Here is a 144,179-nt window from a genome sequence, read left to right as displayed (position 1 = left end):
TCTCATCAGGGGCTCTTGTTGCGACTAGCTTAGAATTGCTTGACTAGATGAGGCTCTTCAATTTAGCAGACCATTGGAGCTCCGAGCAAATACACTGACACAAAAAGGGAAAAGAGGAAGTATATGGTAATGGAGGAAGGAATAAAGAAATGAGACCTTATTTGAACATACGCCGATTAATTCAACACACAGTAGGCATGGCTCCAGTTAGCTGTGCAATACATTAGAATAACCCTTGTAAGCAGGAACGGCGCTACCGCAGTGAAAGAAGAGTATTAAAGGGAAGGCAACAGTTACTTCCAAGAATGCGTTATATATAAACACTCGATTCTCTTTTCAAAAAGACAAAACGGACAAAACACACACACACACAAACACAGATATACGCTCAGAGAGTTTTGTCTGTACGCTATCCTTTGTTAGGCCCTGGTGACGACCTTGTCTACATCTGTTTGATGAAACGGACGGAAACGGACGGCTTGACGCATTCATGCAGTGATGGTCGTCTGCGTCACCAGCATTTTCGTAAAAGCACAAGAGCTACTTAGCGCAGTGCCAACTTAAGAAAATCCAACTCGGAGTAAAAGCATAGAAATGCACGCAGAGATGCAGAAGCAAGTAGAAAACTTAACATTGCATTAAAATCGGAGAGGCACCACGTAACATTTACACTAACGCTCTCCATCCTACTTACGTTTTTCTTCGCTTTATCTGATTTTATTTCGAGCTCGGGACAAATTTACGGGCCACATTCGAAAATAACTGTGATTAGCAGCTCTTGGTGGCCCGCGGTCTTAGTTGCCAGTAAAGTACAGGTTAGGAACTAGTCCGAGCACAATGTAATCAGAAAAAAACGAGAAAAAAAAAAACAGGAACAGCGCAACACAGGAAGAACGACCAGCCCTTTGAACACACTGCTAATCAAACATGTTTGAAAAACTGTTTTTCTTTATAGAGCACTGAAATTAATCGCTGCATAAACAGTAATGTCAGTCCGCGAAGATAAGCGAAAGCGAACAAAACATGTTTCCTCTGCACTGAACTTCTCAACTCACCTATTGATTTCGATTTTCTTGCTGAATACTAAGTAGCGCTTATCGCACCTACTTGCGGATATGGTGGTGTTACATTTTGCGCCAGGTGTGCCGAAAGGATCAGACAAGTTCCGGGTGAACGACGCTTATTAACCCATGCTTGTGGGTTAAGGCTGGGGCAAGGAAAGGGCACCGATAGCGAGCGGCACTCTGCTTTTAACACTTAGTGGCGCATGCGCACTTCGCATAGTGCTCTTATCAACATGAGCGCCAGCCGACACAACAGATGGGATCAAATAATCGTTCGCTGTGGCCCCGCTATGCTTCAATGGATAACGCAGAGGCGCCAAGGAGTGGTGAAATTATCCAGATTGCTGTGGTAATGTGTAGTTGCCATCTCTGGACACCACACTTCGTGTCAAAAACCGACACAATGAAGTATGAGAGTAGCAACCCTGCTGAGATGAAATATCGGCAAGTTGGCTAGAGGACCTTGGGCCGCTGGTGTACTAATGTACACTGGAGCAAAGGATTTGGCTTCAAAGAAGAAACTAGACGAAGATTCAGGAATTGATGATGAACTAATATTAAGGAGCTATACACTTGCTATTTGATCCTGTACGTTGGCACTGTTTTCGGTGAGGTCGCAGGAACTCAATGTGTGCATGAGATAAACCGTGTATAACGGCATCAATACAATATGAGAGTACTCAATATTACACTGCCACGACGGAAGTGTGGGATCACCTTTCTGTGAAGCTCCAGCAGTTTCACTTCATAAACGTATTTCAACCTTCGCGAAGCCTGTGGACCGCGATTCCAAAGGCATGCACGCAAGCGCTTGCTATTGGTCATCCAGTATGCCTAGTATGTCTCTGCCAATCACAGGACTGTGCAGAGCTCCATTGTAACCGTATAGCATAGCCTCATGCTGGCGTATTCCTTGCACACGCTCACTGCAAAGTCGTTCTTTCAAGCGTCACCAAACGGCACGCAGCAGTCGCTCGAGCACTGTAGCGACTTGGGTAAAGTATTCCAATATTATAGGTGGTTGCGCGAAGCCACATTATCCGGCACATCGTCAGCATAGCGTGTTTTGAGGGTCCTTTATGTGAGTGCACGTAATGAAACGCTACAAACATGCCGCTGAGTTGGAACACTGAGTGCTATAGAAAAAAAAAAGAAATGAGTAGAAGGTAACTGCAGAAACTCGCGTATGGTATGTTATTACGTAGAGCAAGTATTCCTGCAGACGTCACTCATGGTCTTAATGACACGACTATATAACATGAGCGACCAATATAGCCAGATGTTTGCTTGAACGTCGGTAGCTACTATGGCCCCCTTGTATATGTTCAGAATACATGAAGAATGGACCTGTAAGACCGTCGTAAGACGCCCTAAAATGCAAACGAGAATAAATAAGCCTAAATAAACGGCTGAGCACGGCAGCACATGTTCTGTGCGAGGAATTCCTTATATGACCCCCTATTTGTTTACTTCTTTCTGCAGTTATTTCCTCTTTCTGTACTTAGTTCCAATTGTAGCTATAGATTTTTCAAACATCCGCTCCCCTTGTTCAGTTCTTAGCTTTTGCATTTTTGCTCTTCGGATAATGCCAACTCTCAAGCCGCTGCAACACCACCACAGGTGGGTTATTGCATCCTTCTCTAAACGTCATTTGGCCTCCTCCTTTTAAACATTCCGATCACGACCCGCCATTTCGTTTCGCCGCTTATCTTTTTTGTGCGAAGAACGTCACCTGTAATTTTTCTTCCGAACCCACCTGACGCGCCCGATATGTGCACCGCCTCCAAGAGCTACGAGGGGATGCAAAGCGCCCAATGTTGTTCGACGAGCACGTCTCCAGTTTCAAACTGCGCGGAACCGAGGAAGCCGTCATTCCTGCTGCCGCCTCCTCCTCTCGCCCTTTACTCCGGCTGTGAAAGTGGCCGTTATGCACCACGTGGAGCGCTTGAGAGGATTTCGAGAGGATTTCAATTGCCGGGGCACATATTGGCTTCCACCCTTATGCGCTTCCCCGCCTTTGACAGTTCGTGGGGCCGCAAGCGAAACGCGTGGTGAGAATGCATGTGCGCAAGAGGAGACATTAATGGCGCGGTTCCCCGCCGTAGCATAAGCGCCGAAGCATACACATGCAGGGCTCGATCGGCCGTAGGGAAGAAGAGAGCGTACGTGCGTACATCCACAGCCGCCTTGGCAGGCATGGTCGTACATGGAAGCGCGTTTCGTATTAGAATGGAAAACTTGCCGGTTCAGGCGTATACGGCGAACTGAATGAGGGGTGAGGAGGAGAGATGAAGGAGGGGCAATGCTGGGTTGCTAAGGAAATACTGAAATTTCGTTGAGTCTTTGGCCAGGCCGATTTTCTCAGGATTGAATCGTAGGCAATTATACGTCAGGAGTGAGCCCTGCTGCCACCAGAACGTTGCCTCCTTTCAAGGATTCAAGAGGCAGCTGTGGGAGCAGACATAACGGTGTGGTCTGAGTCTCTCCAGTGAGAAACAAGTAATATTATGCACTTTTCTTCTGTCGGTTCCCAACTACCTATAGTTGCGATGTGGCCTTGTGGCCTAAGACGGTTTGAATGCGATTCCAGACCGTGGTTAAGTGGTGCGACAAACCAGCGACGAGTTTCTCATACCACAGTCTTGGTCAAATTCCACACACTGCTACCTAAAGCCGAGTCTATGAAGACGCCTTCTAGGCCTCTAAATTAGTCATTTCTGTCGCTTCAACTCGACGCTTCTCTAACGAAAAATAAATCAGGGTTTTTTTCTTGCCACAAACACGATATAATTATGAAGCACACTGTACGGGAGGACTATGGATTAATTTAGGCCATCTGGGTTCTTTCATGTCCAGCCAATGCATGGTAAAAAAAAAGAGGTTTTGCATTCTGGCTTCATTAAACGCAGCCGTGGCGTCTGAGATAGGGCCCACATGTGCTCAGCGGTGCAACGCTTTGGCCACTGCGCTGCTGCAGCGGGTGCGACAGTTCGCTCAAGTTCCCATGAGGAAAAAGTGTTGATAACAACCTTCTACGTTGTAGCCTGCACCGGAGAGGAAAGTGTGCCTCTCAGCTTCTCTTCATTCGCGATGACTCCTTTAAACACATATAAATATAAACAAAGAAATGCAGACCTGACACGCGGGGTGGAATCTAGGTGAAGAGATGCTTTAGTGAAATGGTTAAATGAATTTTGTACGACTGACGGTGACGCGCCCAACAGCACTTACGCTCATTCCCACGAAGCGGGTAATCTCATACAAAGTTTACGTTTATTCCCAACAAAATGTCGCAACTTTAATCTCGCGCATTTTTAATGTTTACGCACTACACCGCTCACTAGCTTTGTCGAAATGCAATCACCATATCAGGTGGATGCACAATGTGAGACGCCTATCTAGTGACGTCACGAGGACGAAGGTCATGTATGATGCTCATCGAGGGAAGAATGGTGATGATAAGCGCATGCACGCAGAAGGTATATCTAGCTACATTTTATGATTACGAATTTCCTCTGTCACAGTGGCGCATACTAATTCTGGCAGAGTGGAGAATACACACCCAACCAGTGCCACATACCGAACGACGAGGTCAAAGAAAATCAAGTAAATCTAAGAAACCGTAGAGTGGCATCTGATATTCAAGTAAGATGTTAACGTGTGCGCGGTCAAGAAGCTGACATTAAATATTAATGTTCTGTGCAGTAATTTCTTTTGTTTTTTACATTGAATTTGTTATTGCGGCTAGAAACACAAGAAAACGCTACATGCGTGTTTGCCCAGTAGCCTGAGAAAAATAAACTGCAGGATTCGGCAAACTTATATTTGGGGAAAATTTTAGAAATGCTAGGTGTGATTTGCAGGTAAATATTGAAGTGCCTGAGATAAGCAGGGGCTGAACAAAAATTGCGACACCCTATCTTTCTGCCACTTTAGAAGCGTTATGTGAAGCGCTTACAAATTTTTTCCGTTGGCCTGGGATAACGAACAATGACAGAGACTTTGTATTTCAAGAGAATAACGGGCACGCTATGGAGATTTCCATATAAAATTTCAAGTGCGTAGCTTAACCCTTTGCAGCAAAATTGAACAAGCGTTCCAGAACCTAACTAGTGTATAATACGAACCGCCTGGAAAGTTTGCCCAAGCTCATGAGATAACTCCACGTGCCACAAAGTTAAAAAAGAAAGATAAATTTAATAAGCAATGAGTCGGCACGGTTTCGAAAGCGTCAGTTATGCACGAGCTTCGCGAGGAACTTCTTAAGCTCTTGTAAGCGCTATCCACTATGTTTGCCATGTATGCCCAAATAACGCTACGAGCTTGAATTGAATTCTGTAGTTTTACGTCCCAAAACCCCAATTTGATTTTGAAGCACGCCGCCGTGGGAGACTCCGGTTTAGTTTTGATCGCCACGGGACCTTTAACGTGCCCCCAATTCAAAGGACACGATCGGTTCCTTTTTTTTTTTTGCATTTCGCTCCTATTGAAATGCAGCTGCCGCAGTCGCGATTTGATACTGCGGCCTCGTGCTATGCAGCGCAACGCCATAGCCGTTAACTCCCCGCGGCGGATCACATCAAGTTTACATTTGGTGACAATATAACGCATCTTACGCTTTCAACATGACCAAACTGTGACGTTTATGGCCTAATTATTAGCCTTTTTTTTAATAAGCGAAGCCTTGCTTTCTATATATTTTCGTGCGTTCGCTGAATAACGTGTTAGCTTCCCCCGACGTCCTCGGGGAACTTAACGAGGGACCTTGTTTATATATGGGGAATGTAAGGCGTGCGTGTCAATTACGTATTCAAGCGCTTCTAAGCATTATCAATGCGTTTAGTGCATTTGACGAATTTACTCTGTTTAGCCCGCTTTCCTGAGAGAACCATGTTTGTCATCAATATCAAATTTGATGAGAATATTCTGCACACTATGTCCAATATGCAAGCTGTGTTATATATATGGCGACAATTTACAGGCTTTTTAAATTATTCATTTCTCTAGTAAGCGTTCGAAAGCGTTATATGGCTGTAGTCCGCTATGTCTCACAGTGTCCTGAGAGAATTCTATGTCACAGTGAGTTTCCATTAGATGAAAATGGGATAGAAGTTGGGCATAATATGTGGCGAAACTTTAACATTTTTCCCTTATTATGGGATAGCGTAGGTGATTCGGCTAATGATGAAAGAGTGGACAAGCCTAAGTAGGTTCGCCTCCTTCATCCTTGCGTTTTGTTTGCTATCCTCCTGAGAAGCTTGCAAGTTTAGTTGGTCGTGGCTTCTAGTCTGTTTATCGTTTCGGTGTTTCTCCCACTTTCTTGTATCCACATACCAAGTATCCTGATCTTGTCCACCCTTGGGAACGGGGTGTTGTTGACCAGGAGCTGGACTTAAAGACAACTAAAGCAGAGAGAAACAAGGTAGACATCCTCATCAGGAAAGGTGTCAAAACCGCCCTAGCTTTACCACCGTGCACATCAACCGAGACGATCATCAACCTAGGAGTGTCAAATACCCTAGAGGAAATGTACGAGGCGAAACTCATGGCACAATAAGTCAGACTAACTGGCAGCAAAACGGGCAGATACATCCTTAGGCAACTGGGCTACCAGAGGCCAGAATCGCGAGAGGGAATAACCGCCATCCCCAAAGAAATTGCCAACAGGTTAAGAATACCCCCCATCCCAAGAAACATGCACCCCATATACAACGAAGAACGCAGGAGAAGCAGAGTACAAAGACTCCAAAGCGCCCTCCTCCAAGAACAAGGGGTAGTGTACACCGATGCGGAAGAGTACCTATAAGGACATTATGCTGCAGCAGTAGTGAGCGACAAAGGCGAGCTAATGTCGAGCTGTAGCGTGAGACACTCTTCACCAGAGGAGGCAGAGATGGCGGCGATCGCCCTGGCAATCACAAACCCATCAACCAGAATAATTATCACCGATTCTAAAACTGCAATCAAAGCCTATGACACCGGTAAGGTGTCCAAGGAGGCGGGCAAAATTCTGCAGGCAGGCTAAGAGAACGTACCGAACCACCTAATTAGAATAATATGGGCGCCCGCCCATAGTGGACTCACAGGGAACGAGATCGCCAACAAGGTCGCCCGAGGACTCACACACCAGGCCACAGCCCAGGCAGACTACTCCCTGTCTAAAAAGTGAGACATCCACATACAGAGAATTTCTAGAACACTATAGAATGGGCAGGAGAACCCCCCCCATAGATCTCTCACAAAAAAGAAAGAATTAATCTGGCGAAAACTGCAGATGGGTACCTTTCCAAACCCGTATACCCTACACAAATGGCATTCTGAGGTTCAGTCTTCCAAATGCAAAAACTGTGAAGGCATAGCCACCCTAAAGCACATGCTCTGGGCTTGCCCAGCGCTAGATGGTCTACATGGGAACAAAGAGTCATGGGAATCCTCCCTCCATAGCCAGGAAGAACAAGCCCAAAAAGAAGTCATCGGTCAAGCCCAGGCCGCCGCCGGAAGCCAACTGATTCCGGCCGATGTCTAGGGGGGAGGTAGACGGTGAAAGTCTCACCATGATCACCCATACTCTCTGACGGGTGCAAATAAAGTGCTTTCTCTCTCTTCCTTATTATGAGCTTGAAATTAAATACTAGATCCCCGTTTTGTGCTCAATTTTGTGTCGACTGCGAGGCATGGGGTAGGTTTCCCCACTGTCCTATGTTACCTAAGCACCTTTCTATATTTGGGGAAAACAAGGCGCAGATTGTGGCTGATGCGTAGACAAAGTTATAAATGGGTTTACTCACAAGTTTTTTTTTCAGTAAACCACTCTTGCTATGGCTTGAGAGTGTTATAAATGTCGTGAAAGGACTGCGCAGAATGAACATAGCTCTACCAGAATAACTAACAGCCACCGGGATCAAATTTGGTAAAAAAATAAAGGCGATAGGGGTATCATGGTTGACTTGCATGTGAATTTAAAAATTGTGTGGCTGAAGTATAGCCTTTGCCAAAAAAATACCTAAACAAGTGCTCGAAAGCTCAACATGCAAGCAACATTCCAAGTGATTCAGTCATATGCGGGTAAGGTTTCATTACTGCGTGGTACAAAGGTGTGATAGCTCGCTCTAGTATGTCACTCAGCACGCGGAGGTTTATAATGCTGTTAGCTGGTACTGCTTATTAGCATTGGGTGCACGTATAACCACCGCATATATATCCACAATGTATCCTCACAATATATCTACAATGGACACAACGGCAGACACCAGCCACGACAAATCTGGAAGTATAGGCGAACAAATCTTCGCTTTTGATGTGAAATGATGTAGATGGTGAAGGTCGGGAGGGGGGGGGGGGGGATAATGGACAAAACATCGCCGTAATGCAAAGGCTTCAACTTTGCCTCAAGGCAAAGGCCCTGCAGTGACAACAGTATTAGTCAACAACTTCGCAAGTCTAAGTGAAGAACAAGAACAAAATGCCGCAGAAAGCGCGCAGCAACCAGAAGCCGTGGTGCACCGTATACATCTACTGCCCGGCGTCTTCTTCCTGCAGTTACCAATTTGTTTCCGCTGAAGTAGTTCGCTGGTTGCTGCCAAGTAGTCCGCGGCGCTGCGGAAGCTGGCTGCTGAGGAAACTCTAGCGCACAGATACACATGGTGCAAGTACAGTGGGCGACGTTTTTACGCGTCGCCAGCTTCGGTAATCAATATAAGCTGCCCTGGTCGGGCCTCTCTTCCGTGAAGTCAGTGCCAGGGCAAGTACTAACAATAACCGTGATGCAGCCAAGCACGACGCGGCTTTCATAATTGCGGCTGATTAATCAGCCAGCCTCCATAGGCTCACGCGCGGCGTGCGTAGTCCTGCGTGTGTTTATCTCAACGGTCGGAGTATGCAGCAACATAAGAGGAGACGCCGAAGACGCTTCGGTAGTTTGTTTTACGCAAGCCGTGAGTAGACGATGGGAAAGACGAAATCCCTCTTCTATCATCAACGATAAGAGGATCTTGGAGGCATTCAAGACGTACGAAAAACAAAGGTTGCGTTTCAACCAACGCATGCTACTAAAAGTTGCGTAATTATTTTTAGTGTTGAACTCCAGAGGAACACCTTGGGGGGCATGTCACAGCTTTGGCTTCTGACATTTTCGCACAACATACGGCATCAAAAGTTCACCAGCTTCTGCATATTGTTTTGGGCAGCACTTCTGACGCTTAAGATTTTTTCCAGCGTTCTGTGGTAATTTGTTTATATTGATCATAGAAACACTTCTCTGCTCCAAGTTGCTTCCCATGTTTACACACATTTGCGGAAAGCAGCTACCAAATAACACACGTGTCACTGCACACAGTAAACTGTGCCTTGAGCTGAACAGTGCTTGTCTTTGTTGGACGAACATAAGTTGTCTCATGACGTACCAGGTCGCTCGGGGACCCGCACAACTTTCCCTTATCGCATTACAAACATTCTTTTTTCTCTTTCGGTCGTACTTCGCGAGCACGCCTTATCTTCTGACGAGCCGTCTGATGACTCTTCGTCACTTCAGTGCGGTTATTCTCTGTTTTACGAGTTCCCGCACAATATTGTGTGCATGTACTGATGGCCTCGAGACACGTTGTTTCTATACACGCCAACTGGTGCTGTTTCAGATCGCGCGAAAAGTCACGCGTTGTAGTGCGCGTGAAGTTACGAGAGTGTCCCTTGGCGTGTCTCGCCGCTATGTCATGTGCCGGCGTCTATTTCTTCTCTGCGTATGGGACCCTCGGCGATCTGACAGCCAGTTTAGGTGCTCACGCAAAGACTAGGCAAACCCTTGTTTGACTCAGAAGTTCAGTGGGGCATTCTTTACACATCACCCAAGGTACGGAATTACAGAACAGGTGAGGCTAGTCGTTTTTATCTTGTGGCTTTGCTGAATATTTTGATCACCGCTCACGCTTGCTCTGTTAAGGTCATTTCACGGGACGGGGAAACTTCTGCAATTACTTTCTTAGGGATTGATTAGAATTATGCAGGAACTCCGCTGATGTTTCATAATTTCAGAATTTATTTATTGGTGTTGTCTAAGGTCTTGTCTAAGTTTGCGTGAGCATTGTGCCACTTGCTCATCTCCACGATGCCCGGTGTCAATATCAATCTTATCAAACTTGATCCGACCAGTATATGCCCTCATCAACACTCATAAGTCGTTATCAACCTTATCGGACTCGATGGGACCCTTACCACCACTTATCGGTCGCTACACACTTTATCGCAATCGATACGATTCTTATCAGCCCTTATCTGTCCTTATCAACCTTATCGGATGTGATTCGACCCATATCAATTATTATCGGTTTTTATCAACCTTATTTTTATCAACCTTATCAACCCTTATCGGTCCTTAGCAATCTGACCAGAATTCATCAAACCCTTTTATAAGGCATTGCCGCTCTTTAGCACCTTATCCATCCGCGTCGAACGATTATCAACCGTGATGAGACCCATATAATCCCTCATTACTCCTTATCATCCTTATAAACTGATTAATTGCTTCCCGCTACCACATCCCGCTACAACCGAAACCTATCGGTGATATGGTGTGTTTCGTATCAAATTTTAGCAAAACCGGAATTTTTCCGATGTCTACAAGGCTCTAAGTTGGCTCTACATGTGGTAGTAGAGATTGCTTTTACTGCACCATCACGAAATCTTCCAACAGAACCTTTATAAAAACCGTGCTCCTCCGACATTTGTTTTTTACCGACGGTACAGCACATTCATATATTGTTCAGATGCATTAACTTTCTCCAAGTGTTCGCCGCTAACATTTTTCTTTTCGAACTTTTCCTTTAGCTTTTATTCTATTTTTCTTTAGGTAGCACTTCGTGTTTGCGTTACGGACGGACATGCCGACGGACAGCTAACTTTCATGGATGATTCGCCTAAGAATGCTGACGCATTATAATGGCTTTGCTGGAAATGAACAGCGCCACTATGGCCGCTTCTGATGCGGTTCGTTCTTTCGCTCATATTTTTTTCTTTTCAGCGGCCCCACTCTGATTTTGAGTATTTCGCGTGTACTGCGGGCTGATGCCAAAATACGGGGAAAAAGAAGACTCATGGCCTTATTCTACATTGGAGCCGCTGAAGGTGCTCAAAGAGTATCGGGACTTTCAATCTATCACGCTTCTCTTGACGGCCGTCGCCACAGTGACGCACGTTGCAGTCCACTGAGCTGACCAGCGTCGCCACTGAAAAGGTGTGCTAGGAGTCCGGCTTGTAGAACGTAAATGAACGCGTTGTTGCTTTGTGTCGCTTTTTATCCTTGGACGCTTGAACCACCTTCACCAGAAGGAGATTCGTATATATGACTGATAGAGCTCTGGAGAAGAAAAAAAGGTGAAAAAGCTTTCAAGATCGCTATCAGCGCCTCGATTTCGGCTGAAGCCTTATTTGATTTCGCACCGGTTTACCTTGAATGACCTTCTTTGACGTTCATCCTCGGTTCGTGATGCAGCAAAAATATTTTACTGCGCGGAGTGGGCAAATATTGAGCACAGAAAGCATTGAGGTGGTAGTATGCTAACAGCGCAGTTGTAACGGCGTAAAGTTATAATGGTGTAACACTGAAGGGCTGATACTGTGCTATATCTCACAGATAATACGCCTGAAATAAATTATACGGGGTTGACGCTTCATACGACTGCCTACTGAAGACGCAGACAGCCTAATGGTGAAGTTGAGAGGGGCGAAATGACGAGAGCGAATGGGTGGAGTTCTACGACTACTTACCGTGATGGCTTTGCCGCTACCTGACACCAGCGTTCGAATGCGCCTTGGGCGAACATATTCCTTTTAAAGCGAGATCATTATTTTTCCCATTAGGCGAAAATTCGTTGTAGTAGGCGTCACCGAAAGATTGTGTCCAAAATCACCCACGTAGAAAAGGATGAAAACACATAAAAAATGCTTAGATTGACATCAAGTTTGTCAGGGAGGTTCCTGTAAACAAAATAAATTAATTGCTCTGAAAAATCCTACGTTTCCGTCTGGGCGGTAATCGAACACGGGCCTCCGGAATGAGAGACGTGCACGCTTGCCCGACTTGACGGCGACTCCAAGGTTTTGGCTGACTAAACGTGTGACCTAGAGCATTCTTCATTGGTCACGTGACGACGTAACCACTGTGGAGGAGATTGCGCCATGACATGAGTGTATAAAATGAGCGCGTTCATGGCACTCCGAGGTCTACAAACATCATAATGATTTAGAATTCCCGCACGCACACGTGAGCATCCCTAAGTGTCTTTGTTTGCCGCTAATGAATTTGATCGGTGACTACGAATACGTGCGCTACGTATACGGTCGCTTGTGGATTCGCCAAAACGCGGCCAACGCAACTTTGCTACAAATATGACGAAATTTGCTGAATGAGGGTGTGTGTGCTGCTTGTAAGTGCGAAGAGTCGACGTAATGCTGAAAGGGCAGGGTTGACTTATGTACGGCGAAACGGTCAGGATTGAAGAGAAAATGTTGCATCATTATCGACCAATATCGTAACCGCCATGCAGACGTGTTGGCCTTGGATGTAGCTATAAGGTTTTAGGCTAGCGTGGAGAAACAAAATTTGCAAAAATTCACCCAAGGCATATAGTGCAACAAAGATTCCAGGTGGATTACTGGAAGTGGACATCAATACTTGTAATACAGGAGTTCAACGTTCTGAAACCAAATCGACATCTAACATTATTAATTTACTTAAGAAGTTGAAGCTGGACAACAGTGACATCGTATCTGCTTGACATCTTCGAAATGCAATCAGTTTTCACTTTTCACAAGTATATCCGTCTCCGAAAGGTTCTGCGAAATGTGTTGTCATTTCAGCTAGCAGTATCGTTAGAGCTTCTTTCACCACTGTGTGATCAAACCAGCCTTAATGATTAGGCAGTTTTTTTCAAATGTTGAGGGAGGGGGGGGGGGGTTACTATAACACTGCCACTATTCTCAGGATTTCTCTGAAGCAAATATTGTATGGGTATTACCACGCTTCATTTCCGCAGTCGAAATACGTGCCGTTATATCTTAATCTTAAAGGAGTAACTCGGAACACTTTCTTAAATATCTATCTGGATGTTCTGAGTTCTTATTAAAATACCATCTGCCTCTTCCAGTAGTCTTTAAGAAAACGCTCAAGTGAGGTGTCTGTTGCCCTTAATTTGAATACATATATTAAATAGAACTATAGTGAGGAATAAGGTAGTATTAAATCAGATTCCCCCCCCCCCCCCTCCTCAGGATTCGGTTCGCTCGTTATGGTCACGTGACTCTCCAAGGTAACGGTCACAATAATATCGCGGAAGCAGCTTTGTGCGAGCCAGTGACAAACTGCGAGAACATCAAAAAAGAAAAAGAATTATTGCAAAATACGCCCTGATGTTGTATAGATGAAAACGGTCCTTCAAAACAAACTGGTTTTAATTTTGTTAGGGTGAGTTACAACATGCTTAAGGAAAAATGTCCTTTCGGATTTACAGGTTCTCATTGCTAACATTTTTCTTAGGCGGCGTATTACTAGCGTGACATAAAAATTGTAACCGTGCCAACGCATGCATCCACAAAGTAACAAGAACGAGACACAAGCGCTGACTGTCAACTAATTTTTATTGACGGAATTCCGCCAATAAAATTTTGTTGACAGTCAGCGCTTGTGTCTCGTCCTTGTTACTCTGTGGATGCATGTGCTGGCGCGGTTACGATTTTTATGTCAAGTATGCACCAACTCGCCCAGAAAGAAGTTTTAATGTATTACTAGCGCTTCTTTAAAACAGGTGTCTTACCACCATGATATTTTATGTCCACAGTTCGGGGGAACTGTGGTCATGAAACCGCGGATATGCGTCGCAAGTTGAGAAAAATATACGTAGCTTTCCTTTTTCCATTTATCAGTACTGCTCATATAGCTGTTATTTCTTTCTAACTCAGCTTTTTTTTACACCATGAAGACTGCGACAAACAAGAACGATGGTCGACAACATTGGAAGGTTGGCTACTGCATCGCTTTGCAATATCGAGCACAGTTTAGGCGATAGAGGCAACGGATGTAACTCGGTGCTGCCAAACGTCTTATAAACAGCAACGTAAAAAAAAGCTAAGCCAATCGCACTAAGCTGTGCAGCCATATGTTGCCGGTCCCCTTCTGAGGTATTGATAGGAATGCTGAAAGCAAAGCAAGGGACAGCGAGAAGGAAGCTTTTCTTCTTTTTTATCGAGCACAGTTAAGCGTTATTTTATTTTTTTCTTAACATGACGCATTGCTTACTTTGGAAGCAAAATAAAGCACGAACAAAGAGAAACTCAATTTACACATGAATGGGACACTAAGCGGCGAGTGGCGCCTCGTGGCTCTTGCTCGTGGTCTTTGTTAAGTTACATGCTCTTTCTGCTTTGACGTATATGAGGGCACGGTGGAATGGTCGGCTCCCAGATATGAGCCAAGAAAGGAATTTTGAGAATGAGTTTTGCGCGATTCAAATAAAACACTCGCTGAAAAATAAAATAGAAGTACAGTGGTTGGTCTGTGATTATAAAAGTATGAGATATTACTTGTACAAGTCTAAGCCGAATTGTAAAGGAAAGGAGAGAAAGCGCACGATACGGCCGATGATTTCATCTCACCAATGTAGCAGCTGGGAGGACCATTTCCAAAGCGCTGCCCTAGCTGTTGTCCTTCTTTCTACATAGGGGGAGCGTGGCTGGAACACTGGACAGTCATCGCGCCGCCGATGTGGAGTCGCTGGCGGGGCGATCATTCTTGTCTTCCCGTCGAGGTTTCCCTGTTGGCCAGCGATGCAGTGTTTGCACTGAGGGCTTTTCCGGGGCAACCTGACAACTGAAACAGCCGGTGCGGCCACTTGCAGTCGCCTGCAGAAAGAGCTGCTACGCTAACAACCTGATTATGCAAATGAAGTGAACAGCCGTGCTAAATGTGATGGGGCGGTAAAGGAAAAAATAAAATGAGAGGACAGGCGTACTGCGGATGACCTCTCTTTTATATTAGTGTTTCTTTTTAATTGCTGGACGACTAATAAACGACAAGGGCGACAGAATTGGGAAAGATGGGGAGGTAAACCACACACACGTCCACTCCGCAATCCTACGCAGAAGAAAGGGGGTTGAGGAATAAATAGAAAGAAAGAAAGAAAGAAAGAAAGAAAGAAAGAAAGACAGACAGACAGACAGAAAGAAAGAAAGAAAGAAAGAAAGAAAGAAAGAAGATGGAGAACACTGAGAGTACCGCTTAATCCAGTAGTACAGTTAGAGACTACAGTCATCTGTAGTAAGACTTCGGACTACAGTCTGAAGTCTGCAGGTCACTAAAATCTCTAGACTTCAGGCGCTGTAGAATTGTGCGTGTCGCTTTCTGAGCTTGCGACGCGTTTTGCCGCTGTCCAAGGACCTCTGGCACCGAGATTAATCTTCAGTCCAGCTGATCTAACATAGTTAGAAGTCGAAGGTGCTGATTGTCATAACGAGGTCTCGCAAATAAATGTTCCGTAGAATCCCGATAGGCTAGTTCGCTGGAACTGTGGGATGGATGTCAAAATATTGTTACGGAAGCATGAAAAAAGAGAGAGGAAGAAGATCACGAGACGCTGGCTGCTGCGTGTCGTTGGTGGTCAGCCATCTTAACTACTCTGACTTATCTTGTATATGCATTGTAAATACAGTCTATGTATGCTCCCAACGTCCCCGTAACCTGTTGGTGGAGGTGCAGGGTACCATGGCTGGAAACGGAGCTGCGCAGTGGACGTCGAATCACCGTCCGCACCATGAATGACGGTGAGCACGTGGGATCAACGTCGTTGCCGCCTTCAATGTCACTGTCGCCAGCTGCGTCGCTGTCATCTTCGGTGGTGGTTGTGCAACCCAAGGATCGTGGAACTTTCTGCGGGACTGATGACGCCGATGTGAAGAGTGGGTGGCCAAGTACGAACGCGTGAGTGGAATCAACAGACGGGACCCAGTCTGGACAAACAGTTTGACTGCTGTCCGCATATGCTGAATGTTGCAAAAGAGAGCGACTTCAAGATTGTCTCAAGACATTCAGGATTTTTCGAGACCATGTGTGAAAAAGTACCACGAAGAAAGATGAACATATCAATAATTAACAAATTTCATGTTTTTATTTAAACCGAGTACTTGAAAAGCTTACGAAGAATTAACTAGTTTTAGGTGATTTGAGGAATTCTCAGAATGATATGAAAGGCACTAGCCGTATGCAAGCGGACCTGTAAGATGATTAGTCTCTTTATTTCATCTTGGCAAAATGACCATTTATGAAGTGCAGTCAACCATTAGTAACTTTAAATGTAGCACTGAATATGTGTGAGAAGCATGTTTCCATTACGTCTACAAAATCACGCGAGCCATGCGACAGGCACTTGAGACACATAAAGACTGTTTCAACTTTGAGAAACCTTACGCAACTATGGCACCCATGCAACCGTCTTAGCCAACATACGACGTAGTGTCATTGGCAGGCATACTTCCCACAGATTAAACAAGTGCGAATCATTTAAAGTGGACCTGTTTCTGTTCGGCTATTAACTGGATATAACGTTATCGCGATATGCGCTGCGAAAATCTCGAAGCTGTGCTTTAGGATGTTTTCAACATTGTGATCGCTTTTTTACACACTACAGTCTTCCATTTCGGCCTCACTGTTGTTTCGTCAGGTGAAACGAGCCCTCATCGTCCACATTACAGCAACCAAATTACTTCCCAAGTTGCCTAAAACTGTTTTGTCCTGTACTTGACGTGCTCTTGTCCTGTGCTTGTTCTGTGCTTGTCCAGATCCTGATGGCGATCTTGCGTCAATGGCGTAACCACTTTCTCGTCCTTGGGCCATCTTTGAAAGATGCTTCCTAATTACAAAATGCTACTAACTCAATATTGCTCGCGTCTTTTCGTTTGGGATGCATCTCTGTTCTCCGACGTTCGTGTCCCACTTTCTGAACATATTTAGCTTCTACGGCTTATTCTGGCATTAATAAAACCATGCGTTACTCGGCGGATCCCTGCAATTACCCACAGTTCAATTTATAACTACACCAATACTATGTGAATTAACTGCTATGACTTTTCACTGCATCAGTGGTGGCAAACAAGAATTGGCCACATTCGGCAGAACTTTCTTCAGAGTACCGAGAACGAGGAGAGGCTGCGAGAAATTGCGGGCCGTACAAAGTCTAAAGTAGAGTGGCTTTGAAATGAAATTTATAATATTCCTAGTGCAGCTGTCACCAAACTGGTTTGCTGTCACCGCGCCAACCATGATGCTCCTCTGGAGCATCCACGTCTGAAACAAGAGAAGGAAGTGTATGCGCGTTAACCGTTTGTATCCCAGGTGATGCGTTTGTGCCAGTTTCCTTGAAAATGTTCATGCCTCGGAAATTCAATCGCATAACCCCTATGTGCTAGCTGCCACAAACGCGGAAGTCGATGCTTCCATTTATAATTTTTAGGTGTCGCTAACAGTGCCACAGAAGGGTGTTTCGTGTCTTGCAAATATGGATTCTACGTGCGACCGGCTAAGACGGTGAGTGTGCGGCTTTGTCTTTCTCCTCTGTGCTTATTTCTTGTAACATAAAGTTGAAGACACCTACATTTCCATCGAAGTCTACCGAACGCACCTAGGCAGTTTTATTACTGTACCACTTGTAGTTGCTTACTTTTCATATAGTTTAGGCTTGCATACACATTTGTAGCACTCAGGACCATGAGGTCCCGTTTCGCGGATAAACGATGACAAGTGTAAAGCTGTTTCTAGTGCTGCCTAATGTGTTTTTCATTCGTCTGCCGTAAAGTAATTATAGAACTTGTTGTTAGCTGTGATTTTAGTTTACAATGACATGGGAAAGAATTATTTTGATTATGGTGTCAGTGCGCTACAGAGGAACACATCCAAGCAATTGTTTTAGGGCCTGGATATCCGAATGGGAGCGACGACGAAAACTCCGAAGGAACTGATTGTGACGCAGAGCACACTCTGGCACAGAGACAGTCGCACAATGACGGCGAAAGCTCTACAGACCGTAAGCAAGAAATGCTTACGGTAATATAGAAATGGTAAAATAGACTCAGAAGAACAAGCAGAAAAAATATAGCACAGAGCAAAAAAAGAGCCTGAACATCAACTGCGGTGAAGAACAGAGCATTCTAAAGTCAGCAGATGGCTTGAAGAAACTGAGAAGCCCTTCTGAGATGTTTCTGGAACTTGTTGATTATGGTATGTTCGAATTCCTCACTGTTGAGTCAAACAGTCGCACTTGGCTTGATGTGCTCGCAAGACGGCATGCCCGAATCGAACAATGAATGTGCTGATCTGACACCCGTCATGGTTCCTTAAGTGGCATCTTCACGAGAAGCGCCAGTCTCAGGTAACGCCGCAGTATCAAAGAGAGCTTAGCACATAGAGCTGTCTGTGAGGCATGACAATGTTGGCTACTGTGAAAGTTGCCCGAAAACACTCCCGTGTGCAAGTATGGCTCAAGCACCAGGTGCACCGGCTTTTATGCAAAAAATTGTCAGTCTGTTGTTGGGTACATATTGAAAAGATCAACTGCTTCGAAGATTTCCATACTTCCCGAGAGCCGCCAGAAATCAAGACCTGTTTTCATATTTCCACCTTCTCATTCCTGACTGCCACATGTGTGGCAGTAATAAAACTTCTATAAAATATATATGTATTTTGGTGTGTTTCCTTCTGGTTGATACTTTGAACGAAAACAGCCTAAAATTATCAATTGCCCGTGAGAAGCAAAGGGTTAAGCATGTTATGCAACTAATTAAATCAATTACTTTAATGACGAAAAGAACTCATGTGCGCCCGTATTCACGTTTGAGCAATTGCGACCTTCCGTTTACTGAGCACTTCTCTTGCATATTCTGTTGTAACGTTCTTAGGAACTGGGCAGTTATCCTTCGGTGAATGGTCCTACTTATACTAAACACGCGAGCGAAAAATGCGCATAACACGAAGATATATGGGCGCCATTCAAAAAACAACATTCAAGCATTACCTGTCCACATTTATCAAACTTAGCTCAATATCCTCAGTTATGATGCATATGCGTTCGTAAGAGTAGCAAATAGGGGCGCAGTGAGTGATACGACAAGTCTGACAACTTCACTTAGAAACGTTATGGATTGCGCTCCACCATTTTCGTTGTAATCATGTCCAACCTCCTGCTTTAGCGCTGTATTCATAACTTCGCAAATAACCGCTACTATTTCTTCCTCTCGAACGCTGCCTTTCCCATTTAACTGCTGCCTGTGTACGGGAATTTTCTTTCTAAAGAAAGAAGAATTTGTGCTATATAAATAACTCGAAGCAGTGAGAATACGATGAACAATTTCGAGAAAGCGTGACAGACAGCCCTGAGGTGTGCTACGGTTCTTCGGTGTTTCGAGCATAGCATGCATCGCAACGAGCGGTGTTAGACAACATAGGAGCGACGCCCGTGCAACCCGTTGCTTACCCAGCTGAGGACCAGGGCCAATGCGCAACTAAAAGCAAACCACGGCGGCGACTCATGAGTCATCAGAACTCATCAGCCGTGGTGGGTTACCCGCTGGGTTGCCCGCTTAATCTCCCGCATTCCGCACCGCACCACTTTCTCCCTAGTCGCGCGGTTTCAATGGGCTCTTCTTATTTCCATCTTTCTTTTTCTTTTACTTGTCTCTTAATATTTCAATAAGTTTTTATTGTTTTGTCTTCCACCGCTGGGGTTAGCACACAGCGCTCTCTTATTGCATATCCTCAGAACAGGGCGAGAGCTAGCGGCTAAGCTGAAAATAATGAGGAAGGAGTAGTGCTAGGAGCTTGCGGCCTGGCGGTGTCGATTGCGGCATTAGTGCTTTCCAGTCGTGTTCCAACCACCCTTTGTTTAATGTGCAGCCCCTTGCTTTATTTATTTGTGAGACCTTAAGAATGCTAAGGGATATTCAAAATAAATTAAAAATAATTCATTATCATGGCCGAAGGAAACTTCTTTCAGAGGATTTTAGGTATCGCTCAGTAATTAAATTTTATAAGCAGTCGTTGTTCATGTGTTGAAAGCCAAAACATTGCTAATGAAACAGAGCACAGCGTGCACAGCTTGGTATTCGTAAAGCCTGCCAAAGTCGATCTACCCTCTACTCGTTTTTAAACATTTGTGTGCCGTGACGCTTGTATTGCACTCGTAGACTATCATAGTCTTCGCTTCATTTAAATGTAATAGTAATGCATTAGCAATAGGAGTGCCAAAGCCGAAGTACGTGTACGCGAAGTGTGGGAAGCCGGTCACAAGATATATATATATATATATATATATATATATATATATATATATATATATATATATATATACATATATCTTTCTATATATATACATATGTGTATATAGTAAAGGGGAAATCAGACATCCACACGTTCGTAGAAGTTGCTACAAAAGAAACCCATACAGGTTCCTCGAAAGGAAAGCCTCAGAGTTGAAGAAAAATTCGTCCTGGTCCGGGACTCGAACCCGGGACCACCGCCTTTCCGGGGCAGCCGCTCTACCATCTGACCATACATATATATATATATATATATATATATATATATATATATATATATATATATATATATATATATATATATATAGACCCCTTTCCGCCTGCGGTTCAACAATCACCACGCGCATGTGAAAAGTCTCCCGAATTGACCCTTCTCCACGCACGTTCGACTGCCAGATAACTCTTTTGAACGCGTGAGCGTTGTGGTCTTGCAGTCTGGTTTCCAACACACCCGGGCACGCGAGGAGAGATAATCTTTTTTCATCCATAAATTTGTAACGTATGCTAACGGAATTAATGAGAGCCCGGGCGGCTGACGTGCCTCCGGGATATGCCGTGAGAATGCATGGGGAGCGCGGATACATATTCTGTACTCTAAAATTGAGACGCTGGCCACTGCTTGCTCGTCCCTCCGCAGGTGCCTCAAGGGGGCGAGCGGAAGATCAATAAGTCCAGTTTCCTGCACTCTGCCGCTCAAGTGGTCATTCTGAGCGACCTATTGCCCCTTCTTGGAATCCGCACGAGCTGGCTTGATGTCAGTTGTCGGTTAAACGTTAAAAAACTGGACCACAAGGAGGCTCTTTAATTCGGCTCCCTAAACCCAAGCCCAGGGGCGCACTTGCTTTGCGAATCCCACGCATATATTCTTTTTGGAATTATATATTTTTTTCGCATCGTAGCTGGACCACAGAGTTGCCGGAACGGGCCGTGCCTTGTATGTGTGTACTGTGACATTGTGTTTCTTTCCACAAGTTGCAGCTCTTCTGTCTTCCTTCTGGGCCCCTTCTCTATTGTGCCCCCCGCCACCCGATTCAACTTGCCTTCTCTCCCGCTACAATGGCAGCACGCGCGCTGGTGCTGCGCAGCGACCGTTTTCTCCCTCCATGCCTCGTGTCAACGGGAACCTAGCTGCCGCTACTTCCCGCCCCCTTCACTCTCCGACTTATGTCTCCCTCCTCCTGTGTGGTTTCTTCTTTTTCTTTTCTTCTCTTTTTTTTCTCACTGACCTCCTTGCTCTGCATACATGGGACTCCGCCTTCCTCTTCCCCTGCATAGTTGCCAAAGGCAGCTCTAAATCTTCCAAAGCTCCGAAATTCAATCACTGTCACAACTGTCCCTCTCGGTTTGATGTATCTGAGAACGACCGGGCACCCGGTCTGGTGTCTTCACAACCAAGGCCGAACTGTCATTTTTTTTTTTTGTAAACCCTGATGGAGGTCGTTCCACCGATCGAAACTGTTGAAATGAAATACTTCTTCTGTTTACCTTGTTTACCAAATTCTTTACGTTTGAAAGGTAGCCTGAAGAATTCTTCGTTACCTACCGTATATATATATCATCAGCCTGGTTATGCCCACTGCAGGGCAAAGGCCTCTCCCATACTCCTCCAACTACCCCGGTCATGTACTAATTATGGCCATGTTGTCCCTGCTAACTTCTTAATCTCATCCGCCCACCTGACTTTCTGCGCCCCCTGCTACGCTTCCCTTCCCTTGGAATCCAGTCCATAACCCTTAATGACCATCGGTTACCTTCCCTCCTCATTACATGTCCTGCCCAAGCCCATTTCTTTTTCTTGATTTCAACTAAGATGTCATTAACTCGCGTTTGTTCCATCCCCCAATCTGCTCTTTTCTTATCCCTTAACGTTACACGCGTCATTCTTCTTTCCATGGCTCGTTGCGTCGTCCTCAATTTAAGTAGAACCCTTTTCGTAAGCGTCCAAGTTTCTGCCCCGTACATAAGTACTGGTAAGACACAGCTGTTATACACTTTTCTCTTGAGCTATAATGGCAACCTACTGTTCATTATCTGAGAATGCCTGCCAAACGCACCCCAGCCCATTCTTATTCTTCTGATTATGATCATGATCCGTCATGTCTCATGATCCGGATCCGCGGATCTCAGCAGTGATGGAGGCATTACGGAATCAGGGTGTAGACGAGCCGTATGTAAAAATACTGAAAGATATGTATAGCGGCTCCACAGCAACCGTAACCCTCCATAAAGAAAGCAACAAAATCCCAATAAAGAAAGGCGTCAGGAAGGGAGATACAATCTCTCCAGTGCTATTCACAGCATGTTTACAGGAGGTATTCAGAGACCTCGATAGGGAAGAATTGGGGTTAAGAGTTAATGGAGAATACCTTAGTAACTTGCGATTTGCTGATGATATTGCCTTGCTTAGTAACTCAGGGGATCAATTGCAATGCATGTTCACTGACCTGGACAGGCAAAGCAGAAGGGTTAGTCTAAAAATTAATCTGCAGAAAACTAAAGTAATCTTCAACAGTCTCGGAAGAGAACGGCAGTTTACGATAGGTAGCGAGGCACTGGAAGTAGTAAGGGAATATATCTACTTAGGATAATAGGCAGTGACCGCGGATCTGAATTTATATATATATATATATATATATGCTTTATCTTACCTGTTCTGGAGACACCCTATTTGCCAGGCCACTGCTCTGCTGTGCGCGTAATCTACTGTGTTCCCGAAACTGCGGAATGTTCTAGCAATACTTCATTTGCCTTAACGAGTAACCAATATTTTCACGGTGCAATCACACGCAGAAGCGACGTTTCACCGCAAAAAGACGCAGTCTTATTCCCGCTGCCGCGATATTGTTCTTTAGTTTATAAATTAATAACGGCAATCTGAATAGATGCCTTCGACGTTTCTGTTTTTAGATTTGGGATCGGAGTGATCCATACCGATATTTGCGATCGGCTGACTACTGCACATTACTAAGCGAAGCACACACGTACACGAGAAGCGAGCTTCTCGTTAAATAGCTTGCTATTGTGAAGAAGACACACGTCAGGGTGTTCTTTCAGTGCATGAGAACAGCTTCACGACCGAGCTCTGGTTCGTATATATTATCCAGCCTACTACATTTCTTTCCATAATTTACAACTAATTTCTGCAATAGTTCCTTTCTATAATAAATTCCAAGCGGGATTCATTGCAAGGACGTATTTTGTAATGTGAACTCTTTCCACCAACGTCTCTCACAAAACGGGGATGGCGTGGTGCGAGAACTCAAGAAGTGATCGTACCCCTCTCTTCAACTGCATTTCTTCTTAGTACAGTCTTTGCCTTACCGTGAAGATAATCAATACCTTCACCACGGCCGTAACTAGGTAACGGTTCATTTAACACTCTGCTTTCAAGCTTGACAACTTTCTCTATTTCTTGCCGTCACCTGCTCCATTATATGTTCCTTCTGCGGACAAACATCGATTTCAGATATATATATATATATATATATATATATATATATATATATATATATATATATATATATATATATATATATATATATATATCAAGTTAGCCTTGAACTTTTCTCATTGCCATCATTGATCCGCTTGTTTTCTTTTGGCAAACTATTTATTTGGTTCAGATGTTCTTTATTATTCCATTTCCCTGTGTTTTCGCCACGAAAAGTACGTTTCTATAAAAGGTGAGCCCGTTCTACTTTCTTGGTGACTGCATTGGCATCATATGATCTGTCACCAGGCGTCTTTTATTCAAGATCCCCTACTAACAGTGTTCCTGTTCATATCCCGCATTTTGTCAAAACTCCAATAATTTTCCTTCATATAAAAGCATTGCATAAGCCTAGACACATTCTGAAATTCATGGCCGTTTGCGGACATGCTGAATCACAACATTTAGAGAATATCGCTAGTCACAGAGTTATCCAAGGTGCCTTTCTTTTAGTGCACAAGTCCTCCTCAGCGGTAAAGCAAATGTACCCCAATATATTGACTGAAGCCATACCTATAAGGCAAACCGCTGTAAACTGGGAAACTTCGCGTAAACACAACTCACTTTCTTTAAAGTGCACTGTATCTTGTCCTCCACGCTAAGAACTCTCATTGGCGGTTCTGGTTCCTTCGCCAGCGCTCCATCCTACCTGTGGTTTTTCTTTCTTTTTTTTTTTTTGCAATGGCCGAAGAACGCAGTGGCGCCTTACACCTTTGTAAAAAATGTAGTCTTGATGTTTATGTACTTTCAGGTTTCACTTTTATAGTTTTCAAGAATAGCAGGTTAGAGCAAATGTGTTCTGGCCAACCTGTCTGACTTTTTACAATTAACATTCCTCATCCGCCGGTTAGGCTTAATAAGGGTAATGGAAGAGGCAAGCTTTCTCTTTTGTTTCGGAAGCACATTTGAAATCGTGGTAGACTTGCTATTGGCTTTTTTTTTTCTTCCCGTGCTTTCCGATAGCATTAACCACGATTGTGTTTTCAGTGTTCGTGCTGAGTTGGTTTCATTTTGGTCTATGCTCTCGGCATGAGTTTTTCTGTTGCAGATTTTCTCCAGTTTTCAGCTCGTGTACCACTCCCGACGTGGCTACCAAAAGCTAACTCGCAGTATCTAATAATCGAAGAAACAAATCTGAAGTACTTGCAATAAGTACTTGCGAAGTACTTGCGACACTTGCGAAGTACTTGCGACACTTGCGAAGTACTTGCGATACATGCGATAACGCATGTTAGTCATTTTTCACTTGTTCACCTTTCTATATATGCTGATAGTGCGGGCAAACTGCCCTTATAGCCAGCGAGCGAAAACTACTCTGACTTTGCGGCTTAAACGTGCCTATAAATAAAGAAATAACTATGCGGTATTCGTGCAACTCAGGTGCCGTGTTTCGTTAGCGCACTCTGTTCACTTGTAAGAATGGTGCGCAGTTGGGGTGAATACTAATGCTCGCCCATAGAGGCCGCATACTGACTCCGCTTTGCGCTGGCCGCTTCCTCCCGGCTAAGGCTGAAATAAAAAATTCAGGTGGTCCTGTTTCGGCCAGATTCAGCATAATTACGGTGGCCACTTGCGGCTGATGGTGCAGGTCTTAAGTTTTATTATTCTTAATGAGCTGCGCTGTTTAGCGTAAATTTAGGTCAGAAGATACTGCTTTGCCAAAATAAGGAGACATCAGTAACTACAAAGTGCTTTCATATAAAAGGAAGGTAATACACATCTTCGGAGCGTTTTTACATTCATGTGGGATTTTATTAGTTTTAATCTCAAATTGTAACGTCTTCACTAGTAGAAAAAGTTAAATAATATGGATGAAAGCGATGTCCAGCCTTTATCGCCAAGTTTGTCACGACAAGAAGGAAAGCGTTACTAAATACAGATTCCCTCCATGTGGATTGCCGATCATGTGACGTCGACATGCTTTATCCAACATGTCGGCTTGTATAAGGTAGAATATGCCCTTTATATTCAACTAACCATGACCTAAAGGTAATCTTATGTCCTTAAGGAAACAATTTAAATTATTTTTAAGCACAGAGTTTTACACTACAGCGTTATGGAAGCACCTTTTAGCCTCAATACCGAAGATCTTCAAAGTTATAAAGCCAAAAATTGTATCCATGGAGGTTTGGAAGTCAAACGACTGCCGCTGCGTTGGAGCTGCGCGTTCTGCAAAGGCAGTTACCCCAATTTGGCGACGCAAGCCTAATGTTTCAGGCGACTATAGCCATTGAATAAGGGACTAAATACAAAATAATTTGGCAGTACCTGCATCATACAGGGTTCCATTCGTTTACTTTTAGTCTATTGTCTTTTCTTTTTGCTAGATCAAATCCGGTGAAAAAAATGTGCCACTGCAACTTCCTGCGCTATGCATCTCTGAATGTTCCTCCGTTAGCTATACATCTTACTCTGCTAGCTTTACGGCATAGACACTCACGTCGTAAAACATTGTGTTTGAATTATGCGTGCAATACCCTCCCATTTATGCAAACCACACTAAGGCTGACTGTGACCATATATTTGTATGTGTTTCATTTGAGAACTATGAAACCCACTTCCGTGCACGATTGAATTGCTTGACATCAGAAAATTTGTCGCCCACAAGCAATTCTGCCGGGAAATTTTCTGCGACTGTTGTTTTTAGGACCATTAAATCCGGCGTAGAGTTTTCGCGATTGCATTGAAGTATTTAGAGCGATGACAATGATGGAGTGCAAACGTTGGCCGCTTGTGTGACCATAGATTTGAGCGTAGGAGAAGCTACACTGTTCGCGCGCAAGCCAACGACCACATGCCCGCCGGTAATCTTGCTTGCGTTGACTTTTGATTCCAAGCGGTGGTTTCGAGAGGCAAGTATCCTGTCGTGCCACGCCGTTTCGAGCCGTACTTCGGGGACCGGTAGCCGCATCAGTAATTGCCCAGTCACCGAGAGGGACTTCACGGCCTGCTGCCTCACGCCACTGTCATCGTGACTCGCGGGCGTTCGTTGCTGTGACTTATCCTCGCCCTCCGCAGAAAGAGCAAGCAGCGCAGTTCACCTTCGCTGAGCCGCTGCCGCTGCAGATCTCCTGCCATTTGCGCGTGCGGCGTGCTCTGCGGAGCGTGCAGTGATTTCCATTTGTGTGGCGCGAGCGTAGAGCGTGCTCAGGTCCCGGTGCCTACGGGAGAAGATGGCACTGCTGCGCACACCACCCCTCCGAATCCCTGCCCGTACTGAAACGATACCGCCATCAGGCGACACGTCACACAACTCCTGTGGGACTGTGAGGTCCTTCGCCCGCTCAGGGAGGAACACGCCAGGCTGGCGCAGCCTTACGAGTAGTAGACGACACGTCCTGACCCCGAGCGCTTCAAGGAAACGCTGCTCTCCCTATGGGAGCTTGCTTGCGAATACGGCATCATAAAACGAATCTGAACGGAGCCCTAATATCCCGCTAACCCCCTGCCTCCGCCATACTAAGTAACCCCGCTCCACACTTAGATCGCAGGGCTCCAGTGCTATGGTTTCATAAGAAACACTTTTCACTGATTTGCGCGCGTATTGCATTTTGCGGTATGTCTTAGTGAGGCAGACGACGCAGATTCGAAAGCGGGAAACTCACTACCTCGTTCACCCTTGACAAACAACAGCTAATGTATCCGATACCTTTGAAACGAGAGCCCCGTAGACATAAGCATGTTTCCCTTTGGACTGTTTTGTGCCCGCGTGAGTGCCTGCTCGAAAGGAAACTCTGCCGCTGCGATCGTTGACCTGCCATGCGAATGACGTGTAGGGAATGGTCTTGTCTAATATTTGTACATTCCGCTGCTGTGACGACCCACTTATGGGGGCAAAGGTTCGTGTTCTCAATGGTTCGGTTGGTTCTCTTAGGCGGAGCCTCCGAGAACCCAATTGAGGACAAAGCCGTTGGTTTGAACACACACACAAAGACTTTTAATCAAACTAAAAAGGCATAAAGCAAATAGAAAGAAATAGAAAGCATGCATAAAATAAACATTCAAGAAGACATTGCGGTAAGGAACACACTTAGGGCTTTAACGAGGACGCGAGTCCGGGCTTGCCACGAGGGCGGGGACGCGTCGCAGTCTCGACGCGGCAACGCGGTGAGAAGCTGGCAGAAGGAGTGGCGCCGGTCTCACCAAAGGTCGCGGCGTAAGCTGACCGACCGGGCGCCGGGAGTGCGCCAGCTCTGGCGAGGCGAGGTAACGCTGGCGGCTGGGTGGCAGGAGTGGACGGCGGCGGCGTTCTGGCCGGGCAGAGAGCTCGGGCCCGTAGCCCGACTGCTCCCCTCTCGCCCACGGCGCGGAAGCTCGAACGCCGGCCTCGGGCAGCAGGCGGCACGGCAGACGGGGGTGGCGTTCTGGCCGGGCAGCTGGCGTAGAACTCGGGCCCGAAGCCCGACTGTTCTCGTCCTGCCCACTGGCGCAGAAGCTCACCGGCGTTGAGGAGCTGACGGCACGCTCGGGTAGACGGGCGACGCACAGGAACAGGTTGGCAGGAGGCCCCGGGCGGGTGAAGTCCTGGTGGGCTCGGGTCCGGAACCCGACGGCCCGTCTTCAACGCCCGCTCCGGTGGTTGACCTCCTCCTGCCGTCGTTTCCTGGGACTCTCCTGGCGTCTCCCCGGCGTCTCCCTGCGCGTCCTCTTGCGTGTCGCCCTTGTTCTGCCAGCGCACCACGCTTTTTCTTGTGGTCTTGCCGATTTGGCATTTTCGGATTGGCTGCCCGACGCTCCGTGGTCTTTCTTGATTGGTTGCTTTTTTCTTTTTGTTGTCTTTCCTGCGCCGCGCGTTCTCGTGCCGGACGCTCTTCGTCGTCGTTGTTTTCCTTCTTCCACCTCGGCGCGCGTGCACTCAGCGTCGTCTGCTCTCGACCGTCCCGATCACCGTACCACGTCGCGCACCACACATCACAGCTGCGTACGTTCTTTGCGCCTTCATTTATAACGCTTTACTTGCCTTTATTTATCTCAGAGCAGACCTATCTTTGTAACTCAATGACGCCAATAAGACTCTACACACACGTATGAACGTTTCAAACTGTGAATTTCTTTGATTATGATACATGTGTAATGTCGCAATGTCACCAAAAGCCAGACAGACGGGGTCAATGCAAGTACATTTTCGTACCTATAACTTACAAGTAGCTGACACCGCACAACGTGGACCACCCGTATGTACAGTGACATACTTTCTGACAGTAATTTTTTGTACAAAATTCAGAGGTTGGGGATGTGAGCGAGGCTAAGGGTTGAAACTCGCTGCTCCACAGATGCCTTGCTGCAGGCTATAGGGTACAGGGGTACAGAAGACCGTGGCAGAACGAACACCCTATGAGCAGGCACTGCTTTTCTTATTTCATTGTAAATTGAGTGGCTACTCTTTTAAGTGTGTGCTTGTGCACACGAACGCTGCTCTTTTTGGCGGCTGTTGGGTCAAAATAACAGCAGACATATATATACAAACAGTCGAGCTGGAGGTAACAGCCAGAGCTCCTACTATACGCGGATTAAGGCTGCGGACACTATGGCTGCGCATATTACCACTTTCCCTTGTTTAGACCGGTGATCGCGCACATATTTATCACAGACGTAAATTTATATTTACGAGAGGAAGCAAAGGTTTCAAGAGCTCAATAGCTTTTGAAGAGTTATTCAAAAGGCTTCAAAAGTTCTTCTTAATTGTGTAGCTGTGTGCTGCCACTACGTGTGTGTAGGTGGACAATTCACAAGTTCGTACCGAGTCGACGCCGCCGTAGCATGTCTTATGGGTTTGTGACCACAGTTCTCCCAATAGGTGTCGTGCTACTGCTGCGAAATATTGAAGCATGCTCGTAACGAAGAGTGAATTTCCGTGAGATATTGATTCCTCTTTAAATATAAAGAAGACCACAGAAATACTCGCAATGCTTGAAACGACGTTTAGGAAGGAGACATTGAGCCGGAGACGAGTTTTTTTAGTGATTTTAGTAGTTCCAAGTGGGGACGTGAGCGTTGAATACTATCCTCATTTTGGCCGACCTTTAACCAGTCGTGGCTGCGCGATTAGTCGAAAGGTTCCACAAAAATCAACGAGAGTTATCGCTACACTATTGACAAGATGTAAGAAACTCCTGATATGCGTTGGAGTTCTCGGGAGTAGATTTTTAGTGTGCGTTTTTACGTGAGACGTTCTGGCGCAAAATGGCGTCGCAAAAATTTATATTTAAGAGCCATCACAAATGCCAGGCTGACGAAACGTCAGCGAGGTAAACGCTTCGGCGCTGTCTTACTCAAATATGGAAACAAAGAATAGCACTGTTTACGGAATTCCCGGAAACTTATTACACTGACCAAAACACAAGCTCACCATAATACCCCCCCAAAAAAGAAATGAAAGTGAATCTGACGAAGCAAGATTGTCTGAATCAATTATATTCAATATGTAAAATTATGAACCACCTTCAACAAAATAATGTGTCTACATAAGTTTCCGGTGGAACTGCTGCGAACAATATTTTTCATAAAGCTATACATTTCATTAAAGAAATGTAGCTTTCTTTGCGAATGCTAAAATCTGTCCCTGTACGTATCGAACCCAAGAACATGCACCCCAAGGTTGCATAGACAGCAAAAAAGATGAAGCCACAACAAATTTAATTAATCCCCGCTTTTCTTTCTGCAACACAATCACTTTATAGTTATACTATAAACCTTCCTTTTTATTGATTTTCAGAAATTCTTTTTAAATAGATTACATTTCCATACTACTGATCCCCTCCGAAAAGACAGACACCGTATATAGCCGCTGTCTTCTGGAACAGTTGCCCACGGTTGGTTAACTATTTTTTTCATTTTTATTTGTTGTTTGAAGACATACAGCTGTCTCAGGTGCTGCAGCAAAAGGCAGTATTCTTGCCTGACAAAGGCTGCAGCACACAAAGCATGTTGACACTGCAGCAAACAACAGCACAACAAGTGTTACAATTTTCCAAATATGATAACATATCAAAACATACAAAGTTATGCACGGTGTGTTTGGGATGTTAACAATATCATTAATATAGAGAAGAAACAAAGTTGGGCCTAGGATTGAGCCCTGAGTAGCACCGCAGTTCAATTCAGGAAGTTGGGACTTAGAATCTTTTAGGCAAACAAACTGCTTACGGCAGCTGAGATAGTTCCTAAATAAAGAATATGCTGCACCTCTTATGCCATACCAGGATAATTTTCGGAGCGAAATATCGTGATTAATAGAGTTAAAAGCCTTTCGGAAATGCAAAAACACTCCAATAGTGTAAGCCTGCTTTTCAAAGTTCTTAATTAAGTGGTCTTTCGCATGCAAAAGCGCTTGCTCAGTAGACTTTTGTTTCTGAAACCCGAATAGTGCTAGTACTATTGCTTTGTTTTTTGTCAAGTGCCCAACTATTATTTTATTTGAAATACGTTCAGGGATGTCAGAAAAGATAGGAAGAACTGAGATGGGTCTGAAATTATTGAGCTTATCTAATGCACCCCCCTTATGCAGTGCCACTACTCTCGCAATTTTCATGAGCACGAGAAATTCACCAGTCGATAAGACGAGGTTGCAGATATGCGAAAGCGGGTGGCTATTATTACTTGCGCTACACTCTTTATAGGCTTTGTACTTATTTCATCCGCTCCACATGCACAGTTATTCTTTAGTGTAGATATGAGGTCTGTTATCTCGGCTGGGCTTGTTGGGTACAGGAATATAGTGGGCATATGAGAACATATATTGTATGCTTCACATCGGCCTACAGGAGCATCGCTACACTGCGCAGCAGAAACCTGGAAATGCGAGTTAAATTTGTTGGCTAGGCATTCCCCTGACAATATTATCCCGTCGATAACTATTGATTGAGGACAGTTCACTTTGGTGCCCGTCATTAATTCTCGAAATGTTCTCCAAAGCAGTGAAGGATTGTTTGCAGCCGCAGTCAACTTATTGTGATAGCGCTCGCGTTTAGCCTTCTTCATGTTAGAGTTTGTTTTATTTCGAAGCTGCTTGTAGACTTGCAGAATGAGTGGATCGTTTGATTTAATGAATGTTTCACGCTACCTTGTAACATCACGGCTGCTTGTAAAATCAGCATTCATTGCAACACTATGGCTGCTTGTAATATCACTGCTTCTTGTGAGATCCCACTCGGGGCCTCGCTAATGAAAAATAAAGGTTGCGGTGAATTTGCCCGCTTGCAGGAGCTCAAGGTCGCAACAATGCACAATGGCGTTCAACGGACGACCAATTACGAGCATTGGCTATGTAAACGCTTGCTCAGTTTCATGACTGGTGTTACTATGTATAATGAAGGGTACATTGGCAATGCAGCTGCTCAGCGCTTTCATTGCCTCAGGCTGCTAAGCCAGTGTCTTTTTTTAATGCTAGTGGTAGCCTCTTCCTCCTATAACAACAAACCAGCAATGTCAGCTTAGAACGGCATGTTCTTCATAGCTTCGTGGTGTCTTATATTCCAAACTGCAGTTAATGTACGCGCTGTAGCCCTTACGCTAGTTTCCTTTCTTCTCGCACTTATCTCTTGATTGAAATATTTCGCTCAGCGCTCTTTCTTTTGGTTTTTTCTATTCGGTAAACGAAGTTACCTTCTACACAACCCCGCATTCATTTTTTGCGCGCAAGCAATACTAGCACCAGATTAATTGTGCTGACAAGGGTAGTACAATTTTCTCTCTTTCTTTCTGGGACTCTCTTCCAACCCTGTTTGTATTGTCAGCTTGCAGGTTTCTGAAGAGCTGGCGACCCTGTCATTACAGCAGCCGCTTTCTACAGAGACGTCTACGCCTCATCCTCCCCTGTTAAGTCTTAAATTAACCAGAGGCGTTTTCCGGCACAGAACCCTAGAGTCCGCTCGCTGTATGCTAAAATGCCGGCCAAGTCGTGCCGTAGTGCGTTGGCTGGTGAAATGTGCCAAACATATATACTGTATTTCACTTCCAGACGTAACTGTAAGTATTAACTGAGAAAATATAAAAATAATTCCCCTGTATACAGAAAAAAGCTATGGATTTGTATATTATGCTTTATTGTCTTATAATTGTACATAAAGAAAAACAATAGGAAAAAGAAATATAGAGCGCGTAATATGCCACATATTCCACTTGTTACCGACATAATCTACAGAGCACATAATCTACCTGGCGTCCAGCAGAGCACAGCCCACATCAGCACACAGCTAGAAACCACAGCAGCTTTTATCTCGTCTGTGAGAGGGATAATCTGGGCCAGTGTAATTTGAAGTAGCCCAGAACGAGAAACAAAAATAAAGGTGAAGAACAAAAAAAAAGTAGGGGTGCTCATTTGCACACCCTGAATCGGCCTTCTTTTCTCTCGTGGGTGCCATCTATTAACGCTCTCGCATGACAATTCCGTAATGCCATGTGATTGTAAAATCAATGCGCGCGTAATTTTCCTCAATCGCGCTTCTGCAGGACAGCGTTTGGTAACGGACTACAAATAATGCAGGAAGAAAGAGATGGGCGTTTTCTTTTCTTTAGGGGGGGAGGGGGAGGGGGGGTTGGAGAGGGATTGGGGTGTGATTGGAAAGCCCCGTGATTAGGAGAGACAGGGGCGGTTGGTCAGAGCTGAGGGTGGCATGGTTTTTTTCTATATAAAGAGAGAAGCCACATGCAGGAAAGACCAGATTGCGGGACAATAATCAATTTTGTAGCCGTCATTCTTTGTCGTAGGCGGCGTATCCTGCTTGCAGGACTGATGTGGCCAGAGCCTCCCCGCAAACCATTAGTATAGAGTGGAGTAGTGGTTACCGTAACACAAGCGACTGCTGTCGTGTTGCTGCCACAGAGGAAGATGCACGCAAGCGAATTGCTATAGCAGAACCACGAAGAAAAAACAGTACGGTCGTCTTTTCGTTCTGGAAACTGATATGGTCATGCACTGAAAGGCGAAGGGGGGGGGGGGGGGGGGCATTTGTTATGTCCTAAGCTGGTTTCATGTTCCGCGTACGAACGGCCCAACAGTTCCATTCCATCTTTCGCAGTGATATTGTCCTAGCTCATGTTGTCATTAATGCGAAAGCATTATATGCCCCATTGCTCGAAAATCCGTCGTTGTGGTCGGCGGCGTGACGGAATGATGTGACAGAATATGGCTGACGACAAAGAACACGTCTAGAAATACTTCGATTGAAGTGAAATTTCTCATGGAGGTTCCTGTAGACAAGGTAAATTAATGCCTTTGAAAATAATAATACGCAAATTTCGGTCTGGGTGGGGATCGAGCCTGGGCTTTCGGGGTGTGAGATGCGAACGTTTCCCCGACGCCACGGTGGCTCCAGGGCTCTGGTTGGCTAAATGCGTGCCCAGTGCTTGCGTCATTGCGCACGTCACATCGTAGCCATCTGGGTGACTAAACGTGTTGCCTATAATGCGTGCGTTGCTTAGACATGTGACGGCGCAGCCAATGGGTAGGAGGTGGCGCCACGTCATGAGTGTATAAAATGAGTGGACCAAATAAAAAAGTATCAATGTCCAATTGAACGGCGCTAAGCGGTCCTTGGAGTTGTGAACTCTCGCGGGCAAGCGGGCGCGTTTCATTTGCCCTTACCGATGCGCAGTTAAAACTCGGGCGAGAGTTTGCGCGGACAAGGAGCGCACAGAAAAAAAAAACATTTCACCAAAGGTTAGTATACTGCTTTCGCATTCCCACACGTAAGCCATCTGAAGTGTTTCTGCCGTTTTTTTTTTTTTGTGACGCATAGCATTAGTTATTATTTATTTTTGTGACATGGATGGGGTGAAGATAGAATGACGATGCTAATATAGTCGATCCCACGCTATATATAATTTACAGGTGGCACGAACGCCTCCCAGAAGTGTCACTTACCGCTCCTGCTATTCGGCCTGGTCCTCCAAGAACGAATAAAGACAAGGAATGTACTGTAGTAATGTTTTTGTTATCTAACTCGCAGTGCAACCGCGAGTAAACGCATGGTAGAATTTAACTGCGCGTTCTGTGACGCACCATAGTTGTTTTTAGACACGCAAAGTGCAGTTGAGATTTTATCATAAAATGATGTTGTCTTAACGTGGGAGGTGATTATGACGCCGCGACTACACTTACAGTACTTGGACTGGGCTATTATACCACGCTAGACAGACTGGACTACACCACTAATATCATGACTGACATCATACCATTCCATGCAGTTCTACAAGACACACTGTGCGCTTCAGCTCATTCCTGTTCGAAAAGTGGTTTTCAAAGCAAAGCGAGAAACCTTCTGGTATAGTTCAAGATTCGCCGGTCACCTAAATTCTCAATGCGGCTTGTTCTTCAATGGCTTGGACAGGGTGGTAGCGAGAAAATCTTCCCCCCTTCTAGTGGGCAGCGCTCTAATTTAGGCTAAAAAAAAAAGACAAAACTTCCTTCGCCTTGCCATTTGCATGCCGTTTGATACGTGTTTTCTTGTACGTCACATTTCGGTGCGCAGAATTTTGTTTATTAGCATCGAATATTCCCCTCAGCTGACAACATAATAACTCTTGCTTTCCTTTATTCTTTTGAGAAAGAACAGCTCCGCCTTTCCATGGTCTTGCATTTTCATTCCTGTACTTTTCCTGTAGGGCTCTGCAGCTCCTCATAGGAAACACAGCTATTGCATTTCTTGGGAATACAAGATACTATAGTACGTGTATATTCTCACGATGTAAGGCCTTTTATGTTGCCAGGTGAACGGCGAGCAACAACGAAGCAAACAAATCTAGCATACGGTATCGCGCCACCCAAACACGGAACCATATCCCCCTCTCGCTTCAGACACTTCATAAGCCACTCTCGCCACGGCATCGGCGCATTCTAAATGGCCCTGCGCTATACTGCAAAAAACAGTGCACGCGATTTTATGCCTCGCACAGCTTGCTTTTTGCATCTCACAGCGTCGCCCATTCCCCCTTTTTCTTTGTGCGGAGTAGTGCAATAGAGTGTGGCGTGCATGAAGAAAGAAAAGCGGTGGCCTTCGCCATATCCAGGGCAAGTCATTCTTTTCATCGCAGGGAACAGGTCCTATATCCTGAGATTTTGTCTGGCTATTTTCATACGCGGCACCGCCTTTGCCACCCTCTTGCGTGCCGCGCATCTGCAGAGCATTTCCTGTCATGTCCACTTTGTCTGCTTCCTTTCTTCAAACGATAAGAAATGCCAAAAGGGCGCAGTCTCTTGTTTTCCAACATGACGCGCCTTTACGTTTCCATAGGCGGTGATTTCTTTTTGCCAAGTGCCCCATGCCGCTCACGTGCCTTCGCTTTGTCACCAAACAGCTCTTCTTGAGTCCCAATTTAAGGGCGTGATTTCAGTAGCTAGTCTTGAATATAAGATGCTTTACTTCCTGGAGCGAGGCGTTTTTTACTTGTGTTACCTTAAGGGCATGAAGGAGTTCGTTTCGGCCTTAAAACTGCGAGAATGCATTGAATACAGTGTACTCAGCTGTTTTTCTAATGTAACTCTTCGCAAAATTCATTACAACGTTTCGAATCCCCACTGAGAGAAAAACGGAAAAGTTTATTTTTCTATTGAAAGCAGCTGACATTCATTGCACTCTCTATTAAGAACAAATATCACTAACGAGGCTACCACGCCGACTTATCGAACATGTCCTTTAGTCTAAGATAACCGCAAAAGATAATGTCCTTTCCAGGAGTGTGTCTTAAAATTGTGTGCTGTAGCACCTGCTGTCTACTAGGCCACCGTGTTACGGACTTCATTATTTATTTATTTGCATTAATGACCTTTCTAAGGGAAATACAGTCTCCACAAAGTTGTTGGGTGACAATTGTGTTATTTGCCTTGTTAGATGCTTACATTTGAAAAATATAAGCGGCTATAAGGCAGAAAAAATATTTGCTTCGTGTGTCAATAAACCCACGCATGCTACCTGAAGGCATCAATGTTGCCGGATTCGAGATCCTCGTTATGTAATAAACGAGAAGTTGACCAATTGCCTTCACCCAAAAAGATCACGCACTCGTGACGCCTGCAGCAGAAAGGATGTTCCACATCCGCCGTCCAGGTTTGTGAGTGGTGGCGCTGGCTAACACTCCCAGGGTTCTAGTAGTAAAAACATAAATACCTAAGAAGGTGGATGGGAAAAAGGCGCCGCGGTAGCTCAATTTGTAGAGCATCGCACGCGTAATGCGAAGACAGGGGATCGTTCCCCACCTGCGGCAAGTTGTTTTCTCATCCAGTTTCATTTCCATTTATTTATGATTTATTTAATTCATCTAGTAAGTACAAGTAATTTACCCTATGTTGTCCTTGGTGTCAATGTTTGTTGGCTTCTTACACATGCTTTCCACGTTGTTTAGTTTCTGTATGCAGTTGATGTCTTGTTACAATTTAACCCAGTTTTTTTTTTTGTAACAGCCTTGCAGGCTCTGAGGGCAGCGTAGTAAATAAATAAATAAATAAATAAATAAATAAATAAACTTGCAGGTATTTTATCTAGTTGAAATTGCCTGTACAACGCCAGTACACTCGATGTAGTCCAGCCTTTGGTTCTATTCTTCGCTGTCTCTACTTTTTCACTACTGTGTTAAGTGTTAGAAGCAAAAGATCTTTCTAAGTTTGCTTCACAGCAGTTGAACTTAAACACCCCACACATACTTCAAACCGCCAAACTTCTCCCCATTGTCGTCCTTTGCGGAATGAAAAAGTAATTTGCTTCGAGATTGTGTCACTTATTTACTCCTCGGCCAGCAGTGACTCCAACTCATCTTGGTCGCATTCCTGCCGATGAGTTTGTGCGAGACCCCTTGTTTATTCGGTAAACGCTACATTAAAGCATATCGCGGGGCCACGACTTTTCCTTGCCAAAACAATTTCAGGAAGTTAAATGACAAATGTAAAACAAACAACGAGCGACGGACCAGGAGATGCTGATGACAAGGAAAAACAATACGAACGAGAGATTCGCTCCATGAGGCGGTACGGCAAGGCGGGGGAAAAAGACACCGAAGGCCGGCCAGTAATCACATTATTAGAAATTCGCGGAGCAGTCACGTGTGCAAACAAAAACAGGCACGGCCCATTGTTTGCACACACGAACGAAGGCACTATCTGCCTGCCTCGTACTCTTGCCCCTCGTTCCCTATATTATTTGCGTCCTGTTCTTCCGACTGCGCTCTCTTGAGCTTCCTTGCCCGGCTCTCTTCCAGACCACTCGCCATATCCTCAACTTCCCTTTTATTCCAGCCTCCCTATCTCATTTCGCACTGGCTCACAGCTATTTAGCGGATGAGTCAAGAGTATAGATAAAAAAGAGACACAACGCTGGAAGCACGAAGAAAACTTCGGGCAGACGTATGCAAATAAGCCGACTGAAAATGAGTCTTGCTTCCCGATGCCGTCGTTGCTGCTGTCGCTGACCCTGCCATCCGCTGTCTTCACGCGTCAGAGGCTGCGTCTTCCGCGAGATACGCCTCCCGACCTTCCTTCCGGCGCCAACTGCATCTGCCCTTTCCTGCACCTACACTACGGACTATGTCATTGTAAGCGCGATTTCCATGTTCCCAGTATAAAAAATATATGCGCAACATTTAAAAACAAAATTTTTTTTTTTTTTCTTCACCGACTTTCCTTCCTCTTGGCAATTGATCTTGGCCCGTTTGTCCTTGCTTCTTTTCTGCTGGCGGTCTTGCTTTGATATTTAGGCTGTTGAGTGCTCCACATGCTGGTCCTGTAAGCTAGCCAAGTAAACTTTGCAAGTCAAAGTCGCATAAACACCTCGGTGACGGAGGGTATACGTTTTAAAGTTTACAGAAGCGTTTATCATGCTTCGTTAAAAGACCAATACTCGTATGAAAAGACCATTAAGATGAAAATAAAGTTGTCTTTTATCAAAGCTGGAGATGTTTGAAAGTACGGCAGCCTGGCATGCTAATCGAGGTGTTGGGTCGAAGTGTTGTTGTGCACAGCTATCAAACACACCGACGGCGCATACATCCACAAACATGCGCACACACACTCAATCTGCTCCTAGTCTTTCTAGCGAGAATTCGGTGCCTCAATTCACTTGTCTTAACCGCAGGAGATTGGAAATGGGAACCTTTAGTGTAGGCCAAGCGCCGATGCACTTAATGCCTAAACACAAAGCTATATACGTTGCATATTGTCACGTGGTAGGGACGGTTGAGGACACAGCAACAAAACAGTGAAGGACAAAACTAAATTTATTGGGCGAACCTGTGCCCAGAAAAAACAGGTTACACTCAAAGCTCAACGAAAACGGCGAGCACAGTCGGCGATCGTCGAAAATCTCATCAGCGAGTCAAACGCGTCGGCTTTTATACATCAGTCGTCGAATGTTCCAGAGTAATCCCTGAGACACTCGTGTCTTCCATAAAGTTCCACACTATTCGCGTCGCACATACATGCAATTAGATTACAAGAGGTGCGGTGAAAGACATCGGACGAAATCATCGATAACATTCCAGAAACCTCAGATACATGCAGGTGCGTCCTGCGCTCTGCGATAACATTTGTTAGGCGGTGAAACTTGGTCGCCCGATAAAGATAGGCAAGTACAAGTGTCAATACACCCCTCTTCAAAAGCATAGACCCGATGCTGCAAACAAACGAAAGTAATAAAAAACACCCGTAGCAAAGAAACAACAAAATAAGGAAGTACGTCAGCGTGCATAAAAGGATTTAAGAAGCACCACGTGGACTACTTCAGATCGTGCACGGCCCCGCTGTGAATACGAAATGCCGTCTGGCACGACCTCATAGTCCAGTGCTCCAATACGTCGGATGAACTTGTAGGGCCTGAAATAGCGTCGCAATAGTTTCTCACTGAGTCCTCGTCGGCGTATCGGGGTCCAAACCCAAACACAGTCGCCATGCTGGTACTCGACGAAGCGTCGTCGGAGATTGTAGTGTCGGCTGTCGGTACGCTGGTGGTTCTTGATCGCTAGGCGGGCGAGCTGTCGAGCTTCTTCGGCACGCTGGAGATAGGTGGCGGCGTCAAGATTCTCTTCGTCAGTGACGTGCGGCAACATGGCGTCGAACGTCGTCGTCGGGTTCCTGCCGTAAACCAGCTCAAATGGGGTGATCTGTGTTGCTTCTTGCACCGCCGTGTTGTAAGCGAAGGTTACGTACGGCAGGACGGCATCCCAGGTCTTGTGTTCTACGTCGACGTACATTGCTAGCATGTCGGCGAGGGTCTTGTTCAGGCGCTCCGTAAGACCTTCCGTATGTGGGTGGTAGGCAGTTGGGCTCCTGTGTCTTGTCTGACTGTACTGCAGAATGGCTTGGGTGAGCTCCACTGTAAAGGCCGTTCCTCTGTCGGTGATGAGGACTTCTGGGGCGCCATGTCGCAGCAGGTTGTTGTGAACAAAGAATTTCGCCACTTCGGCTGCGCTATCTATCGGCAGAGCTTTCCTTTCAGCGAAGCGGGTGAGGTAGTCTGTCGCCACGACGATCCACTTATTTCCGGTTGTTGACGTCGGAAAGGGTCCCAACAAGTCCATCCCAATCTGCTGAAATGGTCGGCAAGGAGGCTCGATTGACTGTAGTAATCCCGCTGGCCTTGTCGGTGGTGTCTTGCGTCTCTGACAGTATCGTCATGTCCTGACATAACGGGCGACGTCGGCGGTCAGGCGCGGCCAATAATACCATTCCTGTATCCTCGACAGTGCCCTGGAGAATCCGAGGTGTCCAGCGGTCGGATCGTCATGTAGGGCGTGCAATACTTCTGGACGCAGCCCTGACGGAACAACACACACACACACACACACACACACACACACACACACACACACACACACACACACACACACACACACACACACACACACGCACACGCACACGCACACACACACACACACACACACAGACACACACACACACACACACACACACACACACACACACACGCGCGCACACGCACGCGCGCACACACGCACGCACACTCTCTCTCTCTCTTTCTTTCTCTTTGTGGCGAGGATGGCTACGAGATGGCGCCAGAGAGGCGCGCGTCATCTGGGAGGTCTACCTGCGACGGCTAATGTCCCGCCACACTTTCTCCGTTTTCGACGTGCCTCACGAGACAGATTGTCCACGCCAGCCAATATATCGCGAAATGAGAACATGTACAGAGCTGCACTCAACTTTCGCATTAGGAAGTATCGTAATCATCAGCGAAATAAAAAAAATTGGCAAGCAAGAAATCAAAGAGACAGAAGAACCACTGTTAAGCTGGCGTTTTCCCTGCACGTTGGATTTCTACCTCACACTATATTTTTATCCAGCTCACGACGCGTTTCTCGTTTAACCATTTAACCCGTTTTCCAGCCTAAAATGCGCGATAGTACTTCTTTTCAGCCCTCAAAGCACTCTATACGAAAGCACCGTTGAATGGTGATGCAGGCGAATGAAACATTAAATCTAACTTCTTAGGCCCAATCTCTTTATCTAGACCTGTTACATGCAGGCCCCGTATACTAACACTGGTAGCAGCACTGTAAATAAGTACGGAAGCAGTGTTTTTATTGTATTTTGCCTTGTCTTCATGGTCATGATTTGGCATGTTTAGGGAGAACAACATCAAAACAAGGAGAGCGCAAAAGCATTCGATTTCCCCCACCTGCTCAACCACCTGCTATTAATCTTTAGGCTTTTCAGCTGTTCCTAACTTGCGTGTAGTGGTTGGACACGTTAGATACCGTCGAACCTTCGATGGCGAGTGGCTAATGCCCGCATTCTCATCAGGAGAACGAGCCATGCCTAATAGCTGGGCTCACCAGTGATTGGAGCAAGTGCCCTCGTAATTAGATATCTCTGGTTGCATTCTCTCAAGCTTAGCTGGTTTCTTATATAGTTTTTTTCTTTTGCTGTTTGAACACTTCCTTGCTAACAAGGAAGCCTATTAACCTATTAACAAAAGCTTTCGTTAGCAAGAGCTCTTGCCTTTTACATGAACGCTACTGCTATTGTTACATGAGGATCGGCTGGCATTGTCTTTTGCGAACAGCGTGAGCAAAAATCTTTTCGAAAAGGTTTGGGACGTTTCCTTCTGGCAAAGGTTTCTTTTTTCGTGGTTCCAGGAGTGAAACGAACACAACAACGAAAATTTTGTTTGTGTAATCAAACGCAGTGCACGCAATGAGCCTTTACTGCGTCGAGCAATGTTTTCAAGCGATTCTGCACATGCGTGCATTACCCCATGTTGAGCCCCTATCCCACTTCTAGATACAACGGGTGTGACATTCAGCAACGCGTGTTAGCGCCGTCTAGCCGAGCTTGCTGGTTCGGGAGAGCTTTCTTTTAGAAAATCTTTGGTAAAAGGAATCATTCTGCATAGCCAGACGTACCATTGGTGGACACCAGCCAAGCCCCAATGCGTGCCTACACAAAATCGTCTCAAACCAGGGGCCTAATCTACAAAAAAAAAAAAAATTCGTTTGTGAGTGATATTTTCAATTCTCCGGCCACTTTTTCTAATAGTATTCCCCGCATAACGATTACCTGGCGTCTACTTGTGCGAACAGCTTAGAACAGCTTTGTGAATAGAAAACGGGCCCAGTTGCCTTTGAACGCTCGTCTCAGTACACTGCTCCCACGCTTTAGACAAGTGTGCTCTACACTGTACAAGACGGCCTAGACCATTACGACGACATACTCAGGCTACAAACGCCGACTGAATTCCCGCACCCGTTCTAGTCAAGAAGCGGCCTTAGAAGGACATCTATTTCCCCATGGAGGTTTCTTCTAAAGAGGTCACTGCTTACATAAACTCCGGAGACAAATGCGGTTGCGCGGGTCCGTCCTCTTTTGATATTAACATGGTACACGGACAGCACCACAGGCAGTACAGCACACACGACACTGAAGGCACTTCATAGTTATTCAGTTCGCTTACAAATTGATTCTGTCCTGCAAGTTACTGCTTGCACCGAACCTATCCAGGCACAGCGTTGCGCTTCTCGGCTTAGGACATCAATTACCCTTTCCGTGCTCCCTTGAGAGTATCAAAATAAAAGTAAATTTGTTGTCCATTAAAGGCAGAACATTTCTAACGGGCGTCCTCAGTTGCCACCTCCTCCTTCGCTGCAGACCAGAGGAGACCTTTCAGCCTCCACTGGCCTGCAGCGAAGGAAAGCCTTCCGATTTGTCAACGTGGTAGGGCGTTCCGAGCTGTCTGGAACGTTGGTGACCCGCAAAAAAAAAAAGTAAGGAGAGAGAGAGTAGAGGGGCACACGTAAAGCTTCTCCTGTTGTGAGTGCTGGCAAAAGATAATACATATACGCTACTGCATTCAGCACAGCCATATATTTTGGACCATGGTGGATTCAGCTGTGACCTGCATTCGACAAAACCAGCCGACAGCGCAAAGTCAACGCTTCTCGACTGGCGAAGCAAATCACTGCTCAACCTCAATACAGATAAAGGTACCAACAGCAATAACTAGAGTGGCGTTTCCGTCTCTCACTCAGGGAAAAGCAGGAAAAGGTGAATGCGGGGAAGAATTATGAGTGAGAAAGACGTAGTTACGAACAGGAAAGGCAGGAATAAAATGTACTCGAGGCAGTTTTTTTGAAATACAACCTATTTCCTGCATAAATAAAAACAATATATGAAAAGTTGCACATGCGATATCATCTAATTAGCTAACCAAGCCCACTACCAATAAACGATCAGTGGACGTCAGCTGTTCCTCCGTCTGTAAATTCATTTGCTGCGACAGCAGCAGTTTCTCACATTTTACACCCGCCATGTTCTCAGTAGCTACTTCTTATTTTTTTTTATAATGAAATGAAAATAAAATAAAGAAATTTATTCACCTTCAATGGTGACGGCTATTCGTTTTCAGACAATAGAGATAATAATTACAAAAACAAATACACGCAGAAACTCTTCTGGGAGTTATCTCAGTATGCGTAAGCACTGAGCCTCTTGCTCATCTCCGCGCAACCCGATGCCATTATCAACATTATGAAGCTTGATTTGACCAGCATAAGCCCTTATCAACCTTCACCAGTCGTTGTCAACGTTATCGAACATGATCTGACCCTTATAAACTCTTAGCAGTCTTTATCAACTTGTATTTCCAGTGAAGCTGTTGCAAAACCCCAACGACAATTGCTGAGGGGGTATGCAATGCTTTATTCATGTTTCGAATGCTTGTTTTGGGCTTGCTCTTTATTGAAACGTATGCTGTTCTGTGTGTTGTATCGATAATTTCAATAAATGTATGCACAGTTCGCTTCACTTTACTGAGCGCTTGTAGCCTCTGCCCTACGTGGGTGTGAGCCATTGTTTAGGCGGGTATGAACCCCTCCATTCGTCGTTCGTGATGGGCGGACATATTTCTCGTTAAATAGGCATAGAAATACTTAATAATTTATAAAGTGTAGTATGGTGAAAAGAAACAACAGGTTCGGAAAATCTGGTGCGAAATGAGCTAAACAGAGTAAATGGTGTTCCCATATGTTCCTAGTCACATTGGGACATACACAGCCAAAAGGCGAGTACAGGTTACATCACACAACGCACTGAGTCCCAGCATATGAGGGAACACTGAACGCCTTCCACTAGGCCGCGATGCGGTCCAACATGAGCACATTTCATGCACCACCAGTCCCATCTAGAGTAGCATGCCGAGCGTGTGGCCGGGCACTGACTAAATAATGTATCTCTCTCTTTCTCACAGGTGGAAGCGCTGCACAGGGTGACGTGTCATGCGGAACAGAAGTAGAGAAAACGACTTGCCTCAAGGTGACTATTTAAGAGTTCACTCTGCTTTAGCCAACAGTTTTTCCCACTTGCTTCATTGTCGACTTCACTTTGGTGGCTCGTAAGTGAAAGGGTGTGCTGTTATCTTTGTCTTCCTGGCTTTTGGCAAGCGCAGCTTTTCTTCTGCTATGCGACCAGCCCTTATGAGAGGGAAAAAATATACGCCATGTGAGAGGTGAGAAGCTTTTTTTTTTTTACTTCTGAGACAGCTGACAGCTGAGTTTTGCGCCTTCTTTTATTGCGGCTTCGGAAGGTGAGCTCGAAGACACGACTATGAAAGGTCGATAAGCATTCATCCCTCTTCGTTAAAGACGAATTCAATAATGAAAGGGGACAGAGTAAAGAAAAACAAATGTGTGACGTTGAAGCTTGTCAGCAACCTTCTCACGAGTTTTGGATCTTGATGGATGTGAAGCGTACAGCAGCCCACAAGAATAAGGAAATGCTTGACGTATGACGAAAGGCTGCCTTGAGCTTACAGTAAATTTTGCAAAACCTCGACGTGGCAGCACGCACTAAAGGAAGGAAAAATTGAGCGACCGGCATAAGCAGAAGCAATACCAGCTTCACATTCCATGAAATGTGAAGGCATTAAAAATAATTACCGATAATTCGAGGAGCGTTCATTCTGAAAATGCTCCCTATCCTTGGTGTCCTTTTGAAAAGGCAAGAAGCTTTTGAAAAAGCAATTCTGACAGGACAAAGGGCCTTATGCTGCCCATAATGACAGTAAATGATGGTTAATGAGGGTTTGCTGACGTTAATGGAGGTAACAAAAGAATGACGGGCAAATTGACTTATCGTCTCACTGCCACCTTAGTTAAGGTCACCTGCAACGAAATTTAATTTGACCTTAAGTTACAAAAAAAGCAAATTGTACATGCTGTGAAACTTTAACAAAGTGGTGACTTGGGCGAGTTGGAACAGTGCGGTCATAATGGCAGGCAATGGTGTGCCCTCGTTACATTTCTTTTTTCTCTTGTTTTGCGCGACCGCCATTTCTACGAAAGTTTTTGTGTCAGAGCCGTAAAGCAAACCGCCCGACATTTGTTCATTTAGACACTTCAGATAAATTGGAGTAGACGAACTAAATAATTTTGGGAGTGAAGCAAGCTCACAAACCAACAAGCGAACAAATAAAAACACATTGATCACACAAAGGTGTAAAAGAGATTAGTTATTACAGCTCACCTCAGAGCACGCCAGGATGATTTTCAAAACCGAGGTCATGCGCGAATACCAATTTTTAAGACAGAGCGTGTCATAGAACACCTGCTGTTTTGAGTGCTTATTTTAATTATCTTCCTATTCTTCGCGTGCCTACACGTCAGGGCATGAGCTGTACGCGCGCGAATGATGCTCCCAGCATTCGCCAGGCTTTCCATTCTCTCCACGGCGTCTCAGGCACGTTGCTTCACAGCGTGAGGACAGCGGCGCCACTCCGAGCTATTCTTTCCCGCCACTTGTCGAGCAAAGTGCGGAGTTGCGCGAAATGACGTAATTCGTTGCGGAATCCGGGGCAACAGCCCCGTCTCAGCACACGCGCGCCTTTGTCTGTCGAAGTTGGCAACACATGTCCATGGTGGTCCGCTTGACGAGCGCCTAATTGAAAACAGCTGCATCCGCGCTCTGAGAGCTTGCGTAACAGCGCTGCGAAAATTAGGGGCGGAGTGGACCCGCCGACGGAGCAGCGTTTGGGGAGAAAAAGCGAGACGATGCGAACGTAGGTGCCTGTTGGGGACGCCAAGCTGGCACATGCGGAATCTCTCTCCTTTATTAGCCGGGGCAGCTACCTACCCCTCCGATGAGAGAAATCGCAAGCAAGGACGCAGTGATAGATGATAAAAGAATTTGTCTGGTGTACTCAAACGTGTCCTAACCACGGCACGTTAGGCTTACTTGCTCTGCGCGCTGCGATATGCTGATTTAAGATGAAGATTGTCTTGCTGACGAAATACAGAGAGAGAGAGAGAGAGAGAAAGGCCAAACTCAGCAAAGTGCCCCTCAAATGTCCTCCACCGCAAAGGTACGTCACTTTTCTGCAGGTCGCTGTTTCGTGAGCCAAGCAGGCGGTGATTAGAGAGCGCGAACTTGTTTTTGCCCTGGTCTTTGGTGCATTCTTCCATCAGTTAGCTGGAAAGACCAAAGGCCGAATTCGTAAAGCTTCTCGGGCCAAATTCACAAAGATTTTCGTTCGTAAGTGATCTTCGCTATTGGCCGTTCGCCTTCGCTAATAATACGTTCAGCATCAGGACTGGATGGTATTTACTCTTACGAACAGTTCTAGCGTAAGAGCGTTGTCATAAATGCGAGTCCTCGTTCGTAAGTGCTCATTTGCCATTTCCCGGCCGCTTTCGCTAATGACATGCCCAGCGTAAGGATAGGCTCTAATTTTCTACTAGGAACAACTCTGGCGTAATTGCTTTTTGTGAATACGGGTCCACGGGCCAAATTCACACCTTTTTCATCGTATTTGTTATTTCTTACTTGCTCGCCAATTTCGTTAACGTGACCGACATCACAATTGGCTAGCACCTGCTTTAAGGAATATTTTTTGCGTAAGAACTTTTTTCGCGAATGTGAACTGTGGGTAACAAAAATATAAGCATTCTTACCTTTCCTTTATATTTTCTGCTGATAATTTATGTTGTCCTTCAGAAAACCATGTTTATGTTCCGTAATTCAACCACTTTCTTTATTCACGTTTTCACATGCCAGCATGCCGTTCCATATCCTAGTAATAAAATTCTTCAGTTACCCTTTTGCCTATAACAAGTACTGTGTCTCGAATAGCTAGCCCTATCGTTGTGACAACCTTCCAACAATGCTTACTTCTCCAGGTGGAAGAATGAAGACGTCGACCAAGCTTGACATCGTCACTCACCTTCTCGTTCTTCCCCCCCACCCACTCCTGATACTCTATATACTGCAGGCACATGTTACCAGCCGATAGCCAAAAGTCTGGCCGAATAGACAAATATTTTGGTTCATAAATGTTCTTCGCGAATAGATGGCCGCCTTCTCTAATAATAAACGAGTATCTAGCATCAATAACGGTCGGAATCTGCTCTTACAAACAGTTCTAGCGTAACAAGGTTTCGTAATGCGGGTCCTCCATTCCTTTCCATAAATGATAACCCTTGAGGTGGGTGCTCTGCAATTCAACGCACGTATGTGCTCCTCTTTAGGTAATTGCTTTGTTCGGATGGTGAAATACACACGAGTAGCATGGCATCTTAGAATAAGACTTCGCATTTACGATAGACACATGTCATTCGTGGGTTCGTGCATATTCAGTGGGCCTGCTCCAGGGGTGTGGGCACGGTTTACCAGTCAACAATGCATGTGGTACGCTCCATGCGCAATCGACACTCATTAACACCTTCAAGACTGGTCCTCTATCTAGAGATATGTACATGTACTGGCACGAGTGCAATGCGGTATTTCTCAGTGTCAAATGTTTTCGGACGTTAGTGTTGCGTCATACACCGCTTTGATTCCACATGAATTTCTTTGCTGCGTGCATTGAAAAATGACGCACGCATTATTTGCGTGGAAACCCTCGGGCACTGACATGAGAGGTGAACAATTCTTGGCAACGAAGAAATATTTGAAAAGTTGCAAAAGAAAAACTCCATTCTTTATTATCTTGCGCCATCACATAAATAAAACATTTAGTAAGATCAATCAATTAATCTTGCACAATAACAAGAATATCTTCGAGCGATGCGTGCTCCCAAATTATCTTCGCCACTCTACCAACTTATTTTTTTATAGCTCCGTGCCAGTGATTCCTTCATAGTGACCATCCTCTCAAAGCAGCATAGGAAGAAATGAGTAAGCGACAAAAATCCTGTACGCTGCTTGTGGTCTCTTGGGAGCGATTCCTCAAAGGCATTTGCTCGAAAAAATACTGCAAGCTGCAACTTGGATGCCCATTCCAGTGCGCGACGTTGTGGATAAATAATTTTGGTTATTACTGTCAACCATGCATTGGAGGCTGGACCCAGACAGCCAGGAAATCACTGTAATTAATGAACTTGTCAGTTTTGCACGGCGCCTCTGGGGACCCAAACCAGCAGAAAGGAAAATCGGCTTCCCGATGATAAAAAGCCACCCGAATGACGCGGGACACTTTCTTTACGAGCATGCGACGATCAAATCACTCGCTAGAAGAAAGGGGAAAAAAAATGACAGAGTTGCGTTCTCTCCATCATTTGCCTGTATACTGCACTTTATTTCACTCCAGGATTGATATTGTCGCATTTCTTTTTTTTTCTGCCCCCAGGAGAAATGTACGTACAGGACTTCGCGCGAAACTTGTAATTAGCGGCTTCATTCTGACCGCGTGCGAGATAGTCCGTAATTACCTGGTTAGGGGTGGAGCGGAACACAAAAAAGTACTCAGGGAATGTGGACGGAAGCATTCTTTCTTTTCATATTGTTCTTCTTTTGCAGTGCCTGCGATAATGACTCAGTGTGGAATTACCGCCGAGAGATAAGCGGGAAATGACCCCGCGTACTTCCTCCGTTCTTCTCTTTCGAACTCATTTATTGATTTTTAATTGCTTCCTAAGCAAATGCGTCAGCATAACCCATCAGGCCGCATGATAATGACTGCGCAAGAATAAAGTATTAACTCTCTGCAGTATCACTGCAGATGTAAGTCTGGCAGTTTATGCCGCAGCACGAAGTGTTCACAGATGTATGTCAGAGACTATAAACTACATGGTAATCAACGGCCTTGACGCGATGCGTTTCCTCGGCTTTGAGACGCAAGTGCCCACTGCGCTTACAAACACGAGCTTGCGAATTCGGCTCCCAGTTGAGGAAAACTGGGTTCAGCAATTGCCATTACAGCACATCATTCACGTGTAGAAAACATTGGAAAACGAATCCTGCAACTGTTACAGCGTGAAATCAATTGCATCAATGAAGTATTTCGTTGTTCCCTTGTTGTAGTTGAAGTCGTTTTTTCTAGTATAGTGTAATAGTTCCTTGTTGCAGGGGTTGTATTGATTTCTTGCAGGTTGCCCTGCAGTGGTTTTTCCTGTACGCGTAGTAGATAACGCAGCGATCAACTGAGGATGTGATTAAGCGGCTTAAATGAAGACAATTGAACACTTTTGCCTATAATAACTGCGATTAACAGCTTGGTGAAGACGAACTAAATGCAAAAGTACGCGCATGTATGCGCAATTTTCTTTGTAGAGTGTCGTCGTCGCGCTATACTGTGTCAGGCCGATGAATACGCTTCAATCTATGCACGGTAATTGCAGCAATATGTCAGTGTTCATCCTTCTGACGGCTCTACATCTATGAAACGAGACAACTGGTCTGAGTCACAAAAAGAAAAACAAGTGTACTCATCTGTGGATGGTACAGTCGGCCACCAAATTTTGCGGACCACGGCAACTTTCGGTCTCCAGAGCCATGTAACGAGATCATAGTGTACAGGAAGGAAGCTCTTATTCTCGCTCGCGTGCTCTGACATTCGCGCAACAACTCGAGAAAACACGCTCGTGCACTCGTACACCTTGCAGAAAACAATATACGCACGAGTACCTTAGCACTCGAGCCCAAAAAGCGCGCACACGTGACGAAGAGGCAGGTACGCACACAAATTGGCACGAGCTCACAGGGATACGGAAGTTCCCGCAAAGCTAAAGGAATACGCGTAGAGGCGCACGCAGAGAATGCACGCAGAGGCGCACACACCCAGACGCAATCACTAGCGTGTGCACACAAACGCAAATACAAAGATTCGCGCGCATGCAGGCGCAAGAACGCACTCCGGGTTTTCCACTTCGTGTTCATTGCACGCACCTCCGCATATGCGGAAGTGCGTGTTTACGCTATAAAGAGCGCACTCAAGTATTTTCAATCGCCGTGCCATGTTGTCTTCTCTTACCCCCTGGAACTCTGACCTGTCCCACGAGCGCTTACGGAGGAACACGATGAAGAAAGTGGATTCGCAAATGTACGGCGAGTGGAACGTCGACATGCAAGGCTCGTTCAAATCTCTGAGGGGCGTGCGCGTGCCTAGATTTTGGCTACCGTCACGGCAGCAGCGAAGGACCGTGTTGACGCTTTTCTCCTGGAAGAAACCAAATAGAGCCGATGAATTCGGCACTACACTCCGAACATCAATAATTACAGGCCGAACCTGTACACCGCGGGATGAATTCCCGAAGCTTTTCATTGTCTTTCATTCGTAAGTAGTGCTTACCGTTGGCCGGGTGCCTCCTTTGATAACATATGCATATATCCTATAAGGCACAATGTGTGGTGCGCTTTGGATGCTAATTTGTTCATGCCCTCCTCCCCCCCGCCTTCTGTAATGCCTGTTTGAATGATTTGTAAATAAATAAATAAATAAATAAATAAATAAATAAATAAATAAATAAATAAGTAAATCCAACTTAACGAGTGGCTATAGAAGTGGCTACATTGGTAACGAGTGGCTATAGTGTGCTCTTACGAACAGTTCCTGAGTAAGAACATTTTACTCCTACGGCCCAGATCTAGACATGCGTGCAGGTCATCTTCGAAGCGAAATTTGTGTAATCTTGGCTACTTTGCGCAGGAAGCTCATATGCTTACATTATTCGTAAGAGCAGGTTTGAGTCAATACCGAGCCTGGCCATATTTTTAGCGAAGGCAGCCAGTCAATGACAAAGAGTGCTTACGAACGAAACACCTTGGGAATACGGTCCCTGATTTTCTTTTTCTTACGAAGACAAACATGAGTGTGTTTCTGGCGCAGAAAGTATAGTGTTGTGAAAATTTCGACAGAACTTCCGGGTGAGGTTAGTTCTCTAACAGTTGGTTAACCTTAAACAAATTGTAGCATTTGATCTCAGAGGGCAGTTCACTTTAGTTAATTTGTCTTACTTTTATAGCGTACAAAGCCTGATTGTTGTGGTGTTGAACATTGCGAGCGAATGGTTTATGCATAGTGAACCAATCATAAAAAAGAAATAAAGCAGGATAGAAGGAGACCGGCAGCTTAGTCGACACGCGCAATATTTTTTTTTCGCAAAATTCCAAGAGCATTTACCCAAGTCAACCTTTTTCGCGGGCATATTATACTTAATTGCTTTCTTTACATGTTACGCCAGAGAGATTACTGATGAGCATGGCTTCCTCAGCTTTCCTGTGCGAAAATCAGAGTGATTTCCTATAGGAAAATAATTTGAAAAGGTTTGTTCATATATGATGGGAACAGCTACACCTTTTTCCCGTAATAGTGAATGTTATAGGCAAATATTGTAAGACAAAGAGTATCATCAAAGGTACAGAAAGTCTAGAGCGGAGTTCAATAAGGGAGAGAGAGAGAGTGAGAGTGAGAGAGAGAGAATACAGGAAAGGCAGAGATGTTAACCAGACGCACGTCCGGTTTGCTACCCTACACTGGGGAAGGGGTACGGGGATGAAAAGAGAGAGAGAGAGGTTCAATAAGAGAGTGAATGAAGTCTACATACAGCCTTAGACCCACTAGAAAATACAGAGACAAAAGACTGGGGCAGGTATTGCGCCACGGACTATATGAAATCCTGAGACACACGAGTATGATTTCCAAACACGTTAAAAAGGCCGCCATGCTGTCCAGGATGAACAGGCGTACAATGAGGGAAATTCACAGATGACATAATAGAGAGACACAACAGGCAAAACCGGGCTTCATTCCACAAGGCTCGCTAAGATGAGCATGATACACATACCCCAAGTCACGTAAGTACAGATGAAGTACGCATAGACACAAGCGATGTACGGGAGCTGTGTTTACGCAACTTTGGTACCAGGGCTGTGTGCCAGGGCTGCGTTTACGCAACTCTGATACACTTCATTACCTGCTACGCCAGAACGTCGCGGTACTCACTGCAATATTTCTTCTTATGTATTGATTAAAAATATATTAAAATATTCATGAAAGCCAACCAAACGGCTTACGTTAATATTTTCAAGGCCGGTTAAAGCCCACAACGAGTGTGTACAGATTACACACATTTTCGCTGTCTCATACATGTATACAAAATCGGTGGTTTGGAGAAGTGCCACTAAATCTGCTGTTATCGAGAACGACGTAACTCTTAGCCGAGAAGCGTGCTCGTGGTACTCAATATTCTCTCTTGGTTCTTCCGCCTACGAGAGGGTATCGTAACTCCAGTTTATTACAAATAGGGCATGCCTAGCAAGAACGAAAAACCGTGAATATATTCAGCATTATATTTTAGGATATTGTTTCGTAGCCGCCAAAAACAAGTACGCTGCAGTATAAAAGTCCGCACATAAACCCCTAATTACACGAGTGTTTTTGGCCAAATTGTGAAAGTGTAGTCCACCTGCTTTTACAACCTTTTCCTTATACAATAAACGTTTTTCAATTCAATTCGTATGGCGAAGAATTTTGCTCGTTTCTTGTAATATTGTGATATAATAAGAAAAACAGGATGTTTGCAACAAAAAGTAGCAATCTTCATAAACGTAAGTATAATGTTAATATTAAAATATTATCAATAACTGATATTTCTTTATTTCGTTCAGGATTCTTTTTTTCTTGTTGTCTGGGTAAAAATTTACAGCAATAAAATCTTTTCGATACACTTCTTGCACAATTGTGCCCGTTGTCAAGAACTAAAGCAGCAAGTGTAGCTAAACAGCCGTTCAGCAGCGTATTCCGCGCTTTCCTAACTAAGTGCCGATTTCGCGTTATTGCTCAGAATGCCACATATGTTAAAGCGCCTAGTAGTGGACGTATTTCAAGCGATTGCATAATTGATTCAATCGCGTCAGTTTGGTATACACAACATACGGAATTCTAGGCCGACATCTTCTCTGTGGCGACAAGAAAGCCGCTGAAGAGGCGACTTACTATCAATAATCATTGAACCTGGCGTCTCAGGCTGGCGCTACGGAAAACACAGAGCTTGACTCGCACGGCGGCAGGCGGAATTTAAGGATGCAGAACTACGGACGAATACAGCTGTGAAGCAAGCAATATAGGAATCTTGTAGTTAGAGCTGCAGAATATTCGAGGAGGGGTGTAAAGAAATATCAGTCGTTGAAGTAATATGTCATGTTGATAGGGCGCAGCTTCTCATCTGCGCAAAAAAAGAACATAAAGAATAAAATAAATATGAACTATACCCAAGCAGCACTGACCATTGCTTCGTTATTTTTTTATTGTACAAGCAATGGTCCATGAGTAAGTTGGGGAAACCTCATAATAATTTCAGCATGCCATGTGTGCTAAAAACGATGACTGAAAGTGGCTGTTAATGCTGTGAGGGTAATCGAGGGTTACCTCGGTCTGAAAAAAAATCTGAATGTTGCCTCACGAAATTTCCCGTGCACCAGACTATAAACGTCATTCCAATACGTTAAATAAGGATATCTCACCGATGGAGCGAGATCGCCATCAACGCTCGTTCGTGATAGAGGCGTCGCTCGCATTTGACGCAAAAAGCGGCATTTTTTTTTTTTTTTTTTGCTGAATGCGTACAAATTTTGTCTCTTATATTTAGTGATATCCTGTTCTAGTCAGCAGAGCTAGAAAAATTTGCCACAACTCGGCCATCTTATATTTCCACACTCAAGCAATATCTTCTCCATTGGGCATGAAAATAATAATAAAAACTATGTATTTCAAGGAGTTTAAAAAGTACTGGTTTGCTCAACTTAGAGTAAAGAAAAGGTAATAAGGTTTCAAGTGCACTTGAGTGGTTTATCGCACGCAGGAATGGAATTTGACCGCTCACTCCCTAAGTGTTCCTAATGCTGAACGTAATCATAGGCATGGAGAGTACTTCTGCACGAGCCGAAGCGACGCGTCTTCTGCTTTCATTTCCCGGTGAGACAGCCTCCCAAGCCATTTTTCTTTTCTTCTTTTCTTTTTTGCTTTTATTTCTCTCTTTGAACAGCGCGGAGGGCGTACGCCGGTGAACTAAAACAGCTCGTAAGGCCGGGCTTTCCATTTTAATTAAGTTTCAACAGCAGATCCTAGACCCGTCCCAAGTATGAAGGGAAAATTATTGGATCCAATTTCGCCCCGGTGAGACTCATTTCTAAACGATGCACACCATGTGTGAAGCCAAAATGTATAGCACAAGTGTGCGGCTAAACTGGGAATAAAAGAGTCATGATTTAAGCTTTGTTTAGGTTAAACTGAGTGTAATTCGAGGGACAGATTGTAGTCAACCGTCCTTTTCTTTTTCTCGGAAAGCTTTTTAAATTTTGCTGATATTCTTTTCGTGGTTAATATGTCGCGCATAAAAGACAGGAAGGTTTTTGTTTCCCGCTGCGTTTATACCTGCTTTATTTGTTCATAGGCACTCACTTTAGTAAACATTACAATTCATTTCTCGTCATTGTTCGTGATACAAGAACACGATCGACACGATGCGAGCCTTCTGTAAGGCAAGATGCATAGACCTACTTACTCCTGAAGACGAGTGACACCTGCCAGTTATGGAGAATACTCTAAGCTGAAGCAATTATATTTTTTTCCGGGAATGTGTTTAAACTTTATAGTGCCGTTTTTGTACTTGTAATAAAAACAAAACACGTAATAAGAATTGTGAACTTGCTTGGGAGAGGATGTGTGTAAGATCGCTGAATTGCGCGCTGTGTACTTCGGTGGTATAGAGAACGGGAAGTGAAATATGGAAAAACGCGGTATTGTCCAGTAAGATCGAGGTCTACATACTTAGTGCTCTCTATATAGCCACTGTATCTCACCATCTATAAGTACGGTGGCAAGGCGTAGTAAAAAATCTGAGCCAGAGAGCAGCAGCAGCCTGCTGTGCCAACGTCGCGTGCCGCCGACGTCCGGCGCGGCGAAAGACCGAGGAAGCAGCAGCGGCGACCAAGGCCCGCAGGTGCCCGCAGCAGCTAAGCCAGCACCAGCTAGAGAACTAGGAGGCGTTGTCTAGGCCCAGTGGAGGCGAGAGAGAGACAGAGAGAGATAGATAGATAGGTAGATAGATAGATAGATAGATAGATAGATAGATAGATAGATAGATAGATAGATAGATAGATAGATAGATAGATAGATAGATAGATAGATAGATAGATAGATAGATAGATAGATAGATAGATAGATACGGACCTCGTGCCGGCTTCCGTGAGCGGCAGCGAGGGTGACGTGCGTCGCGGCGATGTCCTCTTCCCCTCACGAAACACCTAGGGCCTGCTAACGCGGCAGGTGTTCCCTTTGACCCGCTCTGCTCCGTCGAGGCGCGCTCGTGACGTGGGGTCGCAGCCAATGGGAATTTAGGCGCCGTTTCTCTGCTACAGACTACAGACGCCGGTATTTTTTTTCTCGCTAAATGGGCCACTTGGCGCTTGCGCACCAATAGTAATGGGAATTGTACCAAAAATTAAATGGCAAATTTTCAATATTCAGAGCTATAGTTTTGTTTCAGCCTAATTCAGCTACTGCATCGGCCCGTTTCAATACAGGGACTCGCTTTTCTTAGTCATTGGATACCAAGCACAGTGAACGGCAGTTAACTGATTGGAGACAGACAGACAGACAGACAGACAGACAGACAGACAGACAGACAGACAGACAGACAGACAGACAGACAGACAGACAGACAGACAGACAGACAGACAGACAGACACACAGACAGACAGACAGATAGACGGACAGATAGATAGATAGATAGATAGATAGATAGATAGATAGATAGATAGATAGATAGATAGATAGATAGATAGATAGATAGATAGATAGATAGACAGACAGACAGACAGACAGACAGACAGACAGACAGACAGACAGACAGAGACAGACAGACAGACAGACAGACAGACAGACAGACAGACAGATAGATAGATAGATAGATAGATAGATAGATAGATAGATAGATAGATAGATAGATAGATAGATAGATAGATAGATAGATAGATAGATAGATAGATAGATAGATAGATAGATAGATAGATAGATAGATAGATAGATAGATAGATAGATAATTTTTAGACTTTTAGACTTTGCACGCCAACTGTTTAGATAAACTTGGTTTGGTGCAGACGGTGGCCCACCAGCCATGTCAAGCGCAGAACTGTAGTCATGCCGAAGGATAAAACGAGATACAGAAAATGAGTGTACAAAAAGAAAAGGAACATGCAGAAGAAAGGGACAATTGAATTAGGTATTTCAGCTTGCTATACAGGTGAATGGAAGTGCCTCAGCTCTAAAGTAGAAAAGACGTCCATGGGACACCACTTTCGAAGCTGCTGCAATCTGAACTTATTAACAGGGACTGCTCACACTATACAAAGGTTACAAAGGCGCCCTAAGTACATCGAGAACTTTTCTGGAGCTTTGCCTTTTTGGAAGATATGTATGCGTACTAGAAGAGAAACTTGGGCGAATTGGTGGTGATTCGTGTTTCGGAAATTAACAGCGCAAAACAGGCGAGGACGAAGGGAAAGAGGAACACGAACGTGGCGCTGACTCACAACTGAAGTTTATTTTGAGGAAAGTCACATTTATCCTTCGTCCTTGTCTGCTTTGCGCTGTTAATTTCCGATACATGTATATGAGAAAAAAAGTAAAATAGAAAAATGCTTATATCATAAAATTTGTAAAATTCTTCCATAAGAAAAACAACGAAAGAAGCCTGTTGTACTAATTCGCGAGTGCTTAACATCTTCTTTGTGAACATCTTGGTTTTGGGAACATTTATGCTGTGTGAACTCATGTGTTGCGCGTGAACATTTTGGTTTTGTGAGTATTTATGCTCTGCGAACTCTCTTGTTGCATGAGCATTTATTTATATTGCAGTACTATAACTTAGTACGTCCAATGATCGTTTATGTGTTTATTAGTCCAGCTTTGTGATTGTTGACAACTTTCGGACGATAACACTCTCATTTTAGAGGAAAGAAGTAGCCGGTGCCACACATAGGCACCAACCTCTCCATAAATACATTTAATAAAAAAAGTCTGTTGGCTTGCTTGTATTGTAATCCTTGCCTACACAACAAACCAAAAACAAAAGGTTATCCCAGCTATAATCGTGAACGTTTGCACAGGAACAAGTATTCAGAATAAGAAATATAGCATGCTATGAGTTTTGTGTGCGTTTTATGCGAATGATTCCTTTCGTGTTTTTGTTGTTTTCTCTTTTTTCTTCCTTTTCCAACACTTGCAACGGTTGTTTTATCTGCTGTGCACATTAAACTACCCAAAAAGGATAAGCATCAAGAACAATGAAAGAAATAACTCAAACGCGTCAAATGTCACACTTATTCTTGACTTCCACTATAAAGAACTCCATTCATCACTCCCCTGTTTTCTACAGTGCTGTTCCTTGGAATGCATTATTATGTCTCGCATAAATGTTGTCCGTCCTACCTTGACAAGGTTAAAATAAAACTTTCTGAACTACCATTTCGTTTCTCAAAGTGCAGCGACAGGAAGAACATGTCGGCTTGCTGCAGTTCTACGGCGAGGGAGAAAATAATCGCACAGTTGCAGAGTTGTGATGATGTTAATTCCCTGAATGCATGTATCTCGCAAGAAAGCAAGAGATGCTTTCAATAAATTCTTCACCTAAGGTATATGTGAACGTTTGACCTATCGGCACAGAAGCGAATAAAAAAAATTACTTGTCCCCGATAATATAAATCTTTGCAGTGTAGGGATAACTCTGCAGCTAATTTACAAGAGTGTGCGTCGCGTAATTCAGCCACCTAGCTCATGCATACAACCAGTTGGCGGCGTGGGTCGATGACGCTGGACGCTGTCCAGTCCTATAGCAGAGCACTGCACAGCAGCATTTCATATGGGCTTTACCGCACGACAGCGCCGGCGGTCCTGCCTTTAAGGCCAATCGATTACGTCCGCCAGGGCTGCACTGACGGGCACCCAAATATGTACAACTCGAGTGCGAAGGAAATAAAGACGAACAGAAACATGTCCGAAAAAACGGGGAAGCAAGGCTGAAATTTATGCGGAACCATGAGGATGTCTTCGTACGTACTTGTTGGCGTATAATGGTCGTCGTAGCCGAATGCTTTACATAGATCACATTATGTAAATCCGCGGTCTGAGCAGCCCCGGCGCAGCTTGCACCGCAAATGGCGTTGCCGGTGAGACTGCCGGCCAAAGCCTGCATCCGACTCTGCCGCTCGAGATATGTTTTCATGCGTCTCTTTCTTTTTTTTTGTGAACGCCGGGAATTCCTCTGCGGATATCTTTTTGAGACGCGTTGGTGAATGATCTCTCGTTGCCCTAACCAGCAACCTAACCTAATTTAGCGTAGCGTATGCAATATAATCGAGACTATGGGACTGCGCTGGGGTTGCCACCTTTGCCAACCGAGCAAAAAACAAGCACCAAAAAGTTAGAGGTGAACGCGACGGGGTCCCGTTTTCTGTAAAAAGTGATGTATGCAAAACTGCAAGCAGAATGAAAACAAAGTCCCGCGGCGCTGCGTCGAGTACAAGCTTTGGATGTTCAAAATTTATTTAAAGGCATTATAATAAAAATTGTAGCACTTTTAATGTCTTCGTGCATTTCTTGCAAATTATTTATTCGTAGCCACACTCGCAGGCAACAAATAAACAATTAAGGAATACATAATACCATAACGATAACACTATACAGTACTTTAAGTAATGAAGGAAGCTTAACGAATTGCCAGTATTACGATGCAGCTTTTAATGTGCCAATTTAGGCGGAACCATAAAACCGACAAATGACATGCCGGTGTTGTGATGGAACCAAAAGCCTCACCGTGAGCAGGAAGCCGGCTGTGCCGGTGAAAAACCAGCCAGGTAGCAGCCCTACACTTGTTTGCAAGGCTGTACGCACCGGGAGCGCCTGACCGTACGTGTCTGACCTGTCCCAGTGGGCTACATACACAGTGGTAAAGCTTCCTCCATAGATATAATTACGTCATCGCTGTTCCGATTCCTGTAAGCCAGCGACTCCCTAATACTTTCTCGTGCAAGGTAGACTGCGGCATATTGCAGTGCGGCAGTCGTATTTCTTGGTGGATTAAACAGAAATGCATATAACGCTGTAATTGTCAACACGCCTGGAAGGCTTCGGGGTGAATGCGCATAACTTTTGTGGTAATGCTGAATGAATGACGTACTTTGGTAATTTTGGTCGTAACTTGACATGCTTACTACACTATCTCCCATCGCTTGCGCTGTCACAAAACTTTCTGAATTGAATGGCTTCTTTTGGTCACTGAGAATATGAGAAACAAAGCGATTGAGCATCAGACGTGCAATGTGTGCATATGAATGAAGTGATGACTACAAAACTGCCTACACGTACGAACTTGTCGGAGATAATGACATTCAAAAATAAAATTTCCATTGTGTCGATAGAGCGCCTGGTAACGAGGATATGTTACTTGAAAACAGCAAGAGGGACAGAAAGATATGCCCAACATCGGGGAATGCAGTTCGACATCTCGGGAATGTTTCAGGTACAAGAAAAACTAAAACTTGTCACAAACGGGATCATTCAGGTTGGGGCTCGCCTATTGTAACGCTGGGATTACGGATTGACGGCCCGCGGGGTCCTGATTTGCAGACAGTCTAGACAAAAAAAAAAAAAAAAAAGATGCAAGAAAGAAAAGAAACAGGTAGCGCATTCGGGAGAAGCACGAGCTTCAAGGCGCCGAGGCGAGGCATTGGTGCGAGTTGGTGCGTTCAGATCCACCATAAGCGTAAATAATAGAACGAAGGCGATCGGCGAGTGGAAAGCGAGGGCAAACGGTCTGGTGCGGGGTCGAGGAATGGCTGAGCGCGATATCGGTGAAAGGAGCCTACCGAGAGCAGTTCTGTGAGCGAGCGCCCTTCGCGTTCTTTTCGCTTTTCGTATCATTCTCGAGCAGATATCTCTCGGCTCGGTGGATGAGGCGGAGAACTAACAACAAGGGATCATCGGCGCCCCATTCGACTCTTGAGACAAAATCCGTTGGATCATTTCTTGTTCGCCATTCCTGCCTTGTTTGTGCGTTAGATACTTGACTGCCGCCCTTCCAATAGCGTCTGGCGTTTAGCCATACTTCTGTTTTCTTCCTTTGGATTGTCCGTTGCTGCATCTCTTCCGTAACACGAACCGTTTTGACGCTTCATGGTCTTATCTCGCTGTATTACGACTTATTCACCCTCTGGCTGGGTCGTCTACAGAAGGTCATTTTTTGTTGGCCTACAGAGAGCATTTTGTAGTTTTCGTACCGAAATAGTAGTGGAAAACAGAGAAATAAATAAGCACGGATGCTCGCATGAGTCCACGTCTGTCAGTGTTCGGGTTAGAAATTATTTATCTGGCAACAAAGTAAAACAACGAAAGACGCATCTGGTAAATTGGGTGTGTCAAAATGCAAAAATGAAACAAAGACAAACACAAGCTGATCAAAGGAGATTTTACGTCCGTCCCGTAGCAGTGAGAATAGCAATAAAATTTTGAATTCTGATGCAGCGAAGAAGAAAAGAAGTAAATATAAGTCAGACAGATGCAATGAAAAAGGAAGTGGAATACCACGCTTCGAGATGGACGCGTTCAGAACCAAACCTTTCTATCGGATACCATTTACTCTTAAAATAGAAGGTGTTGGGAGTAGGAGAACGCCTCGTCCTTTCTTTAGAGGTTGCCGGAAGAATCTATAGAAATGTGTAGCGGTCATGGGGTTATGTATATCTCTCTCTTTCTTTTCATCGAAATAAAAAAATAAAACAAGGAGATTAAGTCCCTTTGTAATTGGAGTGAGTACTCGTTTCCAGATAGTTGTAATAAATAAATACCATAATATAGTAACAAACGCCACAAGATAACAAAACCAATTATATATAAAGCAAAGAAAAGTGAATGATATCCCGATGTAGTGCTTAACTCCTTTTGCAAGAATGCTGAATTCGTTCGGCGTCGCCAATCCCTTCTCCATAGCTTAAAGAACCTTGTTCTCAATACCTTCTTTGATGCGAGTTCTTCGTCCAGGAGGCAATGCGGCTGCAACCTTTCAAGCCATTGTCCCTCCACTACAAGTCCTAATTACTTGCTTCGCTATTTCGCAAATTGTGTTTCCACGTCGAACTTTCGCTTAGACTTTCTTCCAACAAATTCTTTAGTATTCAACGGGATTTAAACGTCTTTCCATACGTTTTTTTCTTCATGTCCGTATTAGCTTAATTTCTTTTTCTGCAGATGAAATAAGCTCTAGCGCAAACAGTTGTACAAACGCGCGAAAGAACAAACGCGCCTTCATGTGCGCCAAGGTTTGCATCATTCATCCAATCACTCATTCCGCCTATCTTCCAAACACGGCATTTCACGCGAATGAATTTAGAGAATCCATTATAGGCATCCAAATCTCGCATTGTTGGATTCAGTGCAGATGGCATGGAAGAACATGACCAATTTAATTCCCCGATCTGTAAAGACAGCTTCACCATGTGAACTACGAGCCTCGGTTTCGACGACAGTTTGCAGTTTTTGCAAGCCGTTCTCAATGCCGCATCGCTTTCTAGAAAAATGTAATTGAAGAGCCCTTTCCTCTTTCTTTCTTTCTTTGTTTGATTTATTTTTATTTATTTTTTTTTTTTTGTCATGTCAGCGACCGCAAAACTCGTCGTGTTTCTAGCAGCGTTTATTGTAACAAAGCCACTCGACCGCTTTCAAGACTTCAACGCTGCGCCTGAACGCAGTGCCCGGGCAATTTTGTCCGATTGAAAAAGAAACCTTTTCATTCAACTTGCAAAGAAATGAGACAATCTTTTCCATCTCAGCGATTCGAAAAAATTCTCCATTCAATGATGCAGGATTCTGCAACGTCTTTTCTTTTTTCTTATAAGTTTAGAAGGTAATTGCTCCAGTAGAGAGTGCTACATTGCGAGGTTGCTAAGTTGAGGCTTGTTACACATATGCGAGTAAAGTGGCTTAAAAAAATGTCTGTGACAAAAGCGCCTTTTTAGACGCTTGCTTTTTAGGCGCAAAAATTGGAATGAATACAGACTTGTGGTGAACCGTTCTGCACCATGAAAGGATGAGAGAACAATGTCGGTTTCATTAGTTTTATATGACTACTCTAGTTTCTTTTCTCCCGAAAAATTCACAACTGCCTAGATGACAATATGAGCTAGTACTTTTACATCGTCGTTTCGAGTAGACCTGCTTGAATAGTTGTTAATTGCTAAAGAAACTCATGGCCGGTAAAGTACTAATACTAGTTGCTGAGCTTTCTTCAAGCGAAGCTTTGTAAGCACCCCTGCCGCACCTTGGTATTCATTTCTCATCATCATCATCATCATCATCATCATCATCATCATCACACCACCATCATCACCATCATCATCGTTATCAGCCTATTTTATGTTCACTGCAAGATGAAGGCTTACCCCTGCGATCTCCGATTACCCCTGTCCTGCTCCAAACGAATCCAACTGGCCCCTGCAAATTGCCTAATTTCATCACCCCACCTAATTTTCTGCCGTCCTCCACTGCGCTTCCCTTCTCTTGGCACCCACTCTGTAATTCTAATGGTCCACCGGTTATCTAGCCTACCCATTACATGGCCTGCCCAGTTCCATTTTTTTTCTCTTAATGTCAGTTAGAATATCGGCTATCGCCATTTGCTCTCTGATCTACACCGCCTTCTTCCTGTATCTTAATATTCTGCCTAACATTCTTCGTTCCATGGCTCTTTGCGCGGTCCTTAAGTTGTTCTCGAGCTTCTTTGTCAGTCTCCAAGTTTCTGCCCCATATGTTAGCACCGCTAGAATGCATTGATTGTACACCTTTCTTTTCAATGATAGTCATAAACTTCCAGTCAGGATCTGGCAATGTCTGCCGTGTGCACTCCAACCCATTTTTAGTCTTCTGTAAATTACATTCTTTTAACCTCCATCAACTACGCAGGCGCACGCTGACCTCAAAATGTCTCGTATCGGCTTATACTGAGTCTAATGCACACCACACATGCTACACCCGTTTCGCACCCTTAACTCTCATAATATCCACCACCCCCGGTCGGCTGTGGCGTTCACTAAATGTCTTGCGCTACACGTACTATTTCTTTGGCATCGTTGACTGTTGACTTTATATGATTATGATGAACAAAAATTGAGTCTTTCGGTTCCCCTTCATGTTCATTCATAGTGAGGGTCTCGAATCTGGCAGCATACGAGGATTTATTAGCTACGTGCCTGCTATCCTAAGTTGATGTGCTACGTGACGCCATCGGGCAAAAAAAAGGCTGTGCCACATCCACCAACCTTAGCTTTGAGTGACGCTGGCTAACACTCCCATAGCTATGTCTAGTAAACATGACATGCCAAGTTAGTCGAGCGGTGAAAAGCCGCTGCCGTTAGCCACACTGCTAGTACAACGCACGCGTAATGCGGAGGTTGCGGGTTCGGCTCCCACCGGCGACAAGTCATCTTTTCTCCCACTTTCGTTACCATTTTCCTTATTATTTTCTACAGCTTAATTTCAACCGCAGATAATTTCCCCTGTGTTTTTCGTGGCTTCATTGACAGTTAGCTTTATATTTTTAGTTCACTCACATGATTTATTACGCATACGTGTTGTAAGAAGGGATGCAAACGCGCGGAAACCGTCAGCAGAAGGTGTTTCGGTGGTATCAAGAGCGGTTGCGTGTCACAAACAACTAGAAAAATGCAGTAAGCAATCACAAAGAGGCAACTGACGTCATCAAACAAACTTAAGAGAAACTGCAGAAGACCCCTTCTCTCATTTATGAACGGCGCCCCCGGGAAAATGCGAACAGTTTCGGAACACGAACAAAGGAACGACCCGAAACAATGGACACGGACACAGCGTAATTTCCAAATAAAGAACTTGCAACATTGTACATACGAAGTTCTGTACTTCAATGTACCGCTTTCCTAAACTAAAAAAGCTTCACATGCATGGACAGACATCAAGGATGCGGTCTGCCTTATTCTTTTCTTTAAGAACATAAGCTTCTTAATTAACATTACCGGCACATATTCTAAACCTTGAAAGAAGCAACGTGTCTCTGTGCTTTCTTGATTAAGAATATTGTACATCCTGTTGTCTTATGTAGTGGCATTTAACTATTGGTAAGGTTACCCTCTCTACCTATCATATTTCATTTATCTCTCTCTTGAGAAGGTCATGTAGCTTGTATTGACTTTCACCTGCTGTACGTTACCTTTAGATATTACGAGATCAATGTGTTGAATTACTAGCGCCACGGTAAGGCTTGACGTGTCCTTGTTGGCATTGTTAATTAAAGGAATCAATTCAGAACGAAACTGAACTTGTTGACTCCCGTATATCTCTTGTCTAATAAGATTGTTTATGCCTCTTTTCGTCTAGAGACGTACTATTTACTGAGTACATAATTCAGGGTTTCATAGAGCACTTTAAAAACGGGCTCCTCACATCACACTTTCTAATTCACGTGAAATAAAACACACATGCGCTTATAATCAGCTTCGTGTAGTCTTAACATTCACCACGCGTATTGCTTGCAGACTGCATATTAGCATATTGGAGCCATTTGTAATCAATACTCCCATTGTAGTTTGGTTGTACTTAACACTGTTGTACTTAACACTAAGGGACAGGATTTGAGCGGGAGAACAACACACGGCACTTGATCACAAACTATCAACTGGTTTATTTTTCCGCAAACGAAGGGCACATATAGCCTACACGCATGTGCAGGAGTGTTCTTCCCAGTCTACGTTCGCCCTATATTGTCAGTGGTTATACTAATCTCTTTATTGCTGAGTGAAACAGACGGCGCGCTGACACATGAGCCCTGTGGGTGCATGTTGATGTTGTATGCTTCCACCCTTTCAGCAGAATCACCGCCTTGTGGAAGATAGCCTTGCACTTGCATGAAGCGCAATGAGTGGCTAGGTGTCCTGGTGCTTGTATGAAGCTGCATTTGTAACGATGTTCGCGCAGTCTGCCATTTATGCACCGGCCTGTTTGGCACACGTAATCCGCCCCACATGACAAAGGTATCCTGTAGACTGCTCCCGTCGCGCAGTAAATAAAGCTTTTGTCTTGGTTTGTAGTGCATGCATTCTGGGTGTTCCTTTCTCTGGTCATTCCATTTACTTTTAAGCAGAATCCCTTTTGCTTTTGTGCTGCTGTGAGGATCACTCGTACGCCATACCTTGCAGCTACTTCTTTCAGTTGGTGTGATGCTGTGTGCATGTAGGGCATGTTTATGAAAGGTTTGCCCCTCGGGTCTGATTACGTGAGCCAACCAGGCAGGTGCGTAAATGACAGACTGCGCGAACATCGTTACAACTTCAGCCTGATACAAGCACCAGGGCACTTAGCCACTCACGGCGCTTCATGCATGTGCAAGGCTATGTTCCACAAGAAGGTGATTCTGCTGAGAATTAGGAACCAAAGAAATAGAGAAGTTGTGGAAGCATACAAAATCAAGATCGGTCCGCAAGGCTCATGTGTCAGTGCGCTCAGGTGTCGTGTGTGGTTTTCTCGCTCAAATCCTGTCCCTTCGTCGCTTTGCGCAACAGTGTTAAGCATGTCGAATCAACTATCCCACAGCGGACTTTTCCCAGTATGGTTGGGACGCCACTCACGACGACGCCGCTATCTGCCCTCGCCCTATCCAGATAACCATACTTTTACCATCACAGCCAAGCTGAAGCCATATGAAGGTCACACTGATAATGCACTACATCATGCCCAGCATGCCCAGCAACGTCATTATCTTTAGATAGCGTAACCTTCAAGACAAGCTCTTACTAAGCCTTTTGAATGTTTCTGTAATGTCTGGCCCGTATGAAGTTCGTATCTTGTCAAGGTTTTGTAGAAAATGTGCCATTCGGCTCTTCTAGTACAGAGCTCGCGTTACGATCCTCGCTGCTAGATTTGATTTTCAAATAGCCCCTTAGTCCTGTGGCGTGTCCTCTATTTAAAAAGGACTTTCCAACCAATGTGCACAACAGAAATCAAGAACCTGTGAGAGGCAGGAACACGGGCTCAGCTACTGAATCCTATGCGCGCTAATCAAAATTCAAGCTTTTTCTCAATCCAGAAAAGACCATCATCATGATACATACCAAGGGCATTGAATTTCACGCTTGTTTCAGATGGTTGGTTAGCATAAATGAAACCCCATCCTTTAGATCTTGGAAATTCAAGTTCCATAATGTATGCGTATACATTCTTTTGCATATATCACTTGAAGTAACCGTTCAGTGCTCGCAATCCTTGCATGTTTCGCGAACATTCATAAAACTTGTAAACAAACACGAACCGCACAATGAGATGCGAGTTCCCGTTTGATAGATTCTATCCAATTTTTTGCAGCCTTTCCTTGAGTCTATTCCTTGTGTGCCTCCATTAGGCAGAAAATCCGAAGGGTTTAAACATACTGCCTGCTGCATATGCAGGAGGCGGCCTTTGCAGCTCATGTGCACGTTTCGTATCAGCTTGTTACCTGCCTAGCCTATGCAATTGCAACGAGATAAAAAAAACGGAGAAAGACAGAAGATTCACAAAGGCCGCGGGCCATTCTTAAGGAAAGCAACAAGAAAGGCGATTGTGAAACCGTGGGCGCAATCTTTAATCCGCCCCTTTTTCACTGCTGTAAAAGGAAAGGCGATTTCCGTTAGTCGATTCCCAGGAGAAGAAAAAAAAAAGACTAAAAGGAGCCAGTTTAATTGCATCCAACGTTAGTGAGGCCCGGAGAGCTCTACTGCGCAAAGGTTGCCCTTAAACGAAGGGGTGCAATTTACGTCCTCCGTCAGGGATTTTAACAAAGGTGCGTCCTTCATTCGGTGGAAGCTGCCATCTTATACTGTGCACGTCCTGATCCCCAGCCAACCCCCCGCGCCTATTGCGAAAATGAAGTGGCTTGGCAGCGCTGAGAAAATGGGAAAGGAATCGTTTTGATCCTGAGGACCCGACTGAGTTAAACAAAAGGTAAAACTTCTCCTTCTTGGAAACCTTTTTCTCTAATCCTGGCCCTTATTCGGGGCCCCATAGCAAGCGTGGCCATCATCGAGCTCGTCTCCAGGAAAGAATCCAGTTTAATTGTGCCGAACGTTAACGATGCCCTGAGACGACGAGAAGGCACCGTTTCTTCCTAAATGACGTAAGATAGGTTTATATATATTATTTTTCACCATCTACAAGCTACCCGCCATCTCCTGCTCAGGTACCGACGCCCCGATTGATTCGGCTTTTTGAAAGATACCCTTAGCACCGATTGTTCTCCCGAGGGTTACAATCACCCACTTTCGAGATAAAAGCAGTTCAAGAAAGCGAAGCAAAAGTCTGTGCAGAAACACAGGTTCATATAAGTAGCCAGAAAAGAGGACAGAATTAGAGAGAAGCAAAGAGACGTATGTCAATAAGTACGCAAGAAGCAAAAACCTCCTCATTAGTAGCGCGCCGAAGTTCATTTGCGAATGGTCACACCACTGGCAACCCGCTTTTTGTTTAGCCCGAGTGAACGATGAATAAGGAGCCTAAGAGCGTTGAGAAATTTCTCAAGAGAGAGTCGCGTGTTTGTGAAGAGTCGTGCAAGTATCTTGTTGAGCCAAAATGCGTTGTTTGTTGATTAGTAAGTGTTACGATGGCATTGTGTCACCACGTTTTTTTTTTCTTTCTTTCTTGGCGTCTTCATTTTTTTTTTTTTCAGGATGGCTATATACTTGCGAGAACTTCAGATTTATTGAATGACAGCTGGTTTCCTAAACGAAAGGAAGAAAAGCGAACGGTGGTTTCGTCAACAGCGTACCATAATACTGCACCTATAGCGTATGAAGATCCTCAATCATATGCACTCTCACCTTCGTCACATTTGTGCACCAACACTCAATGAATGCAAAAATAAATTGGGACATTCACTGGCAAGAGCGCATGCAATTTTCTTTCGTTCGGGAACGCCAACGGAAGTTTTCGAGATCGTGACGTGAGCATACCAAGAAGTAATTGCTGGTTAATTATAACCCGTTTGCTTTCCCTTGTCTTTATCGAGAGTGCACTGTGTCTTGTTTTCTTTCGTACGCCATTTTGACATTTTCCACTATGGGTCTGTTACTACGTGCATTAATCTTATGGGCGGATGAACGGATAGATCAGTGCAACGGCAGATGGATGCAATGATGAAATTTCATAGCATCAGCACTAAAAACAATTCCGTGGCCGCTGCTGCCCAGCCCGTATTAGAAGTTTTCGGCTGCATTTCCTCTCGGCCATAAAAATCTGTGCTTCGCAGTAAAGTTTATCTTATTCTTTCTTTATTGCCATAATATGTGGGGAAAGGACAGGTTGGCACCATTATAGGCGCCGGTTACTTCGCTTCCCAGGGTAAGCAAAACTAAAAACACGAAGTAATACGTGCATAGGTGACAGTCAAATAGCGCAAACATTTGTAAAGTTATATCCACACAATAAACCGAACGGACGCTAGGAGACACATACAATCCCGTGAACAACTGAAAGTGTGCAAGAGAGTCTGAAACACGCACATAAGTTCAGTTTGTATCTGCACGACAAGACACATAAAAAGATTGAAAACGCCAGACATAAGTTACGCACACGTAACATACTGTGCAACCTCTGGTATTCAAAGAAAATATAATAATGGGGTAACCACGATACGTTTAGTAAGGAGCAAATATATATATTTATTGTGTTTCTTTTTCCAAAAACGATTGTAAAAGCCACAAGTTCTCTTTTCGGTAGCGCTATCGTTTGCCATGAGCCAAATATTTTGTTTCTTTTTCAGGGTGGAAGGTCTGCGGTCTAGCAACATTAAATCGGCCTTTAGCCTTTACCTCGAGGTACCATGCCGTGGGTACTCAAGAAGGCGCTGATGTATATCTTCTAATGCCCTAAAGAGTAATGACAATTTTATGCTGTGCTTTCTCTCCCTCAAAGCTAGCAGTCCTGCAACCGTCCTTTGCCATTTCCCGAAGGTACATTCAACTTTTCGTAACAGCCTTTCAAACTTAGAGACTACGGTACCGTAACTACATTCTCATTTACCTATATATTCCTGCAAGAAGATAAAGTGGAATAAGTTGCACGCGTTTGTTAGCTAAATTGGTGGAGCATAAAACGCGTAGTGCAGAAGACGCGGTACGACTCCCAACAAGCGCAATTAGTATCTTTTTTGTCCACTTCAATTCCTGATTTTCTCGTTACGTTTCAATTAAAGGAACAGTGAATTTCTCCTACGCTTTCTTGTCTTCAGTGTTTACTTGCATTATCCGGTTGTAATTAACAAAAATAAAAATAAAACGAAGCACTTCGATTCTCCTCAATCTCGACGCTCAAAGAAAGACCGATATACTACTCATCTGTGTAATTCCATTTATTAACTGCCTGTCGTTCCTGGAGAAATTATTTGCCATAATGCTGTCGTTATTTTCTTTCTGTTGTTCCAGAATGCGAGTTCTAAGACGCCTCTCGATTTCTTCTGATGCTTTTTTGTGAGTTTGCATCTCTTTCTCGGGCTTCGGTTTTCCTGCAGGACATCTTTACGATCCTGAAGCAGCGTACTTCGCGTACAGACCCTTCGGTTATAGCGCCGCTGGTGACTAGGAAAGAGGAGGAGCAGGCTGCCATGAGCAGCGGCCCTACGTTAGCTGACTGCACCTGAGCTGGCAGAATCGCTAAAGCGGAGCGACATTGACTTACACTCCCCGGCCACATGAGTTTCGCCCTGGTGGGTTTTCGATCTTGCCTTCAACGACAGCAGCGACACAGGAGCTAGCCTTCAGTGTGGTTGCCCCATAACGCTTGGCCGGAGATGTTCCGTTAACTTCCGGCATTACGGAGGGGAACACTGCCCACTTTACCGCTTGCTAGCTGGCTGGCTCTAGCGACTTGCTGTGACCGGAATCATGGTGGCTCTTCCACGCGACATGTTTTCTAAACCGCGAAGGCACATAATAAGCCTATCTACATTCCCTTCCGTATTTTTCTATGACCTTAGTTGCTCTCCCTACAATAGAAGGATCCGTTGGTCAGCTGAACAGCATTGTATATCTCTTGACAAATATACCTCAGTGTTCTTGTTGCTAGCTTTGTCCTGTTGTCATTTTCAAAAGCATGCAATCATCTGTGTTCACCGGGCAACTTTCGTGTTCCCTGTGGCTACTGTGTCCCCGTCAGCACGAGTTTTGCAGCACTCCTGAACCAAGGTATGAGTGCGCATTGAAGAACCCGACATTGTAGAAATTGATCCGGTAGATTTCTTCGTGGTGCATGTTATAGTCTCTGTACTGCTTTTGGACCTTGAAAGGCTATAAGGCGATTCAATTGCGAGTTGACGTCGATCAAAGATAATGTCTTCCAGAGTGAGTTGGGGTGAGAATGGGGTGGAGTCACTGCGGGAGGCGGGAGGCCGTGTCACCCACCGCATTAGGGGAGTGAGATCAGCGTTAGACTGTTTAATTTGACTGCGTTATCTTCGGGATTGGTTCCCATCTTTAGAGGGCACACACCTATGAGAACGGCCCACATTTTAAGACTCCACAACCTTCGTGATTGGCGCACGTTTTTAGACTGGGCTAGCCATCTTCAGTATCAGCCCATGAAAATGGCTGTACAAACACATTTACTCGATACAGGAACGTGTGGGTAAATCGCTAGAAGAAAGCCATTGTCTTTGTAAATCGTCAATAAATAGGCAGATCTTGTTCCACGCACCTCATATTTACGGGCTGTGTCACACGAGCGGTTCGCTTTGCTATAGCAATCGCGCTAATTTTGAGAAAGGGCAGGGGAATAGAGAAACCGCTCAGCATGATCATCGACACTAATTGGTTGGAATATCTTTTGCTTGAATACTGACTTCCAGACATAATGAACACTATTTCGATATCACTCCTGTAATAGCCAGTGATCCATGTCTCGAAAACTATCTGCGACATTACAGCAGACCATTCACTTTAAAAATATCGAAGTTATAAAGCAACTGTATGCGGAATATTTGCCGTCGTATGCTTTTTTTATTTGAGTGTGATCGGCTTAAAGTGTGCGGTTTCTCAACAAGAAAGGAAGCGTGGCTCCTATTCTAAAATTACGAGAAGTGGCTGCCCATAACTTAGGGCTAGTTTTTCGATGACCTACCTAACGCCGCAGCAAGATGTACTTGGTGCGTCGCTACGAAACACAGCAGAAAAACCATAAACAAGGCTGCACTGCATGTTAAATTATGGGATGTTACGTGTGGAAACCACTTTCTGATTATGAGGCGCGCCGTAGCGGGGGACTCGGGAAACTGGAACCACCTGGTGTTCTTTAACGTGCACCTAAATCTAAGTACATAGGTGTTTTCGCATTTCGCCCCCGTCTAAATGCGGCCGCCGTGGCCGGGACTCAAAACTGCGACCTCGTGTTTAGCAGCCGAACACCATAGCCACTAATCAGCTGCGCTGCATGTTACACGCTTAAGTTATTGCATTAATTTATGTATGAAATACTTTTTTTGTGTTAGGCAACGTCGAAAATACGCCCGGTCATATTACAGATGTGAGACGTTGTCTTAAATGTCCGTGTTATTTCTAATTAGCTGTCATTGCTCGCGAAATTTCATGGTAGCATACTTCAACAGTATTAGGCAGTTAGATTTCTGTGGTTTTGTCGGTTGTTTCTTGAGTTTTCATGTGGCATCATTTCTGCTCTGAGAATATCTGTTGTAACACAATACGAAGCTTTCATTGTTGACTAAAAGCCTCTGGAGGCTCTTTGGCTACCAACTGCGTGTTTCAACATATACTCCCACCAGCGATAGACTGCGCTGCCAGTTGGCAGCGCAGTCTTCGTAAAATGTAAGTGTTCATAAAATGCTATAGGCTAAATAAACAGTACCTGCGCAAATATTTCTTTTTAATGAACAATGAATCCTACGCTTTTTATGCCTCCACAGAACGAGTGTTCAATCCAAAGTTAAAAAAAGCAATTATTCAGCGTCAGACGAGGGTCTCTTAGCTTTCATATTATTTTTTATATGAGTGCTGATCATCGGTGCTATTGTCATAAATTTGTCATTGTAAATGTGTAACTGTCATTTTGTAAGTATTCTTGTGGAAAACATGATTTAACCCAAAAGAAACCTTTACTGAAGAAAAAACAAATCGGGCTCAGGGTCGCTTCATCGGTTCACACTGGTGATGTGACCAAAAGCTTTCGGACAGGTCTCTCCAAAACTATAACCTAACATCCTAGAGAACCTTCGGTTTTGGTCATTTCAGTAAGGAATGCAGTTCGGCTGCCCCTTATACGGCTTCGACAATACGAGGACAAACAAGACCAACTGGCGCACGACAGTTATCCTTTCATGGTGGTCTAAAGTGAAGCTTCGATAGCGCTTCGAAGCTTTGTCGCTCTCCTATTGCCCCCTCCTTGACGTCTGCTAACGTGACCGTTCGTTTGACCGGCGTTATCTTTATCGCCAAACAGTTTCTTTGTCGCGAAACAGGCTGATTCAGACGGGATTGTTCCCAACGTACTGACACGAAGTAAACACACAGAGCGGTGCTTTCTTTCAGTGGTTTCTCGCGACAGCTTCTTCTAACAATGCAACGTCGGATCGACAAAGGTCTTCGTCCATCCGGAAACACCAATGTTGTAGCAATCAGCGTCGCTCGCCGCCAAAGGGTAAGAATGAAAAAAGCAGCGAAGCGGGCACAGACACAATCGCCGGCTGTTTGTAGAAGGGTAAACCAAACTCCCACAGGGCCATGTATAAGAAAAGATATGTTGAGGGCACGACCTGAAATTAACGACAAAACCCACAGAGGTAAGAAGAATGTTCAATTGACGGGAAAACTGAAAAATAAGAATGCAGAGCAACTATAAACGCGGCGTAAGCTGCGACTGGTTGAATAATGTGATGCCATCAATGTGAATAAATTATTATTTGGTGCTTAAGCATCTCTTCGTACCGTTTCCAGTTTCTTTGCATTTCTAAAAGAGTATAAACAGCTTCTTTTTCTTACGGCATGTTTTTTTTCGTGTTTGCCATATACTCACACCACAATCCTCCCATGAATGTCGCTTATGTGGGCTGCGCCAATAAAGGTTTTGCTTTACAATCTCCAATTAGTGCACATTTCAATCTCTTTTCATTATCGGCGTTCGTAGGAAAGAAAAAAAAAGACAGCATTATTTTGGCAATGTACCGCGCACCAAGGGATACACCAAAGAGAAAAAACAAAATGCTGGGAAACGGGATGGACGAATGAATTAATCAAAAAGGACAATTCACATAGTAGAAATAAACTGTGGAAGCTCTGTGATACGCCATCGTATAGATATACAGTAAGGGAACACGGAGAAACAAAAGAAAGATGCATCAGCACTTAATTGATTGCCCTCGTCTTTTCAGCCCAGATCTGTTGGTGTATGTTCTAATTTCATGTCTCAAGCAAGATTCATGAGCACGATGGAAAGCACAGCGATCCGGAGCGAAGGGCAGTGACAGCAGAAGAAGCAACGCGCCCGCAGTGACTCCTACCCCCGTCGTCTTCTCCCTGCTTCCCTGTAGCTTCCCAACCAAGTGAATCCGCAGGCGAACCATGGCAGCAGCGCTCAAGATCAAGCCACCGTGGAAGCCGGGAGGCGAGGAGTCCCGCGATAGCGGCAAGCGGGGAGGGAGGGGGGGTGGCCTGCACTAAGCACACAAGAGGCGTTTTCACGCATCGCCGGGTTCGGTAATCGATATAGGCCGCCTTGTGCGCGTCTCTGTCTTACGCTCCTTGAAGCAGCGGAGCATGACACGGCTTTCATAATGAGAGCTGATTAATCGGCTCGCCTGACCGCTGACGTCCGCGCTGTCGCGTGCCTACGAGTCTGCGTTCGCTGTGTGTGTTTCAACGGGCGAAGTCTGTGATAGCACAAAATCAGATGCAGCGGAGGCCACGGTCGAAGCTTTTCTGGCTGAACTTGCTGACAGGGGGTGTGTCGAAGTCCCTGTCAGGGTTTTAGAAGTAGCTGAGAGCGGCGAAACAAAAGGAAAACGTTGCTTTCCTCATGCTCAACGCGTGGCTCTGAAGCCTGGAGATATTAATCTTGTTGTTTGATCACCAAGATATTTTCTCGCCTCCCCTCGGTTACCCCACGCAGTGTTCCTTTTGGAAAGCCAGCGTAAATCGTTTACCGCGCCTTTACTAGCTATTCTCTTTGTTTTGTTGATGAGTTATTATTGTTTTACTTTTTGAGAAAGAGGATAATTGGTTGTGGATTGAGTTTCGCGTCCGCCAGCACAAGAAAATATTTATCGACACCTGCACCTACAGATGATGCACTCAGTTGCAATATTACCGACATTTCCAGACCGAGAAAGCAATTGATCACAAAAGTTCGGGGGGGGGGGGGGGGGGCAGGGAGAGGTGTGAAGGGGCATAAAGGGTCGTGGGATGAATAAGCTCCAATATAATATCGACGCCGTGCATGCTAAAGGGAAGCGCAACAGAGGAAACAGGCGTGGTTGATCTTGCTCTGGGCACGTGTCACGAGTACTTGCTCAAAACACGGCGGTTCTCGGACATGTCAACAAACGCCGCGAACTCCCGTTCAGGGAGAGTGCGGTTGGCCAATCGCACGCCAGACAAGTTTCCGACCAACACAGGAAGTGCTTTGTGTGTTCTTCGTGCCTCCGCGCGTCAGCAGAGCGTAGCCACTCGCCGATCCCAATCGACCGTAATGCAGTCGGCACGGAACCTCGGCAGTATAGTGAAAAGCGAGAAGGAAGGGTTAGGGGCGGGGAGGCGGTGGAGGCGTCTCTGATGGCGGCAGGTTTGTTCACGGAGAGACGGGAAAGGACGCTGCTTGACCACGGAAGAAGGGGTCGATTGAGCGGCGCAGATGGCGCGGCTCCCATCTAAGCATTGTGTTCCTATTGAGCTCCGACCTCTCAAAACAATAGCATTCTCCTCCGTACGCAGTGTCGGCTTCATGAAGCATAAGCAAGCGCGCGATTTGGGGTTTCAATGTGTCTCTACATTAAAATGAGAAGAACCTAATTGCCTACGAATACTGACGGAATATAGCTAATGGATGTTGAGTATTCCACTATCTCAACCTGACTTTCTCACTGTTGATATTTCCATCATTCTACAAGTCACGCATCTTAGAAATAGTGTAGTATGAGGCACGAATGTTCCGACTAACAACAAAGCCAGGAGTGACGGCTGTAGACAGCGGAGTCAGCGACATAAATAAAAGGGTGGGTGTACAACCTCCGACGTGGCCACATTTTCTGGCCTCCTTGTTGAATATAAAGTATTGGCCCACACTGCGATGAACTATTTAAATATGAACAACCGTAGCATCTGTAAGGGGTAATTAGAAGCTCAACCATTTGTCGTACTCGACCTCTTAAAAGCTCTCGCTAAACGGTGAAATGCGCAGTTATCACAACGCCGTTCCGACGCGCGCAGGTGCTGTACATAACGCTGCGCGAGGTTTACTAAAGTCGAAGCAGAATTATACGAGCGCCAGACATGCATGAAAGCTCTGTCCCTGTGTAAAATATTATTCCATCCCAACACATTGCACGTCCCCAAGATATGACTACCAGCGACACGGAAAAAGGAATGTCACAGGCCTACGCGGCACACGCATCACGCGTCCTCCAGCACAAGCTGGAGGAGCGGCTACATAGGGGCTCCATTTCCGGCACTACGCACTGCAGGTCTTCGCGGCGAAGTATCTTCGCGTCGTTTTCATGAGAACAATCTGCATTGTCCGCCCGGTGTCAACATCGAACTGCGGCTTGTGGTGCTCTCTTCACAGGGGCCTGCTGAGCCCAATGTTGCCTGGTTGCAGCCGGGCGCATAGCTCTACGAATCGCTTCTTCAGGTTCGTCCCTTGCGAGGAGGCGCTGTAACGTGTGCCGAAGAGTAAACACAGGTACCCAGACTACGCGGCGCACGTGTCACATCCCTTGACCCGTGGCACGGTACGTTGCTGTTGATGATGGCGATGATAATGATAGCATGCCCTCGAAAACGGGGGTGGCGACAAATAATCACCTAGCCCGCTCCATCCAGGATCAGCTACGTGCAGCATGCAACTGCTATATGCAATGGGTGCACGTCGTGACACCTTGTGGAATACAAGGGAACTGCAATGCAAGGTTTGTTGTCGACGCTCCGCAGCCTGCATGTCAAATGAAACGTTACGATGTTAATGATGATGATGATGATGATTTAATGGCGTTCCCTTTGAAACAGAATGGTGAAAAACAGTCACCTAGCCTGCTTGAATTAATCAGGTATGTCATACTTGCTTTTGATTCCATCAATATTTATACATCTCCATCTCCATGACTCTCTTTTCCTTCCTCACTATTTCTCTTATCTACCTTGCAGCGCTACCTATGCGGTTGCTACATGGCGTGCCACCTGGTGTAATAATATGCAACTGCAATGCAAGGGGTGCACGTATAGACGCTACCCGGCGCGAATCTCACATTGCAAGGCAAGTGGCACGATGCGACGCTAATGATGATCATGATTTATTGGCATTCCCTCTGAAACGCGGCGGTAGCGTAGTCGCCTAGCCAGGTGTATTTAATCAGGTTTATACTGAACAAGCGTCTGGATCCGAGCTAGTTGGTACGGCATCATTTTCCTTAAAGCAGGTCAAGTGCACAAAGACACGGACGGCGGAAAGAAGACAAAGAAGGCCCTTCAGATAATCAGGCACACAATGTATATTTTCGTTATTTTGGTGTACATCTTCGTAAACTTGTTTTTCTTCATCAAACCTTGCTTAACCGCCTTGTACCGCTACATGTGCACCGGTGGCGCACCGGAGACCGGGGTCCGGAGACCGGAGACCGGCGGCGGTGGACACCATCGTCATTAGAAACGGTTGTTGGAATGAGCCATTAACAGCTTACGCTGTAAAAAGAAAAGGAAAGAAAAATGCATTAGTCATTTTCTGGGAAAATATGAATTGACACAAAGCATCGATTAATAGATGACGCTCAAGAAGAGTGCCTCACACCGTGTGGTGTCACACATTAATAATGCACAGAAAGAACAGTTTGCCATGCAGCGGCAGCCCACGGGACATTATTGTTTATGTGTGTACGTTCTCCACGCTGGCACATATTCAGCGGTGATGGAAGCATGCGTACATATCACGCTGGGAAACGGTTACAAGGTACTCTGGGTAATGGCCTGTGCTCCACTTCTAGGCATTTCAGATCGCAGCTCTTAGGCGCCCTTGCCTGTGTTGAGCGTTGGCGTGCCTTGGCGTCGTGCCTCGGTGTAAGCGAGCGAAGGAGCATAGCGGAGGATGAAAGAGCGAACGCGGAGCGCAGTGGCAGATTAAAAACGGCGAGAGTGAAAAGAACGTGAGGAGGAAAGCGGAGGAAGCCACCTTGAAGCACCACTATATAGCGCTCACGTACGCGGCATCGGCGGCGCGGGGCATGCGGGGGAAAGAAAAAAAAAAGAGAGAGAACCACAAAGCTCGCCATCGCGCGTAGCGCACGCCGCAAGCGCTTCCCAGTAAAGATTACGGTTGCGTAAGCTGCATTTGCCGGGAAGCGGCAACTGTGTGGCCGGTCTATATGTAGCACCGCGTGTCGCAGCTTCGCCAGTCGGTGTGGTGATCGGTGCAATGTTTCAATATATCGCAAAATCAAAACACGCATAAAGCTACGCTCAAATTTCGCATTAGAGATTGTTTTATTCGTCGGTGAATGTTTCATTTCCACGGACTAACACCCAAGCTCCTTTTCTGAAAATTCGCATACTCATGAGCAGAAGAAAATTAGAATAAGTGTATTTGGATGGGTCAACCACTTCTGGGCAAGAGATGATGTTATCAGTGAGATATAGCGAATTGATAAGGGAACCTTCGGGTCGTTCTGTTCTGCGGCACCGCGAAATTTTAATTACGCGCTGAGACCTTTCTTCTTTCCGGGTTCTTGGGATCAAGAAAGTGACTCCACTATTTTGTCCCGGTATGCAGTGGATCTGTGGAGCTTCGGCTCTTAAACTGGCCGCACCCTCCCCCCGCGTTCTGGCGCGCACCACGTTAATGATGTAGCTGTGCTTGAAAATGCCTGCGATTCGCCGAGTTCCAGTTTGACAATCAGCATGGAGTAGCATTCGCGCTCAAAATCTTACCTTTTCAGCAGGTCATCATTGTTGAAGCCGCCGGGGTTAGTATGATGCTGTCGGTAGGGCAAAGTGCTCGGGTGCAATTGCAAGTAAAGATGTCAGAAATGATCAAAATATACGAAGTGCGCTCTCACTAATGTTACAAACGTGGATGGGCATCGTTCTGGGATGAAATACGAACACATAAAAAGAAACACACATAGGGAAACTTAATACGACATGCACGCATGTGGAGCCACATGCCGGGATCCACCGGCAGCTGCTTCAAAATAAGCAGCACACACAAAAGCGCACGCAATGCAACATCATCTGTGGGGGGGGGGGGGGGGGGGGGGGGGGGGAGTAATCGAGTAGAGAAAATGAACATGGGGTACAGCTCACAGACGAGTTAGTAAAGAAAGTACATCGCCAAGTTTTCAAACGAACGGGCTACATGATTATGAAAGAATAGTTGACGGCGCCGGCAGCAGTTATCAGACGAAGGGTCATGTGCTGCGGGACAGCTACAGCTTGAATAGGACACGTAAATAGTTGAGGTCTGGCAGGTATGCGTCATTCAGCAGAGTTTTATAGCCAAATAATTATGGTGATTCTATTGTTTTTCTGAGGAAAGTGAGGAAGTACTTGAGAACCATTGCATCCGATCCTTGATTGGCTTCGAACTGGCACCTCCTGTAGCTGGTTCTCGTATGCCTTTTTATTTACAATTGCACTTGTTGCTCGTATTTCCATTATGTAGGCCGACTTGTGCGCGTAGTTGAAAATAACTAGTACTTTTATTTTTCGACCCTTCGCTGACGATGGCTTGCAGCACTGGCCTGTTATGTATTGCGAAGCACGAAGAAAACGTGAAAAGCGGTGAATCTTCGTATTCCATCTTCCTTTCTATGTGAGAAACTATACTGTGTGCTTTGCATCCAAGCGTCATTTCTTTTACAGCTAAACTGGTAGCCTCTCAGTGGTAGGCATTTCTCGTGTCCGTCCTTGAACAAAAATTATCATCATTAGTGATGGCTCGTATACTCCTCAAAGCTAGCAAAGATGCAATGGCTTATACTCCCGTAAGTCAATTTCTGCAACTGCCATTTTTACTTGAGTGCTTACTGCATTTGATCCAGTTTGCGTATTTTCCAGTCGACTTTTTCGCTGAACCCATCTTTTGTTTTCTTTCTTAAGTTCCACAGTCAGTAATGGCCTTCTTTCTTTCCTTACCACTTTTCGCATCCGAAGTTCTTTTTTTCTGTCCTCATATAATATTCCTTCAAAATTCTCGCCGACACGCTAGGCATTCCTACGCGGGATATCTTTTGTTTTTTGTTGGAGCTGTTTACTTATCGCCGTCCACTCACAACCCCTCTGCACAACGCTCATATGCTTTTTGTTTCCTTCAACGCAGCCATACGCTGGTTTTCAAACAAGGCCTTCATAAAATTCTTTTGTGATTCTTTAAAATTTTATTCGCACCTTGCACCTTTTTCTCGTCTCTTCTCGAGTGGGCGAGTGGACGACGTGCGTTTTTGTCCCAAGGGCAGTGCTAGAAAGCACGCTTCCTTTCCACTCTTTTTCTACCCTCCCCCCCTCCCACTTTCTTTTCTACTCAAAGTGATGTCGCTCAATTCAGTCCACATTTCTGGATTCGCAAGCAAACACACTGCTCACTGAGCATGCACGGATCTGACAGTAACTTCTTTCTGTCGACAAGTAGCAGCTTCTATCGCAGTGCGGTGTTATTTGGTAAGCGTACGGCGTAGCACGCCCGAGGCCAAACTGGCAAGGGAGGAAAACACGCAATCTCTTAAGTGAAAACAATGTTCATACGCTGCACCTGTTGATCGTTTCACGTCATTTCCCCTGCCCTAGACCACACTGAGAAGGGATGTTGCGGGACTCTAGACAACTGGGAACAGTCGGCCTGCCGAGATCTGCACAGGTCGCTGCAATGTCTCGATTCGACATGGTGTAGCATGACGCGAAGAACCTATAAGCGACATTGCAATTCAGTAACATAAGGTGCAAAAAACAAAGACAGGAGAAAATAACGAAAAAGGTATTGAAAATTTGTATTTTTTTTCATAGCACCAGTAAATTTAAAGACTGTTCTTTCAACATTGAGCATTTATAAGTGTTTTTCAGAAATATGCGAAGAGAATATCTCATTTGCAGTTAAAGAATAGTTTGAGCTTACTGTGGTAGCAATTTATTGAACCGCTTCTAACAACATAACTAGCAGTGTTATTGCTGTCTCTTTCTTAGATTATGTGTAATATGCTTAAATTATAGGTTTCATGAGGCGAAAAAGCTTTAATGAATCATCCGCTCTGCACTTCCTGACTCACAACTTCTAGCGCTGCGTGTTGTCTAGCAGTGTTTACGAGTTAATCATCGCGAGTCAGTTCAGAACACACGGGCTTTTCGAATATTTCCAGCCAGTAGCCACTCTTTCTATGCGCAGTCATTGATCCCAACGCCTCCTTACCCTCACCGCCATTGTTTGTCATGTTGACGGCTGCCTTTGTGTTGAAGAATTAAAGCACCTCACACATCGAAAGAACTTGCCATAAACACAATCCTTACCAGTGGTCCACTTTTTCGTTTGAAGTCTCTCGCCGAAAGCGACGTGCTTCTACTGGACATGAGATATTTTGACGACGCGGAGATGAGGCAAGACGAGCAGTGTAGCAGCCGTGGCAGCTCAAATCGGAGGCTATAGAAGTGTTATATTCTCTCTCTCGTCAGCAATGAAAGGCAAAATGTAAAAGAGGACAGCCTCACACTGGGCAGGGCGCAAAAAGGGGATGCGTCATGCATTTCGGAAAGCACACCGTAAACACTATGCCACATGACCGCTTATCACTACAGCTTTGAAACTTTTTTCATTCTTGTCACATGACAGGCTTTTACTGCAGCGCGAGCAGACTGGCCTGTGAACACATACACCGAAAGATTACCGGCTAACCCATAATCACGGATGCATTTATGTTAAAAGCACACAAGGCAGCACATGCTACTTATGCGCCCTGTCTCATTTCTGCGGCCAAAGCCCTTCCCTATCCCGTACCCGATTCCCCGACTCCCCGCTCTCTGACTTCCCGCCGCCATCTCTTGCAAGAACTGTTTAAAGGATAGCTGGCTTGAGTTTCAGATAATGCTCCTTGGCACACGGGACATCGGTTTCGTAATGCGTGGCAGCTGCTGTGTGAGGTGACGGGGAAAAGGCACGTCCGTTCGTGCGCGAGATGGGCGCGCCTGCACGCCGACCCTCAACCTGCACTGTCCCGGCTGCCTCGCTCTCCGGCCCGCTTTCATCCGTGACTGCCAAAAATGAGCCTGGCCATTAAAGTCGTTGGGATTAGTGTGTCAAAAAACGGATTTAGCGCACGGGTTCACCGAGAGGGGTACCCGACAAGAAAGGGACGCTGCTTAAGAGTGACTCTCGCCAGACTGCCTTGCTTTTGCGGGGTGTTAGCCGCTAGCAATGAAGAACGAAGTCGGTTATGTTGAATATCTGGCTTTGCTTCTTTATGCTTGGACGCATATCGAATTTCTTTCAGCTGCTCGTTAGACAGAAGGAACTATAAGATATCGCCCAAAATATAATGCGAAAAAGAATATTGCATAGTTGGGTTGCTTTCTGCATTAATCCTCTGCACGTTAAGTGCCTGACATGCTTTGATTTGGAGCTGCACCTATGCAAGTTGTGCTTCTTCGTTAATTGCCTTCATTATGTCTTCGTTACTATCCGCAACCCCATGCATTTTCTTCAAGGTAGGGCCTTAGCAGGAAGTTTAAAGAAATAATCTGTTAAGTTGTTTTCTTTATACAAGTGCCTGAAACGCAATGTGCTCAGCATAAAAATTCAGAGACATAATCTGACACTACAAGGAAAGAACCTAGTGGCCACTGTTTACTCTGGCGACTTCAGCTAAGTCACACAAGCTTTGAAGTAGAAAAAGTTATACTTATATTAATATTGTAACGTGCGCCACTCTTGCTTTCACCGTAACAATATATTAAAGCGCAGTAGAATTGCACGGCTGGTATGGTGAGGAAAACCAATTAACAATGGTGCCCGGTACGACGCATTTCTTGCCGTAACTGTAACGTTTTCAGAGCTTCTGTTAGTGGCAGAAGTATGCTGTAGTACTTCTGCCATTTACTAATTTTCTTTCTTCGTGCAAGCCCTTTTAAGGTATCCGGACAGACATACTTTACTACAGTGGCACAGCCGGGTATGGAAGATAGTGTAAATATTTCTCGAACACACTTTCTTTTGGGCGAGTTTAATTTAAGCTTTATGGACCCGCAAATATTTCTTTTGTACTATTGCATCGGCTTGGCGCCACTGCTCTCGACACTCACAAACGACCTTTAGTGGGGAGTACGGTAGCGCGATTAAAAGGCGGGACAAAAGAAGACACATAGGGACACACACAGCGCTGTGTGTGTCCCTATGTCTTCTTTTGTCGCGTCTTTTAATAGCGCTACCGTACTCCCCTTGAAGATGCATTACCAACAAGCCCACATTGCTACCTTTAGTAACAGCTGAATGTTAACCCTGAACGTTAACTGAATGGTAACCGGAGCTGCTTTAGGTCAGTAGGCCTGACTTTTACAGTCACGCAACTAGCGTCATTATTTGTTTCCATACACTAAAACTTCGGGACCTATAATGACAAAGAGGCTCCTACGATTCGTTTGTCTGAAAAAGCAAATTCCATCCAATCCCTATGGTGGACATAATGTCAGAGAAGACGGCCACCTAGTGGCAAAGGAAACTTACTGTTAAAGAGCTTTGTGAATTCTGCCCCAACGGTGCTAGGCAGGATGCCCCGAGTTTCTAGCTCACCGGAGTTTCCTCCGCGGTAGTCAGTGAAGAAACAGCGCAGAACGCGCGAAAGCTGCAGACAATGAAATGTCGTGATAAAGCCATGTATGTCACCAGGAGCACACCCTACGCACTGCGCTTCCTCGTTTTAAACACCGAAGACTGGGCAATGTCACGTGCCAGCACTACTTATTTCAACACAATATCACAATACCATGATTGTCTCGCTGTGTATCTACACACTCGGTGGTGAGCTCGCACACGCACGCGCAGGGCCTGAACAAGTTAAAGGCTTTCATTCCTCCTCCCCTCCTCTCGCTATCTCATCTTTCTATTTCATCTTTCCTGTCCCCCAAAGTAGGGTAGGCAACCAGACGTATTTCTGATCAACATCCGTGCTTACTCTCTTTCTTTCTTCCGCCTCCTCCGATACACTCGGCGCAAGCCGTTTGTCACGCCTTTCTAGGGTGCGTCACGTGCATGTCTCCTCTTTAGGACATTATCTGTCGATCCACTGTCTAATGCGAACAGTGCAGACATGGCGCATTGTCACGCCAATGCGCTCCTTTATGTCGATCACGTTAAAAGATAACATTTTTTTCTCTGGCTTACTTGCACACGTAACTTTACGGAACAACAAACAAATGACAGAAGACACCAACTGTATGACCACATGACTCTTTATTTTACGGCCGCCCATGAGGTAACGCCCAGGTAATGATAACCGAAGTGCCAATCTAGATAAACGAATGAACCTGGAAGCATGCCGAAGGCTGAACTTTGTCTTCATATCAGCTGAGGGTTTCGACCGAGCTCGCGGAGATCAGGAACGTTGGCAAACTCAGGCCTTCCAGGCTTTCCTGCATAGTGCTCCAGATTTTTTTCTCAGTGTGTTTCGATAATGTTTCAATAGAAATGCACGTGCGTTTGTACAGGGTACGTCAATGCGAAGGCGCCAACAAACTTGCTGTTAACACTAATATGTTTTATTTTCTTATTACCTCGCTCATATGAACACAAATTCTATGACGGGTTCTTCAGCACGTGAACTATATCCTAAAAAGCTGTGAGTGAAGTTCTGGCTTACACGTTTGTAAGCATCACTGTTTGAACCTAAATGGGCTGTGCCACATTATATTGGTGTAGTATGTACACCGATAATCTCAAGAAAGCCATCACACATACTCGTGAACGTTCATATTGTTTGCGCTGCTAGATATGTCATTAGCCCAAATCAGTCGTCATCGTGCCATTTGTAGAAGACAGGATTACCAACTCTTCTCGGCACTCCCTATTCGGGGCTTCCATTTGTGGGGGGCGACAAGTCGGTCGATGTGTAGGCATCCTTGAGGTGACGCTATAGACCCAAGTTCAGATACTCGTTGCAAATTCATACTTTATTTCAGCTTTGATATTTTGTTTAGTCATTATCCTAATGGCGTAGCTAATTTCTTCTTGCGAATAGGACTCGTTTGGTAGGAGCACGACAGCTACGGTGTTCTGAGAAGTAACGTCTCCAATAAATTCTGAAACTATATCCCATACGTAGGTGTGCCGTCAGAGGGCATCACAGAAAGTGTCGTGAACTCCTTAGGTTGTAGATACGGTTCCTCTAAGTTGATGACTAGAGCAGGGTGACTGGGCTAGGACACAGAAAAGGAGCCGAATACACATGGTGCTGTTTGTACAAAGAAACCCATAGCTTCAGTAGAGTTGAAAAGTTGGCAAGTTCGTGCACGTATATCACTGGAGCAACACTATAAAACTACAACACAGCACTTTGTTGCCTCCTTTTCTATGTTCTTGGGCCGTTGTGATGCTGCACGGTCATGAAGGTACGCCAACTAGCCAAGGTATTTGCTTTTCTTCTCTGCCGTGTGTGTTTAGTTCGATGCGGCGTATTTCGTGTGGACCCATTGATCGAAGCTTCTAAATATTTACGCTTATCTGCGCCAACAAACAGTGAGTCCTGACAAGAAAAGCCTTTCTCGTTTATCGATCAGGACGCCTTCTGTAATGGTCTCGGTGGACAGCACGGCTCCATGCGTGAGACCACAGCCTCGCGGTCCCCACCATGGCTGTCCTCTTTCGTCGTGCGTGTTCGCTTTCACTGGACATTCCTGTCCCCCTTACCAGCTTCCTACGCCTTTTTATACTTGACGCCGCAGCTAAGGACTTTTCTTTCTGCTTGGACTATTTTCCTGCTTTGACGCTATTCTCCCCACACTAAGGTGCATCGGAAACTGAGTCCTGCTGTAGTGTATGAGATTTTTTTTGTTTTATCTATATATTCCCAATGCTTCATTCAGCGGACACTCCATTAGGAGTCCAAATATACCTATAGTTACGTGTACGAACGTATGCTTGCCCTTTCTATAGCAGCAGCGATTGTTGCCACTATGAGATAAGGTCTTCAGAACACGGAGAACAGCGTCACCCTTCGACTGCGATTGCTACAACTGTTAGGATTATGCGATCGCGTTAGGTGATTGAGCATATCAGTCGTAGGAAAGTGGCTCAAGCAATCCATAACGAGGAGAGACTCTAATAATAACACAAATCAAACCGGCAAACTCACTTCCACATTATCCCAGAACGTCAGCTGACGGCAGACCCAGCTTGGCACGCATAAATATGTACCCGCACATTTATTTAATTTCAGGTCAATTTGTGCTCTGAAGTGAGATGAAAAACACTCTGTAAATGGCAGGGAATGGATATAGTAAATGGCAGTGGCTAACGTCGCTGAAATCGGGAAACCAGTAGGCTGCCGTAAGGATAAAATTGTCTCTGACTTTTCTCTAGTGCAGCAGAGAGAATTTTCGCGAAAGCAACTGTGCTTATCTTTGCAGTAGTCAAGAAAAGGCCAAAGAGCCAGCAAACTAGCGATGACAATAACTACGAAGTAAACAAGGTCTCCCGCTCTTTTGATGCAAATAAAATTTAAAAAAAAGAGGAAAGGTCTTTATTCAAGTTTAAAAGAGCCAAATTCTAAAGCTAGTCCATCGGTCCGCCTAGTTCGAATAAACTGTATTTCTTACATTTCATACGCAAAGCAGGTGACCTGTAAAGTAAGACCCTTATGTCTGAATGTTAGTCAAAGGGTCATCAAATTGTTCTATGAGAGGCCTACGGGCTGCAATTTCAAAAGTGTGACTTCTGAACAAAAACGTTTGCTTTGTTTTAGAAATACGGCGGTTGAGATAAAGTTAGATCCGTTTTATTCCGCCCACAGTTAGGCTAAGCAAAGCTCAGGTGCCCTTCTGGCCCAGGTGTTTGCTTTCCAGTGTGTCCGCAAAAAGCTCCATCAATATCGAAAGAATTCGTACAGACACGCTTACGACTTCCGGCTTCACAGACAAAATCATTATCTACCTAATGTCTTCTGACAAACTTGCATAACTGCCTCATGTGTACGTGTTACAGCTCTTGCGAGATAGAGTTAATTATATTTATTATTGAATGAGCGTCAATATGAGCGAATGCAAATTATTCATGGACGAACAAGACGAGAGAGGCAGAGTAGATTTGAGTGAAGAAGTGTTGATCTAGGACAGGGCACAGAGCAAGAAGAGCCGACACAGGCGGGCATGGAAATGCGAGTATGACCATTAAGTTTGTAAAGATATAAGAGATGTTCGCGCCACTCTCTTCAATAAATTGTCGATATACATAAAACGCTTTATTGGCATATTAAAGATGTAGAGTTAATAAATGTGATAAAAAGCTGAGAGAAGCTACGAGTTATGGAAGTTATGACATTAGCACAGGAAAGAAGAGAGTATAAAAAAAGTACACTCACGCAAGTATTGCGTATCTTGCTTGTCTCTTCAGAGAATTTCTCTATTGATATTCTAAGTACGCGCTGCCAATAAAAGAAAAGTACTTGACAAAATTGGTCATGATTAGTCGACTGTACGCGAAACTTTCTCGCACCAACGGCACCGGCTAAGTTGCTGACAAAACAGAGGGCAAGACTCGCAACATAAACAATCTCGTACGCCAAACGCAGCGAGGGTGACAGGCGCCTCTCGTGGCTTCCTTCCGCACTCTGTCGTCTGTGTTAGAGAGGCCTTCGGCTGGTCTTCCACCTTTGTCACCTTCTTTGTCCCTCACAGGCAGCTTCTCGGCAGCTCAGATATGCACAAGTAAATGCATAGGTTATTACACAGTGCGTATTCCGTCAAAAACAATATGGCGGACACATGACTCGCGAATGCAGACATTGCAAAAGCGAATACTTCCTTTGATCACTGAAGATTTAGGATACAGGATACGGGAACCAACGCTGTTTGTCTACTGTGCCGTTGCTTGACTGCGGCAGCTTGCACCCGGGTGAGAACTCGGCGGAAGTAAGGGCGAGGCCCAGTCGACTCGATGACTCATTCACTGCCACCGGTAGCTCCCTGCGAAGCTCCGTTTTACGGCCAGCAAGTGATTAGGCTGGGGCAATGTTTCTCGTGTACCCGCCAGGCACTCTCCATCCAGCTGCCCAGATTTGCATTCTTTTGCGCCTCTGTCCAACGATCCCAATCTCCCTATTAGAGTTCTTTTTCTTCCTTTCTCTGGTCAAATCGACCCCAGACTTTCCCCGTGTCATCAGCACAGGGAGCCAACACCCCACCAAGGATAAGCTGGAAATAATGACGCATGCAAGAGAAATTCGTGCGGCCTGACGCCCCATGCTGTAGTGCGAAGGTGCTTTAGAACCACATACCTGCCGTGGTTGCTCAGTGGCTATGGTGTTGGGCTGCTGAGCACGAGGTCGCGGGATCGAATCCCAGCCATGGTGGCCGCATTTCGATGGAGGCTAAATGCGAAAGCACCAGTGTACTTAGATTTAGGTGCACGCTAAAGAACCCCAGGTGGTCAGTTTCCGGAGTCCTCCACTACTGCGTGCCTCATAATCAGAAAGTAGTTTTGGCACGTAAAAGCCCATAAATTTTTTTACAACCACACCATTTGTCCTCTCTCGTCAAAATCTGGCTGTGAATATGCGAGAACTGAATTGAAAAACGTAGTATGAAGATATGGGTCAAGTTCAAAGGTTTTATCCTTCGCTCACCTTACCTATCAAAACGTTCTGTCGGAAGCTTTTTACCTGAAATACAAAGAGTAAACAACATTTGGTAAACATACTTTTACCATGTAAGACAGCAATCTTCTACCAACACTCCTTGAAATGAAGCACAAGAATTATGGGACAAAGTGCTCAACACGTCTCCACACAGTAAAGGAAACACAGCTATTTGCTAACACCATCAACATAACACATGTACTGTTTCTAGTTATTGTAATGAAATATGGCGATGAATAATCAAGGTATTCTACATTAAGAGAAAAGTCCTAACAAGTGTTAGGCAGGCATCGGTGTCCCTGAGTGAAAAAGAGCTGGTTTTTCTAACGGGCATTTGCACATTTCTCTAAATGGTTTGTTAATGTCCGTTGAGCTTTTATGGGCCCTTTTCTTTTCTTTTGTCTGTTATTCTCGATCTGTCTTTCGCATTCGCTATATTCGGTATATCTTTCAACAAAAGCTACGTCCAAGCACGCACTCGTGTCGTGGTGGTTCCATTCTGCCCCTGTCTCCATTCATGCTCTTTTTGCATAAACCCTAATATCACGATATAACCATCAATCTGTAATAAAACTTAGCCCTTGTTATGCACTGCTCAGACTACCTCGTTCGAACCTGAGCAACCGCAGACGTTTTTCATCTCATCGTTTTTATTTTTATAGGCTAGAACATTTCTGTGACACATACACAAAGAGGCACACACAAATCATATGTCCCCCTTAACATGGAATGTGTGCATCTATCTGCACTGCAGATAATCCAAGTTTGCACCATCATTACGCAAGCATTTGATTACCAGCACACCAACCTGAAACGTTGCACGCCTTTCGGCGTAAAAGAGATCCCTTTCAACATCCTGGAGATGCGAAGCAATCAGCTGGCGGGCTTACACACCAGTGTACACATCGGAGATCTTGTTAGGAACATCGCACGAAGCCATGCCTTCGCAAGCAGATGCATCATCTCCCCATCACAAACCGGGAGAAATTATGATTTTCGCCTTGGCACCTAAACCTCGCAAAAAAAAAAAAAAAAAATATGCTGGCTGCCAGAAGATGGCCTAATGCATTGACGCAATGCATTGGAAATGTAACCTTAAGTATGTCTTAGATTACAGCGAGAGTGAGGTAATCATGCACACGAGGTAATTAAGCGGTTGCTTCTAATGCCAAGAGCGAAGCCGGCTATCACTCTTGGCATTACAAGATTTCAATTTCACTCATCTTGGCTTACACAATCAAACGATACGAAAGAATCATGGTTTATTTGAAATTCCTATCTATGTAGGCATCATAAAAAAACATCATTGCCGTGGGAGCCGTTTACAAACGTTGTTTAATCGTAATTAGGCCTGTGCGAAAAGTGATTTTTGGTACCGAATCCAATACGAATCAAACAGTACCAGAAGCGAATCTTATCGAATATCGAGTAGTTTACGAATAATGAGCAGCCGTTATCACAATTATGTAAAACGACATTCACTTCCCAGTATTTTTAAGGTTAGCAGGTTTGAGTAGTTACATAGTACGTTACCAAGCATTGTTTATTAAAAGCACAAATGGAGCATTAGGAGCGAACAAGTAGGTTTTCTTTTTTTCGCATGCACAGGGCTCCTCAGAAAGTTCATATGATCGGTGTGCACCCAATAATGCATGGCTACCTAAGTTGCCTAGCCTGCTCTCCAGCGCAATTTCTCATGCTTTATGTGTAAACTATACCCGCAGGAGTGCCAACTTACCGTCATTTTGGTCAATCTTTATGTCTATTTGGTCGCAGTTGACTTATCGCAACATTCAAAAAATATTCGAAAAATATTCACATTTACAAATAGTGACCATTCGATTCGAAGACAGAATCGAATAAGACACTATGAGGCTCGTCATTTGGTAGTTTCGAACATTTGCACACCCCGAACCGTAATAGAAACGAGAAATATTGAAAGGCCCTGCGATATGATGTTTCTGACCAACCAGCTTCTGGATGTTTATTTCTATATTTTTATTATACGCTGTCATGGGAATATTTTTGTTTATTGATTTTAGTATTCTATAATAAGATATAATAAAGAAGTGACCACTGTGACGTAGAAAGGACGAAAGGCGAGATAAATGGCAAAGCTTTAGGTTAGAACAACCACTAAAGCTATCAATCTGCTATTAACCTTCACGTAAAAATTCGGCAAAAATTATAGAAATGGTAGAAGTACTCAACGGAGCTCTTGAGAACTGGCATTCGAAATTCTTCCAGTTTCTTTTAAGATTATCTTCCTCCCTCGAAAAGGCCAGGTGAAAGCGGGCAACGCACCGATGTACGTCGTCCTTATCCCAAGTTTCTCGACGCCAAGTCTTGTTCTTGGTTGTCTGGAATAAACCTTCTAAAGGTTCATCGAAAGTGCACTCAATAATTTTTCAGCAGATTTATTTTAGTTTAATATATAAAAAACTGTCTGTTTAATACTAACAGTAGCTGGTACTACTATACAACATGCCAGCCGCCGCAGGCAAGATTGCGACGTGACGCAGAGATCCCCACAGCGCAAGCTCATCTTCAATTCGCTCATCGGTCGGCGTTTTCCTTTGATGCGCGTCGTTGTCTCCTAATACGCAAGGGTTCTTATGGAGGCAATCACTTCCCTTTGTAGCTACAGAGCTCTGTAATGGCCACTACTCTGAGCTTGCAACCATTTACTCAGGTGAAGAGGCCTATTCAACGCCGGCTGCTACTCACGAAGCTGCTGCAGTCGTCATACTTTCTTCTGAAGAGTCTGTAACAACAGGGCAATCGCGAAAAGGAAAAGTGATGTTTATTACTAAGTCTTGAAAACGATTGATTTATTAATGCATGTAGCATTGCTTAGGAACTAACCGGGATTTCGTGTGACATTAACCAATTTTCTTAGGCGGATATAACATTTACTACTGTTTAACATAATGGTAAGCGTCGCATCTTGCTACCGGTGGTACCTAGCAGTGAAACGTTGGTAAAGGGGGCACTCTCGCATTTTTTAATAAAGTTGTTAGCCTGTAGTTGGTCGGGAATTTCATGCCGCACTCCCCCCCTCCCCCCCCAAAAAAATTGCAGCCTGAAAAGCGGTTTGTGTTTGAGTTTCCGCTTAACAAAATTATGTTTTCTCCTATATTCGAATTGCAGTCCTATGCTATCATGTCTGTAGGCTGTGCGTAATTCGTACCTGATGAATTTTCTGACGCATTTTACTCCGAGAAATTCCGTTAGTTCAATAACGCACTTCCGCAAAGCGGAGCGCCTAAAAAACGAGGGTGTATGCTGTGTTGACGGCACCGTCACCTAGCGGCCGCGGCCACTCAGAGAGACCTCAACCGGCAGCTGCAAAAGTGTATTGTCTTTCAGTTTCCGCATAAGTTTAAAATTTTCTCGTATGCTCGAATAACAATTTGAAGGTATCATATTTTCAGCTTGTGTGTAAGTGGTGCTCTACGCATTTTCTAACGCAATTGATTTTTAAGCAATTATTTAGTTCAATAAGGCACTTCCGCTTGGCGGATGGCTTAGAAGAATGTGGATGTATGCTGCACTTCCGCACACGTGTGTGCACGCATGACGTACGTCGCTTGTGGTGGCGGTGCTTGCGTAATGTCTTCTAACGTCAGTTGGGCTTGTGGTACTTGTCTAGCGTCCGATCCAGCTTCGCTGTACATCCACTTTGACGGGGTGGAATGGAGACGGATTTTTCTTCCCCTTGTAATAGCTAGCATTTTGAAAGGTTGTCGTGGAGGCGCTGTCGTCGGGACACTGCACCTCTGGTCACCGACGTTGTGACCAAAGGGGATCCCAGCCGCTCCATGGTGTTCAGAAGAGGTCCTTGAGCAAGTGGAGCTCCAAGTACAGGTTGGCTCCCGCTTACTCGTATGAGATGGTAGCAAGGAGAGTGCCACGTATAATACATTGTGCAATGTAGTGCCCTAATGCACCACCTCCCAAAGCACGCTAAATGCATTCTAAGATAGCATCCGGGGTTCGTTCTTCATACATCTTTATCTTTTCGCCTTAATTCAAAATATATAAATGCATCCCACGAACCTTTGAGAATCGGGGTCAAGCGAAGTTTTGTAGATGATTACGCAAATGCATATGAAAATATTAGTGTGTGGCGGCCGCGTATACGCTATACAAGCGAAAAGCACATTTAGTACTCACAGTGGACGTGTCTATTGGGCATACAGACACTACAACATTACCACCACTCACAAAGACATATTTTGTTCCATTTGGGGCCCTCGCACTACTTGTCTGCAGGTCATGGCGGCCACGTGTCGGTCTTCTCGCCTGCGGTCCTATAGCTGGACACGCTTTTCGTTTCCCATGGTTGCTGAACGGCGTTATTCAGCTTGGCGTTTTTGAAGCAGCGCGCTTACACTGTGCAGCAGCTTTCTTAGCGTAACGAAAACGCACTTCTCTGGCTATAGTTGTTCCTTTCGCGTTGTGTCCCCGAGACGTTAGGAGCTCGTTTTGGTGTGATTTCGTCGATGGATTCTGCTGCTGCTCGTTACTGGGTGAGTAGAGCTGGCCGCCTTTCTCGCTCTTGTCGAAAGCGCTCCCTAGACACGCTACACCGCCTAGTGACAAGCTTGAGCTGGGTCACTTCCTCGATAGGTGGTCGTGCGAGACATGCCAGTGGGGCACGGCGGAAAACAGGGAGAAGAGACTAACAACGCTTCGCGTTGCAACGGTTGATATTGTAATAGCAAAGTTTCATCGAGTACACAGGACATTTCTTGTTTTTAACGGTCTTGCTTAGGGTGAAATTTATTTTGGATTTATCGGATGAAGTCACAGAAACTCATCGCTGACAGCTAGCACTTACAAAGTATAGCGAGACACTGGCGACACAAGGTCAGCTATGAAGTATCGCTCATCCAATTTGGGGGCATCTCCGTGCTGGGAGTTGTGCCATCTAGCCCGGGGTAGTACTGCGCTATAAACAGCACGAAACGTGGCCATTTTTGAAAGTTCAGACGAAGTGTTTCTATATTGTATTGCCGCTGTAGCAGATTTCTTTCAAACAACTGATGCAAAGCAGCCAGTGCTACATTTTCTTATTTTGTACAAAATACACCCTTGTAATTCGACGGAAGCCCGTCTGGTCGGGATGATACATGACAAAGACGTGCACCGACCAAGTTAAACTTATTAAAAGACAAGACGTTCCGGCTTCCATACGGAAGCCTTGTTGTGCACAGGCTTCCGTATGGAAGTCGAAACGTCTTGTCTTTTAATAAGTTTTACTTGGTCGGTGTACGTCATTCTTTATCAAAATACACCCTTTGAAATCGCAATAATCGATGACACCGTCTTCTCTTCGGTCTTCTTTCTAATTCACTCCATGTTCCCTGCATCCTTTTCATTTTGTTTATGTGTCTGCATACAATGCCGCGTGTAAAACATGTCAGTCGAATTGAACGTGTTCCTCCTTCTACTGTTCAGTCAGGAAGCATTGAATCGTGTGTTGCTGACAGCGCCCGAATGCCGGGGTTGTCACTTTTTCGAATGGAACAATTCCCAGAGCGCCAAGCTAGTGCCCACTCTCAATTTAATTTGCCCGCGGACGCGCTCTCGCACGAAGTTGAATAATCTGACCATGCGTTTTCCTCCAGCGTGGGCTCATTTCTGGTGCATACAATGCGGTACGCTTTTAAGTGCGCAGCCAGGTCACTCCAACAAAAAAGTGAAAATAAATGATACAGTTGCGTGCCTCATAATACAGTTTTCTAAATCCCGCTAACTGCAGCTTGTTAGAGCAGAAACCTACGATCATGCCAGTGTGCCCACTCACGCTTTCTCGCTAGGAGGCGCAGCGGCGTAGAAGTGGGCCCCATACGCTGTGCTGCCTCGAGGCGAACTTTTGATACGGTTAGTCGCATCGGTAATTACTGCGTTCTCGTCAGCCCTCACCGGCTCTTCACGCCGCTATCGTCGTGCCTCGCACACTCTTGTGGCCCGCAACGGCTCTTCGCCACCGATGGCACAAATGTGGAACGCGCTGCCGCAGGCGCTGGCGACGACCCGCCAAAATCTGCGCCACTTGTTCCGTGGAGCGTGCGGCGATTCCCCTCGGCTGACATTGCGTGCAGGGTTGGCTGAGCATCAGACGGGACAGCGAGATTAAAAAGTTTCGGTAGAAAAACTTAGGAACCACTCCCACGGGAAGCAAGGCTTGTCGTTCCGTGGGACGTGCGAGTACCACACGGCTCTTCTCTCCCGTCCTGAAATGTAGAAAGTGCTCTTTACCTTTCTTATGTCCTGAGACTCAATAACACAGTTGACACATAAATATCCGGTTCGCACAACGGCAGTGAGAAAGCTTAGCGTCCCATCATAATGTTGCCAGTATACCTGAAGTGCATTATTTTTGTTTACTCCTAGGTTCCTCTTATTTCTCTATTTAGAGGTTGGTAATACAAGTAATATCGCCCTTTGCAGTGTTGTTCTAACATTTTATTGAACAAATCGGGTTACGAACCATTGGAATGAGCCGTACCAGGTGCTCTCGTCTTCTGTGCTCATTCTTAGGCCGTAAAACAGTGTCATCAAATTATAGATGCAGTTATTACTAACCACGGAATGGATGATAGTAGAGCGTCAGTCAAATTTAAGCGGAATTTTATGGGGACTAATTTATGGGGAGCTGCTGGGGACCCTCAGTGCCCAGCAGCTGCGAAGCAGCTGAACACGGCGGCGGTCAGACCTGCGACGCTGCAGAGGGTGCTAAGAATCCCTGGCTCCGGACAGGCCGCCATTGGAATATGAACCTGGCAACGTTTAACGCTAGAACGTTATCTAGTGAGGCGAGTCTAGCAGTGCTATTGGAGGAATTAGAGGGCAGTAAATGGGATATAATAGGGCTCAGTGAAGTTAGGAGGCCAAAAGAAGCATATACAGTGCTAAAAAGCGGGCACGTCCTGTGCTACCGGGGCTTAGCGGAGAGACGAGAACTAGGAGTCGGATTCCTGATTAATAAGAACTTAGCTGGTAACATGCAGGAATTCTATAGCATTAACGAGAGAGTGGCAGGTCTTGTTGTGAAACTTAATAAGAGGTACAAAATGAAGGTTGTACAGGTCTACGCCCCTACATCCAGTCATGATGACCAGGAAGTCGAAAGCTTCTGTGAAGACGTGGAATCGGCGTTGGGTAAAGTCAAAACAAAATACAGTATACTGATGGGCGACTTCAATGCCAAGGTAGGCAAGAAGGTAGGCTGGAGACAAGGCAGTGGGGGAATATGGCATAGGCACTAGGAATAGCAGGGGAGAGTTATTAGTAGAGTTTGCGGAACAGAATAATATGCGGATAATGAATACCTCCTTCCGCAAGCGAGATAGCCGAAAGTGGACGTGGAGGAGCCCGAACGGCGAGACTAGAAATGAAATAGACTTCATACTCTGCGCTAACCCTGGCATCATACAAGATGTGTACGTGCTCGGCAAGATGCGCTGCAGTGACCATAGGATGGTAAGAACTCGAATTAGCCTAGACCTGAGGAGGGAACGGAAGCAAGTGGTACATAAGAAGCCGATCAATGAGTTAGCGGTAAGAGGGAAAATAGAGGAATTCCAGATCAAGCTACAGAACAGGTATTCGGCTTTAACTCAGGAAGAGGACCTTAGTGTTGAAGCAATGAACGGCAATCTATATATAGCGGGCATCATTAAGGAGTGTGCAATAGAAGTCGGTGGTAACTCTGTTAGACCGGATACCAGTAAGCTATCGCAGGAGACGAAAGATCTGATCAAGAAACGCCAATGTATGAAAGCCTCTAACCCTACAGCTAGAATAGAACTGGCAGAACTTTCGAAGTTAATCAACAAGCGTAAGACAGCTGACATAAAGAAGTATAATATGATCGAATTGAACATGCTCTCAGGAACAGAGGAAGCCTAAAAGCAGTGAAGGGGATCAACTGCAATGCATGCTCACTGACCTGGAGAGGCAAAGCCGAAGAGTGGGTCTAAAAAGTTAATCTGCAGAAAACTAAAGTAATGTTTAACAGTCTCGGAAGGGAACAGCAGTTTACAATAGGTAGTGAGGCACTGGAAGTGGTAAGGGAATACATCTACTTAGGACAGGTAGTGACTGCGGATCCGGATCATGAGGCTGAAATAATCAGAAGAATAAGAATGGGCTGGGGTGCGTTTGGTAGGCATTCTCAGATCATGAACAGCAGGTTGCCATTATCCCTCAAGAGAAAGGTTTATAACAGCTGTGTCTTACCAGTACTCACGTACGGGGCAGAAACCTGGAGGCTTACAAAAAGGGTTCTACTTAAATTGAGGACGACGCAACGAGCTATGGAAAGAATTATTGGTATAACGTTAAGGGATAAGAAAAGAGCAGATTGGGTGAGGGAACAAGCGCGAGTTAATGATATCTTAGTTGAAATCAAGAAAAAGAAATGGGCATGGGCAGGACACGTAATGAGGAGGGAAGATAACCGATGGTCATTAAGAGTTACGGTATGGATTCCAAGGGAAGGAAAGCTTAGCAGAGGGCGGCAGAAAGTTAGGTGGGCGGATGAGATTAAGAGGTTTGCAGGGACAACATGGCCACAATTAGTACATGACCGGGGTAGTTGGAGAAGTATGGGAGAGGCCTTTGCCCTGCAGTGGGCATAACCAGGCTGATGATGATGATGATGATGATAGTTATGAAAGTTGTGTAAACCTATAGTTCTAGTAAGTACTGTATGCATGCCGATTATTTTACGTAATCATGAAAAAGAATTTTTCTAAAGGTTTCCATAAGGCCTGCAACAGCGACTTAAAAAGTAATTTATCAAATGACTTCGTTGCTGTAAATAACTTTCCGGAGCGTAAGTTCGCAATGTGGTAAGAAACACGTGGTGTTCCTAAAGTGCTATTCAATAAACAGTACAAAATAGTGGTACACTAACTGGTAGTGCAGCTACCAAAACCTAAACACCTACCACCTAACCAATAGTTCCGAACAAGAGTATCGGAGAAAGTCGGAAAAGAGTTCCTACGCGCCTTTCCAACAAAGGGACCCGCTTCCCGAACAATGCCAGATCTTTGCTGGGACGTGCAAGTCCTACCTCTTACATAGCAGGTGGGCGTTGCCTTCTGTATCCGGGCGCCGTGCATTGTTTTCCTCGGGCTCGCATTATCTGGGGTCTCGCTGACGTTCTGTACGCTGTTTCTCCCTTCTAATGCCTCACACCGACCGTTGGCATGTCGTTCACTACGATCCCTGTGACAGGTTGTGAGGACAGCGCAGCTGATAAAACCCATTTCTAAACACGCACGAGAACAATGGACTCGTGAATGGAGCGCCGTCATTTATCTGCTTCTTTGAGTACGTCACGGTCGACTGTCGTGCGTAACATATGCTCGCCGTGTTTGACACACTCTTCTGTTTATGGAAGTTTTCTCTCACCTCAACCAATCCCGTCTGACCCGCTGCGTTTGTAATTCTTTATAGCAAAGCACTGAGTAAAGGAAAAAAGATACGTCACTGCAAAACACTCAGAAGCGGAACAGCTTGGCAAACGGTAAACATTTTCTTTCTATATGTGCGATATTTCAGACCTTCTTTGTCAGATATCTCACCCAAATAGTCTCTGCACATTTCACGTTTCACACTAAACGCCATTCCTGAACATATAGCGCCAGCAAATAAAAGCCCTAATTTATACCAGCTCTGGCACAATGCAACGTGTAAAGTGTAATTGTGAGATGAAAACAATCGGTATGGTGCTCAGATTGTGTGCGTGCAGGCTGATCCCTTATGCGTGGTTCTTCACCAAATCATCTCCAAGAAAATTTAATTGGATGATGGCTGTCCTTTCATTTTGTTGCCCGACAGCTACGACAAGCTCTGCTGCTCTTGTCATTCGCGCTATTACAAGCTTGTAACAGCTGCTCATGTCATCGACAGCGCCAAAATTGACATGGACGTGTTCAATTTTCAGCTGAACTGCATAAACCAGCGCCTTCTCAAGGAGTCGGTCCAAAGAGGCGTGCCTTGACCAGCGCGGGAGGAGGGACGGTTGCAGTGACAGGAGCACTGCAGCAGCTGTGAAATGGCAGCCATGTCTGGTCCTAAATGCTCTCCCGAATAACAGGCAAAAGGCGGTTCGAACAGCGCGGTAGAAACGCTGGTTCCCGTTCCCGTGTGCTTAAATCACCGTCGATATCATGACTAGCTCTCACTATTTGTTTCCCAGACGCCTATATGGACATGTACAAATAGTGCCTCCTTTTCGAACTTGATATTCGCGTAGTGTGTGTTTCCTGCACTTGTCTTGTCTTTCTGTCCTGTAAAAGTGATCCAAGATCCTCAAACTACTTTCAATTAGGCTAGGTTTTGAACCATAAACAGTGAACCCCGGTATCTTTTGTGATGCGCATTGATTTCGAAACTCTCTTGAAAGCAAAGGGGGAACGCCATGTTCACCGGGAGTCCCATCAGCGTATAAATTGAAAACCTCAACATTCGGATTGAAAATGCCCACAGTGTTTCGGGGTGTTGCGCCATGGCTTCCAGAAGGAATTCGATATAAAGTCTCGATATAAAGGAATCATCACTTTGAGAGCTAGTTGTTCTCTTTTCGCGTTTAATTTCTGAGCTCTCCGAACTTCGCTAGCAGCAGATGGTGTCAAAGGTATGGCGTTCACTCGATCGATTTGTCACATGGCACGAAAGCGCCAAACCTTGCCTGATAGTTCCGGCCTTGCCACGGGATATCGTTCGTAAGAACGCCAATACTTTAGCGTCTTTGGACGTACCTAGCTAAATAATGTATATCCGTTCCACGAGAAAAGAATGCCCTGTCCTATGGACAAATCGAGGAAATCATAAGATTGTAAGTGTAGCGTAAAAAAGGAAATCCTTGCTGATTACTATCTTCGACGTATCTTCCGCATCTTAACAGTGCTACTGGCATTTTGAACATTGATTTTCTGTTCAATGTAGAGGAGGATGCGAGGGAAGGCATCTGCTGACAGCTCTTGCTGGAACCTGCTCATTACAACCTTTTTAAGTTGTTTCTACTTCTGCTTGCTTTGTGTGCTGAAAAAATGCCCATCATTTTTGTATGTTTTTGTCGAATTGCCAAGGACGCGATTATGATAATGGCTCTCATACATCGCAGATAACAATTTCATAGGTGCCGGTGAGAAATCCAAAGGCGGGGATAAGGCACGTACGGTGATCATTAGGGATATTCATTTCTCATTACTTGCAAGGAAACATTGCATTGTGGCATAGTCCCTTGTAGCACGCCGTGAAAACTATGAACAAACTTGGAAATGAAAGCGTACTACCAGTTTGGCCGCCGGAACCGTGTTGCAGTCTGCACGTGCTAGCGATCTTCAAGACGCATCTATGAAATAGTGAAGAAGAAAGCTTACCCGCAAAACAGCCTCCGTATTCTCGAAAACTGTTCTTAAGCTAGCGCTGCCTTCAAAAGCAGAAGGCAGTTCAGCTACTTAAGACCGCATTCCAGACGTGACCTTCGGTATACTACGAGCGGCGTTCATAAAGTTCGTATTACCACTGCCATAGATTTATAGAAGGCGTGCACGATACAGAGAAAGAAATAACAATTATTAGCGCCCGTCAAAAGGGTGACGTGGTTCTGAGGCGCAGTTCGGTCCCAGTCATATCCTCCTCAGCCATCGACTGGGATCACCTGGATCTCAGCAGCAACCAGGGCGAGACGGATGACTCCACGTTGTCCTTTTTCTTCCTGTTTGAGAAGCAGTACCTCACAGAACTTATTAGTTCTGTCAGGCTCTCCAAAGCTCAGACACGTCAATGTCATGTGGATCATGTTCGCTATATACTCGCAACGTTTGCACGATAGGCATCAAAACGAGCGTGCATCTGTTTAGTTCTAGCACAATATAAAACTTGTGTTCTATATATAGTACCGCGCAACACCGCTAGGGCACCAAAATTAAAATGGCAGTGACCATCGGAAGCGTTCAAACACGCGCAGTGATCCGTTTGCTCTATTTGAAGGCACAAAATGCCAAGAAGAATCACGCCGGGCTCGTGACGGTGTACGGTTTCAATGGTGTAAAACGGGACATTGTTGTCAAATGGCACAAACAATTTCAGTGCAACCACACAAGCGTGTACGGTGAAGAATGAAGTGGCTGCCCGCCGCTCGATGGTGAACCACAGATATCTGCGAAAGTGGATGCTCTAGTGCTCGTTGACCGGCGGATAACTGTTGAAGAATTATTTGAACAGGTTAGCGTGAATGCCGGCTCTGCGCATCTGTGCACAACATACTTCTCAACAACCGGCATATGAAGAAAGTTGTCGCGCGCTGCGTTCCGCGTTTTCTGATGCCAATGCGAAAAGACTTGTGGAAGGAAGCAGTCGCAAGGATGCTGCAGCTTTGCGAGAGCGACTCAGGCGACCTTTCTGAGTATACCTGATAACCATGGATGATCGTTGGGCGCACAATTATAACACGGGAATTAAACTGCAAAGCAAACAAGTGAAGCACGCAAACTCACCCCGGCCAAGAACATATCGGCAATTACGATAATCCCTAATTCAAAATTTGAGCGCAGCTGCATGCCTGTTTTCATTTTGCAATATATTGGCTGGCGCGGAAAATATGTCTCGTGCGGCACGTTGCAAACGTAGCGAAGTGTGGCGCGACTGCCTCGCTAATCAGGACATCGCGCGAGAAAGAGCGCGTGGGTGATGCGTAGGCGCGATTCACAGCAGCCGCCGCAACCAGACCTCCGCCAATGCAGCATTTTGTTTTCACACATAGTGTTGTTGGACGCACTCGATCAGTGCCATCGGTGAACAGACGATGCGCGCTACTCTGACGACATCTCGTAGCCATCGTCGCCGCAGAGTGTCACTACGCTTTTTTCCTCACGTTTTCGCCGTACCCTTCTCCACTTTCCGCCTCGTGCTTTTACTGCAGCTTCCTCATCCGCCTTCCTCCTCGCGCCCTCTTCGCTATTCATCCCCCCGCTGCGCCCCGCGTTCGCTTTTTCATCCTTCGCTCTGCTTGTTCGCTTGGTTACGCCGACGCCGCCGAGACACGCCGGCTCTGAAAGCAGGGATGGGTGCTAAATCGCTGCGCTCTATAAAGGCTAAGTTTGAGCCTTCGTCAGGCAAGGTCACGTTGAGCGTCTTCGGTAGCTGCTTTGGTCCTTTTCTCTCAGGTTATGCCCGCAAAGGCCAGACTATTGCAAGCTTCTCACCAAATTGCCAGGTGCCATCACGACGAAGCGCAGAGGAAAGCTCGCGAAAGGCGTCCGTCTTCTTCATGACAATGCGCCGGCTCTCTCAGCGCAGGTGACGGTGACAGATGCAGCTTTCTTAGGCTACGAAATTTTCTCTTCACTCACTTCACCTCACCCTAAGTGACTTCTTTCTCTTCCCTCGCATGAACAGCACACTGCGCGGGAAACATTTTCGGGACGACGAGAAAGTTATCCCTTAAGCCTAGTCCTTCCTTAATTCTCAAAATGAGGAGTTCTACTGCAGTGGCCTGTGGCAGCTCATCCATCCTTGGCAGAAGTGCGTGACTTTGAGAGGAGATTATGTAGAGAAAGAATAAACTTCCACTCAAATTCCATTTCTTCGTCTCGTTTCCTTTATGCCAATAATACGAATTTTATGAACGCCCCTCGTATTTCAAAAGGCGGCCTGCCAATGACAGACAACATCTACCACCAAACAACCTTCATGAATTTAGGTCAAAACCCGTATTCAACAAAACTTCTCTAGCATAAATACTGTCCACGATCGAACATAGCCACGGCGACAATTACATTAACACGTTCATTGATATTATGAGTGGTTGGCACAAAGGCACCAAAAGAAGGTTCATTTTTTTTCTACGAAGCCTAACTCCGGTTACACACATGAGATGACAGAACCAATATAACCATGCTGTTGTGTGTCAAGGGTTTCCTCATTGATCTCAATTTCTACTAAGCCCTAAAACATCACGTTTCGTAATTGCACAAGGAGTGTAGACCGAGGTAAAATAGGGCACAGAGAGAAGGAAGAGAAAAGCTACTTCTGTTTCAGGGACGGAGCCAGCAAAAACATAGAGCACGGTAAAAGAGAGGGTGTGTTTCCAAGAACTTTCTCCAGCAGATCATTGCTTAGTGAGGTTGTCCATTGAATGTGTGTTCGCCCACTGTAATCCGCTCTTGCTACAGGCTCGAGTGGTTTTTGGCAATGATGGGCGAAGAATAGGCGTGAACAGTGCCAGGGAGCAGGAAAGCCTCTTAGTCCATACAGGCGGGTGCTTTGGGCCTCTTTTTACAAAGCCTTAGGGGCTTGCGCAAACTACGCTCCCATGTGCACACAGGAACAATCCGCAACCGTATATAGCCTTCCAAGTAGTGAGTGATGATGAACGGCGAGGTCGTCTGGATAGAGTGAAGCGGAGCAACACCCTCTATACACTCCTTTCTTACTTCGCTGACATACGCTTACGCTAGTGTAGATTTCTGTGTTTCTTTTTTTTCTTTTTTTTCGCTGTGGTAGGTGGTTCAGTCTGTTTGAGACTTTTACTCTTCCCGTTGGCTCGCGTGGTATACGAGAAGAAAAGGAGAATGATAATGTCGACTACACTTCGGGCTCCTCAGATCACGCTGGGATGGGGAGGAGAGGGTTTTGGCTTCGCTTTCCAATCCATCACGACCTGCTTCACGCCGGCCGCAGCGACGTGCTCTGTTTTCCAGTGCGCGGCTCGATGCCAGTGCACCTTTGCCAACGCCCGCAGCTTGCCTGGACTGCTGCTGCTGCTGGACCGGCGAATTCCTGAGCGACCAAGAAGTAAAGCCATTTTTTTTTCTTGCCCCCACGGTGTCGCATTCTCCGCTTCAGGCTTCGGGCGTCAAAATCTGCTCCTCCATATGAGACACCGCGTACAGCTTCGAAGTTCTAGCAGGAGAAAATATAGAGGTAGTACAGAGCAAGTTACACACAAAAGATGAATGCCTTTACTTGAAATACTAAAGCTAAGGCGCTCGATTTCAAAAAGCGACGTGCCTTTCTGCTTGTGTACCGTATCTGAGAAAATGTTTTGTAGCGTAAGCAAGCGCCCAAGGCGGCCGCAGGAGGGTTGAGAGATACAGTGAAGGAACAGAAAGTACAAAAGCCTTCGGGATGCTGTAGAAGTCGAATTGCACGTGATCAAGTGTCCAAACGCGGTGATTGACGATGTAGACATGACTTGCACGCTGTTATGCAGCTGTGAACACGCAACGCTATGAAAACATCCCAAGAGCGATTTGTGTACTCCGCAATGCGTATGTTGTGCAGCGAGTTTGCGCTTGACTATGCAGGGGACCAATGCGAGGCATGTTCGGCTGTTTACCCTCACTTGGTTACCCTTTATGGAACATTGTGTAGCCTTTTTGCGTATGCCTTCAAGTGAATCAACTTCAGACCGCAGTATACTAAATTCAGACCACTCCTGAGAACCGGACATGAAGTTAATCCTGCGTTTGGCATGCATTCACTGGCCTATAAAAACATTATGCCTCAGTATGCAGCATTCGTCCTTGGTGATCCTGCAGGAAGTAACAGTTAGCAGTACTAGGAAATGCCGCACCAACACTGCTGAGTCGTCCTGTCGTTGGCAATGTGATAATGCATGGCTTTAGCGTGACCACTTCGTTCGTATCCTATATATGAAAAACCAGGAGGCGGCACATTTATTATGGTACTCTCTGAGCAGTCACATACAAATGTGACGCCCGAATGTGAATATTGACCATGCGAAGAATTTAGCTGTGCTTATCATGGCGCCAGTTTACAACAGCCTTCCAGCAGTAAAGTTAGCTCACATCTTTCTGCTCTTTTGCCCTGTTTGAAGGAAAAGGATTCACGATAGAAAACAAGAAAGGAGAGCGAACAGAAGAAGGAATGAATTACAGAATGAGCAAGCAGGCCTTGCGCGCAGAATTATGCGCACTCATTTCTCTTGGTTGGGTATGAGACGCTACGTGAAAATTTTATTATTTGGCAAAGAATTTCTTTGAACCTTCTTTTCTTATAGTATGAGACCTGCTACCTAAACTGCCGGTTTATCATTTATCCCGAAACATTGCATCTGAGGATGCGATATCTTAAGCAGTCATTTATGGAGCTGTTCGGCGATCGGGAACAGCAGCTGTGTGGCCTCGTGGTTGAGTTTACGCTTCGGATTCGGGAGGACGTGGGTTCTAAACTACGCGGCCATTGGTTACCCACCGGGTATCCGAATGGGCACAGATGTCGCCTCGAAAGACACATACTTTCTCTAGACGTGAATTGTACCGGGCAAGAAGCCATCGCTATGCAAATACAGTCGAGTGCTATGGGTAAACCGAATCCCAATAAGATATGTTAGGTTTACCCAGCGCGAATGCTTTTCATCACTTTAGCGACAATTATTCCATTGGAGTCAGGACTGCACAAGTGTATTTTTAGGCCTTACGCGAGTTATTTGCTCAAGTTCTATGCGTATTAAAATCAACTAGGAATTTGAATCAACTAAGAACTAGGAAATTACGAATTTTAAAGGAAAAATGATACTTGTGTCGGTAGAGAAAGCAGGGACAGGAGCGGTACGCTATGAATACTTTCTATTCAGGTTTTCAGCTAAACAGTACACAGAACAATGCATGCAAAGCCCGGTAAGCATTCCTACCGCTTTTGAGACGAACGGGGATGCTCTTCTTAATTCTCAAGACACGTTTGCGTTCCCTACCTAGCTTCCCTATCACATCTGAGCTTCGTTCTTCTTATTTGAGCATATCCAACAGCACTATATAAGATAGCAATTTTAACGCATGTGCGCCGCCATATTGTAATTTAATTTACAGTATCACTCTTTTTTTTAATCTTATCCACAGGACACAGCACGTTGTACACCAACATTAACTGACAAGTCATCCGGGCGCATTACTCTCTAATGAGGGGTGTCCAATGTCACACGCAAATTTACTGCACCGAAAGTGTGCGTTTTCATTTGCGCAGTTTCAGTTCCAATCGCCGCACTTACTGCTGCACCCGGTTGAAACGAGAGAGAGAGAGAGAGAGAGTGAGAAAGAAAACTACTTGACGTTGAGCGCGTAGTCAAAGTGAGTTTACTACCCAGGATGAGATGGTAAGCAGAAAAATATGGCCGAAGTTCCCCTAAGGGGAATTAATGTGCAGCAAATCATTATACAGTGGCTCATTATTGAGCGCTTGCGTTTGCAAGACTTACGTTCTCGCTTCTCTTCTTCCGTCAGATTATGGTTGCGCTGCTTATCTCTCGCTGTTCTTGCGCATGACGTAGAAGCCACGCTCACCTCTTTCTTTCTTTCTTTTTGTCGAGGCATGCGTTCACTCCTCGCGAGAGCAGAAGAAGCGGTGGACTGTGGCGAGCGGCGCCCCGTGTCCAATCGTTGCACCAATGAGCGCGCGCCTCCACGCTACACTCCTAAGCAAAATTACACCCTTTTGCCGCACAACGATAATCGTCATCTGTCCTGCCCGCATTTCCTTTTTTTAATGCGGCGAGCCCGGTACGTCCCAGTAACGAACGGCATGCGTGTTATCAGCATGACATAGCATTCCTGAATGGAAAGTAGCGGGCGCGGCGTTTTCAAGAAAGGAAACTAAAGCAAGGCAGATGACGATCATTATTGTGTGGCAGAGGTACACACCAAAGGGTGTAACTTTGCCTCAGAGTGTAGCTGCACCTCTAGCGCCTGAAGTGGGCCGAGCTTTCGCCTTTGTCGCGAATAATGTGGCTTTTGTGCCTAAAATATCAACAACCTTCTCCACACCCCCAAATAACCTTGGGTCACGCGTCTCCCCTTATATCAACCGTTGCTACATGCATAACGCAAATTGACTATTTTCAAACTCCTAAGTTAGCGTGTCACTTCCCCCTACAAGAAATGATGTTTTATTTTACGCTTCCCTATTTAGCTACAGCACATATCCTCATGTCCTTGCAGTATTACAGACCTTATTATTTCTAGCTTAAGACTGTGGCACTACCTTAGCGAATTTGTGAGTGAAAAAAACATTTTTTAAGGTAAAGCGAAAGATTGAAAATGACCTTGCATGAAATTGACCTTGCAGCTTCCTATGTAATGCTTCGCATTAAAATTAAACAATGTCAACAGAGGCGGCTGCATGGCCCCGAACGCAAGGTGTAAAGATAAGAAACTTGCGACTTAATGAATTATAACAAAAAGGTGAGAAGGACAGATAAGGACAGCCAAGGGAAATACATGTCCAAAGGAGCACCTGTTGGAGTACCCCGTACTACCAAGTGCCATAGTGAGCATGAGAGTATCTGCTAGAACTTTTAAGATTATCTTTTTCTTTACCTCATTTTTAATACTAATTTTACGCCTTTCGTATTTCTTGTTTTTGACGATAAGCTGACCACCATAATACGCATTACTTTATTTTAGTAGTTTCACTTACTGTTCTTGGGCTATCGCCACCAGCGGGTTTGTGCCAAAGTTGGAGGGGTAATCATCATCAGGAAAAAGAAAGAGACAACCGAGCAGAGCACATAGCTTGCAATGTCATGTCAATATATACGGAGGAGGTGGGGGGGGGGCGGTCAGGCGGTGGCTTTAGTGGCAGTGAGCGAAATGGTGGAGGCAAAAACAAGCAACGCTCTCTGACACCCGCTATGATAATCAGCAGTGCTTGTTGGCGAAATAACGTTCAAATTTCTTGCGAAGCCGAGCTGGCTAAAGTTACTCACATAGTTTAAGGACGCATGTGTGCTTCGTATAAGCACATTAGCCCGCATACCACCGAAACTTGGAAGCCGAGGAAGTACAGCATAAGTTCACTCCAAAGACGAGAACTAGAGAACTCGCGTCTAGTTAAGCAGAAACATACGGCCTAAAAGAAATTTGCGGGAGTTTCAACCAAACAGTTGAAAGTTTGCGCACGTGTGTGTCTGTCTCTCTCTTGTCCTTCGAGCGAACAGCATAGCGCAGCCATACCAACTAGACCCAGTCGAAGCTTTATAGAAAGCAAGTGAACTACGTGGTTGGTATATAGAAAGCTTACAATGCTCTGACGCGTAAGAAGTTAATAGTAAAATTCTTCCTACTGTCCGCGAGGTCCCAGGAAAAAGTGCAGCAGCTGAAGTGAAATACGAACGACCGACTTTTTGCTTCGAATAGCCATAGTACGTACTCCTTTACCGAAGCGTCAGCAAAAACATGAAATGTTGCGAAAAAAAATTTTAAGAACGAAAAAAATGCCGTGTTCTGGGACGCGACAAAGAAGAGGTGTGGCGCAACAGAGGCCAAATACAACGTGCGGCTTTTCACAAAGAAAACACAACACCCGCAAAAGAAGACCATAACATGCACACGCTTTCTGTATTTTCTTCTTTCGATTTTTCTATCCATTTCTGTAGCTCATTATATTTAGTCACTTCAGAAATTTTCTAGAAGACAGGATCCGTTCACTTGTTTCGTAATATGTTCGATAATTTCCCTCTGTTGCTACATTTTTATCATAATGTGTGACTGCATGTAATTTTTGTCGCACAGCGTAGCCAACCGGACACTACATCTGTTTAACCTCTCTGCCTTTCACCTTTTGTTTTCCTTCTTTTCTTGACGTACATCCTAGGTTGTCACGTACTTTTCGTTACTGTTTTTGTAACCAAATTCAATATTGTAGAACAAGCGCCAACTGCTTTGATGTTTCGTCAAATAATTATAATAATATATTGGGCGAGTATCTAATTCGTTACCGTCCATTCGAATGTGCACTTTCGTACGCAGTTGGGAGCGTTTTAGGATACGAGGCCAGCGACGCAGCCAAGCTGAGCCGAAGGCGATGTGTTTTCCCAATCGGGCTTTCAAGCCAAACGGTGGTGTTTATAAAGCAAAATGATTGGGTCCACCAAATTTAAACTTCTGTGCGTTTTTATACGTGTGCTCTTTTGTACGTGAGTTTCCCTGTCTCCGGGTGCCTGAGTGTGTCTACGCGTCTCGAAAGGCGATTCATAAGCCAGTGGTTGCGTAAACGTAAAACGATTTTAACTTCACTTCTTACACTGTGCTTAACTAGCATTACGTTTCACCATTGCAGTGTGGCACCGGTAATGTCCTGTTGCGGAGCGCAGGGAACTGACCGAGCGCAACAGCGTAGTAGATGTTTTGCAAAGGTTTCGCAGGAACTTATGCACCGAGAATATGTGAATATGGAATATGGTTTGGTTCGTACTCTAGCAAGTGTCACTGCCGGGTTAGAATGCCTTTTTTTATGAAATCTAACTATCCATACAGCTCCAGTAGGAATTCGCCCCATTGTGCCGGGCCCCTGATATAATCTTAAGGTTTCTTTTTTTGTAAGCTGGACAGATCACATGGACAGGTGAAAGCGGAGTTCGTAGATACATGTCTCAGACCAATGTAATTAACGCACAAATCCAATCCAGATTTCCGTTCCTTTGTTGTTCACATTTGTTTGGCCATTGCGACAGACTCATGCAAATTTGGCGTACTCTTGCGTAATCGCATAAATTGGTCCCGTCATCTAAGATAGGTTTTTCTGCTTGAAACTTCTCCCTTTAGTGACGGAGTGCATATTGCTCATGACCGCTCCTCTTACTAGCACAGCGCCTGAGTCGCGGCTTCATGATGTTCGTTCTCTTCTCCGGAACATTTTACAGGGATCAACTGTATGCCACCTTTGGCGCCAATACAGATACACGTGTCCGTTCTTCGTAACACTTCGCCGTCCTCGCTGACCAGCAACGTCGTAACCACAAGATAAAAGAACACGAGCCGTAGTGACAGTTTTAACTGTCTTTCTTGAGGGCGACTGGCCTATGTGAACGCCTTTGACTCGATCAAGCCCTCCGCGTGCGTGCGCGAGCTCACGGCGCCTTCCCTCCCCCTCCCCTCCCTCTCTCTATATTATCTTTCTATTCCCTCTCTCCTGTCCCCAAGAGAAGGGTAGCCAACCAGACGCATTTTTGGTTAACGTCCCTGCCTTATCTCTTTGTTTCCTCCTCCTCCCAAAACTCTTTTACCAGCACGCACACTTAAATAAATCTCGCCATGTTAGCCCGTGAGAACGCAAATCGACAATTATTGGTTTCCCGAAGATGTAGCCAAAGTTATTCAACCTAGTCTAAATTGCACAAGTTGTATCACGAAGCACCTAAGTGTCTTAGCAGAGATTCAGTCTTCTAGTTTCTGTCATGACATTTGAGCTTGTCCCAGAACTCAGCTGTTCATCCTTAGAGGCCCCCATCTGCCTCCTCTGGCATTTAAGCTAGAGTTCTTACCCATTTTCTTTACTTAGTCAACTCCTGAAGTTCTCCATTTGTTGCGTCAATTGTGAAAAAGCAAGACCAGAGAAGCCCAGGTCAGTATACTACAAGGACGCTTTCGTCGCCTATATTAAGGGGTTAACTCGAAACTACCTTTAGCCTTTATCTAATGAAGACGATGCGCATCACGCAAATGAAAGAATAATTGCGAATTCAAGAAGGAAAACGTTTTGCCACATACTATTGTCATTGATTACTGCCTGATTCCATTTCTCCAGCTTTAGTAAATCCACGAAACCACATTCAGTGTAACAATCTCTATAATGCGGAAATATGGCAAGATTCACAGGAAACAGTAGACCTATAAATGTTATCGAGTGCAATGATGCACCTCTGGAATATGCTGAATGAGCAAAGAAGTGCCAGGATTGAGGAGCCCACAGTGTTACAATGACAACCTCCAAAGAACAGCCAAGACTACCTAAAGCAGTGGGGAGGCAGAGATTCCCGAAGTATTGAGTAGCAACGGTCATAAATCTCCGTCAGCACAGCGTGAACGCTAGTCTGCCGTCTCATGGGACTGAACGCCCAGTCCTTCAGGCTAAAAGGATGGGAGGCTCCTGGGATGACACACTCTCTAACGCGGTGTGAGATGACTTCTGAGCTGGTTCGAAGAGCGGCCGAAGAAACTTTTTTTAAAGAGAAGGTCAGCCGGTAGACGCAAAGTGCATTTTCTAGAAGAAGTGCGACGTGGTGCTCTATGTACTCGAGGGCTGGCGCTTCTCAAGCTCAATTTCGACGTGCAAAGCACTAAACAAGCAAGGCGACAAAATTTGATGCCTTTTACAATAGAATGACATCCATTTTGAAGCCCCCTGACCCCTGTCCTGAACGCTTCCAGCTGCTAGTTAGAATCATACAAGTGTTCCATTTTCTTCGAAATCTGAAAAAGAAGCACTGTGTCGAAAGATCCGCGAGAAATGGACAGCGTTATGGAGGGCATTAAATTAAGGGCTTGAGTACAATGCCCTTAGTACAAAGGGCTTCAAGCTTCTTGCGTTTGATTCAATCAGCGATCACGTCATGTTGACTCTTGCAACATAATCACGGCTTAAGGAGTAGCAGAGCACTGATATCATTCAAGAAGTGTGAACATAAGCTTTATTATGACCACAAGGCCGTAGGATGTTCCAAACACCGATGCAGACTTTCAAGCTTAAGAAGTTTATTTTTCCGGCGGGAGCCCAAATGGTGTTAAGGCTTGGCACGCCCGAGCGGCAAGCAATGGTCACCTTTTGGTATCATACGTATTCGACCTTGATATCGTGCATTTCAAAGCGGTCTGCCGTCCATTTGCGACAAAAAGAAAAATAGCCTAACTGGTACTTAGCATGAAACAGATAATTTATTTTGTGCTCAGAATCACAGCATTCTATGACCGGTCTTATCCAAAAGCAAGCGAATATAGAGTTGCCAACAACCTTCAATCTTTAACGTCTTCCTATATGTGCAGAGTGAGATCGAAAAGGCAAAAGAAGCTTTGAGCTACCAGTGTCACGCGATTTGATCGAAAAGTGAATGGAGGTCTAAAGAAGACTGAATCATATTTTTTCAGCCTTTCTTTTTTTTTTGGAGAACTGCATTTTTATGAGCAAGAAATATACAACAAAAGAGAACCCCGAATAACTGAGAGAACAAAGATATAAATGATTAATGATAATCTGTGGTGTCGTCCCCAGCAGGTACAAGACGACAAAGACTCAAATTCAAGCACGTCGAAAAGTAAAAGCATAAAAAAATATTGTTCTTCAAACAACAAAAGAAACTCGCAGTAGAAAAACTACGTAGCCTACAACCACTTGCGTGGTCACAGCTAGCTCGTTGTAGAGAGCACTCTCTTTAGTAACACTGCGGTGCCACAAGGTCCACCCGACCTTTAATGCCACAAGAGGCTGGAGGTCATTGCTTATCGCGCCACCGCCCATGTTTCATGTGTGTCCAGAGAGATATTGTGGCTGTCACGTTGGGGACGCTATTGTATCCCATGGGTGCAGAAATGGTGCTAAACCGTACCGCCGATTTAACCGATCGTCTGTCGCTATGCCTCGATGCAAAGTTCGTCTGGCATCATCTCCCCCAGCTTCTCCACTAACACGAAATCACTGGCGTGATTGTGGCAATAGCCAGTATTCCATACCCAGTGCCTGGACCAGAGAGCCCTTTGAAGATGGTTGCTCACCTAGTAGCGCGCGTATCCTTGGATAGAAAACTGTGTGTACTTGCGCTGTACTGTACAGCTTGAGCTCTAAACGGGAAGTGCGCGCTTCAAACTTACAGAAAGAAGCGTTTTTCGCACCCATTAATGTTTGAATTGTTATGTGGACGACTTTGTGACTACGTCTATCTCATAAAGGTCACTATTCCTCTCAAGTAAAGCGCACAGGAGATTGATGAAGTATTTACTTCTGAAGTGGCGTAGTTCTACAACAGCCTTAGCATACCATCGTGGAAGCCCTTGAGATCATCCTTTATCGCAGGGTAATACGTGTGGTCTGTAAATATAGAAGCAAAAAATTATGTAAAGCAACGTGATGTAATGAAAAAGGAACAGGCGCTGGTGCACTAAGAGCACTGCGAAATTTATTGTCGATAGCTATAAGAATACTGCATTATAAATGACGAGTATCAAGAAACAGTGCAATCAAAGAAGGGAGGTAAAGCGCTCTTATTAGTAAACTTCGAATACACTTCGGGAAGAAAAAGAATACAGTACCGAAATGAGGTGCAAGTATACCATATTAGTGCACCTGTAACAAGGGTCACAAGGGCTGTATCCGTGCCCATCGCAGCCATTGACCGTTTATCATAATTATCGCCGCCTGCCACACAGTGAATTTCAATAGCCATCGATACCTGTACAATTCGACCAGCGAAAGTATCCACGAAATTGCATTTGTTTAAGTGTTCGGTCTACAAACTGAATATACAATGCCGTTGGAGATTCATGCATTAATGCACAATACACAGATGACTCAGGATTTCGAACTTTTGCGAGTAAGCGAAAATGACACTGAGAAGCGCTAATTATACAGCTCACAAAAACAAATTTTAAGCATAAGATTCAAACTTCATATCGTTAGTGCTACCGAGTTTAATGTCTTTTGAACTTATTTTTCGTTTTAGCACTTCGCTGCAACGTTCGATATGAGAAATACTATCCACGGCAACCTGGCAACCCGATAAAATCGCGCGATCCATTAGCTCTTCCCGTGTGGCAAGGCCGCCCCGCGCGCGTGGGTGCCGTACGGCCGCAAATCGAAGGCACGAACGCAACTCAGCCTTCATACTTTTCACCACTCTAACTTCTATAGGGCCCTGTCAGGTGCATTAGCGCTTCGAGGGGAGCCCGTTGAGTGCTGCCCAAATAGGGCAACTGGCTCACGTCGTTGAAATCTATGCGCCGGCGTATGAGATGCGCACGGGTCTCATTTCATCGGCATTTTCTTTGACCGAGTTGAAAAGACAAATCAAACCGTGGAGGTAATATTAAAGCTCTCAGACGGTAGACAAACCGCGGGTAAGCATGGAGGGAACTTTGTTCTGGGGACACGAAGATGATGCTCCCTGGGCCTCCTGGACGTAAAACCTGTCTACGAATGCTTTGAAGTGTGCGTCCCAAAAATGTGATCGTGCTCGTGGCTTCTCTGACACCTGGCGCGTGCTAAAATAAACTTCATCGACATCCGGCTGAAGTGACTAAATCCGGTTGCTGTCATTTCGCCTTGAGGCACCTTCCTTCGGCCTCATTCATCTACTGCTGGCTGACTGCTTTCATACCTTCTTTTTGCACTAAGCATCCCTCTTGCGCTAGACAGGCTCATCATTATGGCTAAAACACCAAAAGATTCTGTCCTCGCTTCACTTATCGAGGTTACCGGTGGTTTATGAAAAAGAGAAAAGGAGATATCGAACGAAGCAGACCGTACCCACCACACATTTCTCTACGCATACTCAAAAGGGCATTTGGTGACCAGTCTTCCCACAACTTCTGATATAGTTGTATCACATCTGCTGTGTCAGTTATTTCTTGAGCTCATTCCAATAATAAGATATTATAGCCCCAGAGATGCATTAGTATCCCCATCTTCGAGATGAATGATTGCTATTGAGCTTGTCGCATGACAAATAACGTTCGATTAGATGCTTTTTAGTTACCATTGAAAGCGCACATTTAATAGTATTAACAATTCCTGTGTTGTTCCCGCGCCTAGAGAACGAGCAATGTCCTTTTCCTAATGCGTGTCCCCCCCCCCCTTTTTTTTTTCTGGCACGCTGTGCGCACCGTTTCCAACTCCGACTCGAAGTGCCCACAAGGCAGCTCATTTTGATAATTGAGTGGTTGTTTCTTGACGTAACAGAAGCCCGGATTGAGTAACTCGGAGCGAAGCTAAGACATTGTTTCTTCTTGCCTAAAATATTTTAAACCAAATATTTCTTTACGAATCCTCCTGCGCCTCTCTTGCTGATCGTGGCTGCCGCCTGCTTCTGTTTCTCATTAGTTCTCGTAGAATAGCTCACGCTCGGCTGCTGGACGGCGGCGCCATCTAGGAAGGATGGCTCATACTTCTTCGTCCGCAGCACTGTATGGTAGAAGGGGGGCAGCCGCCGGCCTACGCATGCGGGCCGTTGGCCGCTGGTGGATAGGGAGAGGGAGCCGCGATGTGGCGAGAGAGAGGGTCTAGGGGGAGATGTCCTCACGTTGCGCATGCGTTGCGCCACTTAGCAACCGCGTGGATGGTCGCATCCGCGCCTCCAAGGGAAGGTCGGCTCAGAAATCCAGCTCGCCTCTTTAAACACCTATAACGCTGGTTGCGTTCAAAGGTGCATTGCATTCTTCTCGATCGAAGCGTCGCAGAACATAGATTCCAACTGGACACGTTGGATCTGCCGCATTTTCATTGTTGTGACTATTACGTAAAAAAGGTAGCCGTCCCTATTATAGGATGGCTACATCTCTTTCTTTTATTTTCATTTCAATAAAAAATCTTATGATGGCCATTGCAAACGCGAACAGAGTGTTCAGGCCTACTATTTGAACAGGTTTATCTATCGTTGAAAGGAGAACGTCAAGTTCTTTCCAAATGAACCGTGAACGGAGCATCCAACCAGTTCATTTAACTTTGTATATTTATCTCTGCGTTCTTTTGCAAAAGGTACTTGGCGCCACGACTACGGACTCTACGTACAGGTATCCGGATGCGCACATTTTGTGAACTAGAGATTGGACAGCCGGATAACAACTCGTAGTACTTCATTCTGCCTCCACTTTTAGAGCGCAGCTCTTAGGCACCCGTACCTGCGTAGAGCGTCGGCGTTCCCGGCGTAACTCAGCGAACGCGGAGCGCAGCAGGGGATGAAAAAAAGCGGGGAGAGCGACGAGAGCACGAGAAGGAAAGCGGATGAGGAGGGTGCAGCGGAAGCATGAGGCGGAAAGTGGGGGAGGAGGGTATGGCGAAAGCGTGAGAAGAAAAGCTCAGTGCAGCGCAAGTATAGTGTCTCTGGTGAGGACCGCTATAGGAGATGCTGCCAGAGTAGCTATAGCCGTCATCTGTTCACCGATGACATCTTTGTCTTTCTGTGGCCACTGCTGTTGACTGGGTTACAAATGTTAAACGTTATTCCTCGGCGCACGACGCGCCTGCATGTGTTAGAACTTTCTCGAATGTTATCGAGAGTTCTATCAGTTGATTGTCGTCACCAAAGCTTATTGTAATCTGATTATATGCGCGATACGAGTTTGGAAGTACTTTCTGGAAAACACGCGGGGCACCAGCGATTTTATTTTATTTATTTATTTATACATACTGCAGCCCGTTAGGGCTATGGCAGGAGTGGGTTTACATGTGAAGAAAACTGATTATGATATGGAGAAACAAGAACATAGAAATATAAAGATGTGAAGGAACTATACATCAGCAATAGCATTTTAAAATTGAGAAAGGGTAACAAACGAAATATAAAAATCTGAAGGAACTATACATCAGCAATAGCATTTAAAAATTGAGAAATCGGTAACAAACGAACTTCGGCAGGTAACAAATTCCACTGTTCAATCATGCGGGGAAAAAAACTGTATTTGAAAGTGTTAGTGCGTGGATGGAGTGGTCTGATATTAGAGGCGTGATAAGCTCTAGTTGAAGTCGGGCAAGCAGGCATTAAAAGGGAGGGATCTGATAGGTGACAAAGAGAGTTCTTATAAGAATAGAAAATCTTCAGAGATTCTATGTGCCGCCGCCTAGAAAGAAACTGGAGGCTTAATTCCGTAAGAGCAGCTGACGGTGAAAAGTCTCGGTCGAAGCGACGGTAAACAAAACGAATAGCCTTCCTCTGGACAGACTCAATACAATTAATTTCACATTGTTTATATGGGCTCCATACGGAAGAAGCATATTCTAAAATTGGGCGAATCAGTGTTTTATATGCTACTAATTTAGTGTCCCTCGGAGCAGGAGACAACGTCCGGCGGATGTAACCAAGTTTTTTTAACGCTTTACTACAAATGTAATCTATATGTTTAGACCAAGACAAGGTGGGTGTAAAAATGACGCCTAAATATTTGTATTGAAAAACTCGTGTTAGTGGTACACCGTTGCATATATAATCATAACATACGGGCATGTGTCTGTGAGTAAAAGACATTAGAACAGTTTTATCAAAATTTATGCTCATTTTCCAAGTCGCACACCAGTCACAAAATGAAACAAAGGAATCTTTAAGGCGCTGATGATCAGCGAGTGAGTCAACTGGGCTGTACATAACACAATCATCTGCATAGAGGCGTATTTTAGAAGTAACATGGTCTGGAAGGTCGTTAATGAACAATAAGAATAGTAGAGGGCCAAGTACGGATCCCTGTGGGACTCCTGAGGTGACATCGACTACCGACGAATCTGCAGAATCATAGCACACGAATTGGGAACGCAAAGAAAGGAAACTGGAAATCCAAGACACTAACTGAGGGTTATTTAGAATATTATGGAGTTTCAAAAGCAATTTAGAATGTAGTACAGTGTCAAAAGCTTTGCTAAAGTCAATGAATATGGTGTCAATCTGATTACCTAAGTCGATGTAATGGGAAAGGTCATGAGTGAACTCCGTAAGTTGTGTTACAGTACTAAAACCGCGCCTGAAGCCGTGCTGAAAGCTGTTCAATAGGTTATTATTTTCAAGGAACAGTATTATATGCTTATAGATGATGTGTTCTAGTATTTTACATGAGGTTGCAGTTAAAGAAATGGGCCTATAGTTAGATAAAAGCTGCCTGTCACCAGATTTATATAAAGGTAGTACTTTAGCTCTTTTCCAGGAAGAAGGCACAACGCCACTATTAAGGGACTTCTGACATATAATAAACAGATATTTAGATGTCCATTGCGAGAATCGTACTAAAAAGGAATTCGGAATTCCGTCAGGGCCGGCTGGCTTTTTAGTATCTAAGTTTAGTATGAGATTCAAAACACTTTCTAGGCTAATGTTGATATCATCAATTGCATATGAATCGTTAGTTGCAAATGTTGAACGACTGGAATCATCCGAGGCGAATACTGACTGAAAATATGTATTAAACGCTTCTGAAATCTCTAATGGATCGTTAACAACACTGTTGTTGATTTTAAAAGATGTGGAAGAAGAAGAGCCAGGAGATATGAAAGACCAGAATTTACGGGGGTTAGACTTGAGCAGTTTCGGCAACTGAACATGATAGAAGAAATTTTTGGCCGAGGTGGTTTTTTTCTGGAGTTCATTTTTTACCTGAGCGTACAAAACGCATGCCTCAGGATTATTCGAGCGTTTAGTGCGAAGTCTACCAGCACGTCGCGATAAGTGCAGCAGTTCTCGGTTCATCCAGGGAAGGTTAATGTTTTTTTTCTTAGTTTTCAAAGGAACGCATCGATATATACATGATTTTACTATGCTTTCAAAACACGCCACGAGCGCATCAACGTCACTAGATAGTCCAAGTGCCAAAAATGCGTCGAAATTATTGGATAGTTCATCCGTGATACGGACGTCATCAGCTCTGGAAAAGTCTCGAAACGTGGACAGCGTAAAACTTTGGTTATGAATTGGCCGGTTTACAGATAGAAAAACAGCATTGTGATCCGAGATACCATCAATTATTTCGTACTTGTAACCCGTCTTGGCAAAATCAGTGCTGAGAAATATCAAATCCAGTACTGCGTCACCACGTGTGGGACTGTGAACGACCTGCTTTAAGCCAAGAGATAACGATAATTCAACAAATTTCCTGTTTAATGCATTACCATGATCAAAAAATGAGAGAGACGTCCAGTCGATTCCGGGAGCATTAAAATCACCCAGTAAGACGAAATTTGAGGAAACTAAATTCTCTTGCAGTAAAAGTTGGTCCAGGTTGTCAAGAGTTTCCAACGAACTATTAGGGGGACGATAGAAAACGCATACGTTTAAGAATTGTTTACCGTAGTAAAGTCTGCAGCAGATTGATTCTATGTCTAGCGGAGAGAAGAGGACTTTGAATTTGAAATCAGAGCGAAAAAGCAATGCAACTCCACCACCTCTTTGATTATGACGATCATTTCGCACGGTGACGTAACCTGGTGGTGTAAACTCCGAGTCATGAATACCCGCATGTAACCAAGTTTCGGTGATACCAATAATGTCAGGTGAATAGGACAAAACAAGCGCAAGAAAAAGGGGAAATTTATTAGCTATACTTCTAGCGTTGATGTTCATAATGGTAAGGTCTCTTTGGGCTGTAGAAGTTCAAGCTGTTGCTGACTGTGATGCGGGACCTGTTGTCTTAGAAAAGTTGCAACGATTAGAGATTTTTACAAGGGAGTTGGTGGAATCGCACCAGTTATACCGAATGTTGTCAATGAAAATATGGTCAAACCTAATCTTAACAGAAGACCCATTGTTGCGATGCTGACTGGACGCCTCCCATAGTTTCTTCCGAATTCCACGAACTCTGGGTGAAAAGTCATCAGAAAGCCTAAGTCCGGAATCGGTAAGCTTAAAACCATTCTTCAGCAAAGTAAGCTTGTCATTAAAATCAAGCATTTTCAATATTACCGGGCGTGGATGGTTTTCACGAGCTCTTCCCAAACGATGGAGGCGTTCGATGCGAGGAAATTGAATACCAAGACTCTGTTGAAATAATTGAGATATTTTAGAAAGAAGGGAATCGTGAGTTTCATCAACAGTTTCTAATAAGCCATGTAAAATAATGTTGTTCCGCCTAGACCGATTTTCTAGATCTTCATTCTTTCCAGTCAACTCAGAGACTGAACGCTTCAGTGCACTTATTTCGTTATGTAATTGACCATTTTCAGGCCGTGAAGCAGGGGTGGCCAATGCCTTTTCAACAGCGGAAATGCGCAATTCAAGTGCCTCGAAGCGCATACCAACAGAACTTTTTATCTCTGCAATGTCGCGAGCCATGTTCTTATTGTTAGTCAATATTTCAGTCAAAAGTTGTACAAGCACAGGATTATCGGAGTTCGACAATGCTTCCTCAACCACCGGCTCTCCAGTAGGATTAGAAGCCCTCGGCGAATTAGTAGAGCGGCTTGAATGGCCCAAAGAAGCGCGACCCTTTTTAGTAGATTTAGTCGACCGGGTTCCCGTAGTAGGTCCAGGGTTAAGCTCGATATCACCACTCAAGAGAAGGCGGTTGAGGGCCGTCAACATAACAGAGCATACATCATGAAAAAAAAGTGGCTGTGGGCAGCACAGCAACAGCAAAAAACGATCGTCGGACTTTAAACAATGAGCATTTTTGCGGTAACATACCTGCAGAAGCAAGAAACAGCATTTAGGCGGCATTCCGTAGCTGTTGCCAAGCTGCCCACTGATGAGGGGAACCGCACACAGGGCTTTTAAACCCCTGCCTGATGATGTCGCTGAGCTGATTGGTTTGTCAGGAATGGCAACGTTAAGGGCGGTGTCTAGCGGCAGAGATGAGCGGATCGATGGCCCGCACCCATGACACACGTCGGCGATAGTGCAGACCTGCGCAGCTTCCTCGATCTCAGCCACGTGCAATTGCACCGGTGATGGTGCAGTCAGCCGCGTGAAGGCAGCAGCAGGGACGACGGTTCCGACGAAAAGACTGGCAAACTGCAGAAGCAAGAAACAGCATTTAGGCGGCATTCCGTAGCTGTTGCCAAGCTGCCCACTGATGAGGGGAACCGCACACAGGGCTTTTAAACCCCTGCCTGATGATGTCGCTGAGCTGATTGGTTTGTCAGGAATGGCAACGTTAAGGGCGGTGTCTAGCGGCAGAGATGAGCGGATCGATGGCCCGCACCCATGACACACGTCGGCGATAGTGCAGACCTGCGCAGCTTCCTCGATCTCAGCCACGTGCAATTGCACCGGTGATGGTGCAGTCAGCCGCGTGAAGGCAGCAGCAGGGACGACGGTTCCGACGAAAAGACTGGCAAACTGCATAAGCAAGAAACAGCATTTAGGCGGCATTCCGTAGCTGTTGCCAAGCTGCCCACTCACACTGGAATTACTGGATTACACTGGAACCTTCGACGAGTCGTGTATCAAAGTCAACGCGCTTGACCCGCAGATCAGATTTTCGACCATCGCCGACTCTGCGGCATGTCTGTCTCAAATTATTTGCCTCAATATATCGTGAAATGAAAACACCTTTGGAGCTGCACTCAAATTTCGCATTAGGGAATATCATAATCATTCGCGATTTTTTTTTTCTTGCGCTCAAATTGCATAGAAGTTCACGTTCCCTATCGTCTTGACGTTTGAGATGGACATAAGCTAAAGCTGATCTCAACTTTGGAGGCGCTAAAAAACCTGCTCCACTGCAATTTAACTGATTGCAAACATTATGAAATTCTCAAACATTATGCAAAGCCGCACACTTATTGAGCATCACAACACAGGCAATGTTGAAGGCGTAAACCAAAAATGCCATGAAAAGTACGGAAAGAGAACACTAATATCACATTGCAGAGCCTAGCTTAAGGCACTCGCCGTAATGGACTATGAATACCTGGCACGAATATAAACAAATTATATTAGAAACATTAATTCGAAGCGTATTTCATTCGCGCTTGAAACATTGAAACGTCAATTAAAATATTTCGTTGATAGCCTTGATATTCGTTGACTGCTTTCCTGAAGTCAATTTCTGTGCTTATAGCGAGTCTTCCGCTTCGGCAGCAACACTATCAGCTTTCGTATCTCAATTCTTGTCTCACTGCTAAACAAAGGCAGGGAAGATGCGTCACCAGGGAATAGAAATTAAGCAACACGTTGAGTTGAGCCGAGAAACTGGCACAGACAAATTTGAACTGAGTACAACTATGTGAATATTTTATGAGGGTCTTGAGTAGAGAATTTGCCTCCTTTCTACACGATTACTTTGTAGAGTACTCCCTACACCCCTGCCACCTGCCTTGAATTCCATGTTTAGATAAAAACGTGGGGAAAGGGAAGAAGACATATCATGGCGCGGACCATAGAGGACGTGCTATCATCGTTAGGGCGGACCACAAATATCACGGGAGCAACCAAGGCAGATCGTTCCTGACCTTTAATGCGTTCTATGTTTTCAATGGGTGGCTAGGAAGTATGCGAAGCTTATGCACTTAAATAACTGCTACCTCAGTATATTTGCCAAGAAGAAGCATCGAGTCAGGCATAAGTGTTAGGAATGAAATAAAAGATCGGAACACTCTAAGACAACCGGACAAAAACGCTTAACGCAAAACGGACGCGAAAGATCGTGGCAATTTCTCTCTTTACAATAGTGAATTTTTTTTTTATATCTCAAGGGGCAGAGTGAGTGAGAGGGATAAAAACAAAGGCAGTGATGTTAACCATTGAGGAGTCCGGTTGGTTACCCTACGCTTGGGGAAGGAAAAAGGGTAATAACAGGAAGGAAAAGGGAGAGAAATGAATGTGGTGAATGTGAGCACGTGAATGAACAGCACTACGCAGTCAAAGGCGCTCGCACAAGCCAGTCCTAAGGGGAGTTGCATCAAAAGTAATCAGCAAGAATAAGGCGCTTGCTTCTACGCCAAAGGCTGTACACTACTGGCCTGTGCGTTTGCACCAAGAAAAACCAAGGAAGGGAAAAAGATGTCAAAAGAAAAGAGACATTTAAGCTCCACGCAGACAAAGATCGATAGAAGGCACTTGCATCGCATGTGGAAGATGACCACAAAGAGACAGAGAAAGAGAGACAGAAACTTTTTCTTGACGAGTCTTAGTATGAGTCTTTGTACATGGAGTGTACTTGAGTCTTCGGTGTTGGTGGTCAATGCATTTCTCTGGACCCATTGATGTATTTTATGTGGGCTACCAGCAATGGCCATGGTGTAGGGCGCATATCTTGCAGCGGAGTTGTTCAGCACTCTCAGGTGCAGGGAAGGGTGTATGAACGGCAGTGGGCAGAGACAGAGGGGAATAAAAGGAAAGACAGGTAGTTTAATCTGGTTGTGATGCCTGGTTCGGTACCCTGCGCCGGAGGTGAGGATAGAAGAAGATAGAAGAAGAGAAAGAGCATTGCTAAATAATGGCGCGCTACCTAATTAACGATTCTCTCGGTGTTGATGCTCCGTCAGCTTTACATGAAGAGAAAATACGCATGAAATAAAGAGCGACCGTCTCAGGAAAAGCGTATTAGTGGACGTTCAACGAAGTTGCAAGCGGTTCAAGAACGCGGTGAACGCCGTGAGTACCTCGTACACAGATTGCAATATAGAGGTTACGCGAGCACGCTGACGCCGTTGCTATCCGCTGTGCGGGTCTGCAATGCACCGTTATCCAACTCAGTCGCGCGAACCTCTGCACCTGCGAACGAAGGGATAGCACGGTTCACTGCTTGGAGCGTGAAGCAGCGAGAGCATGTGGTAACCTGCTCGGGGCGCTCAGAGTATTGCTTCATCACTTGCGCGTTGCGGCAGCACTGCGGCACGATACACGTCTGAATGCTGTGTCCCAGGAGGAGCTGATGAAGTCACGCAGCAAATTACTGCGCAATCGTGGCAGTATCTTGGTACGTAGGTTAACGCTGAATGATGTTCTTGCTCTTACTCTATAGGGAAGCATGCTTCCCGCCTGTAATAAGTGAAAAAGAACGCATTTGGTCAAATTAAGACAGTTGGTTTAGTGCGACGTCAAGAATGATCCTTTCGAGAACACAGGAAAACTGCCCTTGAGCAAAGCCACGTGGCAATAACCGACCGTTATCGTGAACACGCCATAAAATGCAGCATGGCGGTGATTGTGATTCAAAAGTGATCGAAGGTACGTGTTTTAATGCTGCAAGGAATAACGTATGACAAATATGTGGTGCCAATGGAATGTTAATAGATCAAACAGGCTTCTGTGGCATTAATGGCTCAAATACCAGCGCATACTATCCGAACAAAAGTTCTAATAGGAAGCACGCTCTGCCTAATTCCAAGCTTTCTGCAGTAGATATGTTCCTGTATCGCCTTATCTCCGGCCTCTATGATTTAAAGGTATGTGTAACCGGTGGTGGGTTCGAAACTCTGTCGCCAAGCACAGCAGCCTGCTACTCTAGGCATTAGGTCACAATGTTTCTCTTTATTTACCTCCATCAGGTTCCCACCACACGCATACTTCTCGCGTGCCATAACCAAATAGCTCCTTGGGAAGTTTGGCACGTGTGTCACGGTTCCTAACGTCCTTCTCTTGTGGCAGCTAGCCCTTTAAGATGCTGTGTTAGACTGCACATCCTTCGCAATCGGCCCACATTTCCCGGTTCTTTGCTTTCACCAGCAAACGCTACATAGAAGACGTGACATTGTACCTCCATCATAATTGGCTATTTCACCGGAGTTCAATTGCCATCGTACGATTGCATATTACTTAGTCGCAGATGATCTCACAACCCATGTTACTCTCGTTTTGACCCATGCAGTACCTATGCAGAACCCAACAATGGGTATATCGTAAACTCGCGTCGTAAAGGGGGGAGTAAAAATCATGCCGTCGCCCCATCATACGGATGTCGTTATCCTGGTGTGGTCATCGCGCATCTTATACACAAACACGCTGGTCCTCATGATAACGCTTTGCGGAACCCCAAGCATTGCTGGATAGCCAGACCTTTTAAATACCTCGCATAACACTGATTTTCATAGTGCGTCGGATCTGCATGTATATATATATATATATATATATATATATATATATATATATATATATATATATATATATATATATATATATATATATATATATATATATATCATCATCAGCCTAGTTACGCCCACTGCAGGGCAAAGGCCTCTCCCATACTTCTCCAACTACCCCGGTCATGTACTAATTGTGGCCATGTTGTCCCTGCAAACGTCCTGTCATCCGCCCACCTAACTTTCTGCCGCCCCCTACTACGCTTCCCTTCCCTTGGAATCCAGTCCGTAACCCTTAATGACCATCGGTTATCTTCCCTCCTCATTACATGTCCGGCCCATGTCCATTTCTTTTTCTTGATTTCAACTAAGATGTCATTTACCCGCGTTTGTTCCCTCACCCAATCTGCTCTTTTCTTATCCCTTAACGTTACACCTATCATTCTTCTTCATAGCTCGTTGCGTCGTCCTCAATTTCAGCAGAACCCTTTTCGTAAGCCTCCAGGTTTCTGCCCCGTAGGTGAGTACTGGTAAGAAACAGCTGTTATACACTTTCCTCTTGAGGGATAGTGGTAACCTGCTGTTCATGATTTGAGAATGCCTGCCAAACGCACCCCAGCCCATTCTTATTCTTCTGGTTATTTCAGTCTCATGATCCGCATCCGTGGTCACTACCTGCCCTAAGTAGATGTATTCCCTTACCACTTCCAGTGCCTCGCTATCTATCGTAAACTGCTGTTCTTTTCCGAGACTGTTAAACGTTACTTTAGCTTTCTGTAGATTAATTTTCAGACCCACCCTTCTTCTTTGTCTCTCCAGGTCAGTGAGCATGCATTGCAATTGGTCTCCTGAGTTACTAAGCAAGGCAATATCATCAGCGAATCGCAAGTTGCTAAGGTATTCTCCATCGACTTTTCTCCCCAATTCTTCCCACTCCAGGTCTCTGAATACCTCCTGTAAACATGCTGTGAATAGCATTGGAGATATCGTACCTCCCTGTCTGACGCCTTTCTTTATTTCTTTCTTTTCTTTATTATTTTGTTGCTTTCTTTGTGGAGGATTACGGTGGCGGTGGAACGGCTATAGATAGCTTCCAGTATCTTTACATATGGCTCATCTACACCCTGATTCCGTAGTGCCTTCATGACTGCTGTGGTTTCGACTGAATCAAATGCTTTTTCGTAATCAATGAAGGCTATATATAAGGGTTCGTTATATTCCGCACATTTCTCTATCACCTGATTGATAGTGTGAATATGGTCTATTGTTGAGTAGCCTTTACGGAATCCTGCCTGGTCCTTTGGTTGACAGAAGTCTAAGGTATTCCTGATTCTATTTGCGATTACCTTAGTAAATACTTTGTAGGCAACGGACAGTAAGTTGATCGGTCTATAATTTTTCAAGTCTTTGGCGTCCCCTTTCTTATGGATTAGGATTATGTTAGCGTTCTTCCAAGATTCCGGTACGGTCGAGGTCATGAGGCATTTTGTATATTGGGCGGCCAACCTTTCTAGGACAGTGTTCCCACCATCCTTCAACAAATCTATATATATATAAATACATATATATATATATATATATATATATATATATATATATATATATATATATATATATATATATATCTGTCGACATGTGCGATGCAGAGGCTTTCAAACAGAAGATGCGTATCTTGTTTTCGTAGCTTTATGTTCCTCATTACATTATAACAATTCTGAATAGCCATTGTTTAAGACCTAATTGTTTCTTGTATGCATTGTTGATCCATATTATCGGCGGAATCTAAACGAACCAAATTAATTAAGTTTACATATGTAATTCGTTAGTTAATTAATGCCACAGTTAATCGCACTTGATTATTTCTTTTTGCATAGTCAGTGTGTGCAACTCGCAAATTGCTCGTGTCCACGGTGTTGCCTTTGTCCAGAATTTCTATAGCGTCTGCATCTTTCCTTTCTTTTCCGTTTATATTGTGCTGGTAACATGAAGCTAAGGCACAACAACCAACTAACCCGTTTACCAGCATTGTGCCCATTCTGTAGAGCTTAGGTTGCTTTCTTAGCATTGTTAGTTAGCCATTAGCTGTTCCTGTTATAATTTTTGAATGACTGAAAGTTATTGGGTGCAGTAACTGTATGTCACTTACCTTTTGTTCGTGTTTACAACGCGGTATTGGTCTAGCAGTACTTACGTACATATTCTTTGTGTTCTTTCATTCCATGTTTAACCACGTTCGTGCAATGTTTCCTTGGAAACACGACATATCTGATTGAATAAATAAGGAGGACGCGTTAGCCGTAAATGAATCGCAACGGAGTGCCTGTTTGTAAACCAAAAAAGCAGTCATCTGCAGTCAAGATGCGAGTTCCTCGTAGAAAGTAAATCAGCTCGCTTACAAGAACTATGGCGAGCAATTTCACGTGCAGCTTGGATAGACTTGCTTAGAACGCATTCATGAGAACTTTCCTTTTAGTGCGGTTTGCTAGCAGCTTCGAACTGAGCGAAAGGTGTACTGCTAGAATGAATACAGCAACAGCAGCAACAAGAAGTAATGTAAACAATACCTAATTAATTTTCATTCTTCAATTGCTTATGAACAAGAAGAAGGCCTGCGTTCATATCCATATAACTTATTTTACGTAAAAGTCTTGCTCTATTCCCCATAAGAAAGTGATCATCGCCTCCGCGAAGGTAATTTGCGTAATACAATTTTTATCAACACCGGAACTATTCAGAAAACTCATTTCCTGCAGCAACAGTTCAACCGTCTTACATGCAAAAAGAGTTTCTTTTCTTTTTTTTTACCACAATGGTGTCTGATGAGTTTGCACTATATAGGCATTGTTTTCTATCATCCAAAAGAAAGAAGTCCAAGAAAGTCAAAGGTGTGTAGGCGGGCCGGATGACATTGGCGCTTGTCGGCTACTTTGAGTTTTGACCCAAAGCAAGAAGCTGAAAAAGAAGAAAAGTACATGTGACTACGATGAAATACACTAAATTATGGGCACGTGCTTTGTTCTTAACAAATACACACACATACGCGCGTTAGCATTCGAAAAATAATAACGATTTTTCGGATTGTTTCAACAAAGCGGTACTAAAAAGGCGGCAGTCTAAAATACGCATTTGCATACAGATTTCAAAGCTCGTTTTAACTACAAGCAGAGCAGAGCATATGCAACGCCAGTACCCCCATACTCGATTTGGCGAAGGCACCTTATCATGCGTATGCGGTCGGTTCTAAACATTTACACACGTGTGCTTTTGAAGTTTCTCTCCATGTATCTTCCTTTCTAAACAAGACAAATAGTTATTGTAAGCCGAGGACATCATAAATTGTCAATGTGGAAAGAAAATAAAACTGTACGACTGCATTTCTAACCTCAACTCCGGATTGCTATCCGCTGTAGTGCCTTAGTGGTTACGGCGTTACGCAGCACGAAATCGCGCGTTCAAATTCCGTTCATGGTAGCCACACCTGGATCGGGGCGAAATACAAGAAAATGCACGTGCCGTGCATTCCGTGCACGTTGAATAACTCCGGGCGGTCAAAATTACCCGAAGCCCTCCACTATACAGTGTACCTGCTGAACGAATCGCGGTTCTCGCACGTGACACCGCAGAATTGAAGTTTTATTTTTACTACGGAGTGTCGCGTTCATATATATATATATATATATATATATATATATATATATATATATATAACAGCTGTATGTAGGTGTATGAACTGCCAGATACCGAGTGAGGCGTAAACATTCGTTTTTTGTCACATTTATTTTTCTCTTTCTGTGAAAGCGTAGGAGTGGAGGCAATGGGCTCTGATAGGCCCCACTTAGACAACTCTCGTCTTCCAGAACTCCCACCATGTAAAAGCTAATGTAGTATTTTTTGTGCTTACGTAATCAATCGATATATATGCATTAGAATATTTCAGATGTGTACTATATCGTACATAAACTCTATAACGAGGTACGCGTTTAAAGGGTATTATTAACTCTAAGAAGGAGAAAGAAAGAAACAGAAAGACAGGGATGCTAACTAAGTTGAACGTGGTTTGCTACTCTATACTGGTAGAGAGGAAGTGGGTAGAAAAGAAATAGGAAAAGAAAACGAAAACGAATAGCAAGTTATCGCGCTCACAAACAACAGCGTTTATTGTTCTGTCGAAGGCGGCAAGAGTACAGTCATATCATTGAGAAATGCAATATTCCTCTGTTGGTTTCTTCTGACCGGACGACCAAGTGTTAATAAAAAAATAAAGAACTCTAAAGTCTGGTATGTGGTTGTCCTAGATATTATAAGTCAGCGAGCTGTCGTGTAAACTCAGGACTCGATTTGTGCAATTGCTCTTGAGCTCCTCAGGAGTGCGTTGAGGTAGGATAATGTGGGAAATCCGCGCATATTCTATTGCGTATAACGTTTCCATATATGAGAAACTTTTTAGTGTCCTTGTGAAGGAACAATATGAGGCGTTTTTTTTATAGAAAGCCTCACCATAGAAATTATGACGTGATGTTACGCACATAAATCTTTAGAGCCTATGGAGTGCATATAGACGCACTGTTGAACTATGACACATCGGAGCCGCGACTGGCATGTTGTCCGTGAAAGCGCTGTTTCGTTGGCGGCGGCATGCCAGAAATTCAGCCGGCTGCTTTGTATACTCCGAATGAGGGTTTCTAGCTTGCACTCTGCTGCGCTCATTGCGATCAGAGCTGCCAGTGTGAGTCAGGATAGCGGCCGGTGCCACTTTCCGCTCGCGCTATTTACACTAAAAGGCGCGGATGTACTCCGGCGTTTCTACCGTGTCAAGCAGCCGCCAGCGAAGTTGGACACGTTACGCCATTGGCACCTGTGGCGGCGTAAATTTCGACCGTGTATAGTTCAGAGCATCGAACGTGGCCCACTGCAGCGGGGCGATGAGCTGCTGCCGCAGCGCATGCGCACACGTGCGCGACAAGCGAGCGCTCTTTCTTTCCGCAAAGGCGCAAACTCCGCGCATTCTCTTCAGTGCACCCGAACAACTGTAGGCCGACATGCTGCATGCCAGCCAAGCTAGCGCGCAATGCACTCTGGTATAGTGGCTCCGGCGTGAGATAGGGCATGTTCTATTCCCGCGCCGGCCGTTTCAAAGTGCGCCGGACACCATCAGACGCGCTGGCTGAGCGGTGACGCTACACTGTATAGTATTTCCCAAAGCAGCCTAACGGCTCTGCGCGTGGCGAGCACCCGCGTTACGCGGGGCATGTGTTTTCCTCTGTTGGTCTTGGGGCAGCGCAAGCGCAAGATGCACGATTGTGGATTCCTCGATTATCATCAGAAAATGTCGTTTGTAGCGATGTACTACCAGTGAACGAAAATGGAACCTGTACTTCGCTGGGTTTGCGGCTCCTAGCGCAGTATAAACGAAAGTGTGGCGTGAAGACAACCGAGGTTTATGTGCACCCAGATGCTTCTTGACCACTGACTCCGGCACACCTGCTTGATAGTGCGTGGTAAGCTTCTCAAACGGTATTCTTTGGTCTCACTGCTTACTGCTGGGCTATTTGGTTCATGCTTCTTGCGATGGAAAAAGCTCGAAAGCATGTAAAAAAGAAAACGACTAGATAGGAAAGAACGCCTTCTTCTTCTTTTTTTTTTTTTTTTTACTTCAACGGGCGCCTGGCCTTCGTCGGCGTTATACGTAAGGCACCGTGTGTGGCACGTTGCATAGACGGTATTCTCGATATAGTAGAAAAGGCCCCGTAGAAGACCGCTGACATCATTTTCTGTCTGGTCTTTCTTGAAATGCCCCCGCCTCTTTTCCACCGTGAGAAACTTTTGGTCTGCTGCGCTATTCCTCTTTAGCATTTGCTTGATTTGCTGTGGGCTGCCCCGACTGTAATGCGCCGCGTAGAAGATTGCGTAACAGGGCAGGTAGACCCCAAAATACTGGTGCTGCTGGACCAGCACTAAAATGCAACTCTTACGGCGGGGCTATAGTGTAGTGTTCCTAGCTCGCCAGGCAGCGGCCGGCCAAGTCTCATTCGTCGCGTAGGCTACACATAGCCGAAAATGTGTGTGCTGTGTAGATCGGTGCGTTGAACGTGACCCGCATCAACGTGATTATCAGCTGTTGCCGCAGCACATGCGCACAAGTGTGTGGTGAATAAGCAATTTCGCGAAGGCACAAAGTCGGCGCCCCCTCTTCAAGTGCACCAGAACTGCAGGCCTGCCGGCCGACCAAGTTATAGCGCGCGATGCATTCTGGTATAGCGGCTCCGGCTTGAGATAGGACGTCTTCTATTCGCGAGCCGTCCGCGTCACAGCCCGCCGAACGTCGCCAGTCAGGCTGGCTGCGCGGTGACTCTAGAAAGTAGAGCCGGGAATTTCGAAGCCGGGAAACCGTGATGCCGCACTTAGGACTATAATTTTGCACACTTGTTCTGTAGATAGACGCGCCCAGTCCGTACGTTCCTTTTGTTCCCTATAACAATAGAAACAAACCGTGCGCAGACTATATCCATATAATGCGTTTTGGCGGATCTGTACGGCCAGCATATGCTGTTCTCGATTACGTAAATCACCTTTGCATGACGTGTTAGTGCGTAAAAATATCGGGACATCTTAACGGTACCACGTAAGTTACCTGCTTTTTAAGAAGACTGTTATGCCCTTCATGAATGATAAGGCTAAAATTATCCTATTTCTGGGGGCGGCGCACGGCGACTAGAGGAAGGCAGCCATGTCATTCGGTATGTGGCATTATGGAGGATGCCCTAGTCCATCAACAATACTTAGAACGTACGAAGTCCTTGCGAGACGGGTAGCTTCACAAGGAAGCGACACAGAACTGCGACGGTAGTTCAAGAAACGGAAACGGATGTTTTGGCATTCTTTGCTGCTAATCCTCACGGTAGTGAGCGCGATGCCAGTGAGGAAGCCGGAACCTCAAGGTCATCAGTGTGGATGATTTTTTTTAAAATAGGTCATATGCATCCGTAGCATGTACATTTTCATCAAAATTTTTGAAAACAGACTGGACTTTGCCAGCTGCATTTTCACGAAATGTGAAGAAGAACTGGACTTTCTCACTCGCGTGCTTTGGACAGATGAGGCTAATTTCTCCAGAAACGCACATGTTAATATTCACAACGCGCACTACTGGAGTGATAGGAATCCCCTGGCTGGCACAAACATGACACCAATACTATTGGTCGTTTAATGGGTGGTGTGGTATTTTTGATGGCATCGTCATCCGACCCATATTTTTCGACAACACATTAACGACGCAACGCTAAGTCAACAACGTCCTCAAGGGCCCCGTTAACGACGTCTGTTGAAACGTTCCACTTGCGCATCTTTGGAGCATCTGGTCTCATGGTGCTCCTGCGCATAGTAGTAGTCAGTCTCCAGCGTGGCTCGACAAGCTTTTTGCTGGACAGTGGATTGGCCGGCACGGACCTGTACTCTAGCGTGCAAGGTCACCGGACATGATACCGCTGGACTTTTTCAGGGGCTACGTAAAAGATCGCGTGTATAGCAACGAAACTATCACACCGGGCGCCCTAAAGGCAAAAATAAGCAGAGCCTGCAGCGAGATTCCAACGTCGTTGGTCAAAGCTGCAACAGCAGCAGTGTTGGAAAGAAGCAAGTACTGTATTGCTCAGAGACGGTGACCTGTTTGAGAACGTACTATAAGTGGCACTGGAAAATAACCGCTTAAAACTGGTGTGAAACGTGACTGTTTAACGCACCTTAATGATGTCACCCTCTCCATACATAAAAATGGCAATCATTCCACTCTATGAAGATGGAATGGCAGCGAAAGCTGACGACAGTCAAAGCTCTCAAACGAAAAGCAAAGTGATTTCGCTGCAATTCCATCATCACACAGTGGAATGGTTGTGATTTGTTCGTTCAGCATCGCAGCAGCGTTCTTCGTCGGGGGTCGTTTTGCGCCTGGGCCGCTTACATTCTCGTTGCTGTTCCCTCCGGCACTCCTCGTATGCATGTTGTTCTTCGGATGTACGAGCTATGCGGGTTCACCCCATCGATAACGCAGCTGTTTTTAGCGCCGATAGCTATCCTGCTTATATACTGCGATAACCTTAACGTCATGCTATTTTCCAAGGCGAGCGGTCCGATCTGCTCCGCATTTTGATATCTGCTCCGCTGCACTGCACCCGTACGTGACCACACGCAAAACAATGAAACCCGTTGTGTTTGGGTTTGTTAGAAATCGCTAAGTAACCCGCCGTGGTTGCTCAGTGGCTATGGTGTCGGGCTGCTGAGCACGGGGTCGCGGGATAGAATCCAGGCCACGGCGGCCGCATTTCGATGGGGGCGAAAACACCCGTGTACTTAGATTTAGGTGCACGTTAAAGAAGTGCAGGTGGTAGAAATTTCCGGAGTCCTCCACTACGGCATGCCTCATAATAAGATCTGTTGCTCTGAGAGCTGGCTTCATTTTTTTTTTTTTTCGTGCTCTCTTGCGCACTGTTGTTTAAACATTGGTTGAGTTTTTTTTTTAGCTTTGTTTGATGATACTCGAAGTTTAAACCAATCCCGAGTGCCTCGTGATCGAGCACAACATTCTTGCGTCCGCAGATGCTGACGCTTATCGCACCACGCTAGTTGGGTAACCGAATCTCTCGAGCCATCCTACATGACGAAGCCTTATGCGATGCATCGATAAATGAATCCAACCGTATATCTTTCAAAGGTTACTTAGAGGCGCTTAAGTAGCGGCACGCAAGCGCGCATCTATTTCATATTTCTGGTATTTCCCGAGATTTTGTTTGTTCTTGGAAAAAACAACGAGGGAAAGCTGAGCACAAAATAAATGCTTTATTCGGAGGCCATTTAAAGTGCCTCACAACGGTGTAATTGACATGCTTGCGACTCAAGCTATAATTAAAAAGTTCACTTAATAAAAGCAATAATTAAATGGTACTTCGTGATGAAAAAAAAAAGATACCGGCTGAAAGCACACACGTCTGCCGCTACTATGCAGTCGGTACGATTTCTTTAGAGCCCTTGGTTTTTTTTTAAATCTTGCTCCAGTGTATATATATATATATATATATATATATATATATATATAGTTCATGGTAACCGAAAGGCGCGTTTACAGGTTTACATACAGGGGTTGAAAAAAATAGGCAATGCATGAACGTTATAACTAGCTCGGAAAGAAAAAGGAAGAAACTCTTCACAAAACACAATACAAGATTGAAACACATGACAAAAATATAGCTCATCGAAACGCTATTATATATCAGTATGCATGCAGCACTTCAGTTTATTAAAAAAAAAGCATTGTGATTGTTCTCGGAAGCGTTTTTCAGCTAGCAGTTCGTTCCACTGGTAGATGGCAAAGAATAGCGGGGACTAATGCATAAGTTTAGTACGAGCTAACTTTAGTTGTACTTTAAAAGGGTGATCTAATGGAGGAAAGACGCTCAGGGCCGGTTTGATATGAGCTTCTGTTAATGCTGATATAGTATGTGAAAGTGAGATGCAGTGTAACAAGTCTCCTTGTTTAAAGAATGCATAAATTTAGAGATGATTTTATGTCAGTTACGCTGTAGTAGCAGTTTTTCGTGACAAATCTAGCAGCCTTATTCTCTAGCGATTCGGATTTGTTGGTAAGGTATTCTTGATGCGGATTCCAAATGATAGTGGCATATTCCAGTTGCGGTCTATGTAATCTGGGCTATAGGTTTTGTCGCTTGGTATACGGAGTGCAGGTAGTCTGGCAAAACCGAGGGTTTTGGATACTTTTCTGCTTATGCAATCGATGTGCTGATGCGACGTCAGGCCTGAAGTAATGTAAACGCCTCGATATATTACTGTGGGCACTTTTCAGTGGCTATGTTATTAATAGTGTAAAAGCAAGTCTGGGGTACACTGATCGTGGTAAATGTCATGGCTTTTGTTTTGAAGATGCTTATGCCCACCTGCCATTGTTCCAACCACTTAGCGATTTCGTCAACGTCCAACTGCAGGAAATAAGTATCATCAGAATTAGTACATTTCTGTAAGTTACACACTCGTCAGCAAATAACCAGACAAGAAGTAAGGTTATCGCTTATGTCATTAATGTAAATAAGGAACCGAGTTGGCCCCAGCACCGATATTTGAGGCACACCAGATTCTACAGTTATTAGCGTGGAGCAAGACTCATTTGCAGAAACAAACTGCTGTTGGTTACTTAAAAAATTGGCCTTCCAGTTCATCACATTCCTGCTTATGTTAAAGCTATCCGTTTTCATTATAAAACGATTATGAGCCACCTTATCAAACGCTTTTGCAAAGTTGATATCTGGTTAACCTCCCTGCCTTTCCTCTTCATTCTCTCTCTCTCTTTCTCTCTCTTGATGAATACAACGTCTATTTTAATTAAGTTGTGTAGAGAGTCGTGGAGGTTAGCGGTCAGTTCAAATAACTGTAATTAGCAGAGCGAGAGAGAGAGAGAAGGAAAGAAGGAAAGGCAGGGAGGTTAACCAGACTTAGTCCAGTTTGCTACCCTACACGGGGGAGGGGAATGAGGAGTGAAAGAGAGAGAGAGAAAACATGAGTCTATACCAAACTTGCACATGTACTAAGCTAGGTGCAGCCTGTCTACAGTCGGGCACTCAAGTCTGTTGCCTTCAGGTAGTGAAGAAGCGCTCGAACTGCTTTCTGGGCTAATGAACAGTGAGGCCAGGCTCCCAAGATCTTTGCTTCTGTAAATGGCCTGTCATTCCGTCTATTCAAGGCAAATTGGAGAGTCTGACGTTGGTTATGAAAGCGTGAACAATGGCACAGAAGATGACTGATGGTCTCTTCACGCTTGCACATAGCGCAGATTGGTGAGTCCGCCATTCCAATACGATAGCAGTAGGAGTTAGTGAATGCTACTCCTACCCACAGCCGACACAGCAGTGTTGCGATACGTCGTCAAAGATTTGCTGGTAATTTAAGTTAGAGTGATGGGTCGAGGCTGTATAAACGACACTTCTGTGTGTGAGTTCTGTGGTGTATGCCAGTAACTTAACGTGATGGTATGAGCGAGACTGCGAAGCTCTCTTGCAGCGTCTACTCTCGATGAAGGTATAAGGAGTGTCGGTGCGCCATCCTGGGCTTGTCGGGCAGCGTCATCGGCGACGGGATTACCAGCGATACCACAATGTCCCGGCAGCCACTGAAAGATGATGTCATGTCCTCATTCAAAAGCACAATGGCAAGTTTCGTTGATTTTAGACACCAGCTGTTCATAATTGCCACGTCGTAAACCTCGCAAGCTCTGGAGGGCTGCTTTCGAATCACAAAATATTGCCCATTTGTTGGCCGGTTCTTTTTCAATGCATTCGACTGCAGTGCGAAGAGCGGCCAGTTCAGAACCTGTAGATGTCGTTAAGGGGGAAGTCTTAAACTTGATGACGACCGATCGAGATGGTATAACAATGGCGCCCGTAGAATTTTCCGAGACGGAACCGTCCATGTAAATGTAGATTCGGTTAGTGTACGAACAATCCAAAAGTTCCAATGTGATCTGCTTGAGGGCCGCGGCGGTCAGGCTAGCTTTCTTCGCTATTCCTGGAAGAGCAAGGTACACAGGAGGCTTTTTCAAGCACCACAAAGGGGATGGCGTTCTTGTTGCGGGTGCGTGCCTCAATGACAAAGAGTGCCGGTTAGCCGCAACTGATCTGGAGAACACTGCCTTCGGTCTTTTCTCAGGCAAGCGAGCGAGATGGTGGTCAGGTACTCTGGATATATGGCGAACATGCGCCCGGAGTGCGTCGATAGCTACATAAGTAATTATTGGGTGGTCTCTCGCGGTGGCAATTGTTGCTACGGTTGAAACACTTCGTGGTAGCCCCAGATATGTTCGAAGGGCTTGGCCTTGAATGCTCTGTAGGATATGGATGTTAGTTTTGTTAGGATTGGACAGCACTGATGTGCTATATCACAAGTATCCTAGGAAGAGCGTCCTGTATAATTGAAGCATAGGTGCCACGGATGTGCCGCATGGTTTACCGGCAAGAACCCTCAGTGTATGGAAGATATAAGTAAGCCTCTTCTTGAAGTACGAGATGTGGGGGCTCCATGAAAGGTTTCTGTCGATAATAACGCCTAGGAATCGGTGAGACTTTGCGTATGGAATTGTTTGGTGGTCAATATAAATGGCGTACCAGGTCATGGGCTTGCGGGTAAAAGCGACTAAGGCGCACTTCTCGGTCGAAATGTATAGGCCTTGAGCACGCAGGTACGATGATATTAGGGTCACTGCTTTTTGGAGCCGCGCACGCACCTGGACACGTATAACTGCTGAGGCCCATATGGATATGTCGTCAGCATATATGGAAATGTTTACTGTATGGGGTAGAACGTTGGCAAGTCCAAGGGTTGCAAGGATGAACAAAGTGGAGCTTAGAACCCCACCCTGCGGGATGCCACGAAAAGTGTTCAGCGGTTCGGCCATCTGCACTGTGCACAAAGAAGGATCTTTTGAATAGATAGTTCCGAATCCACCACAACATGCGACCACCAATTCCATTATTTCCCAGGGCATCAAGATGGCTTCATGCGTTACATTATCATAGCCGCTGTTCACATCGAGAAAAAGTGCAACCGATATACGCTTGCGGTGTTTTTCTTGTTGTACAGACGCCACGAGGTCGATGACGTTGTTACTAGAGGAACGGCCTCTTCTAAACCTAGCCATGGCCTCGGGGTATGCGTTGTGGCGCTCAAAATACCACTTTAGGCGTGTGAAAATCATTCTTTTCATGACCTTCCCAACACAGCCTGACAGCGCAATGGGTCTGTAGGACGGTAGGTCAAGTGGTGACTTTCCAGACTTCAGGAGTGGTATCAAGTGGCTGGACTTCCACCGCTAAGGAACGACGCCATCATTCCATGACTGGTTGTAACATTCCAGAAGTATACCTCGGCCATGGTCACCTAGGTGGCATAAAGCAGCCTAAGTGATGCCGTCTGGTCCTGGCGACGATGAGCGCCTGCGTGTGGCCAGAGCAGCGTCCAATTCCTCTAGTGTAAAGGACACATTCAATTCTGGGAAGCGCGTCGCTGGAACCTCACCCAGAATTTCGCTCAGGATGGGGACCACGCTGCCCGAAATCTTCAAACAAAAATCTTCGACTATATCCACCTGCGAGCGGCCTTGATGGAGGGCTACGGCGCAGAATGGATGTCGTTGTTGTGGAGACGAGCCAAGGCCACGCACCGTCCTTCATGAGATAGATAGTGGCTTGCAGGGGTCAAGTGATTCGTAGAACGTCTTCCACCGTTGTTCCTCCAGCCTGTCCATACGACGTTGGATTTTCTTCTGTATGTGTCGAGCGACTCTAAGGTCATGAATTGACTTGGTGCGCCTGTATCGCCTCTCAGCCCTTCTGCGAATCGTTCGAAGTCGCTCAAGTTCCATGTCGAAATCTGTACGTTGTTTAGCGGATATGAAGGTGTATTAGACGATTCCAGTACATCTGTAATAAGGTTCTCAATGGTGCAGGTAAATCCTTCTTTGCGTGCCTCTTCCACCTTTGTCTTATATGTTGACCACCCTACTTGTCGGGACGTAGAATAGGAGAAGCTTCCAAATCCAGTCATTCTTAACTAGGTGGGAATATGGTCACTGCCATTAGTCTCGATGTCAGAGAACCATCCAACATTTTCACCAAGATGCCATGACATCAAAGCCAAATCTAAGCAACTGCTATAGGTCGACCCATGCAAGTACGTTGGACTGCCATCGTTCATAATGCTGAGTTCGTGATCGGAAGCAAATTCCACAAGTTTCCCGCCCCTGGAATCTATTCTGGAGCTTCCCCAAACCAAGTGATGAGCATTAAAGTCTCCCGTGATAATACAGGGTCCAGAAGTCGCCGTCAGGATGTCTCGCAGTCGGTCGCCGTCGAAACGACTATATGTGGAGACGTTGGCGCCGATAAGGGTGAAGGCCACTTTATTCTTTGTAACGCGGAGATACACGTATTTGTTTCCATCATGAGGCTGCCCTGAGTGGGGAATGTAAGTTAGTTCTGTACGTATGTAAACAATTACTTTGCTGGATTACCCGCATGTCGACGCTATAAAGGCTTCGTATCCAGAAAGTCTTAGCGCTTTTGACACGTTCGGTTCGCATATTACCACTATAGGAAATCGGTTAGTAAAAACGTATTGGCGGAAACATGAAATACGTGATTTAAGTCCTCTGGCATTCCACTGGAAAATCGTCGCGCTACGCACTTCATCACGGAGTGAAGGCAGTGGAAGAGCCATTGCGCTTACGCAAAATTTGCAAGCACTGGGCTCAGGGCAACCAACACTTGCACTGCGCTTAGAGCTGTTCGCGTATTCGAGTTGCCCGCAAGCGTGTGAATTGCATTTATCAAAGACTTGAGCATTGTTGCAATTCGGCGGTCATGCTCTGTCAGCTCATCTAGGTGAGGAGTGGATCATTGTGGCGCCACTCCTTGTTGGGGTTCTTCCACAGGGTTTATCCTTGGTAGTGGTGGATATGCTTCATCCACGGCATTCTTTTCAGCCGCTCCATTACCCACGCAAGAACCCATGCTGGCTTGGCAAAAAAAAAAAGTGCCGATCTAAGTGCTTCATTATTGCAGATGAAATTATGTGTTGACGTATTTGACAGGTTATGCTTGTTCATAAGATGGGTCTGTAATTTGTGAGTGCAGAACGGTCTCCAACTGGTGCCGTATATATATATATATATATATATATATATATATATATATATATATATATATATATATATATATATATAGAGAGAGAGAGAGAGAGAGAGGTCCGAGCTAACTTCAGCCAGTTTAAAAATATGCAAATGTCACGTAGCTCGAAAGAACAAAGGTAACGTTAATTGCCGTCGCTTGGAGACACTCCAACTATTATTTCATTCTGCTTAATTATGTAATTAGATTTAATTAATTAATCAACATCTCAAACATTACAATTACATGAAAAGTGTCAATGAGAAAATTGTCCAGCGACATGAAAAGCTCCTGATACACCTTTTGTTCTTCAATGCGTGCAACGTAAAAGTGTTTTTCCGAGCGTGCAAGGAGCCCGCGAATGCATGCAAAGTGCCTCGAGAGGTCAGTCGCGGCGAAATTTTGAGTGCATTTGCAGGCTTCATTTCATGCTCGGAAAAACACATTTACGTGCACGCATTGAAGAACAAAAAGCTGTATCGGAAGTTTTTTATGTCGCTCTACAATTTTATCATTCACACTTTTCATCTAATTGTAATGTTTGAGAAGTTGATTTATTAAGACTAATTATATAGTTAAGCGGAATGAAAAAGAAAATTGTTTTAGTATCTCAAAGCGATCGCAAGCAATATTACCTTTGTTCTGTCCAGATACGCGACATTTGCATAATTTTTAAACTCTGGCTAAAGTTGGCTGGGACACCCTGTAAACATATCCGCAGCAGGACGAACGCCACCGGTACCGCTGGCAGCGCGCGGACTCCAGAAAATAGAGCTTCCATTTTTTGCCGGCGTAGCTTGCGTGAACTGCGCCTTTAGGGATGCCTTGACTACGCCTCGAGACTACGCGGCTACACCTTGACTGCGTGACTACACCTTGAGAGACGCGAATTATAGTGCAGTCCGGTGGATCGGCCGTGGTGGCCGCATTTCGATGGGCGCAAAATGCCAAAAACATCCGTTTACTGTATGTACATTGGGCGCAGTTTAAAGAACTCCAGGTGATCAGAATTAATCCAGAGTCCCCAACTTCGGCGTGCCTCAGAATCATATCGTTGTTTTTGGCACGTGAAACTTCACAAGTTCATTTTATTTCGTATTACGTAGTTGTCAACTAGAGTTGACTCTTCATTTTTTTATTATTCATACGATAGATCAAGATAGTAAAAGAACCCGCTACTTGCTATGAGACACGGCAACGAAATTTCAGTAATTTTTTCATGACCATCCCAATATATTTATTAAATATGTCTTTTTTTACTTTCTCTTGTTTTTCTCTCATGCTTCCTTCCGATTTATTGCTTGCAGTATTGTTATTCGGCCCTAAACTGCTGGTCTAATATATTTAGCCATCTTTTTCGGTGGTAGCAAAAGCAGACAAATCGCAATGACGAAAAAAGCAATCCATCTTGAAGCGTGCGTGCTTTCTTTCTTACTTTTTTAACTTGAGATACCCATGTTGTTGTTTTAGTTTTCGAAGGACACTTCTAGTACGCTACTGGGAGAAATGTCCTTCGTGGCTGTCACGCAGTGCCTTGTTCGAAATGAATGGATGTTGGTTAAATTTGATTGAAAACAAGCAACATACCGGTGCCCGATGGAAAAAAATTATATGAAAGGTATTATGCGGCGTCTGGAGGACTGGGGGAGGACCCTTTAGTTGTACCCTCCTAATCTGATAACGTCCTGGGGACGATTTGCGACCAGTGCAACAACATTTGTCAGAGGTGTTATGGGAACGGTGACCTACTTCCAGAAGGGGCCATACAGAAAGAAGCGCAGTCATTTTTCCTCGGGGGCCACGAACGATATGTACGGATATCACGTACTTACATTCACTCGGGCCACTCGTAATCAAAGACTATGATTACTAGGGAATATGTGATGCTTTTGCAGAGTGAGCGATGACCGCATAATGTCATGTGTGTGGAAAGATTTCAAGGATCTAAGTAGTACGGGAAATAGCTGACGTGCGTGTAATGCAAAATATGAACCAATGTATAAAGAATTTTCAATGCCTACTTGCTTAAGCAACGCCACATGTTCACGCAGAGGGAAAGCTTAAAAAGATTAAATAATGGAGTTTTAAGTCCCAAAACCACAATAAAACTATGAAGCCCGCCTTAGTGGAGAACTTCGGAAATTTGGACCACCAGGGGTTCTTTAACGTGCACCTAAACCTAAGCACACGGATGTTTTCACATTTCGCCAAAAGGCAAGCTTAAAATTTGTGTAGACGACAGGTATGCTGCTTAAAGATATTCTTTATTTTTAACTGTAGCCACCATGCATCTCCAGTGGGAGCGAAAAGGTAGACATGACACCATTTACTTGGCTTTACCTCAAGCAGTGTGTGTGTTTTTTAACGTTTGCAATTGTACCTTTATAAGCTCTGTACCTGTCATGGTGGCTTAGCGGCTATGGTGTCGCTCTGCTAAGTGCGAGGTCGCGGGGTCAAATCCCGGCCGTGCCGGCCGCATTTGGATGGGTGCGAAATGCAAAAACGCTCGCGTTCCGTGCATACGGGAAAATTAAAAAATCCCATGGTTGTCCAAATTAATATGGATTCTGCCACTACGGCGTGCCTCATGATCAAATCGGGGTTCTGGCACGTAAACCACCAGAATTCAACCTTTAAAAACTTTAACTTAGCCGTTATAGTATCCAAAATTGTTGCTGGTGGCTTTCATATGTAAGAGTCTGCTCAAAACACGCGGAGAAACAAGACGTTTGCATTCGCGCAACGAACGTCAGTGCTGTTCGATCGGGCATGCGCTGTGCAAAGCCGCTGCTCTTTACGAAAAAAAAAAAAAAAAAAGAGTTAGACGAAAAACTGCTGAAAATGTTCGTTTAGATGTAGCGAATTTGTTTTCCACGTTTGCGACATGTTCACTAAATATCAGAGGACAGATTAGCCGAGGCAAAGCGTATACAAAAGGCTTGTCCGAAGACGCTCGTGCTGAACTATCACCACTTGGGTTGCACAAGTAATGAAACATTGCGTCAGAGTAACGCACAGCACACTCCCAAAAGCCATTAATAGATTGCAACTGCATCTGGGTCGCCGAATTTAGCATTGAGTTTTACTTGCAACGTGAATATGTCTACAGGCAGGCACAGATCTCAGATTTATTGCGTAATCAATATGCGCCTCTGCAAACACCAACCGGGAGTACTTCTTTTCTTTTCCTTCTTCGAAAGACAGCAAAGTCTATCTACACTTGTCACTGAAAATGAGAAGGAAAGTTCTCCCAGAAAATCAAAGCCCACACGATCACGAAACAAAATGACGAGTGGTGATATTGCCATATTACGTCAGTGTCTTCTGCCAGTGCTGTCATAACTCCTCCTATTGCAAGCTCCGCGGTTGTTACTGAGTGTTTAAAAGAACAAAAAAGAGAAAAAAATATTCGAGCTGTATAATGCTGTGTATAAAGGTGCTCTTAACGTGATAAGAGAATGATCAGTAAGCCAGAAAAGACAAGAAACTGAAAACCAGTCGAGCTTGCCTCAGAGCAGCTTTTTGTCTTAACTCCCTCTATATTGACCTATGTGAAAACGCAAAAATAAACAATTGTTTGATTGATTGATTGATTGATTGATTGATTGATTGATTGATTGATTGATTGATTGATTGATTGATTGATTGATTGATTGATTGATTGATTGATTGATTGATGTCGTCTTGAAGTTGTTGCGCCAGCGCGCCGTGACGTCATGGATTTCGACGGTGTCTGCTTGAGCCTAGTTAATTCTTTATAATGAAAGATTAACTAAACTGTATTATCAATAAACCAAAGACTAAACTTAACAAATTTTAAAGAGTTTTCCCCTGAACCAGAACGACCCAAATACCAAAAGAAAACATTGAGTCCCTGACGTCACAATGACGTACCGGCGCTAAGGTTTTGGCGCGAAATACAACAAAATGAAGCCTTCGCTTTCCTTTGCTTCTGTAATCATCAACCTAGCGTTGTGAAACTAGCGAACATATTATATTTTTGAAGTAATTCTTCGTCAGTCGAAATTAACACAATGATTTTCATTTAGTGATTTACTGTGGGACGCTAAAGAGAGATGCTAAGTTAGTTAGGTGCTCCGGTATCATTATCACATGAAATGTTGCATTCAAGCAACCTGTTATCAATCATCAATTAAAACTGACGTATAATTCAATCAACAACACGAATGTAATTTTAACTAGTGTTCCAGCTCTCTACGAAGCGCTCTTATGAGGAAGCTTTACCTTGAAGCCGACTCCTATTCTAATATTCAAGCACATGTAAAACGCAGAAATGTTTTATAAGACAAGCACTGACCAATTTACAGAATTTTTTTTTTTTTTTTTTTGCATTTGAGAGTTAAGATTTTGTGACTCTAGCAAGCAGAAATTTTATTTGAGGGTTGGCACATTTATTTAATTTGAAAAAATGAAGGACCAAGTCTACAAATTTGTGACTGCGCGAAAAACAGATGTTGCAGTTCTGTAACTTCCATTTGTGAGAGCACCTAAAGTGCACAAATTTCATATATGAATTTAAATCTTACGTGAAAGTTGCAACATTTGCCAGGGTTCTGCAAAAGTGCTGATGATTCCTGATGTGTGTTTCTGTAAACTTAGTTGTGAGTCAGCGCTCGTCCCATGTCCTTTCACTCCGTCGTTGTTCTGTTCACGCTGTTACCATTATGAATGCAAATATATGCGTTTGGGTCAACTGGATAGGTTACGGTCAACGTTTCATTTCTGAGTCTCCATTCTTCTAGCCTCCATTTTTTGCAGCTGTTCTCACTGGCAGATGAGCAAGTGACCTGAGGACAACATGGATTTCTAGTGAACTTGAACTTACTCGCTACGCCTCATGCAAACATGGCAAAGTATTTGGCTCCACTCACATTGACATTTACACTTTCGTTCCGGTCGAAAGCAATGGTAAAGAATAAGCACCTCACTTCGCCCACTTTACCAATGTTGTTGTATCTCAGAATGTATCTTAAGTGTATATATTTATTGTATAAGCACCTCTACAATGCACTTCAAACTTGGTTAACTTGGCCTCATAGTGCAGTGTAAGTAATACCATCTTCAATCCTGCAATGCATTGCCAGCAGCGGCGTACGCCAGTATATATGTGTGACAGTCACTGAAAGAATAAATTATGTATTGAAAGAGGCGCACAAGCGCGAGTAGCGTAGTGGAAAGGACGAGGAAGCAGAAGTAAAGAGCATCTCATCATCGTAGAAGGATGTCCTATCCTGCCCTATTATCGAAGTGACCGGCGCTCCGCCTGTCTTCTCTCTTCCTGACATTTAT

This window comes from Dermacentor andersoni, chromosome 5 (assembly GCF_023375885.2).
Source record: "Dermacentor andersoni chromosome 5, qqDerAnde1_hic_scaffold, whole genome shotgun sequence".
NCBI classification, from domain to species: domain Eukaryota; kingdom Metazoa; phylum Arthropoda; class Arachnida; order Ixodida; family Ixodidae; genus Dermacentor; species Dermacentor andersoni.
Note: the sequence above shows the minus strand (reverse complement) of the source record.